Below are 144179 nucleotides of genomic sequence, written 5' to 3' on the forward strand. Positions count from 1 at the left end.
TGTGAGCTCAGGGCCAATCTTCCTCAGCAAAAAGTACACTTAAAAAAAAAAAGCAACAGGATACTGACCCTGATACAACCCATTGATCTTATTTAGATTTCCCCAATGTTACTTGTACTCCTGTGTGTGTAGTACTACGCAATTTTATCGCCTGTAGGTTCATACATCCACCACAGTCAAGACACTAAACATTGCCGCCACCACAAGGATTCCTCGTGTTGCCTTTTTACAACCACCTCTCTCCCAAGACCGTGGCAACCACTAATCTGTCCTCTGTTCCTAAAATTTTGTCATTTCAAAAATGTTATATGAATGAAATAGTACAGTATGCACATTGCCAGGATTAGACTTTTGTTTGGACTCAGCAGCATTCCCTAGAGAGGCAAGTCACAGTGGGTCTGCGCCCTGCCCTGTGCTTGACCTTCACCTGTCCAAGTGCATCTGGCTGACTGAAGATTTGGCTGTTAAAGAAAACGGCTATGAACCGTTGGGCAGTGTTTTTAGCACTGCTGGCTAATGATGCTGAACGTTTTCTTGAGCTCACTTCCTAACTGTCTACCCTCTACAGTGAAATATCTCTTCATCTCATATGCCCATTTTCTAACTGGATTGTTCTTGTTTTGACTGTTAGGTTTGAGAGTTCTTTATGTATTCTGGATACTACTTCTTTGTCAGGTATTTGGTTTGAAAATATTCTTTCCCAGTCTGTAGCTTGTCTTTACATCCTCTTCACTGGACTCTCACATAGCAAAAGGTTTTCATTTTAGTGAAGTCCCATAGATCAACTTTTCCTTTCATAGACCATGCTTTTAATGTCAACTCTAAAAAGTCATTGCCTGGCCCTAGATCCTGAACATTCCATCCAACTTTTTTCTCAAAGGTTTATGGTTTTATATTTAAGTCCAGGATCTATTTTGAGTTAATTTTCCTATAAGGTGTGAGGTTTAGGTCAAAGTCAACTTTTTTTTTTTTTGCCAATTTTGTCCAATTGTTCCAGCACAATTTGTTGAAAAGCTATCCTTCCCCCATTGTGTTGCTTTTGTACCTTTTTCAAAAAACCACTTGGACATATTTATGTGGGTCGAATTCCGGATTCTCTATTTTGGTCCATTAATCTAGATGTCTATCCCTCCCCCCGATACCTCTCGGTCTTGGTTACAGTAGCTATGCAATCAGACTTACTATCAGACAGACTGAGTCCCTCCTCTTTATTCTTCTTTGTCAAGACTGTTTTTATCTATTCTGGGTCCTGTGCCTTTCCATGTAAATTTTTTAATAAGCTTGTTCACTTCTATGATAAACTGCTTTGCTGATTTTTATGGGGATCCCATTAAAACTATAAATCAGTTTGAGTAGAATTCACATCTTTATTATGTTGAGTCTTTCAATCCATCAACTGCTTTCTTTCATTAGCCTTCTCCAATTTTCAGCCTACAGATCCCACACATATTTTGTTACAGTTATCTGTAAGTGTTTCATTTTCTTTCAAATGATTGTAAATAATATCATGCTTTTTTAAAAATTATTTTATTGAGGTCATATTGGTTTATAACACTGTGTAATTTCAGGTGTATGTTATTATCTGTCAGCTTCTGTATAGACTGCATCTTGCTCACCCCTAGTAGTCCAGTTTTTATCCATCACCATACATATGTGCCCGTTTACCCCTTTCACCTAGCCCCCACTCCCTTCCCCTCTGGTAACAACTAAACTGTTCTCTTTGTCCATATGTGGTTATCTTCCACATGAGTGAAATCATACAGTGTCATCTATCTCTGTCTGGCTTATTTAGCTTAACGTAATATCCTCAAAGCCCATCCATGTTGTTGCAAATGGGACAATTTTGCCTATTTTTATGGCTGAGTAGTATTATATTGTGTATAAATACCACATCTTCTTTATCCATTCATCAGTTGATGGGCACTTGGGCTGCTTCCACATCTTGACCATTGTGAATAACGCTGCAATGAACATATGGGTGCGTAAGTCTCTTTGAATTGTTGGTTTCAAGTTCTTTGGATAAATATCCAGTAGTGGGATAGCTGGGTCATATGGTATGTCTATTTTTAATTTTTTAAGAAATCTCCATACTGTTTTCCACAGTGCCTGCACCACTTTGCATTCCCACCAGCAGTGTATGAGGGTCCCCTTTTCTCCACATCCTCTCCAACATTTGTTACTTCTTATATTGTTAATTATAGCCATTCTGACAGTTGTAAGGTGATATCTCATTGTAGTTTTGATTTGCACTTCCCTAATAATTAGTGATGTTGAACATCTTTTGATATTGTGCTTTTAAGTTCAGTTTACACATGTTCGTTGCTAGTATGTAGAAATGTGATTCATTTTTGTGTGTTGATCTTATATCTGGTGACCTTGATGAACTTACTTATTTGTTCTAGGAGTTTGTTTTTTTGTGGATTCCCTGGGAATTCCTACATAGACAATTATGTCATCTGCAAATAGACAGTTTCTTCTTTTCAGTTTTATTCCTTTCCCTCCTTTTTCTTGCCTTATTCCAGTGGCTAGAACGCCCAGTACTATGCTGAATAAGAGTCGTGAGAGCAGACGTCTTTGCCTTATTTCTGATCTTCGAGGGAAAGCATTGTCTTTCACCACTTAGTGTGATGTAGGCTGTGGGTTTTTTTGTAGATGTTCTTTCTCAAGTTGTGGTAATTCACCTCCATTCCTAACTTGCTAAGAGTTTTTGTCATAAAATGGGGCTGGATTTTGTCAAATTATTTTGTTACGTCGATTGACATGATCCTATGATTTTTGATTATGACATGATAGATTACATTGATTAATTTTCAAATGTTGAGCCAGCCTTGCATAGCTGGAATAAATCCCACTTGGTCATGGTACATAATCTCTTTTATACAATGTCAGATTCAGTTTGCTAATATTTTGTTGAGAATTTTTACATCTAAGTTCATGAAAGATAGTGGTCTGTAGTTTTCTTTCCTTTGTACTGTCTCTCTGGTTTTGGTATCAGGAAAATACTGCCCTCAAAAAATGAGTTACAAAGTGTTCCCTTCTCTTGTGTTTTCTCCAAGGGATTGTATAAAATGGTTTTAATTCTTTAGTTTTTCTGTCGAACTCTTCAACACGCAGGAGAGAGTTAAAGTTGCAGACCTGAGACGGTGATCCTTGTCAAGGTCAGTTGATGTCTGGTAACTTGGATGGTAAATAGCTCCCTACAGTGATATACCACATTCCCTAAATGCTGGGAGTGGCTCACCGTACCTAAACTGTTAGTGTGATGTGGCTCATGCTGAACCACCGCTTTCCTTCTGGCATCTGGAATTTCAGTGACTGTGTCATTCACGCAGGCAGTGTATGCCTAAATGAGCAACCCCGGATAAAAACCCTGGACTCCTGGGCTCAGGCGAGTGTCCCTGGGAGACGGTAATTCACACGTGTTGTCACACCTCTTTGCTGGAGGAATTAAGAACTGTTTAATTCCACTGGGAAATGACTCTTAGAAGCTTCCACCTGGTTTCCTCAGGACTTTGCCCCATGTGTCTGTCCCTTTGCTGATTTTACTCCGTACTCTTTTGCTGTAATAAATCTTAACCATGCGTATAATATGCTGAGTCCTATGAATCCTGCTAGTGAGCCAACAGACCTGGGAGCAGCCTTGGGGACCCCCAAGACATGCTGTGAAACCATCTGGGCCAAAGGATTTCTTTTTTAGGATGGTTTTAATTGCAAATTCAATTTATTTAATGGTTATAGGTGTCTTCAGATTATCTATTTTATCTTGGTTGAGTTTCAATAGTTTGCTTTCAAGGAAATGATGCATTTCTGCCTGGTTTTCAAATTTATGAACATAAAGTTGTTCATAGCATTCCCTTGTTATCTTTTCAATGGCTGCAGTGTCTCTATTTCATTCCTGACATTGGTGATTGGTATCTTCACCCTTTTAATTTTTGTCAGTCTTACTAGAGGTTTTTTAATTTCATCATTTTTTTCCAGAGAACTAGCTTTTTGTTCATAGATTTTTCTCTATTATTTTCCCATTTTCCATTTCATTGATTCCTCTTCTATATTACTTCCTTCATTGTGTTTGCTCTGGGTTTATGTTGCTATTTTGTTCTAATTTCTTGAAGTAGGAATGTAGATTATTAACCCGAAATCTTTCCTTATTTCTAATGTAATTATTTAGTGCTTTAATTTCCCTATCAGCTCTGTGTTAGCTGCCTCTCACATTTTGTGGCATCTTGTGTTTTCATTTTCATTCAGTTTTGTGTGTTTTCAAATTTCTTTTGAGACATCTGCTTTGAACTATGGATTATTTAAAAGTGTGTTGCTTAATTTTCATGAGTCTAGAGATTTTCCTGTTGTCGTTCTGTTATTGATTCCTACTTTGGTTCCGTTATTGTCAGAGAATTTCAATTCTTTTCAATTTGCTGAAGTTTGTTTTACGGCCCAGGATGTGACAGAGCTTGGTGAATGTTCTGTGGGAGTTGAAAGGAGTCTGTATTCTGCAGTTGTTGGATGGAGTGCTTTATATATGCCAATGAAATTCAGCTGGTCAATAGTTCTACCTACGTACTGTCTGGACGTCCTATACACTTACTGATTTTCTGGGTAGTCGTTCCATCAGTTGCTGAGAAGGTGTCATTGAAGTCTCAAACTATAATCGTGGATTAGTCTATTTCTCCTTTCAGCTCTGTCAGTTTTGATTTGTGTATTTCGAGGCTCTGTTTTTGGTGCATGCATGTTTAGGATCATTATGTCTTCCTGGTGGATTGATCATTTTATCGTTATGTAATGTACTTCTTTTTCTCTTCTAATTTTCTTTGCTCTGAAGTCTACTTTTTAGATACTCGTGTAATCACTCCTGATTTCTTTATTATTGTTTTCATGATTTACCTTTCCCTATCATTTTACTTTCAACACATGTCACTGAATCTGAAGTGAGTTTCTTGGAAACAACATATAGATAGGTCATATCTTTTTCTTTTATCTATTCTGCCAACCTCTATCTTTTGATTGGTGTATTTAGACCATTTTCTTTTAAAGTAAATGCTGATATATTAGTGTCTAAGTTTGCCATTTAATTATTTCTTTTCTGTTAGTTTCTTTTGTTTCTCTTTTCTTGTCTTCCTGTGGGTTACATGGACACTTTTTAGTCTTCCATCTTGATTTATTTATGGTTTTTTTGAGTGTATCTCCTTGTATAGTTTTCATAGTGGTTGCTCCAGATATTATAATATACATATGTGGTTTATAACAATCCACCACTATCAACATAAACACTGAGTAAGTGTAGTAATTAGTAGTAGTAATTTAGATCCCTAAGCCTTCCTCATTTTCAAATATTGTTGTCTTGAGTATAAGATGGCAGTATAATTTTTGCTTCAGTCCTCAAGGATGATTGATGCAGAGTTCAAGAGTCCCTAACTTCTTCACACTGCAAGTTTGAGGGTTCTGAGAACACACTCACTTATTACACTGACTGCAAGTTCAGGGGATTCCAAGACCATAGGAGTCTTGATAATTTGCTAGAAGGACTTACAAACTCACTGAAGGCTATTATGCTCAGAGTTATGGCTTATTGCAGCAAAAGGATACAGAGTAAAAATCAGCCAAGGGAAGAGGGCATGGGGCAGAGTCCAAGAAAGTTCCATATGTGGAGCTTCCAGTTGTCCTCTGCCAGTGGAGTCATGGACAGCACTAACTTCTCCTGTCAATGATGTGTGACAGTATTCATGAGTATAGCCAACCAGGGAGGCTCGCCTGAGTCTTAGTGTCCAGAGTTTTTATTGGGACTTGGTTATGGCTGGATGGCTGCCCTTAGTCTCCAGCCCCTCCAGAAGTTGAGTTGACACCAGGTGACCCAAAGCCCCCACCGTAAATCACTGTTAGGATGGACTATCTGATGTGACTCAAGGTCCCCAGATAAACAAAGACACTCTTATAGGTAGGAGATTCCAAAGGCTTAGAGATTACCTCCCTGGAGCCAAGTGCAAAGGCCAGACCTCTCTATAGATAAGGTTAATTCTTTACTATACAATTTTCAAAACTTACGAGGAAAGGACAGTCTACTGTATGTTACCTGTATTTCTACTCTTTCCATTATCTCCCTTTCCTTCCTGTTGATTCATGATTCTTTTTTTAATCATTTTTGTTTGAAAATGTCCTTTAGCCAATCTTTAAGGATTGGTACAATAGCAGCAAATTCTTTTAGTTTTCCTCTGTCTCAGAATGTCTTTTTTCCTCTTCATTCCTGAAATATGGTTTTACTAGATAAAGAATCTGTGGTTGACAGTTCTTTTCATTCAGCACTTGAGAAATATTATGCCACTTCCTTCTGGCCTCCAAGGTTTCTGAAGAGAAGCTCACTCTCATTTGAATTGGTGTTCTATAGATAATGTGTTGTTTATCTCTGGCTGCTTTCAAGATTTTTCCTTTGTCTTTAGTTTTCAAAAGTTTCCTTATGATATGTCTTGGCATAGATTTCTTTTGGCTTATCCCGTTTGGGATTTTCTCGTCTTTGTGGATCTGTTATTTTGTGTCTTTTGCCAAATTTGGGAAGTTATCAGCTATTATTTCTTCAAAGTCTCTTCCTGCTCACTCTCTTTCTTTTTCTCTTCTCAGACTCCAATGATATAAATGTTGAATCTTTTTGATTTTCCCACAGTGCCTGAGGCTCTGTTCATTTACTTTCAGTTGGTTTTTCTCCCTGTTGTTCACATTGGGTGAATTCTATTGTATGTCCTTGAGATCGCTTCATTCCATCTACTCTCAGTGAAGAGTGCTGCCCCTGGCTGCCTAGCACTGCTGGGACTCCCAATGGCCAGTGGTATTGGGCACACTTACTGCAACCCGAGGGATTCCCATTCGATGTGGGGGAGGAATCAGCCTGCCTGGGCTACCTTCCAGTGCTAGCTTGGAGTTGGGAAATGCCATTCTGGGTGGCCTTCATCTGTTGGTTGCAGGGGATGTAAGATGCCCAGGCTCTATGTTGTTCCTCCAGTCCCAGAATCCTTAACAGGTTTATCTTTTCTTCCAGAGTTTTCCTGTGGTTGTCTCTTACGTTATTTCCAGGGTTTATAGTTGTGCTTCAGTGAGGATGAGCACTGAGAAAAGGGGACTCAACCAGTCCTTGGAAGCCTACAGAGGGCTAAGCAGGGATGCCCAGAGACCAGATTTAGGATCTATGGGTCAGAAGAGTCAATATATTTGTGCATATATAGGGGCCTGTGCCTATACTTGGAATAATTCTGATTGGGTGGAGAGAGGAATTAGAAGTGACTCAATGGCCAAATAGCACAGCATGACCTGTGGCTACTGGGATAGCTTTGTGGGGCATGAGAACACTGGGGAAAGCTCAGCTTAATGGGAGAGGAGGGCATCACATTTATAGAGTCATGAACTTCAATAGCTATTACTATACTTCTTCATCATTTATAAATAGGGAAACTGAGGCTCAGGGAGGTCAGTCAACTGCCTCTAAGAGGGAGAACTGGGCTTTGAAGCCAGATCTGCCTGTCCCTAGAATGCATGCCCCTTCCACTGCACCTCCCCACCCTCTGTGAATGGGTCCAGACCTCTGTCTCTGAGGTGAGGAGGACACGCTTCCCAGCGATGGGGCTAAATTGGCCTTGGTTCTCACTTTCAGGATTCTCTCCCTTCTTCAGACTTGGCAGCAGTGAAGTATCTGGGCTAAAACCAGGGAAGGTGTTTTAACTCCAAGCATGAGAAAACTCTAAAGTTTCTTTAAAAGAGCAGGTGTGAGGTGACCGACCTGAGCCATATTGGCCATGGGTCCCTCTTCTTATCCTGCCCATTGCAGCCTCATCTCTTTAGAGGCACATCCTGGGCCCACTCTGCACATAGCATGGGACTGTCCTCACTGCCCCTCTGCCAGCCTCCCCACTCCTGGTGAGGATTCCTCACCCTTGGTGCAAACAAACACAGGTACATAAATGTGGTTGGAATCAGAAGGAAGCTGGATGAGGTGCGGTTGTCATGAAGAAATGGCTAGATCGGTGTTAACACAGCCTGGTGGGGAAGAAGGATTTGTTTTGTTCCTTGTAGTTAAAGACTGAAAAAGGCTGAAATGCACGGAGACAAACTCTCCTCCATTCTCATCTCCAGTAAGCCCAAATTGAGATATTTATTGGAACTGAATTTAAAATTTTTTTAAATCTCTTTCATCCTAGAGGGAAAAAATTATGTGGAGCTGGTACGCCCTGTAATCATGGCTATAATGAATCTGTGGAAAGTCTGTGCAATTCGAAATGCAACAGACCGGAGCTGTGCTGCTCCTTGGCTTTGCAGCCTTGGCTCCAGAGCAAAGACTGCAGGTTTGAGAGGTGATGATACAGCATAAAACCCAAAGGACATCTTTTGTCAGCTTCTCTGTTACATCATTATCTATAACGTCCTGTGGATGTCACTTTTGGGGGGAAAGTTTTAAAAATCAACTCTCCCAAGTTTGACTATAAATCTTCTGGAAATTAAAGATGAAAAACACATTTCTTTTTCATTGGTCTCATTTGTCTAATAAATGCTCTAGGGACTCACAGCTCAATCAAGGCTTCCAATCTCCTGAAATTAAATTATCTTCCTTTTGTAAGCTAGATAAAAATGATTTAAGTAGCAATAATAATTTCGTTCTTATCTTAGTGTTATTGACTCCATGGCCTTATCATCAGCATTTTTCCTCTCCCATGTTATTTATTTCAAGAACAACCTGGGATTGCTGCAAAAGAACGAGAGATTATTTCACTAGAGAGTATGTTTCCAAAACAGTCATACTCAGTAAATAGAGGGTGCCCCATTTATCTTTCAGAATAAAAGTGTAAACTCGAAGCCAGTGGCCTTCCCTAAATGAAAGTGGATTTAGTTTCCCCCAAATCAGAGCATTCATAATAAATATAGAGCACTGTTACATAAAATGAGATAAACATGCACATTAGAATTACAGAAGAAACATAGAAAAATGTCACCATCCTTTGATGAGGATAATTCATCTTGGTATGTTCCACTTATTTGTTTATTATACAGTCATGAGCCACGTTAACGATGTTTCAGTCAGCGACCGGCTGCGTATACAAGGGTGGTCTCATAAGATTAGTACCATATAGCCTAGGTGTGTAGTACATTATACCATCTAGATTTGTGTAAGGACACTCTATGATGTTTGCACACCAACAAAATCACTGACATATTTCTCAGAATGTATCCCTGTTGTTAAGCGACACATGACTGTACTTACACAAACCTAGAAGATACAATCTACTACACACCTAGGCTGTATGGTATTAATATTATACCATCACCGTCACATATGTGGTCTGTGGGTGACCAAAACGTCCTTATGTGGCACATGACTGTACACTCTATGATGTTCACCCAGTGACGAAATTGCCTAACAACGCATTTCTCAGAATGTATCCCCATTGTTAAGCAACACATGACTGTACAAACATTTATTTAACTAGACACAAGGCCAGCCTCTGTGGATAAAAAGATGAATAACCCAGAGGCTTGGAACTCACACACTTTACAGATGGAGAAGTACACGTATTAATAAATAATGTTGACATAGTATGTAAATGCTATAGTTGAGATATATAACTGGGCCCTAAGTGGGAGGGAGTTTGGTATGGGGGCAAACCTGGAATGACATATATTCCAAAGTGTCACTGTTCAATAGAAGTTTTTGTGATGATTGAAATGTTTAATCGCTACACTGTCTGATATGATAGCCACTTAGCCACATGCGGCTATTAAAAACTAGAAATTTTTAGTTTTATTTCATTATGATTAGTTTAACAGACACGTGCAGCTAGCAGCTACCATATTGGATAGCATAATTCTAAGGCACTGTTCTCAAGCCTTTAGTCTAGATCATAACCACCTAAAGATCTTCTCAATTCCGATTCACTAGGTCTGGTGTGGGTCCCAAGAATTTGCGTTCTTATAAGATTTTGATACTGTTGGTACACTGACCTCACTTTGAGAAGCACTGTTCTAAAGGACTCAAGTCCTTGGAGGTCAGCATAGGGCCAACATCTGCCCTTTACCAGGTAGACTTACTGTGAAGTAAATGAAGTCAGCTCCAGGGCCCTCACTTCCACAACCCCTTCCAAACCACAGAGGGGCCTCAGCAACGTGTTCACATGGTCAAAATTTGTAAAACCAGGGATTGGTTAAGACCACTATCTTCCACTCTGACAAACTCTCCATCACACTTGCCCTCCTGTTGGGTGATGTGGAGGGGCCGACAGCACTTTGGGGACAGTGCTAAAGGGAGACGGAACTGGGCATCCATTGCTTGGCTAAGTAGGGTATATTTTTTGTGGTTTCCAGTCACTTGCATGTATAAAGTTACTGAAGGTAGTTCTGATGTAGGAATTACATCCAGGAATGTTCCCACCACTCACTTTACTGACTCACCAGCACTGAGTAGAAGGTTCAGGACTGGAAGTCATTGTCTCACAGAGACTGCATAGCACCAAACAGAAGTATGCAAGTCATGGGGGAGAAACAAGACTCGAAATGGAATCTGTGGAAAATGTTTCCAGTCATCAGATATTTATAATTGTAAGTGGAGGATTCAGTTCATATAGGCACGTAGTCAAAATGGAAGTTCTCTCCTATAGAAATATATTTAATGACTCAGCTAATATAATTATAAACAAACCATTTCCTTTTTCCCTTTTTGAAAAGAGAAAAATATTTTAGATAGAGCTTGAAGACACCGTTTTACCTGCAATTTGGCAAGTAGTTTTGGAATGTATCTATAAAAGAAGTGAAAAATTAAAGAGTACCAATTTGGATATAGAAAAGGGGTATTTATTTTGGCCATCATTAAATTTATTTATTAAAAAGCTAAGAGAAAAATCCAGCGAAAAATTAATGGAATATACAACAAAAGCCATCAAGATAAGTGATGTAATCAGCAGGAATTAGTCACATTTTGAGAAGTGAGTTGTAGTAAAAAACCTTTTTCTTTATATTAAACCAAAAGTAGTAATTCATTAAGAAGAAGTGATACATTTTGAATGGAAGTAAAGAATAGGCTCTTTGGGTTGTTTAATATTCCAGTCAATGAAGAAGAATAAGTTCTCTGAGCAAAATGGGAAAATATTTAACTCTCACTGGTTTGGTACAAACCACTGATTATCAACAACAATAACCTAAACTCAAAAGAAGCCACAAGGGGGGCTGGCCCCATGGCCAAGTGGCTAAGTTCGCGCGCTCCGCTGCAGGCAGCCCAGTGTTTCATTGGTTCAAATCCTGGGCGCAGACGTGGCACCACTCATCAAACCACGCTGAGGCGGCGTCCCACATGCCACAACTAGAAGGACCCACAACGAAGAATATACAACTATGTACTGGAGGGCTTTGGGGAGAAAAAGGAAAAGAAATAAAATCTTTAAAAAAAAAGAAGAAGAAGCCACAAAGGCCTTGATGACAAAATGGTTTACAAGTAATGCCAACTCAAAGATTTTTTTAGAGATTAGCCCATGTACAAGACAAGTTGAAAAGTCCTTAAATCTTATAGCTATTATATGAAAGAAGCTCAATAGATGTTTTCCCAAATTTGACAATAATTCTAAAAATTAACCAGTAACAAATTGGAAAATTAAATAGTCATTTTTTGTAAACAATCAATAATTCAAAAGACTTCAATTAACAATGCTAGAGGAAACATTAAGTTATCTTTCTAGTTTCTTTGCAAGAAAATATTACAAAATTGCCATCTGAAGAGAGTAAAGCCAAAAACATCTAGGAGATTTTATAAGGACATGAGGACACGTGCAGACTGAAAGTGAAGGGGTGGAAAAAGATATCCCAAGCCAATGGAAATCAAAAGAAAGCTGGAGTAGCTATGCTTATATTAGACAAACAGACTTTAAAACAAAAGCTGTAATAAGAGACCAAAAAAAGGGTACTACATAATGATGAAAGCATCAACTCAACAAGAAGATGTAACATTTATAATAGTTACACATGCAACATAGGAGCACTTAAATAGAGAAAGCAAATATTAATAGACCTAAAGGGGGAAGTAGACAGCAATACAATAATAGTAAAAGACTTTAACACCCAACTTACATCAATGGATAGATCATCCAGATGGAAAATCAATAATGAAACATTGGCCTTAAAAGACACATTAGACCAGATGGACTAATAGACATTTACAAAACATTCCATCCCAAAGCAACAGAATATACATTCTTCTCAAGTGCACATGAAACATTTTCCAAGATAGATCATATGTTAGGCCACAAAAAAAGTCTTAATAAATTTAAGAGGACTGATATCATATCAACCATCTTTTCAGAATACAATGATATGAAACTAGAAATTAATTACATGAACAAAACTGAAAAATTCACAATTACATGGAGATTAAACAACATGCTACTGAACAACCAATGGGTCAAAGAAGAAATCAAAACAGAAATCAAAAAATACCTTGAGACAAATGAAAATGGAAATGCAACTCCTGAAATTTATGTGATGCAGCAAAAGCAGTTCTAAGAGTGAAGTTCATAGGGATAAATGCCCACCTCAGGAAACAAGAAAAGTCTCAATAAACAGCCTAACTTTACAGTCAAGGAACTAAAAAAAGAAGAACAAACAAAGACCAAAGTTAGTAGAGTGAAGGAAATAACAAAGGTCAAAGCAGAAATAAGTGAAATAGAGACTAAAAAGACTATAGAAAAGGACAATGAGATTAAGAGTTGGTTCTTTGAACAGATAAACAAAATTGACAAAACTTTAGCTAGACCGACCAGGAAAAAAGACAGAGGACTCAAATAAATGAAATCAGAAATGAAAGAGATCTTACAACTGATATCACAGAAATACAAAGGATTATGAGACTACACTAACAAATAGCACAACCTAGAAGAAATGGATAAAGTCCTAGAAACATACAACCTACAAAGACTGAGTCATGATGAAATAGAAAATCTTAGACTGATTATTACTAAGAAGATTGAATCAGTAATCAAAAACCTCCTAACAGATAAAAGTCCAGGGGCAGATGGCTTCACCAGTGAATTCTACCAAATATTCAAAGAAAAATTAATGCCAATCTTTCTCAAACTCTGCCAAAAAAGAGAAGAGGAAGGAACTCTTCCAAACTTATTTTACAAGGCCAGCATTACCCTGATACCAAAACCTGACAAGGTTGTCACAAGAAAGAAAATTACAGGTCAATATCTCTGATGAACATAGATGCAAAAATCCTTAACAAAACATTAGCAAACCAAATTCAACAATACATTAAAAGAATCATACACCATGATGAAGTGGGATTTATTCCATGGGTGCAAGAATGATTCAATGTCCACAAATCAGGCAAAGTGATACACCACATTAACAAACTGAAGGACAAAATCATATGATCATCTCAATAGATGCAGAAAAAGCATTTGACAAAATTCAATATCCATTTATGATAAAAATCTCTCAACAAAGTGATTACTGGGGAATGTACCTCAACATAATAAAGGTCATATATCACAAGTCCACAGCCAACCTCATACTCAATGGTGAAAAGCTAAAAGCTTCTCCTCCAAGATCAAGAACAAGACAAGGATACCCATTCTCACCACTTTTATTCAACATAGTATTAGAAGTCCTAGCCAGAGCAATTAAGCAAGAAAAAAAAATAAAAGGCATCCAAAAAGGAAGATAAAACTGTCACTACTTGCAGTTTACATGATAGTATATATAGAAAAAACCTTAAAGACTCCATCACAAAATAGTCAGAACTAATAAATTCAGTAAAGTCGCAGGATACAAAATTAATACACAAAAATCTGTTGCATTTCTATACACTAATAATGAACTATCAGAAATAGAAATTAATATAACAATCTCATTTAAAATTGGATCAAAAAGAATAAAATATCTAGAAATAAATTAAACCAAGAAATTGAAAGACCTGTATATTGAAAACCTCAAGATCTTAATGAAAGAAATTGAAGACAATACAAATAAATAGAAAGATATTCCATGCTCATGAACTGAAAGAATTAATATTGTTCATACTACCCAAAGCAATATAAAGAGACAATGCAATTCCTATCAAAATTCCAATGGCATTTCTCACAGAAATAGAATAACTAATCCTAAAATTAGAATGGGACCATAAAAGGCCCTTGCATAAAATAGCCAAAGCAATCTTGAGAAAGAAGAACAAAGCTGAGGCATCACGCTCCCTGATTTCAAACTAATTACAAAGCTATAGTAATTAAACCAGTATGGTATTAGCATAAAAAGAGACACATAGATCAAAAGAAAAGAATAGAGAGCCCAGAAATAAACCCACACATACATGTTGAATTAATTTATGACAAGGAGCCAAGAATATATAGTGGGAAAAGATAGTCTCTTCAATAAGTGGTGTTGGGGAAACTGGACAGTCACTTGCAAAAGAATGAAACTGGACCATTATCTTACACCATACACAAAAATTAACTCAAAATGGATTAAAGACCTAAACATAAGACCCGAAACCATAAAACTCCTAGAAGAAAATGTAGGCAGCAAGCTCCTTGGCATAGGTCTTGGTGATGTTTTTTTAAAATCTGGCACCAAAAGCAACAAAAGCAAAATTAAACAAGTGGGACTGCATCAAACTAAAATGTTTCTGTACAGCAAAGAAAACCATCAACAAAGTTATAATGCAACTTACTGATAGAAGAAAATATTTGCAAATCATATATCTGATAAGGGGCTAATATCCAAAATATATAAAGAATTCATATAACTCAACAACAACAACAACAACAAATCTGATTGAAAAATGGGCAGAAGATCTGAATAGACATTTTTCCAAAGAAGACATACAGATGGCCTACGGGTCCATGCAAAGATGCTCTACATCACTAATCATCAGGGAAATGCAAATCAAAACCACAATGAGGTATCACCTCACACCTGTTAGACTGGCTGTTATCAAAAAGACTAGAAATAGCAAGTGTTGGCGAGGATATGAAGAGAAAAGATCCTTTGTGCACTGTTGGTGGGAATGTAAACTGGTGCAGCCACTATGGAAAACAGTATGGAAGCTCCTCAAAAAATTAAAAATAGAACTACCATATGATCCAGCAATTCTGCTTCTGGGTATTTATCCACAGAAAATGAAAACACTAATTCGAAAAGATACACGCACCCTCATGTTTAGTGCAGCATTATTTACAATAGTCAAGATATGGAAACAATCTAAGTGTCCATCAACGGATGAATGGATAGAGAAAATGTGGTATATAGACAATGGAATATTATTCAGCACTAAAAAAGAGAATGAAATCTTGCCATTTGCAACAACACGGATGGACCTGGAGAGCATTATGCTAAGTGACATAAGTCAGAGAAAGAAGAACACTGTAATCTCTCTTACATGTGAAGTCTAATATACATATATCAAGCTCACAAATACAGAGAACAGAGTGAATTGCAATAAAGCTTCTATAAGCAAATGGACTTAGGAAATGCTTTCTTCACTATTGCACCCCCAGTGCCTAACTTGGGGCCTAGCACATAGTAGGTGCTTAATAAAAACTTGTTAAAGACTAAACGAAGAGTGAAGCCCATATGGAAATAATAGAGAGCGATTATCCGCAATAGTGCTATAGCATCCGTAAGGGTGTGGGGGGCAGATCAGGGGAACCTTCTTTTTACACACCCCATTTTGCTTCTCCTCAGTAACCCAGATGTCCTGGTCCTGTGAACAGCACTCTGCTAGATGCTAAAGGTCTAAAGTTGCATATTACAGTCCCTCAAGGAGCTCTAAGTCCAGATGAGGACAGAACCCATATAAAATAGAGCGCACCCTTTGATAAGTGCCCTTGGGGTGCTGAGGTAGTGTGACGGACACCAGAGCAGAGAGCCCACCCGGGGCCAAGGCAGTAGGGAGACGATGGTGGAAAAGTAGCTGTGAAGCAGAGGAAGTGGGGGAAGAGGGGGACAGACAAGGGGTGGAGCTGGGACCCACATGGCCTGCTCAAAAGGAGACAGAGGCAAACCACTTGGTGTGAACAGGGAGGTCAAACAGGAAAGTTCTGAGGGGAAAGGTTGGAACTACTTTGGGAAAATCAACTGAAAGCCAAGAATACCAAACCAAGGAGCTTGGCTCCATCCTGAGGGCAGACAAAATCATGCCAAGGGTTCAGTGCAGGAGGAGGCGGTAGGGGGTGGAGGTGGAGGTGGAGGTTGGGGTGGAGGTCGGGGTGGGGGCTTCAGAACACCTCCTGCCCGCCGCACAGAGGAGCACTTGCAAGCAGAGACTCCTGCTGGGCAACCAGACTGGAGCCCATTCCACCAGCCGGGGAGAAGGGACCACAGGCCCCGGGTTGAGGAGGGGAGTGAGAACAACAAAGGAGGGATGTGGCTGAGATACAACGCAAAAAAGAGGAGCTTGGGGTTTGGGTTTTTTTGTTTTGTTTTTAACATTTATTGAATGTCCAGTGTACAGCAGATGCTTTCATGGACTACTTTATTTCATCCTGAAACTACCCTGGGAAATGGAAGCCATCATCGCCATGACACATGCAAGGAAAGTGGGGCTCAGTGAAGTGAAGATTCTCACCGCAGGGCAAGCATGACCCAGGCCGGGTATCCCGCCATCACATCCTCTTCGGGCTCACGCTCTTTCCACCCCACGCTGCCACGAGAGGGCAGAGAGAGGCTGAGTCAAGAGCGGCTTCTGCGTTTGCAGCATGGAAACAGGGAGAGTGGAAACAGGGAGGCCTGCCCGAGAGCTGGCTGGCGGAGAGGAGGGGATTGGCTGGTTTTACGGGGAACCTTTTGGAGGCGTTGATTTCTCTTCAAACAGCTGGAGGACAGCGTCTTTCTCCTCGTTCTCCCAGCCTGACAAGTATTTTTGGGCCCTGGGACTTTGAGAGAATCACTCCGCAGCTGTCCCTGACATTCTAAAATCTGTTCCCAGTTTGAACTGAGTGGTGTCTTCCGTCTTGAATGTGAAAGCTATTGCAAAAAAGGTTGTAGAAAGCAGTTTATTTCAGCTTTTCTTCATTGCTGCAACTGACCTTCTAAATAAAAATACGCAATCAAACAGGCCTCTTGTCTCCAGTGAGGGGAAGTCTGGGAGGTGAGGTCCAGAGACGTTCCAAGTTGGACGGTCTCAAAGCTATCTTCCAGAAAGGCACTGCTCTGCCTTTCTCCCAAAGGGCAGACCACGGTCACGCCTGACGTTAAACCAGCGCAGCGTGAGTGCTGCTGCCGTGCCTGTGTCCTCCGTTTTCTCCAACGGTTGGAAGCTCCATCCTTGGAGAAAATTCAGACACTGGGGGATGCTCAGGAGAGATGTTCTGTCCAATAAAGGAGGAAATATATATGAATTGGCACAAGTGACATTTCAAGAAAGACGTGATTTATTTAAACATTTCCTGACAAGTCGGTGTTAACCTCTTAGATAAATCTTCGAAAAGACAACTCCCTGCAGCTCGAAACATCCCGCTCTTACAAAAATCAAACCAGCACATCACTCTAAAGTTTCCTCCTGCCGTGGAAAGTGTGAAAACTAAAGAAGCACAAAAATGGTGATGCCACAACAGGAAGCTGGCTTTGAAGACCCTGTAGATGGCCTTTAACGTTTGGGGAAATGGTACTAAAAATGAAAGTAACAATCTCGGCTTGCAGCAACGAGTTGAACACTATTTTTAACTTTTCTTTTTAAATTGCACAAGTGGTATGTGGTCATTGTAAAACACGCAAATGTTATAGAAATATACTTCTAGAATATCCCTGCCTTCACTGCCTAGCACAGATTGTTAGACTTTTGCAAAAATTACGTATAGAATTTCAGCATAAAATTCATAGTATATATTCCAGGGATAATGTAAAGAATTTAGATGGTGCCATATAGGATCATGAATGGCTCTACACTGCAATAAAATGACCCCAGTGTCGGCATCAACTCAGCTCAAAATACCTTTTTGAGGTGATGAGCAGTGGTTTGGAAATGCCTGCCCACAAACGCAAGGCGGGACATGAAATATTTTTACCAGGACCAAAAAAAATAAGAATAATACAAATGTCGGTGTGAGGTTGCCAATTGTCTTCATTGTGAAGAATTCTCTTTTAAGCTGAGAATCTTTCTTCCCCTCTTTTGGTGTTAAAATATCCTTCCTTTAAAAACAATTACAGTAATAGTAGACGGTAGTTTGGAATTTATTTTCTAAAGCCATTTATTGCAAAATAAAAAGTTATTAGCGCTAGTTTAGCTCAATTTTTTTCACTACCCCAAGCAAATATCCTATAACCATTAAATAGCAACTCCCCATCTCTCCCTCCCCCAAGTCCCTAGTAATTTCTACTCTACTTTCTGTCTCTATGAATTTGCCTATTCTAGGAAACTCAGATAAGTGAAATCATACATTTGTCCTTCTGTGTCTAGCTTCTTTCACTCAGCATAGTGTTTTCAAGGTTCATCGATGTTGTAGCAAGTATCAGAATTTCATTCCTTTTTAAAGCTTCAGTAATATTCCATTGTATGTATGTACCACAGTTTGTTTATACATTCATCTGTTAATGGACATTTGGGTTGTTTTCACCATTTGGCTATTGTGGATAGTGCTGATATGAACATTGATGTACAAGTATCTGTTTGAATCTCTGCTTTCAATTCATACCTAGGAGTGGAATTGTGGCATCATATAGTAATTCTGTTTAACTTTCTGAAGAACCACCAAACTGTTTTCCACAGTGGCAGCAGCGTTTTACATTCCCCCACCATGCACAAGGGTTCAAATTTTTCAACATCCTCACCAACACTTGTTATTTTCCATTGTATCATTTTATATATGTATATAATAGCCACCCTAATGTGTAAGAAGTGGTATTTCATTGTAGTTTTGATCTAAATTTCCCTAACGACTAATGATGTTGAGCATCTTTTCATGTATTGTAGATCTTCTTTGGAGAAATGCCTATTCAAGTCCTTGGCCCTTTTTTGAATTGGATTATTTGTTTTGTTGTTGAGTTGCAGGTGTTCTTTATATATATTCAATATTTATCCCTTATCAGATGTATGATTTGCAATTATTTTCTCCCATCCTGTGTACTATCTTTTCACTCTCTTGATAGTGTCCTTTCATGCACAAAAGTTTTTAATTTTGATGATGTCTGTTTGTCTAATTTTTCTTTTCTTGACTGTGCTTTCAGTGTCATATCCAAGAGGTTATTGCCAGTCCAATGTCATGAAGATTTACCCTTATATTTTCTTCTAAGGGTTTTATAGTTTTAACTCTTAAGTTTAAATCTGATTCGTTTTGAGTTAATTTTTGTATATGGTGTAAGCTAAGGGTCCGACTTCATTCTTTTGCATATGGCTATCTAGTTTTCCCATCACCCTATATTGAAAAATCTATCATTTACCATTGAATGGTCTTGACACCCCTGTCAAACTCACCATATATGTGAGGGTTCTAAATGACCAGTGTAAGCAGTGTAGTATGTTACAGAATGTGCAGTTTGTATAGTATGATCCTGGGCGGGGAGGTTGAAAGAATATTTCACAAGATGTCAATAGTGATTATCTCTGGGTATCAAGATTATGGGTGATTATTTTTCCTCTCTCTCCAGGTTCCCTGCCCCATCTCTCTAAAGGGAAGGGTTTTCCTGTATATCCCCAAAGTCCTTCAGTTAGAAATATTACTTTAAGAATGAGAATCAAAAGAAAGAAAAGGAAACTGTAATGTACTTTTGGAAAAAGATGTCACACTTTGTTAACTTCTTGGGGATCATAAACTCTTGGGTGAGGGAGAGCTCCTTGCTTTGCCTCACTTGTATGGCCCACTGAGTCCAGAAGTCCAGTTGCCTAGGCCAAGAGGACGAGCTTGTTGGGCCATAGCCACCCTCTGTATTTCATCCACTCAGACTGAACTGTTTCATTGAGTCCCTCTTATGTACCTAGGCACTGGGTGTACAATCGTGAAGGGGGAATAAAAGAGAAAGAAAAAGAAGGAAAGAGGGGAAGGAGTGAGGGAGGCAGATTTCCTGGTACATTGCGAGGGAATCTGACCTTAATGAATGAGCCTGTGAGCAATGCTGTGAAGAGGTGACGTCCCCTGGCTGCACAGCCTGTTTTAGGGGGAGGCGCCCCGTCATGGCAGAGAAGCTTTCTCCAGGAAGCAAGTGTTGAGCAGAGCTCTGACTGGAGCCCAGGCAAGGAAGGGGACCAGAACGTTCCAGAGCGAGGCAATGTCATCTTCTAGAGAGGCTGGGACAGTGGAGAGCAGGTCACTATAGGAACTGAGTGAGGGTCACGGGGCTGGAGCGGGAGAGACCACACCAGGCAAGGCCTCGTGGACACGTTCAGGGGGCACCACTGAAGCGCTTTGGCAGGGCATCTCTTCACAGATTTGCATCTCAGCGGGGCAAGTCTGGGTGCCGCCTGGAGAATGGATTTGAGAGAGGGCTGGAGTAGATCCTGGGAGACCATGAGGAGCACCCTCCAGGCAGGGGGCGGAGGGACTAGGGATGGACAGACATGGATGGAATGAGAGATCCTTGCACAATCAAATGGAAGCACCTGGTGGTGGACAGACTATTTTTAAGTGACTTCATCTTTGAGTCCCTGTTGGGGAGCCTCCAGTCTTGCAGTTCAAAAGCTCAAACAAAGGAAAGATCAGCTTTTTCAGCAAGAAGTGACGACTCAGAGCCATGGCTTTTTAACACAATTAAATTCCAGGTGAGCAGAGGCCACAGCCATGTTTTGCCTGAAAAGTACAAAGTGCCTTTTCCCCGCTTTATTCACCAATAACCTTACAATTGGAGCTGACACATCCAAGCTTCAAAGGAAAAGCAGAGAGCTCAGTTTCTGAATATTAAGCGACTTGCCGTGAAATTGGCTGACCCTTTGTTTCAGTGGTGTCCAGCAGAGAGAGGAAAGGGGCCATTCATTAGACTCTTTCAAGGGCTCGCCATTTCACCAGGCACCTTCCATGGCCTCTCTCTTCTGAACTTTCAAGGTCCTGTTTTCCTTTGTCACTTCACATTTCTAATGGGAAGATATTTCTTCTAATGAGAAGATATTTATGTCCCACATAGGCCCATCCATTTAGTCACTTGCCATGGGGTGTAGGGCCTGACTTTGACTGAAGAGCAAAGCCTGCAAACTAGATTACTGAGAAACTCTTGAGCCTGTCGCTCAAGGCATCTCCCAGTATCTAGTTTACTCTAAAAATAAAAATATTAATAAAAACAGCTACTGTTGATTATTGTTGACCTTTTCAAAGGTAAAGAAACTTACATTCAGAGAGGTTATGTGACTTGCCAATGCCACACAGTAGAGGCGAGATTTCAGCCAGGGGCTATCTAACTGCAAAACTGTTTCCTTTTGCATTGCTCCAATTTGCACACCCCTCACCGCCATTCTTGCAATTCTTCTCTGACAGAGAGAGAGCTAGGGTCAAGCCTGCCCCGTGAAGCTACAGAGGCCAAGGCTCCTTAGTTTCCAAGGACTGGAGATGATTTGCTTTGATATCACTAGAAGGGAAGGTGAGCGAGCATGAAGGCAGAGGAGCAGAGGCCATTTTCTCAGGGGTCGAGAACTTGGGCTCTGGAGTCTAACTGACTTTCAACTTGGCCCCACCATATGTGTGATCTCGGACTAGTTACAAACTATGCCTCAGTTTCCTCACCTGGAGAATGGAAATCATCACAAAACAAGTGCGGAATCGCTTAACTGAAACCTTCGGGTACAGCTGTATTTTAAAATTCAGAATTTCTTTATTTTAGAAAGGTAGTGGGGTTTATATTTCCTAATACCCCAGTGGGCACCGGTGCAGGGTCCATTACCCATTAACCAATAAGGTTAATATTTCTGCAATAAAACAAATTGCTATTCATCTAGGTGAGATAAATTAAGACTGTACATTAGGATTACTAAACTGATGAGACTTTTTCCACCAAAAGAATATTCCAAAAAAAAAAGGAAATCTTTTATTTCTCAAGACTTTGAGATTTCGAAGTTGTGGTTGGGGAGTCATGGAGCGGCAGCTGCCTCTTTTGTGAGGCTTCAGTAAGTGAGAGAATATACATTAAAGTGCTCAGAAGAGTGCCCCGCAAATTGTAGGGTCCCGCTCACTAGGCTATTCGTATTCATTCCAGAGTAGAAAAACACAGGCTACTTCAAAGATTATTATTCACACCTTAAAATTACTGCTGAGTAAACTGACTACTTCGGGTAATAGAGAACTCTCCATGATACTTCAGAAGAATTCTAGGCGAATCCAGCAGCTACAGCAGGAGAGAGAAGTCAAGAAAATTTCCAGGGGTCTGCTGCAAAGAACAGGTAAATTATTTTATTCCAACTACCACCTGCCAGTCCAGCAAAATGTGCTCTCAAATAATTTGGACTGACTGTGCCAAGTGCAATTCCCATAGTGACCAGCTGGAAGTTGTGGGACCAACTGGAGTTGGAGGTAAGTATTGAATCCTGAGCCTGGGGGTCAGGTGACAACGGCAAATTAGGAGCGCTCTTCAGATCACGTCAAAGAAGTCTCTCCATTCTTTACCACACTTCTGGTTTCCTCCCTAATGCCTTACCTTCAGCTTGTTAAAATCACTTCAATCTTATCAGAATGAAATCTTGAGTGCCTTCCCAATGTAAGGAGAGTTTTATCAAGAAGTTGCTAATTTATCCCAAGCTGTAGAGAATGTTTAGACAATGTAGTCTTTTCAGACTAGCTTATCTTCTCTGAATCTCAGGGCAGTTTCTCCTGCCTTGATCAGATACTGCAATTTGTTGCCCTTTTGATCGTTGGGAAACTGATCAGAATCCTCTAGAAAGCCCACCTCTTCCTTGGCCCAGAGTACCTGTTTCTCAAACAAGCAAAAATCATTTCTGTTTGTAGTTTGTCACAGAATTTATAGACCCATTTAGGAACCAAGTACTTTACATATTATATCCCAGAATAACTAAACATTAATAATGATAATAAATGGGGCAATAAGAAGGAAATTGGACAAGGCAGTTTTTCAGATAGACTTGCTACAGCTTGTCTGTTGGAGCAAACAGCTATTGGAAAGCCCTGATGAACGACCAGTCTGGGGCAAATTAAAAAAAAAAATTAAAGGGTTGAGTGTATACATGCAATAGTGAGCTGAAAACATTTCAGTAAGCAGAGTCCAATTTTCTATGTGAAACCCAGGCAATTTTTCAAGAAGTGAAGTCTCTTTTCTTTTATAAAATAGTTGTACCAAACAAATTTGTTGCCTGTCTCCTCCCACTAGGAATTAAGCTCTGTGAAAATAGGGACTTTGTTTTACTGTATTCCTGCTGCATGGAATTCTATCTAGCACGTTGGAAAGCTTAATAAATATTTGCTGAATAAATGAGTGAATGAATCTGAAGTAAGTAGACAAATAGATGAACTTTTCCCTGTTTTCTGTAGAAAGCAGGCTGTTTTTACACTCTCTGTCAGGTACATGCACACAGTATATGATATTAAGAATCCAGTGGGCTTTATGGGGATCTCACACTTTCCTTGGGAGGAGTCTTCTAGAAGTCTGGGAGACTGTGGAAAGACTCTTCTGCAAAGCTCACTAGGCTGGCGACAGCTCTACAAGATATTGCTGTAGCCCACATAACAGTGGGTGTGAAAATAGTCAGAGTAAAAGCTCAGCAGTCAGCCCAGGCGGCTGCTAAATAGTGTTACACAGGAAGTAGCATGGCTTCCTGACTTCTGCACACTAGGGGAGCTGTTTTTAGGTTGCACTCAATCTGGAAGACCATCGCAAGAAGAGATCAAACCTGTCTCTTCCCACTATAGTGTGGCAGAAAGAGAGGAAAGGAGCAGTGGCAGTGCTATACGAAGGGAAGCCGTTGCCTAATATAATAAACATCTAAGGAGCATTAAAGGAGAGCAGCCATGGTTGAACACGACGATGAGGAAAACACATTTGCCATTGGAGACAAAGAATGCTGTATTATTAGTGTTTAGTGTTAAAGAATAGTTAGGGCTATCTGCCATCTGCTGGCACGTGAAATTGGCCCAAAGCCCCTTCCATGCAGTGTGGAAGTGCAGTGCCCACCCCCAGATCCGTTCACTTTCCCAAGGGGGCTGTATTGCCACGTCTCTTTGATGTAAACACGAACCTCTGCCCTTTCCTAAGTTTGCTGAAGTACAATCTCCACTTAACTTGTGTGGTGACAGAGCAGAGAGGGCTGTCACAGAGCACCCACACGGCAAAAACTTTAGAATCTGTTCTTACAAGACCTTCAGCTCGTCCCTCCTACAGACAGGCTGCTTCACTCCCCTACAGCAGCCCTGCTCCGGCTCACTTCTCCCTTCCCTCCACTCCTTCCTCTTTTCTTTTCCCTGTTCTCTGCAGCAAAACCTAGTCCATCTTATCTCCTCATGTGGAGCAGCTTCACCTTTACTCACTCATGTAGCTGGACTCTTGCTGTCACAGTCTCACCTTTTCTTCTTTTTTTTTTTAAAGATTGGCACCTGAGCTAACATCTATTGCCAATCTTCTTTTTCTTTTTCTTCTTCTTCTTCTTCTCCCCAAAGTCCCCCATCAGTATATAGTTGTATATTCTAGTTGTAGGTCCTTCTGGTTGTGTCATCTTTTATTCTTAAAATCTCTCCTTATGGGGCCAGCCCAGTGGCATAGTGGTTAAGGTCACATGCTCCGCTTCATTGACCCGGAGTTTGTGAGTTCGGATCCCAGGTACAGACCTACACACTGCTCATCAAGCCACGCTGTGATGATGTCCCACATACAAAATAGAGGAAGGGTGGCAACAGATGTTAGCTCAGGGCCACTCCTTCTCAACCACAACAACTACAAAAGTCGTTCCTTAAACATTAGTTTTCTTCTTAAGAACACTTTTAGTGACAGCCATCCTGATGACATTTTTACCCTGCAAGGAAAGAAAGGTACTACTGCCAAGCAAACATCTAGGAAAAGAAAGCAGCTCGAGACACAGAGGAAGAAGATTATCAAACACAGTAGAAGAGAAATCTGAACGAGACCAGAACAGTACAGCTTCCTTAGCCACAACGTGCCAAGGTGTTGAAAGTCAGTATTAGAGCCTGACAGTATATTTGGTTACCATTTCCATATAAATAACCATATTTTAAATAACTCTTATAAACTGATTCTAATTTTATTCTGTAGTTAGGGAACAGGACATTCTTGAGAAAACTCTCTCGTCTTCATAAAGCTTCTGCTTAAAGAACTCCTCAAGACACTGTGCATTGATTGATTGATATGGGTGAGCCAGAACTGATGATTTCAGTCAAATACTCGTTCTCAGTAAGCAGAACTCCTTAGAGGAAATAGCTTACTCCTTAGGCCTATGTGATATACAAAATGTTGTTCGTCATATAGCACAAGAATGTTTTGTTAAGAAATAAAATTTCTTTAAAAAATTGTACGCTCTGCAAGAGACCAAATCCTATAATGCAAAGCAGAGATTCTCAAACTGTGGCCCCCAGACCAGCAGCATCAGCATTGCCGGGAACCTGTTAGAGAGGCAAGTTCTCAGGCCCTGCCCCCGCCCTCCTGAAGCAGAAGCGCGAGGTGTGGAGCCACGATCTGTGTTAACAAGCCCTCAGCTGACGCTGATGCCCACTCCCATCCAAGAGCCGCTGCTCTCACGCCACCATGCCTCCAGAGCCGTTCAGTGGTCAGTTTTGAATGTTTTCCAATGCCAATGCAATCCTTGAATAGTGATTCTTTTTATCACCAGGTCCTTTGATTCACAGAAATCTGTGGCCCAGTCCTCAGCTGACCGGGTTTCCCTGCTGGTGGCTGCTCAGAGCTCTCTGTCAGAACATCTGCCCCCTGCACTGCCCTCCTAGGTCCTTCTCCTGGTGTCCTGGTGCTGGTCAGCACCAAAACAATTAAATCCCCAGTCTTAAAAGGGAGGCCCTCACAACCGCCTTCTCCCCCACCCCTTCCACCAAGCTGAACCCAGAAATAGAACATAGCTCCCTTTTCAGGGCCATTCCCTCCACCTCGTCTCCAGAGACCACATCTGCTCCTCCCAGAACGAGGCCCTGTTCTGGCAGCTGCACAATTCACTGCTGAAATCCTAGTCTGGAGAGCGGAGTTGAAGCCAGAGGAGAGATGCCAATAGGGCAAACACCTCATTCCAGATTCCAAATGTCATTCTGCAGCCCTCCAAATGCCAAATGCTGCCTGACAGCCCCAGCCAGGTCCCTAGTCTGTGGCCACATAAGAGGCCTGCGGAGACACGTGGGGCCTGCTGATGGAAAACACGTGGTAGCCTGGGCTTTACCTTTCCTGAGTTCGCCGCTCCACCTGGCAGTACGGGCTCTAAGGAGGACTGTTTTGTGGGGGCCCGAGGCATAAGGTTATGCATCACTTGCGAGCTCCTCCCCATGAAAGCAGAAAGTCACCATCCAACCTACCTCAGACCCAGACTAGCCTCAGCCTGTTGCCTCAACTGCCCGAGGTCCTGGGGGAGCAGTATTCAAATGCCTCTGCCAACTGCCTTTTGGTTCTCACAGTTGTGCCCCAGGAACATATATGAGAAGTGAAACTGAACATGTCACCCCCTCAGTGAGGAGAGAGGAAGAGCCCTGAAAGCCCTTTTTATTGGGCCTGTTATTCTTCTGTTGGTCACTCACACACCCTCGCCATGAAGGCTTTCATGGCTGCCTTCCTTGTCTGGACTCTGATTTCTGCCAACGGCGGCGGCGGGGAAGCCTGGCCCACACACACAGCCTGCAGGGACGGGAGCTTGGAAGTACTCTACCAGAGCTGTGGTAAGCTGCCTCAACATTTGTGTTTATGGGGAAATTAAGCCACAGATGTGGCTGCTAAGCGCTTTGCTGAGGTGGGTAAAGGGTAAGGGACCGGAAACTGAACACTTTCTCCACTTGGAGCAGGTCTGCGAGGGCCATTGGGAGCCCTTGGGAGGAGAGGGGTGGGGTGGGAGAGAGCCTGAAGAGACCAATAAAGAGGACAAGAAAAAGACATTGAGAGTCTAAAATAGAAATTCACTGATACCACAGAGCCTGAAAAAAAACAAAATGACCACTGAGTTTACCAAATCGTGAAACCTTGCCAGTTCAAAATTAGGAAAAGAGGCTTCTCGTAGCACCCCTGTCTCCAACTGTGTGCCTGGAATGTCTATCCAGCTTATTTAGTTTGCAATTTGAGTGAAAAGATCACTTATGCCAAAAGAGAAGGTGCGTGTCTTTCTGATGATTTTCCTAGAGCTTCCGTCACAGCAGCATCGCTCATTAATTCAGCAAACGCTTATCTCGCAGGTATCAATTCCAGGGTTTTCTCTAGTGCTAGGCACAACAAAAGGGAATGAGCCACGGCCATCACCCCAACGGGCAAATAGCTGTACCAACAGAAATTGCAATTCGATGGATAGAATGCAGGCAACTGCCATAATCAGGGAGTGAGGCGACCCTTTGGGATGCGTATTAGTCTCCTAGGGCTGTCACAACAGAACACTACAGAATGGGGGGCTTAAACAACAGAAATTTATTTTCTCACAGTTCTGGAGGCTGGAAGTCCAAGATCACCGTGTTGGTAGGGCTGGTTTCTCCCACAGCTTCTTGCCTTGGCTTGTGGATGGCTATCTTCTTCTGTCTTCACTTTCCTCTGTGCCCACACATTCCTAGTGTGCCTTTCTCTCTTCTTAGAAGGACACCAATCATGTTGGATTAGGCCCCCCTCATTTAACCCAATTGCCTCTTTAAACACCTAATCTCCCAATACAGTCATATTCTCAGGTACTGAGCATGAGGACTTCAACATATGAATTTTGGGGAGACAAAATTCAGTCCATAAAGGGGACCAGAGTGGGGAGAAATGAGCCCAGCCTCAGGATCACATCTTGAATGAAGATTAGAGGGAGTGGCTCACAAAAAGTCACAACATTGTGGAGTATGACACTTTGGAGGTAGACAGGGTGCAGAATGCTGTTTGGACTGAAGGCGGTGGAAGGGAGGTGCCCATTAAGCCTCTAAGTTGGCCCCGCATAAGCTGGTGTGTAGTGGAGATATTGCACTTGAGCACATAGCTGACCCCTACGACTGCCAGAGCTGCCTCAGAGAGGCCAAGATGGTCAGGCTGGTCTCCGGAGCCATTTGTCCAACTTGACTTTACTCCTTTAAAAAGAAGGACAGGGAGCCTTAAAGTGCCCGCATACACAAATTTTTAACGTAAATGCGAGTGAATGGTTGGATGCTGGAGGTATTGATTTCGTTATTCTTGCTCTTCCCATGTGGATGGGATGCTTTCTGCTGGCATCTATTCATTTTAGGTACAGTGTGAGAAGCAAGACTTGAGATGAATGGACTGCTCAGGATTTTGTTTTCCCAATTCACCCTCCCATAAAAGGTTGCCATGGCAGGTCCATCTCCCTGAGCAGCCTGCAGCCTGCAGCCAAGCCTGGCACAGCCTTTCAAGACACTGGCAGGAGAGGCAAGAGGAGTGGATGCATGGGGGAAAGAATAAGAGCCTATCACCCACCTCCGGGGTTATCTCCTCCCTCTGAAGGGTTGGTGCTCCATGGTGTCAATGAATGTCGGGCACAAGCCCTTCCCTGGGCACTTGGAAAATAGGAAGGGAGGAGACACAGTTCTCATCCAAGACCAGTGGGGGATCAGATGATTACGCAACAGGGTAAATGCTCTGTGTGAAGACAGGAATGGAGGCATGTGTCATACACCCGGGGAGGTTGTGGTTGGAGAGGGTGAAGTTGGGGACGAAATCCTTCGGGGAAAAGGTCATCAAGCTTGAATTCAACCTTAAAGAATGATAAAAATAGTAATTAGAACATCTCATGTTCATGGAAGGTTTATATGTGCCAGGCTCCATGCTAAAAGCTTTCTCTGTGTTATTTCTTATTTTACAGATGTGTAAACTGAGGGTTAGAGGTGTTAGGTAACTGTGCCAAGGCCTCACACGCAATAGTAGCAGAATTACATCCCCGGTGGCCCAGAGAAGGTATTGAGTGAATATTTGTGGAATTAAAATGAAGTGATCCCAGGCCTGCTTGACTCCAGAGTCCATGCCATTATTCTCCTGCTGTCTAGACTTTTGTTGGAAGGCAAGTGGAATAGAGGTGGGAACTGGAAGGAGAACTTTGGCAGAAAGAATGGCCTGTGTGAAGGCAGGGAGATGTGACAAGGAACAGAGTCCAGGGAGCCACAGAAGGGCTGGAACACAAGGAAGGGATGAGAGATGAGGTGGGAAATGGGATCAGAGCCCCAGTGTGATGGTGAATTTTATGTGTCAACTGGACTGGGCCACAGGATGCCCAGCTGGCTGGTTAAACATTATTTCTGGTGTGTCTGTGAGGCTGTTTCGGGAAGAGGTTAGCATTTGAATTGGCGGACTGAGTAGAGCAGATCACCCTCACCAGTGAGGAGAGGCGTCATCCAATTGGTTGACAGCTTGAATAGGACACAAAGGTAGAGGAAGGGTGAATTCACTCTCTACCTGACTGCTGGGCTGGGATATTGATCTGCTCACAGTGGTCCTGGCCCTCAGGCCTTCAACTACACCACCGGGCTTCCTGGGTCTCCAGCTTGCAGATGACAGATCGGGGACTCCTCAGCCTCCATAATTACGTGAGCCTATACCTTATAATAAATCTCTTTCTAGATTATAGATCTCTGTGTGTGTGTGTATATATACATAATATATAATATTTATGGATGGTTGCCTGGAGCACGTGCAGCTCATTCATTACTGTAAGTAGTCTAACTTTCCCCTTGAGTAACCCAGACCTGCATGTGCTACATTCACAGAAGGTGTGTATATATCTGTACACACACATATATGTATATTCCACTGGTCCTGTTTCTCTGGAGAACCCTGCCTAATACACCAGGAGACTCAGACAAGGTTGAGCTGCATCCTTTTGGCAAAGAGGAGGATGCATTTTGTAAAGATCCCTCAGGTAATGGGTAGGAGCATAAATGTTAGATTGAAAGCTATTTGAGGCTAGAGGCAGGATTTGTAGCCTGTAGGAGCAATAATCCAGGGGAAAAAAAAAGAAGAGAGCCTGAACCAGCATCATTTCGACAGCCTTAATGTCAGTGGGAATCTTTGGTACACTTTGCGGTCAGCATAAAGGAAAGCAGTGTCCTGGGAGTTCTCCAGGGATGGGCCCTGCCTCTTTGCTTGAGAGCTTTTGAGTTATCAGGGGCTGAATGGCTGCATACCCCTCCCCAGATGGAGATGGTCCCCTCTTCAGCTGCTGGATTCTCAGCGGGGCAGCCCCCCAGGCCTTCACATTGATAACATACTGCAAAGGCTACATGTTGTAAGCACCAGCCCTGGTGTTTAGACAGCTTAGTGCACATCGGGGGCTTCTAGAATCCCAATATGCACAGTGCTGTCGGAGGGTTGGCTGACAAGAATACAAGGATCCATGTTGTCTGGGTTAGAGCTTCTCTTTTAGTTGGGGGAGGGGGGAGATCCTAGGCTAGAAACTGTTCTGAATAATACAATAATCCTTCAAGGGAAAGAAAGAGCCTCTTAAGCAGTCACTAGGCTCTGAATACTGACCAGGAAGTGAGCAAAATTTTCTGAAAAAGCAGAAGTCTTGATCTGTCCAGGTGTTAGTGCTACCGTAAAGAAAAGAGTGCCAGTTTTTACAAAGGCAAAAGGGGGAACAAAAGCAGTCAGGGGCCTTTGTTTTGTTAAATCAGAAGATAATTCTGAGGGCTAGAAAAAGCCCAGGGACCCACCCCACGCACATGCCACAAAGATCCTCCACTGTATTTGTTTATATGCTGCCTCCATCACACAAAGGCATTAGAAAACACCTGTGCTGGGAAGATGAACTTGGAAGTGGGAGAAGCAGGGTGAGGGGAGGGAAGGAGAGGGGACTAATAAAGCCAGGGAGGTGAGGACACGTACAACAGATGAGCGGTGTGAGGGATGAGAGCTTGGGGTCTGGAGTCAGCAGACCTCATTCCAACCCTTGGGCAGTCCCCACCCTTGATTGAAAGCGGGTGTATGAGTTTCCCACGGCTGCTGTAACAAGTTACCACTTGGCAGCTTAAAATGACACACGTTTCTTCTTTTCGAGTTCTGGAGGGCAGATGTCTGAAGTCGGCTTCACTTGGTCAAAGGCCACACTGTCTTGGAAATGCGAGGGGAGGCTCTCTTCCCTCGCCTTTTGCCTTTCACTGCTACAGCTGCACTCCTAGCATTTTTGGCTCCTTACCCCTTCCACCGTCCTCAAAGCCAGCAGCATAGCATCTCCTTTCTTCTTCTGTCACGTCTCCTTCTGCTTCCCTCTTGTGAGGACACCTGATAAGGATAATCTCACTATCTCAAGATCCTTAACTTAACCACGTCTGCAAAGTCCCTTTGCCATGTAAAGGAACATTCATAGGCTCCAGGATTAGGACATGGGCATCTTTGGGAGCCATTATTTGGTCCATTACCATAGGGGTAATAATTTTCCCCACCTCGCAGGGCTGTGTGGGGATTAGGTGAAAAGGACGGCATGAAAAGTGCTGCACACATGCTACAGCTTCAGGAAATCTTTGCTGCTGATGACTTGTCAGGTATTTTACAGTCACTAGAGGTGTGTTTGACTATGCGCTTTCTTAAAACCAAATCAAACAAGGAAATTACATTGTTTGCAAAATAAAACCAGTTTTTAAGGAAATGTTCAGCTTTTCCTGGGATGAGCTGTGAGACAGATTTCTCCCTGGAGTCGATGGCATCTCAGACAGCATCTCCGTAAGAGATGCCGCGGTGTCTCACACCTCCTGTTTCTCACGGTGCCCCTCAGCGTGGACCAACGGCTCATCACTCAAATGCAACTCAGGATCAGTTTTTCAAAGGGCCACGATAGACACTTCCGTGAATGCAGCACTAGCAGGTCTGGGTTTCTCAAGGGGAAAGTTCAGCTACCTGTAGGAATGGATGAGCTGCATGTGCTCCAGGCAGCCATCCGCAAATGTCACTATTACTGCCATTCTTGTTGTTGCTGCAGTTATGGGGGGTTTGATAAGAGTTGGAGAGCAGAGATCTAGGTTGTATTTTCTGGCAAGAGCCTTGCGTGTAGACCTCAGTGCTGCCATTTAACATGCTTTGACGTCAACAAGGCAGAAAGGACGGTCATGAAAAGTAAGAGACCTGTGATACATGCCTACAGGCTGCCCTTTTGGTTTCCCTGATGTTCACAGTCAACCTGGCCATTCAGGTGGCTCCTAGGAGTAATCTAGGGCGGGGCAGGGTCAGCAGATGAAGCCTGCAGGCCAGACCTCACCTCCTGCCTGTTCTTTTGTGGTCAATGAGCTAAGAATGGCTTTTACATTTTTAAATGGCTAAAAAACTCAAAAGAAGACTAATATTTGTGACATATAAAAATTCTACGAAATTCACATTTCTGTGTCCATAAATAAAGTTTTATTGGAACACAGCCACACTCATTCATTTGTGTGTTGTCTGTGGCTGCTCCCGTGCTGCAACGGCAGAGTGAGCACTGTAATAGTGGCTGCATGGCCCACAGACCCTAAAATATTAACTATTTGGCCCTTTACAGAAAAAGTTTCCTGCTCCCTGGCCAAAGTTAAAAAGGAATCTCTCTAGCTCTTCGCCAGGTGAGGCCCTCAAGTTCTGAGTCTTCCAGATGATTCCAGCCATAGAGAGGCTGCATGGCCAAGTGAACTTGACACCAAAACCACCATGATTGCAAGGAATTTGTAGGATCCCTTCGAGAGCATCATCATTGCCTTAATAATTTCTTGCTTCTGCATAACATTTTACAACTTATAAAGTCCTTCCATTACAAGGTGTCATTCAATGCTTATAAACAGCCCTAGGAGGTACCTAGGATGTTTATCTTCATTTTCCAGGTATAGAAACTGAAGATCATACATACTAACTATCTTAATGAAGTAACATACCTGAGCCATGATACAAACCTAAGTGTCTGATTCCATGCCCAGTGACTTAAAGCTGTACCATGGAATTCTGATACGGAGTAACCCAGGCCATCTTGCCCCAGAAACTAGGCTGCAGACAGGGGAAGGCACAGCTCAAAACACTCAGTCTTCGGAGGAAGAGTTGAAAACCCTTAGTTCTCCATGGACTAGCAAAGAAGGAGGAGGAGGAGGAGAAGGAGAGAAATTTGTCTTCTGACTCAAGGATTATCTCCTCTTCCCCCACCCCCTCTAGCCTCCCATCTCTGCACACACTCAGGCCTGGGCCAGCCTGGCTCTTCCCAAGGATCCGAGGTCCATCGGGCCCCGCAGCAGCCACGGGTAGAGGGACCCCTCTCTCTACCTGTTTCAGCCGTGCGTACCAAGTTCTCTTTATTGAAGGTGTCTGAAATGACATCTCCCAAATTAAAAGAAGTGAGTGGAGGGCCACTTGCTGGTCAGTGAGAATAGCTTATTTTGTGCCAGGAGCCCTCCCATGCAGTTGGCATACTAATTTCATAGGGAAACCCTATTTCCCTAACATCCAACAGCAGTTTCCTCTGTGGAAAAGTTGGTGGGTCAGGAGGGGGAGCCCATCTCTGGCAGGAAGTTGAGGGCTGTGGGTGGTCTCTACAGCACCTGGCCAGTCACCTGGAGGTTCTAGGGTCAGGGGACCACGGCATCCAGTCACCATGCTTCAAACTTGCAGTTGACACCTGCTCGCCTCTCCGTTGGGGCTGTCGGCCCCATCCACTCTGCCTAAACAGGTTTTGTGTGTTGCTGAAGTTTGCTACAGGCTGGGCATTTCATCTGACCTCCAAGAAGTCCTTAATTCTAAAGTCAAAATCAGGCCACGTGCACCTGAGTAATCCATCAAGATAGTCAAACGGGACAATTAATCAGACTTTAAGAATGCAAAGCAACGCTGGCAACATCTCCTCCAAGACAGAGGATAAACTGCAAATGACCCAGCTGCCCAGCAGAATGAACAGGCATGTGGATAAAATGTGTTCATAGAAACATTTTTTTAAAACGGCCCTGGGAGGAAAGAGACGGGGAAAGAACTGCTTCCCTCAAAATGTAATAATTCTGAAGCAAATGGAGCATAAGACAAGCACAAAAGAAGGAGCATCAAGAAATAATAATAATGGAAAACAGTCCAGGCCACATAGTCATTTAACAATACTTTAAAATATTGCACAGAGAAAGTAATTTCTCTCTTAGATTATTTTCCTGGATTAATAGGGATAAAAAAACTGTGCGGTTAAAGAAAAGCAGACAAATAGCCACAGAAACAAAGATGCAATTCCAGAGGGATAGCTTGGACGTGCAGGATTAAACAGCTAGCTGCCTTGAGCAGAGCGAGGCCTCTTTGCCGAAGCTTAAAGACAGGAAGTTGATAAAAATATAAGAATGTCACCACTGAGATGCAGATTTGTTTTAATGGGAACAGGAAAAGGTTGAAAGTGGACAGCAGCTGGAGAAGAAGGAATCCTGTGGGTGTGTCCTGCTACCAGGCTGCAGGTTCCTCCCTGCATCTGCGGCGTTTGGTCGTCATTACCATTTACAGCCAAACCTCCAAGGCCCTGTTAATTCTCCTAAGCACTTTTTAAAAGAGACACTGAGTCACTTAGTGAATAGGGGCCTAAGAGGGAAAAAAGCCAAGAATCTGAATCTAAGAGGCCTCTTCTATACAGGCAGGAAATGTCCTCCCAGTGGCTGTTCAGGGCTCATCCTCAGGCAAAATCTCCAGGGGCAGCTTCGCTCATGTGTTGGAGGAGAATCTTTGGAAAAGTAGAGATGGGGCGGGTGGGGGGAGGGGAGACTACAGCTCTGCAGCTATTTTTGTAGAAACTGCAGCATAGGGGACACGCCCCCAAAGCAGCCACCAGTGTGAGGTCCCGGCGGAGGCTTCAGACTCAGGTGTGCAGAAGGGGGAGTCTTAGGGACAAGAGCAGCTGTTTTTCCTAAGGCCAGGAAAGCCAAGGTGAGAGAGCCCTTTCCCAGCTCAGCTTGTGCAGCTGGAGCCCCTGGCAGAGCCCAGCAGGCACCTGGCTCCCAATGACGAAGGAGCACCCAGCTGGCAGAGCCCTCAGCAACACCGAGAAAAGCAGTCGCACATAAAAGCAAAGCAGCAGCTTTGCTCTGGGATCCTACACCAGCCAAGCGGGCATCGGAAGAAGATCCCCTGGGAAACAAGTATTTGCACATCGGGCTGGGTGCAGCCGATGGGTGATTCATGCTCAGTGGGCAATGTGCTAGTCAGCATCGCCAGCCTTGTGTGGGATCCAAGAAGGCACAGTTGTGCATCCCTTCTTGAAATTCTGCACCAGTTCCCCTGCAGTGCTTCTCTGCCTGCAGAACAGAAATGAGCGGTAGCCAGCGCAGTGGCCGGGAGGGAAAAGAAAGGATCCTCAGCCCAGAAAGTGCTGTTCTGAGCACAACTGATAGCGGAAGCTTCACCCAGGCTGCCTGCTGAGCCAGTGCTGTCAATGGGCTCCCTTATTTGAGGCCTGACACCTGCCCTCTGGCCAGGTGGAAACTGAGCTAGCTCCCGTGAGAAATCCAGAATAGAACGATCAGGTTCCCCCGCCTGTTCGCCGTTAGAATCCTCTCCCATAGCTGGGCTTTTTCTTACAGGGCTTCTCTGTATGTTGTAGTGCTCAGTTTAGTCTTCCTATACTGTAATAAAAATATCTCTTTAAACAATTAAACTCTACTGGCATAGTTAATAAATCAAAACTTTGTAAATTTCACAAATTAATTTTATCACAGACATACATACATTGGTCACAAATTTATTATTAGAATTGTCTTAAGCATTTAAATTAATACAGCAGATCTTTAAAAATGCTTTAAAATCCTTAAAAGCAGGCAAAGCAAATACGAATTATCACAGTGATTATTTCATTTATTATTACCTTTTTTCTTAAACTAGTGTTAAAATATTGATATCATGAGTTTAAATTTCTTCATCACCTTCACACTGATATTCATTCTTACCTGTATTCTTACACCTTCTTGGGGTTACACTTAGCTCAGTATTGTCCTTGGTGTCTAGTATGTTCCAGACCAAAGATGAAGGCTATCACGTCAGACCAGCCGAGCATGCAGGTTTTGAGTTACCAATCAGTGGATTCTGGGCCTGGGGGCTGGTCAGCAAGTGGAGGTCTCTATACTTAAACTTGACCTATTACATCCTGAAGACTTTGGAAGACCCTTCGCTTCACAGAGATCCCTGCATCCTGGTGCTTTTTCCTCAAATGCCGTGTGCTTTGCCGGGTCATTGTGATGTTCTTCATTGTCCTAGCACTACTGTGCATTAACCTGGTTGGTCAACATTGCTGGAAACGTATGCCTGCCACAGTAACGTCAAAACTAATAGAGGGACCATTTAGAGGAGATGATGAATTTTGCCCGCATGGTTAAGGCTCATCTTTACAACATTCAGCTGATTCATCTTAGAACATAGCATTGGATCATTTTTCTACTTGGATCTTCTACGTGATTGCTGGTGCTGATTTGACTATTGTCCAGCTTTCTATCCAATTTTTGTATGGGATCATTTGAGCTGATCCATCCTTCTGTCCTATTTTTTTCCAAGCTCTTCTGTTCTATTTTTTTCTGGCTCATTCACAATTCTTTGTCCTTACTCCTACCTTCTTACAAAGATAGAGAAAACCACATAGTTCTCTCTGGTCTATCCATACGGGTGGAAACACTCTGAATCCCTAAATAAGTAAGAACAAGGCTTCGTGTTCATCTGGTACTTGGGATGTAACCCAACCTACTTCCCGTCATTGTTAAGCCTGCATCACCCAGACATGCTTGCTAAGTAATTCTTAAAGACAGAATCACGAAAGATGACGTTTTCAAGAGCTCAAAACAACAGGCACAGTCTTTCTTCCTATTCCTGGCAACTGCCTGGTATTGTTAATGCCATTTGCCCCAACCAGCAAAAGAGAGGAAGCTCCCAGTGGTCTCCTGCTGCAGCCCTCCCACCCCCCCCAGGTCAGAGATGGGCATGACAGACTACACTGGCAGTGGCTTTCCGGCTTTCCAATCCCTCGGCCAGCGTGGTGGTAGAGGACTGTGGCCTTTCCGATCACAGTTCACGGTAGCTGTATATCCACAAAGGGAGGAAAGGGAACCTGCTCCAGCAGGGGGCAGGATTCTAAAGTGGCTCTTGGATGCAGCCTTATGCTCCGTGAGGCCAAATGACCAGCTTCTGACACTCCCGCCTTGCAGCCATCTATTGTGTAAATGAATGTTAATTGACCCTGAAAAGAGTCAGGCTTGGGGAAGGGGTGTGTTGCATGACCACCTATTTCTCCACAAGCCTGGCATTCTGCAGACAGAATGGGGAGGGTCAGCATTCCGCCAGTCCCTGCCCACAGGCTCAGGGTACTCTGAGGACCTCTTACAGAACTGGGAAATGTTCCAGCCAAACAGAACCTCAGGGCTTCAGTCCAGGCTCCTCCTTGTTTAGAAGAGGAAACTGAGCCAGAGAGGCAGTGTGTCCTAAACACGGCCACAAAGCTAGACAGCAGTGGAACCCGAGAGGACGCTCCCGAGTCAGCGCTCCTTCCTCCCTCCAGCATAAAAGCCATGATGTGAACTCGCTCAGTTTCAGGTCAAAGACAGCACATACACCGAGACCAGACCCCCTCCTTCACCCCCACATCTCCAAAGAACAAAGGATCCTCTTTCTCTGCAGCCCTCCTCTTAAGGTGATTTGCTCACATCCCTTCTTGCCCAGGCTCCTGTAAAACATGAGCCTTTACATATACAAAAGATCTATGGGCTCCTTTACAATACTGAGAGGACCAACAGTTTCGGAAACATACTATCATTGCAGACTTTACATAGAAATGGCGTAGTCTCACAGAGCAGCAAAAGCAAGAGCTTGTTTAGCATGAGAGCTGACTTCTTCTATGGTATGAGCCCAGTAAGATTCTAACAACGTCTAGAAAACAAATAACCTTGACAGAGGACACCTGACAAAAATATAACAGGTGACTTCGGCCCTTAAAGCCCTGAAGGTTGATGCCAGCAGCCTGCTTCTTTGGTCTTTTCTTCATACATAGAAAAGCTTGCTAAGTGCAACCATCTCCAGGCATCAGCAAGCACCCACTTCCTTCACCCCCCGCCCCTGGGGTTATCTGGCTCGGGTCTGGATCCCCGATGGAGGCTATTCCGAAAGGGGAGTGCCAGGAGCCACAATCCTCCAGAGACTCAATTCTGGCCTGACCTACCATGAGCTGTTTGGAATCCAAGTAGTGTGGACAGTGGGCAGGAAGATCATTTTTCCAGGGTGAAAAACAGCTCCTTCGCCTCACATTTGGCTTTCGTTTTAACTAAATCAAAGGGCAGTTCTTATGTAAGTGAGTGCGTACATTTCCAAAAAGAATACCTGAGGAGAAAATTGCCAAAGGCTCTTGGTTTATTTGAACCAGTGGTTGAATAGAGCGTAGGCTCACCAGCAGATATCAAGTGTCCTAACAAAATTCTGTCTGAAACTTTAAAGCTAATAAAGGAAACAATGAACAGGAGGCTCCTGTGCAAACACTGGCTGGTCTCCGGGTCTCAGCAGTGCTGCCTTCCTTGGGAGGCGGATCTGCAAACTTCTGGGAAGTGGTGACAGGAGAACAAGCAAGAGAAAGAGAGCCATAGCTACCTTCCTGCAAAACCAGTCATCTCCCTACATCTCACTCATTCCAGACGATGTAGAGCCAGAGCCAAAAACCCAAATACCCTCGTGGAAAAGGCAAATTATGAATGAAGTGGGCCAGTTGTAATTTACAACTGAAAGTGACAGGGACTGTAGCACTTGCCTCATCTCAAGGACAAAACTACTGTTCTGGGGCCGACCCGGTGGTGCAGCTGTGAAGTGCACACATTCTGCTTCGGCGGCCCAGGGTTCACTGGTTCAGATCCCGGGTGTGGACATGGCGCCGCTTGGCAAGCCATGCTGTGGCAGGCGTCCCACAGATAAAGTAGAGGAAGATGGGCATGGATGTTAGCTCAGGGCCAGTCTTCCTCAGCAAAAAGAGGAGGATTGGAGGTAGATGTTAGCTCAGGGCTGATCTTCCTCACAAAAAAAAGAAAAGAAAAGAAAACTGTTCTGCTCCGTCTGATCGCCATGTGGGATTCTGGTAGCTGTGATGTAGAATCTTCTAATTTTTCAAAAGAAACTAAAATTCCTAATCTAGAGTACAACTTCCTAACTTATAAATATGGCACCTAGTCTGAGTGCTTTTAAACAATGTACAGGCCAAGAAAATACATCTGAAAGCTAGGACCAACCCAGGAGCTAGCCATTATAGCCTCTGCTGTAGAGAGGGGGGATTTCATCTGGTCATGCCTTTTTTTGCCACCCCCACCAGAGGACCTTCCCTTCCTGGACTCAAAGCATCTCTAAGAAACCATCTGACAGTTCATGATCACTATCCTTGGTATTAAAGTGATGTCACCGCATGAATCGCCAAGAATACCAAGTATGTAATAGTTAGGTATCTACATACTCAGTCTGGAATATTCTTACTGGCCCAAAAATCGAGTATTCAAATATGTCCAGTTCGTGCTATTTCCACCATCATCCAAACACCTGGACTTGCTCGTTAGATTTTGTGCCAATTTTGACCCAAATCTGTTGAAATGCCTCTTGCTACCTACAAACATCACTAAAATATGTATTTCTGAAAGATAGCAAGAAAGTAGGAAGCCTAGAGTATAAATTACTCTAGAAATATAACAATTTCTTTGAATTTATCTTTGAATCTACAATATTTATAACACCATATACGTAGTCAATTCTCACTATAAATGAGAGGAATTGGTTTAAATATTAGTTTTAGAATTTCCTCAGAAATCGTCCCTGACACAAGGAATTGAGTGCAAAAGTTATTTGAGAAATGATCCTAGGAAGCACCAGAAGAGAGTGAAGAAGTGAGACAGGGAAGAAAAGGAAGCCAATCCAGGAAACTGCTGTGGGTAACTGGGGCTTGGTCCTTCTGGGGACCCCAGGGAGACGCTGTGAAATGTGCCTTGTAGTGGTCAGATCTGAAGGGAGAAGAAACTGGGGTATTGATCCTGCAACTGTCTATATGGCTGTTCTGGGGACATTAACCAGCACTTCTGGCTTGACTATGTATGGAACAAGCTCCTCACGCCAAAATCCAGAGGCATGGGTTATTGCAAGAAGGCTTTGGAGAGAATAAATGCTCCACTACAGTATCCTTGAGTATTTGAATCTCTAATACACATGAAAGCATTGATAAACAGGATGCTGGAGAAAGAGAGACCAAGACAGTCCACAAAAAAATGACCTAGGCATCTAGGGAAATGGTGGAGTAAGGAATCTTCTGGCCTACATATCATGAAAAACTATCTTGCTATAAAATATCTGAAAATAATGGGTAAAATGTGATGCAAATCTTTTTAAATGCATAGCTGAGCTTGCAAAACCGGATGGGAGATCTCCAGGAGCCAAAACAAAGAGAAAGCCCAAATTCTGAGTGGAGACCCAACATTGAAACTGTGTCCACCCGCAGAAGATGTGTCTCCATGAACCAGAACTTAGGCTTCAACGGCTGTGGGGGAGTTTGTAAACAACGCCCTGTGCTGTGCAAGGTGGCAAACTGATCCCTCCATGACGCCAGGACCTTCAAGGAGTCATATCCACAATAAAAAAGTGGATATGACAAAATACACTATTCAGCAAAAAATGGAAGACCAGGAAACTTATCTAACTCTGCCTGGCCTCTGGAGAAAATAAGTCTTCCCTGAGAATTGGTAGCTCTAGACCTGATATCACAGAGATTTGGGGCCCAAATGTATACTACCTTTACGATCCAAGAAATCCCAAACCTAGAGATGAAATTAAAGTGGGTCTTGATTGGGAACGCCTGGGGCATATTGGCAGCAGGAAATGTAAATCACCTCTGGAGGGACACACACCTTCAATTCAGAGTTCACAGAATTTTTAAAGATTGAGCTTATAATCCAAAATTTTAAAACACAAAGAAATAAACCATCATGAGGGCAATTCAGCAGGAAAAAAAAAAAACCCATCAGAGTTATACCCCTAAATATATTATATTTGGAAAATAGAAGAGGAGTTTGGAAGATGGTGGCATTAGAGGATCCTGAACTCAGCTCCTCCCACGGACACAGGACACCTACACCACCTGTGGAACAATTTCCTCTGAGAGAGATCTGGAAACTGGATGAAAAGAACCTCCACAACAAGGGACAACATGGAGAGGGGTGGAAGAGGCAGAGATATAGTCCTGCTGAGGGAAAAACCACACCCCACCCCAGCCACAGCGCTTCACAGTCAGGAGCCAGCTCAAAGGTACAGAGCTTTTCCCAGAGAAGCAGGAGATTTGAACTCCACATTAGCTACCGCAGCCCTTAGATCCAGCACAAGAGAGACATGATCCTAAAATTCCTGGCTTTGAAAACCAACGGAGAATAAACCCAGGAAAACTATAGAATTCCAGGGAAAGGAAACCTGCTCTTAAAGGGTCCATGCACAGACTCACTTGACCTGGAGACCAGCATAAAAAAACACCAGATAGAAAACTGCATAGTCCATTGGTAAAAAAAAAGGTGCACTTATTAAGCTCAGAGCACACCTTGGAGAGGTAGGAGGCAAGTGGGTCCACCCCCCAGAGACTGAGACACTGGTGGCGGTCATTCTGGTGGCATTCATTCTTGTGACCTAGTTCAGCCACACTGACACAGACACTGGCAGGCACCATTGGAATCATTCCTCTAGCCTCTTAGTGCAGAGGCCTGCCCTGCCTACTAGGGTACCTGAGACAAGTGAGTGCAGGCATGGCAGGCAGCCTGCCCCAGGGACTGGCCATGCCCACCAGCAAGCTCACAGCAGACGTGTGCCACTGGACCTCGCAAACAGCCACACAGGTGGTCTGCCCTGCCTACCAACACCTGAAACGGTTGTGCACTGCCCCACAAGAGAGGGAGGGCTGCCCCTCCCATAGGCACACCTGAGGCAGCTGCACACCTCAGGGCCACATAGCCAATTGCTCTGGAGGCTTGCCCTGCCCAAGAGTGAGCTGGCAACAGCCGCATGGCACACAGCTAGCCTCACTGGAAGCCCCACCCACCAGCACATCTGAGGGAGCTGACTGCCACTGGGCCATGCAGCCGCCACACTGGGGGCCTGCAGCAGTTGTGCACTCCTGGGCCTAGCAATCAGCCACACTGGGGGCCTGACTGACTCACTAGCAAACCTGCAGTAGTTGTATGCTACCAGACCTCCCAGCCAGCCATGCTAGGGGCTAGCCCCACCCAACAATGTGCCCATAGCAGCTGCACATGGCCAGGCATTGCAACCAGCCAGCCCAGGGGCCAGCCCAGCCTACCTGTGCACCTGCAGCAATAGCAGCCCTACCACAACAGAAGGCCTCCTGCGACCCCTGCAGGAAATACCCCTGGAGCATTTGGCACAGGTGATGAGACAGGAGCATGCTGCTGGATCCCATAAGACATCTGCTACATAAAGCCACATTTCCAAGATTGGGAGACATAGCTGATCTACCTAACACATAGAAATAAGCACAGAGAAGTAGACAAAATGAGGAGACAAAGGAATGTTTCCAAATAAAAAAAAAACCAAGACAAATCCTCAGAAAAAGAACTAAATGAAACAGAGATAATGATCTACCTGGTAAAGAGCACAAACTAATAGTATAAGGATGCTCACTGATCTGGAGAGAAGACGAGATGAACACAGTGAGAACTTCAACAAAGAATTCAAAAATATAATACAGAAACTGATATATAACAATGTACCCCTGAAATTTACACAATGTTATAAGCCAATATGACCTCAATAAAATAATTTTCTAAAAATTAGAAAATATAAAAAAGAACCAATCACAGCTGGAGAATACAGTAGTGGAAATAAAAAATTCTCTAGAGGGAATCAACAGCAGAGTAGATGACACAGAAGAACAGATCAGCAATCTGGATGAAAGAGTAGAGGAAATCACCCAAACTGAATAGAAAAAGAAAAAAGAATTAAAAACAACGAGGACAGTCTAAGGGACCTCTGGGATGACACCAAGCATAATAATATTCACATTATAGGTGTCCCAGAAGGAGAAGAGAGACAGAGGAGCAGAGAACTTATTTGAAGAAATAATAGCTGAAAACTTTCCTAACCTGGGGAGGGAATCAGATATCCAGGCACAGGAAGCACAGAAAGTACCAAACAAGATGAACCCCAAAAGACCCACACCAAGACACATTATGATTAAAATATCAAGAATTAAAGATAAAGAGAGAATCCTAAAAGCTGCAAGAGAAAAGCAACAAGTTCATGCAAATGAAAGCCCCTAAGGCTATGGGCGGAGTTTTCACCAGAAACCTCATGGGCCAGAATCGAGCAGCATGACATACTCGAAGTGCTGACAGGAAAAACCTACAACCAAGAACACTCGTGCCTGCGAGATTATCACTCAGAACGGAAGGAGCGGGAAAGAGTGTTCCAGACAAGCAAAAATAAGAGCTCGTCACCACTGAACCAGTCTTACAGGAAGTGTTAAAGGGACTTATGTAAGTGGGAAATAAAAGGCCACAAATAGGATTAAGAAAATTATCAAAGAAAAAAAAAATCACTGGTAAAGGCAAATATGCAATAAATGTAGTGGATTAACCAGCTATAAAGCTAGTGTGAAGGTCAAAAGACAAATTATCTCTTTCCATGATAAGAGGTTAAGGGATATACAAAAATGAAAGAGGTAAAATATGATATCAAAAACATAAAACGTTGAGGGAGGAATAAACAAGTAGAACTTTTAGTACGAGGTCGAACTTGAGCCCGTAAACTTAATATAGATTGCTATTTACATAGGGTATTGTATACGAACCTCATGGTAACCCCAAACCAAAAACCTATAATAAATACACAGAAAATAAAGAGACAGGAACCCTAACATAACACTAAAGAAATCAGAAGGGAAGAGAGCAAGAGAAGAAGAAAGGAACAGAGAAGAACTACAAAAACATCCAGAAAAAGGTAAGAAAATGGCAGTTAAGTACATACTTATCAATAGTTACTTTAAATGTAAATGGACAAAATGCTCCAATCAAAAGACACAGGGAGGCTGAATGGATAAACAAACAAGACCCATAGATATGCTGTGTACAAGAGACACACTTCAGACCTAAAGACACTCACAGACTGTAAGTGAAGGGATAGAAAAAGACATTCCATGCAAACGGAAACAAAAAGAAAGCTGGGTAGAAATACTTATATCAGACAAAATAGACTTTAAAGCAAAAACTGTAACAAGAGACAAAGAAGGGCACTACATAATGATAAAGGGAACAATTCAACAAGAGAATATAACATGTAAATATTTATGCACCCAAGTTGAAAATACAACAACAACAACAACAAAAACCCCACATAGACACGGAGAATAGATTGATGGTTACCAGAGGGGACATGGGGAAGGGAAAGGGCAAAAGGGGTGAAAGGGCACATGTGTATGGTGACAGATGGCAACTAGACTTTTGGTGGTGAACACAATGCAATCTATATAGAAGTAGAAATATAATTTTGTACACCTGAAATCTATATAATGTTATAAACCAATGTTACCTCCACAAAAAATAAATTTAAAAAAATGAGGTAACATGAGTTCAAATGCCAGTTTTGCCATTTCTAAAGATTATTTATAAGATACAGAATATAAAATAAGAATGTGTCCTTTGTTTAAAGAAATAAAAGAGGAAATCTAAAACATGAGCAAGGAAAATGTGTCAGAAAAAAGATTAGAAAGCTTTGAAAAAGGATCAAATAGAAGCCCTTTAAATGAAATATTCACTGTTGAAATAAATTAATATTTAGATTAAAACATAGATTTAAAAGTAGCTTAGAGAGAAATAATGAACTGGATGAAAGATCTGGAGACACTACTCAAAATAGATTACAGAGAAATAAAGGGACAAACAATATGAGCTACAGAATAAAATAGAGAAAATGAGGAAAAGGCAATTTCTGAAGAAAAAGTGCTAGAATTTTTTAGAATTAATGAGACACATGAATCTTCAGACTCAGTGAACACAACAACTTCTTTGCAGGATTCATAAAAAGAATTCCACAACTAGACCAATCAGAGTAAAACCACAAACAACAAAGGAAAAAAAAAAAATACTGGTATGAGTAGCAGGAGAAATTACCTAACGAGAAATTATATTTAGGCTGATAGCAGATTTGTAAGCAGCAACAGCAACATAATCAGAGAAAAGAGAAAGTAGCAATCAATCTAGAAGTCTATATGATTCAATAATGAGTGAATTAAAGACTTTTTTTGAATAGACAAAATCTAGAGTTTGCCACCAAAAGACTCTCAGTAAAGGAACTTTCTAAGGGACACATCACAAAGAAATAAAAGAATCCTACAAGTAAGTTCTGAGATGCAGGACGGAATGGCAAGCAAAGAATTGATAAACTTAAATAAGCAATGAATGTAAGGGTGATAGTAATGTCTAATTTGAAACAGGAAGGTGTTAGTTTTCTATTGCTGCATAACAAATTACCCTAAAACTTAGCAGCTTAAAACAGCAAACAATACTATCTCACCATTTTTCTCTGGGCAGCAATTTGTGGCGGCCTAGTTGGCAGTCTCTGATACAGGGTTTCTCACAAGGCTGATCACGGTGTTGGTCTGGGTGGCAAGCATCTCAACACTCAACTGGAGGAAGACCTGCTTCCAGACCCTTGTGAGTAAATGGCCATAGGCAGGCCCCACAAGGTCCACTCCGAGCTCCCTCACATGGCTGTTACCTGGGTTCAGGTCCTCAATGGCTGTTGGCCAGAGACATCAGTTTCTTGTCACACAGGCCTCTCCACAGGTCTACTCAGAACATGGCACCATGCTTCCCCGGAGTGGGAGCTCTGAGAAAGAGAGTAAGTGAGGGCAAGAAAGACAGACGTCACAGGCTTTTAGTGGCCTAATCTCAGATGCAACGTCCCAACACATTTGCCGTGTTCCACTGCTTCGAAGCAAGTCTCTGGGTCACTCAAGGGGAGAGGTTCGCATAAGAGGCATGAATACCCAGAGGAAGGATCAGTGGGGGCCGTGACGGAGGCTGCCTTCCCCAGGGGAATAATATAGCACAAACCGCAGGTAATAATAGCACATGGAGGAGGGGCTGGTGATGGAACATCAAGCATTCTGATGTCCTTGTCCTTGTATTTTTCAAGAAGAGAGTAAAGAAAATGTTTAGCTTTGCAAGATGAGAAAGTTCTAGAGATCTGTTGCACAACAATGTGAACGTACTTAACACTACTGAACTGTGCACTTAAAAATGGTTAAGATGGTAAATTTAATGTCATGTATTTTTCACCACAATAGAAAATAAATAAATAAATAAATGCCAAGGAAAAAAAGAAAAAAAAACATATTGGAAGCATTCCCTTTAGAACCAAGAATGAGACAAGAATGCCCACCATCACCACTTCTACCCAACATTGCCCTGAAGACCCTCACCAACATAGTAAGACAAGAAAAAGAAAATGCTTAAGGATTGAAAGGAGAATACAAAATATTACCATATGCATATAATATGACTGTCTACATAGAAAACCCTAATCTAAAAGTTATTGGAATTAATAAGAGAGTTGAATGCACAATTTGTCTGTAACCAATTTATTACATTATTCCAGGAGATAGCTAGCATGTGGTGCTTTGGTTAATTCATTTTCATGGCTGTAGAGTAGATCCCTATTTGTGCAGACTACAGTTGTATACATTCTCCTTTTGACAAATATTTAGGTTGCTTCCAATTTTCTACAATTACAGATTGTTGTGAGCAGCTATTATCCTTATATCAAAAAAAGCTTCCCAGCCCATAGGGACTTTACTCTCGCTTCTCTGAAGCTTAAGTCCAGGCAAAGGTATTGAGAAGAATTGCTCTAGTTTCACTAGTTTTGTCCAGTAACATTTCCATACAGTAACAGTTTTTAAACACTATGTTCTGAAAACACATTTATTTAACAGAGGGTAAGAAAAAGTGAACAACATCCAACTGGTTCCAGCAATAGTGTGAAAGAGAAGGGTGAAGTGTCATGTCACGGGTCTACTTGAAACTTGGCTGTGATCGATTGATGGGTAGCGTTTCACTTGTGTTCAGAGACGGCAAGGGGCGGGAAGGCTGTGGCTGTTCAGCAGGAGCACTGTTCTCATTTGCTAATCTCAGTCAGGTTTCCCATCTTGTTTTTCCTGTCAGTTTGCTATCTCCCAATCTAACCTTTTTTATATTTTTAGCAAAAGTGTTTTAATCCTTTAATCAAGAGGAAAATACTAGGATTCTATTGATTCGGGAAGCAGAGGAACGAGCCCTCTCCTTGGTTAAGAATTTATATTGCTGGCAGAGGGGCCAAACCAAAGGCAGCTGGTTCTTTTCTCCTCCAGCATCGACCTGTCAGTGCTTGTAGCCCAAGATTACTCGGATCCTGTTCCCAGGTGGTCTCTGTTACACAAATGACAAAGTACAAATGAGAAGTGTGGAGTTTCCCATAGAAACATCTCCCTCCTTCCCATCAGGCGGAGCTCTATTGATATTGGGATGTCCAGCGGAGCCATTGTGGCTCCATCTCAAGATGTAAAAGATGCAGGAAGCAATGGTGAGCAGGTTTTGGGAATGAGGAATTCTGCTTCCCTGATTTCAGTACAAGACATCCTGGTAGAAACTCCCGTTGGGTACCCACTTCTTCTCAGGAAACCTCCACGGTATCTTTCAGGAGACTCGATTCCATGCCATGAAGATACTGTGCCTCTTACTCTCTGATGACGAACAAGTCTGTGATCCTCTTTGAATGCTTCCTCCTCCTTCAGATGCCTTTCTGTGGGGGCAGTCTTCTGCTCATTCTAAAGCAGGGTAGTCAACAGTCAGAAACAGAGTCACTCTGTGGTCCCTTCACAGACCTGCTAACAGTGAAGAAGAGGGTCTTTACACGTGTCATGGACTGAACGTTTGTGTCTCCCCAAAATTCAGACGTTGAGCCCTAAAGCGCAGTATGAGGATATTCGGAGGTGGGGCCTCTGGGAGGTCATTAGAGTTGGACGAGTTCACGAGGATGGGCCTCCATGATACGATTAGTGTCCTTATAGGAAGAAAAGACCAGAGCTCGCCCTCTGCCGCGTGGAGAAGTGGGCCCTCTGCGAAGGGGGAAGTGGGCTCTCACACCAGGAACCAAATCAGCCAGCTTCTTGACCTTGGACACCCAGCCTCCAGAACTGCAGAAGTAAATGTCTGTGGTTTAAGCCGCCCAGTCTGTGGGATTTTGTTACGGCAGCTCAAGCTGACTAAGACAACCCATGAGCTCTGTCAACAGGCTTGCTTCCTAGAAAAAGGGTAAATTGTGTTTTGTCATCTTGAGGGTCTGATGGGGGATTGGAGGCAGCAGTGGACAATTCATCACCATGTGTGGGGAGAGCAATCCTCAAGGGGGAGAAAAATATATTAAGTTGATCTTGCGCTAGAAAGCATTTGGGAAATAAGTCTCAAGAATTAACACTTGTTCTGCAGGCATCTGTGATGGAGTGTGGCCAAAATTGCCTCGGGGGCTGTGGACGCCTCATGTGGAAGGAAGGGTGGTGGCTGAGTAAGGAAGGCCCTGTCACAGTCATCCAGGTTGCCTCCTCCCCATCTCGGGGCACTAACAGCAATTAGCCGTGGCTGCTCGCCTGCTCATGCACTTCAGGGCGCCTATTATATGAATCATTCCTGGGAACATCCTTCTCATCTTGGAAGGAGTCTTACCAGAACCTCAAAGCCTGAGTGTGTATAGAGTATCGACCTCATGTGGGACTACAAGCCCATCTCCTGTTTCCTCCCCAGGGAACCAGCTTCTCTAGCAATGGTTCCTTTTAAGAGGTCCTGCCTACTGAGTCTGTCCTGCATTGCTGGAGGGAATGTAAAATGTGCGGCCACTCTGGAAAAGAGTTGGGCTATTTCTCAGAAAACCAAACCTACATTTATTTAACTCAGCAATCCCAGTCCCGGGTATTTATCCCAGAGGAATGAAAATTATGTCCATACAAAAACCTGTATGTGAAAAATCATAACAGCTTTATCTGTAACTGCCCCAAACTGGCCAAATGCCCTTTTACAGGTGAATGGTTAAACAAACTGTGGTACATCCACACTGCGGAAAAGCATGAGCACCAAAAAGGAATGAAGTATTCATACACGCAACCTGGAAAGATCTCAAGGGCACCGTGCCAGATGGAAAAAAGTCAATCTCGAAAGGTTGCATACAGTATGGTTCCGTTTCTGTGACGTTCTCAAGATGACAAAATTCTATTGATAGAGGAGAGGTTAGTGGTTGCCAGAGGTAGGGAAGCGGGAGATGGGGTAGGAAGAGATAGTCAAAAGGAAGTAAGAGGAAGATCCTTTGTATCTGTGTCTTGATTGTGGTGGTGGTTGCATGAGATAAAATTGCATAGAATTACACATGCACTTTTGTGTGTGCAAACACATACATGCACACGAGTGCATGAAAAAACTGGTGAAGTCTGAAGGTCTGTAGGTTGTACCAATGTCAATGTCCTGGCTTTGATGTCCAGTTATGTAAGATGTTACCACCAGAGGGGGCAGGGCCTCTCTGCACTCTTTTTGCAACTTCCTATAAATCTATCATTATTTCAGAATAAAAAGTCTAGGGAAAAGGCCTGGCCTCTAGCTTTGAGCATAAGTCCCTGCATCTCACTTGCAGGAGCACTGTCAATAGTGCAGGCCCGAGCCTCCACAGTCTAGGGCTTCTGAGAAGCTGGCACCAGAAGCAAATGAGAAGCTTAAAACCATGCCAAGTTCCTCTTTTTGCAGGTGAGGGCCGGAAGTTCAGTGAGGCAGGGTGATTGCTAGCTGTCCTCCCCATGTTTAACTTTTGAGTTAAGTGGAAGGAGCTATTCCCAGGACCACTCCAAGAAAGAATGGCCTAAAATGGAAGAGTGTGAATGCCTCAGTTTCCCTGCAAGATGAGGGCCAATAATGATGGTGGAAACTCTTCCTAACCCAATAGCCAGGGAAACGCACATTTCACCCAGGTTCGCTCCTTCTTTGGAAATATATGGGAAGAAGATAGAAATCTATCTTTCTGGTACCATTTTAAGCAAAAGAGGGAAAAAAAATAAATAAGCCTCTGGACTTTCCAGAATCCTTCCAGAGGTGATTCTGGGATCTTTAAGGTCTGTTCTTGTCCCTGCAAAAAACACCCACCTCTGACCTCAAGACTTCCAAGAAGAAGCTGAACTGGCTGCATTTATAATATTCAAGGTGAACACCACAGATGCAGAGAGGGCTTGATTTCACGAACGGCTTTGGTCTGCAAATGTGCAGCTCCCAGAAATCCTACACTCTTTAGGACTTCAGAGTTTTGTATGTGTTGTTCTCTCTGCCTCGAGGTTCATAGAAGTGAGTCCACGCAGACAATGTAGACGAACGGTCTGCCTGGTTCATACTCCAGCTGTTACAGACGTGTGACCCTGGGCCATTTCCGTAAACCTGCTTTGCCTTAGTTGCCTTCGCTCTAAAATGGAGATAACAATAGTATGTCTCTCTTCAGGCTAATACACGCATAGTGCTCAGAACAGCACCTGCCTGTGGTCAGAGCTCTAAGAGTGACCACTGCATCACCTTCCCGGGTCCTCTGCAGCTTGCAAGGCTGAGCTCTGCATCATCGTCCCCTGGTGGCCATCCCTGACCACCCTTGCTGGGTTATGTGCGCCTCCCTTGTTCTCCACACACCTGTGGCTGTGCTGGGTGGCGACCGTGTCTGCCTTCTCTTTCTCCTACACTCTATGCTCTGAGAAGTCAGGCGCTGTGCCTTAAAATGAATCATCTCTGTGTCCCCCCATCTGGCAGAGTGCTCAGCACGGACAGGGGCTCAAACACGTGGCTGGATCCATCAGCAACAGGTATCGGGCTCTGGTCTCTCCTGTTGAGGTAGCATCTGCAACTCTATTTTCTTGCATCTACCAAAAATAGGGAAAATCAAATTGCTGGCTTGCTCTGACTTCAAATATGTGACTCAAACACAATCTAATTGAGGGATATTAACCCCTAGTCTGGATGCTGAGAACTACAAGGGGGAAAGTAATCTTTTTGTCCCCTTGTATTAGGAGAGGGCAAATTGAGGTTAAGACTTATTAAAAGGGAAATGTATTAGCAAAACATTTGAGGAGCTAAAGGAGCAGGTGGGCTGTTTCCCAAATCAATTACTGTTCTATTACAGGTAAGGTGATATGATCCCTTACTTTTCTTCTGTGTGATTGTTTATCAACGTGTCTTCATTCACTCAACAATCGTTTACCCCATAACTATCCCATAGTGCAATGAGCCAGTCTTGTCAGAGTGGGGAATTCGGAAATAGTAAAGGGACTGTGTGTGGCTTTGCATTATATTTTTCATTCTCAAATTCTGAAGGAGTTATTGTTCAGAGAGTTTGTAGCTTCTAAGGGTTTCTTCTAGCTCTCTCCTGAAAAAAAAAAAAAAATGTTGTGCTTTCTGTGTAGCCTGTATTTTTGCCTGTGTCCAGGAACAGAGGCAGCCTCTTGAGAAGAAAAAGAATGCACAGGAAAAAAGCAAAAGGATGCGTTGACATCCCATCCCCGAAGGTCATGAGGTCAGATACACACAACACAATACAATGCACTCCACCCAAGTCATATCCAGGGGAGAACGAAACCCCAAACTCCCAAGACTGTGGACCCTGGCCACCTCTGTAACATAGAGGTCATAGGAGGGTGAAGCCGATGAGGCCACAAAAGATGCTGCTGGTATCTGAAGTAACTCCTTAATTAAGGCCGAATGTCTTATTTACCATCACAAGTTGTTTAATTTCAGGAATTGCTTGGACCCCCATCCACAAATGATTGGTCTCCTCCGCAGCACAGAGCTCTGAGTAGCCCTTAGGTGGCCGCACTCCTAAACCGGCTCGGAGCTTCTCCCGTCTTAGTCCTCCCGGCCCTGCACCTCCCGCTCCCGTCTGCCAAAACGCTGCTGTGCTTGCGCGTTCTTCTCCACATTCGGAGTTTGTATGGACGCACCCTATGTTTTATGCTCCCTCCTCCCCAACAGCTCTCTTGTCCATCACTTTAGCTCTATCCTCTTTGGCCCTGCACCCCCATCTCAAACCCTTCCGTGCCTAGGTTAGTGTTTGGCACAGAGTCAATGCTCCTGAAACAAAATAGAAAAAAATTCTCTTAGGGGCTGTTACAAGGATCCTAATTAAGCAGAGCCCTGGCTTTCCTGAAAGAATGCCTTAACAAATCACTTGGGTAGCTGCTGAGTCTCCTGGGGCCTGATGTGTTTCCGACTCCTCAGCACTGAGACAAGGAAAAGTATTTTGCTGTTTCTCTAGAGAAAGAAGTTAGAGACATGAAAAGGGCGGGGGGCGGGGAGCCAGGAATAGGGTGACAATAGACTGGGGGGAGGAGGATGCCTCCCTGAAAACTCCAAATCTTTGCAAATTCTATAAAACCTGTGAAAAGGTTTGTAAGGAGACTTCTTAAGAAATCTCTGAAGGGGTTGCGCTTTTGGCCTGGAGTGATGCGATGCACGGTAGACCTAGGCCCCACTCAGAAGATCACACACCCAGGCAGTGAGCTGAAAATTTGGGTGGCCTGTAACAGTGGTTTTCAAACGAGACTGGACAATAGAATCTCCTGGGGACATTTAAAAGTCTCGATGCCCAGGCAGCACCCAGATGATTCCAATGTGCTGCCAAGTTTGAGAACCAGTGGCAAAGAACCTCCCCAACTATAAATCGTGTTCAGTGCGATCCTATTTCTATCTCAAGGGCTGAGACACACTAGCTGACATCTAGGCTTTGTTTCAGAAATGTCTATTGAACTTAACTAAGTTATTTTAATCCTAGACTGTTCTTACGTTAAAAAGAAAATTTTTAAAAGAAGTTGGTTTCATTATCTACAGCTGCAATGAGAAGAGTCAATATTGCCCTTCTATCCACTCTTTTTTTGCCCGGCTATCAGGTGTCTACTATGTGGCTAGCACTGGCCTAGATGCTTTACATGCATTAGTTTTTTTAATTCCTACAAAAACCTCCTAATGCCTCTGCTTTTTCATCTGTGCTCGGCCAGTGTCCTTTGGGTTGAGAGCAGCTGCAGCTTTGCAGAGTAACAGTGACCCAAGCAATCCCAGCCAACCAGTCTAGCAAAACTGGGAAGCTGGGTTTGTCTTGTCCCTCCCTGAGATCAACCTGAAGTGTAAGAGGAGCAGGGTCTTGGCCCATGTGTTTGGACTCATCTTGCCTCTGTCCAAAGTGCTGCCTCTTTTTTGAGTTGGTTGGCCGCACTTGCTGTTTGTCTCTCCCACATGGCAGTGTGAGGGCAGAGCCACAGCAGGCTGAGTCTGGAGACTTGAGACAGTCACTTCGCTGTCCTAGATCTCAGCCTCTTCATCACAAGATGGGGAGATTAAGACCTGAGGTCCTGGCCACTCACAAGACTGGGGAGAGAATCAATGATTCAAATGCAGTTTAAAACTTCCTGGCATTTTGGGTTCAAATCCAGTTCTACAAATGAGCAAAAACAGGGCTGATGTCAGATGTCACCTCTTGAGCAGTTTACCACTCCCTACTCACTCATCCATCATATTCCACAGCACCAGATGCCAAGGACAAACACCTTTGTTGTTGTTACATGCTATCAAGTCAGTTCCAACTCCTGGGAACTCTGTGAATGAGTGATGTCCACAATGTCCTGCCCTACTCAGCTTCTGTAGACGCCTGCCTATGGCTTCCTTTATGGGGTCAGTCCATCTCATATTTGCTCTTCCTCTTTTCCTGCTGCCTTCTACTTTTCCCAGCATTATTGTCTTTTCCAAAGAATCCTGTCTTCTCGTGATATGCCCAAAGTAGGACAGCCTCAGTTTTACCATTTTTGCCTCCAGCGACAGTTCAGGCTTAATTTACTATAGGATCCAATTGTTTGTCGTTCTGGCAGTCCATGGTATCTGCAGAGCTCTCCTCCAGCACCATATTTCAAATGAATCTATTTTTTTCCTGTCAGCCTTCTTCACCATCCAGCTTTTGCACCCAAACATAGAAATTGGCAACACAAAGGTGTGGATAACCTTGGCCTTGGTCTCTAATGACACCTCCTTACACTTGATGATCTTTCCCAGTTCTTTCATTGCTGCCCTTCCAAATCTCAGTCTTCTCTTGATTTCTCGGCAGCAGTTTCCATTTAAATTGATGACTGAACCAAGGTAAACAAATTCTTTAACAATTCCAGTGTCTTCATTGTCTACATTAAAGTTGTGTAGTCTTTCTCTAGTCATGACTTTTGTCTTCTTGATGTTCAAATGCAGTCCTGCTTTGGCACTTTCTTCTTTCACTTTCATCAGAAGTTGTTTCAAGTCATTGCTGCTTTCTGACAGTAAGATAGTGTCATATGCATATCTTAGGTTGTTGATATTTCTTTCACCAATTTTCACTCCTCCTTCCTCTGAGTCTAGCCTAGTTTTTCGTATGTTATGTTCTGTGTACAGATTAAACAGACAGGGAGATAAAATGCACCCATGTCTGACACCTTTGCCTATAGGAAACCATTCTCTCTGTTCGTATTTCGTCCTGACAGTGGCTTCTTGTCCACAATACAGGTTACATATTTGGACAATGAAGTGCTGAGACACACCCATCTCTTCCAGAGCAGCCCATAGATTTTCACAATCCACGTGGTCACAGGCTTTACTGTAGTCTGTAAAACATAGACTAACCGTCTTCTGCAATTCTTTGGAGCACTCCAGTAGCCAACGCATAATCACAATCTGATCTCGTGTACCTCTCCCTTTCCAAAATCCAACTTGGACATCAGGCATTTTTGCTCCATATGAGGTCAAAGCCTTTGTTGCAGCACCTTGAGCATCACCTAACTTGCGTGGGAAATCATAGCAATGGTCCTATAGTTACTGCTCTCCTTGACATCTCTTTTCTTGGGGATGGGGATACACATTGAGCATTTACAGTCTGTAATCCACTGTTTTGTTTTCCATATTTTTGGCATAGTCCTGTTGGGATTTTGACAGATTCAGTCTCTGTGGCTTTTTATGGTCTCTAATGTTTATGTTATGATACAAAATCTGTCTCCTCTTAAGCTGATGGAAACCAAACTCAAGTTACTCAAGGGGAGTAGAATTCAGAGGCCAAAGGGGCCACGCATGTTCATTCCCCTTTTCCACCAACAATGACTTCCACTGGATTCCATTTCTTTTGCAGTTAGAAGCAGACAAGTGAGGGATCCAGAATTTTGAATTTGGCAGCCCAAACAAACCTGTGCACTCAAAAATGCATTCACCAGGCTTCCCAGGCAGCCTGCAGGGTGTTGGAGTTCTTGCCCTCTCATATTATGAACAGTAGGTATTCCACTGTGATGGTGTTCATTCCATTTTTGCTCTGTTTGACATCAAGAACCATGTTTAAGCATTTTGAATACACAATCTACATATCCAAGATGAAGAAACAGGAAGCCAGATCATATATTTGACTTTGGATATGTGAGTCAATTCCCAATAAAATGCCAACCAAAGAGTCTGGAATGGGGATGGAGCTACTATTATTTGAAATAATAATGGCCCTTCAGGGGGCCTTGCTGTGCTATTCTATAGTAACAAAATTTGACAAGTAGAAAAAAGAAGAGATTAGTAAATAATAGAACAACATAGCTGGAATATATATACCACGTTATAAGTCATTTCTTTCTCTTTAAAGGCAGGGAAGGAGTATGAGGGAAGGAGCGGAAGGAACATACCACAGTGACCTCAAGGACAGAAAAGAGGAAAGTTAACTTTGTGTTGTGGTGGTAATGAATTCCCAGCAATGGCTTCTCACTGAAGCTTTATGCATCATCCTCTTTTTAGGGATCTACCATGACCCTTGAATGTTACCCTATGAATCACACAAAAAAATTCAAACACCCCAATCGAACTACAGCCCTGCAAAAAGGCAAACTTTCAGATCCGTGCACAACTAGATCTGTGTCATAAACAGAGTACTGGCTTGCAGAATTGGTAACCTAACCTAAAGGAAGAAGTCAAAATCGTGGTCTGTTATTTTGTTTTATTTGGAAAAGAATTCTGAGAGATGGCAGAATTCTATCTACTACTATTTGGCCTGGGACTAGATTTTCAACCACACTCAGAAACTCCATCCTGAGTGCCAAAGCAAATCTTCCCTTTAATATGATGACAAAGTTAATGCTCTAGCACCTTCCCAGAGAGCCTTCCAAGTGTGGAACGGGATAAATATGACTGGTCTCACAATCAGGCTTCCCAAGTAACTGGCACCCATCAAAGCTGGAAGTAAAAACTCAATTTCCCTTTTGTTATCAAACTATCTGACCTACTCTCTTTTTCACCTATTTATCCAACCATCTGTCATTCTTGGGCACGTCCATTAGACTGGACACTGGTTATCTGAAGATGAATAAATAAAACATAGTTCCTAACCTCTCACAGTTTATACTCCACTGTAATCTGCGAGAGACGCAAACTAGCCATAATTACCACACTACGTGATGATAAAGGTATGATAAAGACACACTCAGCGTGCCCTGAGAGACCAGAGGAAGGATGGGTGAGGTATCCTGGAGAGGGGTGTAGTTGAGCTGGATTGTGAAAGTGTGGAAGGCAGGAGAGAGGCAAAGTTTTCCTACGTGAGATCTAAACCTCCTACCAGACATTTATTGGAAATTGACCAAGTTGATTTTTACACTGCAGATAGCAGGAAACATGTTTGCAGAAAGTACAGAATAAAAGCAAGAGCCATTTATCTGGCAAACACTGAGTTAGCATCTGCCATTGGGTGTGCATGTCAGAAATGATGGGAAGGAGAAGAGTAATCAAAAACATAAGAGGATATAATATGACAATATATAATAGAAAGAGCCTGCCCTTGAGGATCTGACCCTGGTTGAGGAGACAAGGCATTATCATATAAAGCATTGAGTAACTACACAATGCGTCTGTGTTACTAAATAACTGGCATAGATCATAAATTCATACGGATGGAGAGAAAGAAGCTGAGGGGATGAGGTAGTGTTTCCCGGAGAGGCAGAATTTGGATAGGAAGGAGAGAAATCATTGCCAACAATGAAAGCACAAATCAGATCACGTCATCCTCTCCTCTAAAATCGTCAGTAGCTCCCCAGGCACAGTTAGTAGCTCACTCTTTGAGCTTCCCGGGAGCAGGACATCCCTATTTATAATACTCTTGAAAACTAAGATGGCTTCTTCTAATCTCTATATCCCAAGCACTCAGCATAGTGCCTGCCACCGGTAGGGCACAATAAATCCACCCCACAAACATTTGGAGGCATTTGAGTCCAAAGCTAACTGTTGACCATATAAGAGCAAGAAGGATTGTGTACGCACAGCTAGAAGGGCTGTTGAGGATTCAGGCAATAGGACACAAAAGGCCCCCTGTGATGGGGAATTTTATGCATCAAATTGGCTGGGCTCTGGGGCCCAATTGTTGGTCAAGATGTTGCTGTATTCGTGGATGTGATTAACATTTGCAATCAGCAGACTTTGTGTAAAGCAGATTATCCTCCCTAATGTTGTGGGCCTCATGCAATCAGAGGAAGGCCTTAAGAGAAGAGACTGAGATTTCCTTAAGAAGAACCAATGCAGTCTCAAGACTGCAAGATAGAAACATGGCCTGAGTTTCCAACCTGCTGGCCTGCCCTGCAGATTTCACCTGTCAGCAGTCCCCAACCCAGTCACATGAGCCAATTCCTTAAAATAAATCTCTTAATAGATAGATAAGTAGATAGAGAGATATGATATATATCCTATATAAATATGCTCTCTCTATATATGTTATATATATTCTATATACATGTAGAATACAGATTATATTGGTTCTGTTTCTCTGGATAATCTTATTATACTCCCTTTTATCAAACAACAAGAGGCCATCGGTGCTATCTTGTTAAGCAGTCAGAAGCAGATCAGCTTTTCTCACACTCTGTTTGCCCAAGTTTTTCTTCTTCTGTCCATCCACTGTTAGAGTCGATCTCACCAGTACATCTAAGGCCCCCTTGTCTCATTGTCCTTCTCTACTCCCCACTCCCAAGCTGTGCCTCTCCTGGGAGCATGCTATGAACCATGCTTTGTAATATCCAACACTCCTGGAGTCAGCCTGTTTTCTGCCAACAGCACTTTCAGGAAGCAATAACAACTTTAAAGTAATGTGGGCTACAGGGAATGAACCACAAAGGTTAAGGCATGTTAGGCAAAGAGTCAGTGTTCTGGGTCTCAGGATGTAGACTCATCTAAGTATTTGGGGGTGCAAGGAGAAAAAGAGAGAGTGGGAGAAGGAGGGACGGGAGAGGGGAAGGAGGAATGGAGGAGAGAGGAGAAAGGAGAGAGACAGAGGGAGAGAGAGAAGAGGGACAGAGACAGAGACACAGAGACAGAAGATGAGAGAGACAGAGAGACTGCCTTCGTGCAGCAGGAAGGATAGGGACAAGCTTAGGATGGACTTAGACATGGACTTGGGGAAGCTAGTGGAGGTGAGGCTGGAGGGGTGCCTGCTCTTTTTTAGGGTGGCACTGCTGTAAAAACTCCACTCTCCCATGGGAGCAGGAAAGCCAATGTTTCATCCACTTTGCAATAGTTTTTGAAACCTAAGCAACAGAACTGTAAGCACATGCACGGATGCGCGTGTGCACACACCCACACCCACTCATACACACACACACACAAGTGCATGTAAAACTGGTAAAATCTGAACAAGCTCTGTGGGTTGTACCAATATCAGTTTCCTAGTTTTGAGATCGTACTACATATAAGCTGTTACCATGGGGGAAGGTGGGTAAAGGGTATGTGAAACTTCTCTGTATCATTTTGCAACTTCCTGTGAGAATATAACTATTTCAAAATATAAGATTAAAAAAAACCTCAAGCAGAGCTATGCAGTATGAAAAACGGGACTACCAGCATGAGAGTTGGCCCCTCCTTTATCCCTCAAATCACTCAACCAGCAACACAGAAGCTGCAGGGCCCCGGGAATGCCCAAGACTCCAGGACTCAGCTCCATGGCTTGCCTGAGACTACCCTGAGGCAGCCCAGCAGAGCGCACCACCTGGGTCCCATCGGGCTTGCAGCCCCTGCTGTCCTCGGGGGAGGAATTGTGCTTCCAGAGGCTGTGCCCTTGGGTTTCATTTTCTTCCCCCACCCCAATTCTAGTTGAGACCCCAACACTGGCTTGAAACTACCAGGACAGCTTGACCTCTCCTGGACAACTACCTGGTTCTAACCCAGCCCAGGACAGCACCGGCCACCAATAGAGTTTAAAGCACAAAAATGGTTCTGGAGCTGAGATTTGTTAAGATCCTGCACATGCTAAGCCCCACCTGTTTGTCTAAGTCTCTTCCACTCCATGAATGAGCCCTAGAACTGTTCCAGGATACAGTTGACGGTTGCTGCCCTTAGTGTGCAAGGCAGATGCTGCTGGCTGCCTTCCCGGAGCCTCTTCCACAGCCTGGCAGGATTCGCTCTCAGCCGTCTAGAGGAGCCTGCTTCCAGGCACACGTGTCCCGGGGCGTGGGGCCCAGGGGCAGTGCGGGGCATGCTGGGCTGCCTCTGAAACTACTATCCTCCCGTGGGCAGAAGCCACGGGTGTCGCCAGAACAGACAGAAGGCAGTGTAACATAGAGGCAAAGGAAAACTATGTTGAATAAACAGATTGTATATTTCACCATGAAGCTTTTGCTTCTTTGCTCAGCTCGTTTGCTGCTATACAATGAAGTGTCTGCTGGAAATATTTATGTCTGCTCTGGAAGCCCTGGAACACCAACCTTCATTAACTTTCCAATTTTATTCTTTCAGAAGATCTCAATTCAGATAATCTAATTCATATGAATTAAAAATTACCTGAGGCAAGTGTCCAGGGGAAAGTCTCTCCCCTCACGCTCCCCCGACATCAGTTCTCATATTATACAAGGAGAAGTACTTAAAAAATGCAACCCAGCATCTTTTATTTTGGTAGATGATTCTGAAGCATTCTTCTGGTAATTGAGAAAGTAATTCTTCAAAGCAATGATCCCCACCAGGGCCGAGTTTGTCTCCCAGAGGTCATTTGGCAATGTCTGGGGACATTTTTGGCTGTCATAGCTGGAGTTGGGGTGGGACGCTACTGGCATCTAGTGGGTAGAGGCCAAAGATGCTGCTAACATCCTACAATGCACAGGACAGGCCCCACACAGAGATTATTCAACCCAAAATGACAAGATTAAAAAACCTTGCTTTCAAGTTCTCAACATGTTTACTACATAGAGCCCTTATTATTCATTCAGCAAAAAATTACTTGGAACCTAATATAATCGTAAGACGTTACGGTGAGCCCTGAGGCTGGGAGCCCGCCTCGCAGCATCTAGTAGAGGAATGACAGGGGTACACAAGAAAATACAAGGTAATACGGAGCATGCTAAGTGCCTGAGTGAAAACACAAATCAGTAGAAGGGAGGGTGTGAGTTTGTGAGAACGGGATTAGGGGACCGGGGGAACTAATGCCACTTTCCCCAAGACAACTGCAAACTGCATATCACTCTCAAATATAAAATTCACTCTCAAATATAAAATGGAAATAACTGCTAGGAAAGATCACCAAACCCCTAAGCACTTTTTAAGCAATCTATCTGTCTGTTTTTACATACAGGTCCTCAGAGAGAAGCCACATACTGCTTCCTTTGTGTTCCTTGTTAAGATGATTTTCCTGACAATATTTTTCCAGTATCAAAGAAATGTTTTATTTCCTTCTTGTGAACTTAGTTTATTCTCTCTAGCTATAGCTTTAAAATATTGATAAACATAGAGTGTAATTCTGTAACTGCTAATTAGCTAAGCGATGCATACTTAGCCTCTTTTCTCTCTCCTCAGATAGCGACTCAAATTTATTTACAACGTTGAAGACGCACTTTCCTATACTTCTGTTAGTTGGCCTCTCTTTCTCAATACTGACTGCCAAATATGTAGCAGGAACAATTGTCTCCATAGCCGCTGCTCCCGTTTTCCAAGCTGAAAGAAGCCCTGGGACAGCACAAAGATGCTTATGAAGGAGTAAAATGAGCATAAGAGAAAATGACGTCCCCCCCAGGAAAATTAGTGACCAGAGCAAAGGGGGTTTGAGCCAACAAAAGTGAACCTAGATTAGATTTGCAAGGCTGAAATTGCCTAGTGATCCTTTTCATGGCAGATACCACAGACAATTATGTATCTTCCAGGTCAGCAATGTGGATGATAAAACTGTCTGGAACACTATCATTGACAAATGTGAGCTCCTAGCTAAGCTGAAATTGAAACAAGTTACGAAAGAGAATTACCAGATGCCATATGTCTGCACACAAAATATTCCAGGCAATCTTACAAATCAAATAATTAATATATGTCCTAGAGGCTTTCCTTTGTGAATGCCTCTGCACAATACTAGGTGGCAATTTTTTATTTGTTTGTTTGTTTATAAGTCTAGATTTGAGTGTTGCTTCTGCAAGTTAATATGACCTCTCTGAGCCATATTTCCCCATCTATGAAATGAGAAATATCATGCCTCTCTCTCAAGATTGTGATTTATTGTAGCAGTCTAGATCCGGTCAGAAAAAGAGAGACCACATCAGCTATTATTTTTAACAGAGAGAATTTAACATAGGGAAATGGTTAAGCAGTTGTTAGGGAACCAAAAAGCAAGAAAGGAGCAGTGAGGAAGCAGCTACCGCCCTGAGGGCTAGGAGGGCAAATGGCAGAGGTTGGGGCTATTAGAAGCTGGAAGCTTGAAAGAAGAGCCCTGTGGAGCTGAGACACAGACTTCTGGGGAGGCAGTGACAGCTTCCGAGGCACTGTCATCGCAGAAGCTTAGTGGCCTGCAGAGAGGAGACTCAGCTAACTCTGGGAAGGTGCAAAAGAGAGCTGAACACCAGAACCAACTGCCACTGCCAGAGTGATTGGCCATCACTGGGTGACGCTCTCGAGGATCAGGGAGTATACAAGAAGGAGCAAGTCCCTCCTCCCGCTCAGCCTTAATCTCCCTCTGCACCTCTCTGGCGCATGGCAAAGGAGAAACATGATTGCAGAAAGACCCAGCTTCTCAAAGCAGAGTTCAGAAGGCTAGACCTGGAGCTGAGAAATAATAGTTTAATACCTGGCCCATTCATCCACTCATTATATGCATGTATGGAGTGCTTACTGTATGTCCAACTGCGAGGCTCTGTGCTGGGGAGTCCGGATAATTAAATGGAAAACTCTTACAAAGTTCACAGCTCAGTGACTAGTACAATGTGGACCCTCGGTTAAAATCAGCCTTCCTCTCTCGGGTCCAGTGGTAAACGTAAAGAAAGAGGAAAGGGAAAACAAACAAGCAAAACAAAACCCTGGCTCCTGCCTTCAGGAGTTTTGCATTCAGATTAAGTGTTGTGGGATAAGGGAAAGAGCAAAGTACAAGGTAGTATTTGTTTGGACACTTTAAAAGTATTGCAGACATAACTGTTTTGAGAATTCAGAGAAGCAAACGAATATTTGGGGGACTATCAGGGAAGTGTTCGCAAAGAAGACAGGAATGAGCAAGACCAGAGCATTCAGACGATGGCCAAAACAAGTAAGACCGTTAGGAATGGGAGAAAGCCAGGAGCAAATCAAACGTGGTGGGAATTTGCAGGGTGTTTACGGAGCCACCCCAGTCTCAAAGAACAGACGATGGATTCATGATGTGGAGTGTGGAAAGTGGGGCCAGTAGAACATTTCTTAACTGCACTCTAAGGCGTAGACGAGCCACTGGAGCTTTTTGAATGAGCAGAGGTCACGTGTAAAACATGTTATCTTTGTAGTCCCTATCAAATCTAACACAACACCTAGTATATAGTGAAATATTTGGAAAAAAATTAGTACATTGAATGGGATCGGATGGAATTATAAAGGCAGGGCTTCACTTTGAAATTTTGCGTATACAGTAGTCCCCCTTACCTGTGAGGGATATGCTCCAAAACCCCAGTGGGTACCTGAAATCGCAGGTAGTACCCAATCCTGTATGTACTACATTTTCTCCTATAAATATTTATTTGAGGTGCAACAGCAAAACTAGCACGAATTTCTTTTTCCTTCTTCACAATTTCATGGATATAAGATTCATTCTTACCATAGATCTTAGCAAACTCAGCATACGAGTTTTTTCTTTCCTCTGTCAAGAGTTTTCACTTAAAAGAAGCACTTTACAGCTTCTCTTTGGCATATTCAAATTGCCAGCATCACTACTCTTGCACTTTGGCACTATTATTATGTAAAATAAGGGTGACTTGAACACAAGCCCTGCCGTGCTGAACAGTAGATCTGATAACTGAGACGGCTACTGAGTGACTGGCAGGCGGGTGGCATGTACAGCAGGAATACGCTGGACAAAGGGATGATTCACATCCCAGGCAGGATGGAGTGGGACAACTCAAGATTTCATCCTGCTACTTGGAACAGCATGCAATTTAAAACTAATAAATTGTTTTTTCTGGACTTTTCCATTTAATATTTTTGGACCATGGTTGACCATGGGTAACTGAAACCATGGGAAGTGAAATCTTGGTTAAGGGGGCACTATTGTATTTCTCTCTGTTTTAATTATAATAATAAATACTTTGTGAAATGTTTTATGCAATCAATGAGCAATTTTAAGGCCAAAAGTTCAGAAATAAAAGAATTTAAACCATGATAGAACTTTTAACAAGTAAAGATGCAACTCACCCATCAAGACACTGCTCATTTCACAGATTGAGACGCCACCGTCAGAGGGAACAAGACATTGACCAGTGTTGACTTGGTAGAGACTGGGAGGGCAGTGGAAAGCCTCATGGACTTATGCAGACAAGGTGTTGGGCAACACGTTTTTGAATCAATTTTAGTGCTTTATATAGAAAAGAATAATACAATTGGTGTGAATTTTGAAAATGAGTTTGCAGAGTATACAGTATACTTACAGCTAATCTGCTGTTTTCTTCTTGGCAGATCCGTTACAAGATTTTGGCTTTTCTGTTGACCAGTGTTCCAAACAATTAAAATCAAATCTCAACGTTAGATTTGGAATCATTCTGAGTAAGTCAAAATTATCAACATGAAATAAAATATTGCACAACCTCTTCCTAGACCACACACCCAACTTATTAGCCATATTGGCCAGCCAAGCCACTGTTCCCCACCACTGTGTGGAATTAACTCTATTGCTATCTTCATTTTCAGCTCTCTTTCTGGGTAATATCCAGAGAGAGTAGAATTCTCATTTAACGCTGTGTTTTTGTACTAAAAAGACTCTAGGCACTCATTCAGATGATATAAGGCCTGGAATCAGTACATCCAGCAAAAAAAGAAAATATTTTGAGCCCAAGTATTGACGCGTGCTCAGGAGAGCTTTTGCTTACTTATCTCAGTGACAAACATATCTACCGTCAGCAGCATGGTTTGTCTTTGCATTACTTCATTTCCCAAATATCTAACACAAGTTCTTAAACCTTGACACAGGCATAGACATGTAACCTCTTTTCCCTCCACCCCAAGTCGATGAGCTCGAATGCTTTCTGATTGTCTATTTTTGCATGGTCATGCCATCACAGTTAGTCATTATATTGCTCTAGCTACTAGAGTATTTCCTTTTTCTGAAACAGTTTTATCAAAACCAGAGCAGAAGGATTTAATAAACTTAGCATGTGGAATCATTCCAGAGAAATGGAGGGAACATTCCTGGAGTCCAAGAACTCTCCTGCAGCTTCGTGTTTCCAGAACCTTACATGATATCTGGACTCTCTAGCAGCAGCTCAATCAATGCTTTGGGGAGAGAAAGAAAGAGAGAAAAGAGGAATGGAAGGAGGAGTGGGTGGAACATAAAAAAGGAGGAATGTAGAAAAAGGCAGAGAGAATTAGAAGCCAGGACTGCAGAGCGCCCTGAAGCTTCCCGTGTAACTACGGTACAATATCTGCCCAGCGACAGGGGGAGGTATGCTGGCTCAACCACACCCCACCACTTCAGGGGAGGTACACAATACCCTGCAGCTGAGAAGCTGGGGAAGCCAGACCTGCGGCTATCACGTTAAGAGGCCAGGGCATTGGGGCAGGGAGGTGCAGCCGATTAACTACCTTGCCCCAAGCAGACATCGTTTGTGAAAGGGCTGTGTTTCATTCCCAAGGCTGTCACCATAATCCCCCGTAGCATTGCCTAAATGCCGTTCTACCAAGGAAAGAAGAAAACTGTTCCCCGTACAGTGCAGATTTCTAGAAAAAAAAGATCATTTGGCTCATGCTTTTATAAACTTTGAATGCTTTGATATACAGCAAACCCCACACTCATTGTAAGGCTTGCCTTCTCTCTCCCTTAGGAGAGGACATCAAGCAGCTGTTTCTTGACGTGGCTCTCTTCACTAAAGGATCGTCCATTCTGAATTACTCCTACCCAGTCTGTGAGGAGGGTCTGCCCAAGTTCACCTTCTGCGGAAGAAGGAAAGGGGGTAAGCTGTCTCGCTAACTGCTTGCTGAGGCTCGGCGACAGATGAACAGCAGCTTGCAGCTGAGGATGGGCACCCAGGCTGGAGTCCTGGTTCTACCCCTTACTTTTGGACAAGCTTCACCTCGCTTCTCAGCGTTTGTTATGTAAAAGTAACTGTAAGGCCCATCCCACAGGGCCTACCTTACAGGGCAAGTGTGAAAATCAAATGAAACATGCACATGAGGCACTTTACAAACAGAAAATTGTTATTGTTAGTGGCAGCACTTTATAAAAAAGGGCTGGCAGCAGAAAGAACCAGTAGCTCCCGAAATCCATTGAGATTCAAAGTGTTTCCAGGTTTCTCCTCAGTGATCTCTTTAGTTACAGTGTCTCCTTGATACAGCAATGCCTATGAAAAAGAAAATAACTGAAGCTTTCTAAATGTTGTTACTGTAGTCTTCCCCATTGGAGTCATTGACTGATAGGGGCATGAGGCAGCTAGACTCAAAGCACAGAAGCATAAAACCCATTTTATCATCTTCTCTTTCTCCAATTCATAAGCCCCCTAGACCCTTTGCCGTACGTACCCTGAAGAGCCTGGAAACCCCACTCCAGCCTGTCCCCACCTCTCCTCTCCTCCTTGTTAGCACCCACTGTCTTCACCAAGGCCCAGAGATGCCTCCCTCTGTATATGTAACTAAAACTTGGGCCTGATCCGTGACTGTCTTTCCCCAGTTGTTTTCCTCCTTCCAGGGCCCCTTCCTATTCCCCTAGGCCAAGGGGAAGCATACCCCTAGCTTCACATTCCAGGAACAGCCCATATCTATTTCCTCATTCAAGGAAACTAGAGGGAAATCACCCAATTATGCTTTCTAAACAAAGGATCTAGAAGAAATTAGGATCCCCTTCCCATACTAACGGATGCAGACAAAGGAAGTTTGTGCAAGAAAAGATAATAAGGAATTTAAGGGAGCGCAGCCGGATGAAGTGGGTGGACTTGGCTGTGGTGTGTCAATGATGAGCCTCAGCTCGGACCCTCACTCCTCGCCCCCTTTCTGCTCCCCCAAGTGTGGGACGTGTTAACTCAATTACAGCTTACCTGGTTGGCCTATAAATGTCTATTCCCGCTTGTCATCCCCAATAGACTGAGCTTCTTGAGGATGAGGTCGCATCATCTTTGTCTTTTTATTCCCAGGATTTTGAATGTGCCTGATGCACAGGGAGTGCTAAATAGAGGACACAAACCGAGTAAAATAGCTAACAACATGAGGCATTTGTACCAGGCACTGTTCTAAGAACTGTACGTCCAGTAAGTCATTCATTTCCTACCCCAACCTTGTGAGTTAGAACTATTAATTCTCCAGCTTTATAGATGCAAAAACCGAGCCACAGAGAGATCCAGCAACTTGCGCCAAGTCACAGAGCCGGCTCATACCCAAACAGGCTCAATCCAGGGCCCATAATCTTAGCTTCTAAGGGATAAACGAACAAAAGAACAAACGATGAAACGTATGAAAGGTGACTTTGGGCCAGGAGTTTATTCAAAATTATCATTTAAGCGTTCTTTCTGGCCAGTGATCTGATTTTGTTTTGAATTGGGACATCTTCCCTTCCTATCTAACCTACCATCACCTGATTAGTCAGTTTTCCTCTCTGAACTTCCTGGAAGTATTTGAGGAATCGGGCGCATTCCCGTATTTCCTCAGCACGGTGAGCTCTTCTTTACCGTGGTCCCTGTTGAACCTTGTCTACCTGCCCTCAGCCAGGCCTATCCCACACTCCTCACCCCGCAGTCAGTCATTCTTTCCTTCTTCCCTCCTTCCTTCCCTTCTTGCCTCCGTCCCCCCTTCTCTCCCTCCCTCCCTCCTTTTTGCCTCTAACACTAAGTCCTTAGTCTAACTAGTACTTTGGGGAGGCTGCGTGGTTCTGCCTTCAAGGACGTTTATGATGGTCTGCAGGAGATTACAGACTCACAAAACAACTATTCCAAGTTGCTGTGTGTGGCGTGTGTGTCAAAGAGGTACAAGCAGAACGCCAGGACGCTCGAGAGGGAGAGCTCGTCCCCAGCAGGTTCCACCTGTGAGAACATGGAAAATCTGGGAAATTAATACAGAATCATTTTCCTGTTTGCCTTAAGGTTATTTGAAAGCCTGTTCCAGGCTTTTCAGCATTCTTTTAATATATATAATTTGTGCATAGCATAGTAAGGCTGGTGGTCTGCCAGCATTCCTGAGTTTATGGAATGTATTGGAGGAACTCAAAGGGTCTTGAGCTGATAATTAGATAACAACCCCCCAAAGAAAGATTGACAACTTCATAGGCTGCCAGCTACAGCCAGCATCTATAGTCCTATATCCTGCCTTTTGTTTATCTTTCCAATTTTTCCCCAAAATAAGTATTCTTGAACCCAAAGGTGGAAACAGGTATGCTTGGAAGTACTATCAGCCTAGTAAGAAAGAACCCATACTGGGCAATCCTCCTTTTCCTTGGGTCGTCTCCCTATCTCCCCCTGGACCGTGGAATAGCTTCCTAACCGGTTCCCCCACCTCCCTACTGCTGCCAGGGTGGTCTCCTGGAATGCAGACCTGATGATGTCACCCCCTCGCCAAAGGACCTCAAGAGTTCCCATTTTGATAGAACAAAGTCTAAGCTCTTTTTTTAATCATTGAGGTAACATTGGTTTATAACATTATATAAGTTTCGGGTGTACATCATTATATTTCATCTATGTAGACTACATCGTGTTCACCACCCAGAGACCAATTACCATCCATCACCGCACACGTGGACTCTATTACCCCTTTCACCCTCCCCCCTCCCTGCTTCCCTCTGGTAACCACCAACCTAATCTCTGTATCTATGTGTTTGTTTGTTGTTGTTGTCTTCTACTTATGAGTGAAATCATACTGTATTTGATTTTCTCTCTCTGAATTATTTCACTTAGCATAATACCCTCAAGGTCCATCCGTGTTGTTGCAAATGGCAAGATTTCATCTTTTTTTGTAGCTGAGTAGTATTCCATTGTATATATATACCACATCTTCTTTATCCATTCATTCTTTGATGGGCACCTAGGTTGCTTCCAAGCCATTGGCTATTGTGAATAGTGCAGCGATAAACATAGGAGTGCATGTATCTTTACGCATTCATGTTTTTGTGTTCTTTGATGATCAAAGTCCACCACAAATTTGACCCTAGCCTGCTTCTCCAGCTATGTCTTGCCCCACATGCACCTTTAGCAACAGCTTCATCAAGTCCTTTGCCACTTTCTGACCACACCCTGTATTGTAACACATGACCTTGTTTGGATGGTTTCCCCATTGATTTTACACCCAGACCTAATTCAAGTATCACCTCTCAGAAACTCTCCTCCAACCCCTAGCTAAAGGAATGACTCCCTCTGGATGCTCCTGGAGCATCACGTTCCTGCTTACCTCAGCCAGAATTGTATTCTATAGTTAGATGTGTGTGTGTGTATGTGTGTCTACCCCATTAAACTGTGAACTCCTTGAAGGCAGAAATATTTCTTGCTTGTCTCTGTCTCTACAGACTTGATAAAGAGAGCCTAGCACAGAATAAAGATGCAATAAGTAGTTGTTTTATTGAATTTGCATATGATGAACTGAATGCAAATATACCAGCCCACCTCAAAAATGACTAGCTAATGATGTTTATGCATGCCACAAAGACATAAGGCACACCAAATGCTAGCAAACAACCTATTGTCTTGGTCCTTCAAGTTTAAGAAAACCAAACTAGTTTTTTCCCCTGTGAATGGTTTTAATAGAATTAATAAAACAGAAGCGATATTGTTCCCCTAAACTGAGGTATCCAATTTAGTTTGGCAGCTGGAAAGGCAGGTGTTTACCATATGCGAATACTGGGCAGCCCTGCAGCCATTTATTTGTTACACCGCTGTGGAGTGGATAACCGCACAGGCAGGCGGAGAAGCCAGCACCTGGGGAATTGCCAGGAAATTTCATATAGCATAAAACACTTAGAAAAGTGATATACAAATGCAGCATGAACGAATAATTATGTAAATTCTATAAGCCAGAGAAACTAAAATCTTAAATCCAGAGACTTCTTGGGTTATTACTCTTTTTTAACCCACTCATAAACCTACTGCAGGCCTGATTCTATTGCAAAGAAGTGATTAATTCTAAGACCAGAAGGGGGAAAAAATGGCACCGAGGCAAACTGAAGTTAATGCAAGCCCAAGCTGCTTTGGGCATATTAAGCAGACCACGGGGTCCTTCTGGGGCTTGGGTCCTTCTTGGCAGAGCAGTGAGAAAACTTGGGGTTCACTGCGAGCAGCATGGAGGGGCGTCAGTTGCAGCTGAGCTATTCGACATCATTTCCACGGCCTTACTATGCAACCAGCATGCACCCCGCTGGCTGTTCTCCAAGCCAGACAAAACTACAAAATGGGTCAGGCTGAGTGAGACTATGAGGATAAAAGCCCGTTTCCTTCTCTTCTAGTCTCCCTCAGCTAGCTCTAAGGCAAGAGCTCACTAGATTCAAAGACCAAATGATGCTCTTTGGCGTTATCATTTATGGTGTGATGGGCAATGTGGGGGAAACAGCCTACATGTCTGAGAATTGGAGAAGGAGAAGTAGATCATTGTTCAGTCAAGCAAAGGTACAGTATGCTGTGCTTTTAAATGACGTTGTAGGTGATTATTAAATTACATGAAAATATACTCATAAGAATATTGTTAAGAGACAAAGAAGCTTACTATAGAAGAGTACTCACTATTGGATACTGTTTTTATTAAAATGTGGGTAACTGTATACACCCAAAAAACTGAAACGGTATACACTTAGGTGCTAATCGTGATTATCTCTAAATGGTGGAGCTGCCCATCTTTATTTTCACCTTTTTGGAAATCTCTTTCGCTTTTATAAGAAATTTATAAGGTTACTCTTTTAAGTGTTAGTCGATCTTTGTGGGAAAGAACAGAAAGAATGAATTCTCTTCCTCTGTAGGGTAAATAAGAGTTTTTGAAAAGAATCATAGCCTACTTCATATTCCAGGATATTCGGAGTTAAGCAGAAAGTTCGGAATCAAAGTGTTGCTTAGCCTGTCAAGAGATGGTCTCCCACCCGCTCTGGACTCTGTCCCGGCGATGCCTGCGGGCCCCTTTACCCAGCTGTGGGTTCACCGAGAAGGAACCAATATAAGCCACTGTTTCACTTCCTGCTCTGTTCATGTTCCCTCAGTTCCTTTCTCTTCTCTGGGTGCATCGGCTCATACAGATTCCTTTGCTTTATTTGATTCGGATGCTTTCAAACTGGCCCCATCAGTTTTTAAGACTAAATTGGGATTAGATTGAATGTCCTCAATGGCCACACCTGATTACTAACCATAAAGCTGCAGTACCTCCCTAATCCTCAGGTTAAAAGAAGAGTAATGCCGGGAGGACCTCCGCGTGCTAGCCAGCTTTGGTCCGGTCCACAATCACCAACTGTGCCCTTCCCCCGGGATCTCGATCTTGGTGCACATTAGTTAGAGCCCTGCTGTTCTATGTGGTGGCCACAAGCCACAGGTGGCTACTCAGCCACAGAAACGTAGCAGGTCTACATTGACATGTGCTGTAAGTGTAAAATACAGACTCGATACCAAAGATTTAATATGAAAAAAAGAAAGTAAAATATCTCAATCACTGTTATACTGGTTACATCCTGAAATGATAATATTTGTGATATATTGTAAGTAAAATATATCATTAACATTTATTATTTATCAACAGTAAAACATTATTAATACATTGTTAAAATCAATTTCACCTTCTAAAACATGGCTACTAAAATATGTAAAATTATATATGTGACATTATATTTCTTTCGGATGCTGCATTATAATATCCCTTTAAAATTTTGAGGATTCTAAAACTCCCCACCCCAGACCAATTAAATCAGAATCTTTGGGGGTGGAACCCGGGCCAGGTGATTTCAGCATCAGCCGAGGCGGAGGAGCCTCCCTCTGCAGCCGGCAGGGACTGCCCCACAGCAACCAGCGTCATCAGAGCACTTGAGGTGGACCAGGGACATTGCCAGGTACCGTGTGTACACTAACTAAGGTGCTGCTTGCATCAGCCTTATGAAGTGTAGAAACTATTGCTATTAGCCTCATATTAAATCGAGTCCCAGGGAAGTTAAGTAACTTACCCAAGGTCACTCAGCCAGCAGGCGGTGGAGCTGCATTTCTCTCCCGGAAGTCGGGCTCCAGAGACTTGCTGTAGACCCAGCTGCTACACACCCTCTTTGAACATAAAGAAACTCTGCTGGAGAGGAAGTCTGACTCATTTCAGCCCTCCACTAGGACTGGAATAAAGATCTAAAATGCATGACCAAACTGCAGGAATCAAATGATCGTCTTTGGGCACAACCAGCCATTATTTAAGGCAGTGTTTCTCAAAGCATGGTCCCCAGACCAGCGACATCAGCATCACCTAGGAAATTACTAGAAATGCGCGTTTTTGGTCCCCACCCCGACTCAGTGAACTAGCAACTCTGGGGTTGGGGCTTAGCACTCCGTATTTTAATAAGCACTTTAGGTCACGGGCCAGCAAATTTTTCCATAAAGGGCAAGACAGTAAATATTTTGGGCTTTGCAGGCCATAAGGTCTCTGTTGCAACTACCCAACTCTGCTGTTGCCGCATAAAAGTGGCTATAGACAACATGGAAATGAATGGTCAGGAATGTGTGCCAAGAAAACTCTATTTATGGACACCATTTTCTGAAATTAAATTTCATATAATTTCCCCATGTTGTGAAATATTATTCTTTTGAGTTTTTCCTACCATTTAAAACCGTAAAGAGCATTCTTAGCTCATGTCTGCTCAGAAACAGACACTGGTGGGATTTGGCCCACAGGCCACCCTGTTCTGAGTGGTTCTGTTGCACGCTTAAATATGAGAGTGACTACTCTAAGGTAAGCCAGAAGTCAGGGCTCTTCCCCAGAGCTGCTGAGCACAGGTCCCCTCTGGCTTTCACTATGGTGAACTCTGACCGAAGGTTCAGGATAAATTCAGATCCAGGTTACTTGAGAAAAGGTAACAACTTTAACTAGACTTTATCAATGCCAACAAATCAGATTTGGGGCAAAGAAAGGGGATTTTACACAAAACTGATGAGGGGGCAGCTTGCAGGGAAGAAAGAGCGCCTTGGAAAAAGCATGGCCTCCTCCCCTCCCCATAGCTGCCGTTTACAGGCTGGGGACAGAGGCCCTTCTTTCTGGAGAATCATTTCATCTCTGGGTCTCAGTCACTGCATCTGTAGAATGGGAGTAACCATAACTCTTTATTGGATAAGAGTGGGCTAAATAAGAAAAGAGGCAGAACATCCTGGTGCATCAGAAAGCATGCAATGAACATGGCCACGACCCGTCTCTCTCTGCTTCCTCCCCTACCTGAGGGACCATAAGGCTGCGGTGGAGCAGCCTGAGCAGGCTGCAGCTGCTTTATAAACTGGCTAGGGTCTCCCATAGAAAGGAGCCTGAGGGGAGGATTCTCGCTCAGATAAGCTCACTGGAAGCCAAGGGGCAGCCAGCCCAACACTGCCAACCTGCTCAGGATCCTAGGATCTCCTGACTGGTGACTGAAGAAGTCTTTTCTTGTTGTGTCTTTTCATGCTGTTTTGTTTTCTTATCTCCGTTTAAGGTCAGTCTCTAAAGTTCTCATTTTCTGCTCCTGGCTTGACTTCCTTCCAGAATGAGCGGTCGTGGGAATGTCCACTCCCTTCAGGGAAACCTGACACCTGTCCACAGAGGTGTGGTCTGTCCCCATGGCCCCAAAAGACTATCCCACAATGCTCTGATACAGGGACTTTCCCAAATTCTGGGTTTGTCACCACTAACGGACACCACAGAGACACCCACAGCCCTGTCCAGCTTGGAAGTGAGTTGCATTCACCCCCGTCCCTTTCATTCTCTTCTGATTTGTCACAAATTCAACATACCTTGATGCCATTCTCAACAAAATGGGGTTTGTTTTATGCAACGAGTTTCCTAGAGTATTCCTCCTCAGGAAGATGAGAGTGAAACAAGAGTGAAAGAGAGCAAAAAACTGGTTGTAAGACTTACTGTTGAACAAGAAACTAAAGTGTCAGTTTGAGAAGTAGGAAGAAGCCCCTCCAGGACATGCTCCCCCTAAATAAAAGATAGGGAGGAAATTACTCAAAAGAGCAGAGTGGCTCATGTCTTAGCTATCTAGAATATATTATGTAGAAAGGAGATTCTCAGCTGGAAATGAACCTGGAAGTTTGGGCAAAGACCCAAATTAAGGCCATAAAGTAAACATGATGAATGTCAAAAGACACTTCACTGTCGAACCTGTTTCTGGCCAAATCCCTGTGAGTTCTGGCCAGGGTAGGTCAACCCAGGCAAAAGGCATTGGTTTCAGCACTAACCAAGTAATCGGCTTTCAAAAATGACTTGTTTGTTGCTTCATGGATTGACTTGTGAATGTCAGTTGTACCCAGTCTCTTGCCAAAACCAATTGAAATTAAAGGCATAGAGGCATTAAATAAATAAATAGTGTGTTTGTGTGTACACTGGGTATATGTGATCACAAACTAGGAGACCTGTAGGCCAACGGATCTTCTTTGAGACCTCGACAGCTGTGATTGACATGGATGAAACACAATGAAAAGCTGAAAGTTGTGTCAGAAGCCCAGAGAGGTGCAGAAGACAGTAGTCCCCATAAGAACTGCTGGTGCACAGTGGACCTGTCCCTGTATGTGTGTGCTAACCATTTCAAGTAGGAGCAAAATCTATTATGAAATACATACAGTAGATATTGACATACTTCACTTCATGCAATATGTAAGCTCCAGAAAAAAATTCGTTGTGGACTTAATTTTAAATGCATCTGGAAAGCTTGTAATTAAAATAAATATCACAGTGACTCCTTTCGCATGCTGAAGAATAACTCTAGTCAAGGAAGTAATTGCTCCCTGGTTTATCTTTTGTGTAAATCTGAACTTTCCTACTTTAAGTGTTTGTTCAAAGTGGGGAATACATCATCATTAGATGAATTTCAATATATGACAGAATAGATCCCCTGAGAGCTATATTTAAATTCTGACATGATGTTTCCCCCAAGGCAGATCTTATCCCTGACAGCAGCTAAGGAATCCTGCAAGCGAACTCACTGACTTTGCCTAGACAAATAAGACATAGTGGGCACTCATGCTGGCTACCTGTCCTCCCTTCCTTTCATTAGCTAGGATGTTTCTCTCCTGTCCTGGTTCATGCTGAACCCATGTGTCAGCCCATCCTCTGAGCATCATTAATTACAGAACCTTCTCAATCTGACCATCTGTGACTACTCAAAATTTGCTCTTAACTGTTCTATCTAGACCAGCCATTCAGATTTCATCAGCCAGACGTCTATTGCCCTAGCTATCTCTGTTTCCATGTGCTCCTTTTCAGAGGTCTAGGAAATGAAGGAAATTTGGAAACTGCCTAGATTTGGGAAAATTGTCATAAATACTTTCAGCAAAATGTCTTTTGCCTTGCACTGCTATAGTAGAAGACAGGGCAAAAACACCTTCCAGGCAAGTGCTCCCTAGCAGAAGCCCCTCCATTAATCTACGCCATCCACCTGACGACCTCTATAAAGCACACCCACAGCGTGCACCCCTGCTGTGGCCCTCGCCATTCAGCTGTTTTGCATTCACTGCACACATAGCAGCAAATGTGAGCCCCAGGAATGCAGGCATTGATTTCTGCTATAAGAGGAGGGGACCGGGGAACAAGCAGCTTTATCTGAGACCTCAATTTTAAAATATGTCTTCTCTGGGCTATCACTTCTGCCCTATCTGTTTGCTTGCGTTTGATTTCTGGGCCATTTTAGACCACCTGCGCCTACAAGCTCCCTTGCTTCAGGCTTTCTGCTCCGTTGGTCCCTGCCCTTCATTCTCTATCTCTCCGAAACCCAGCTTCTGGTCCTGTCCTTCATCAACCACTATTAACAGCCCAGGGGACAAAGTGGCTTCGATGGGAACTCGCGTGTCTTGGTTCTACTTCCCATGGATAAATCAATAGACCTGTGGTGGGGATTAATGGTTCTCTGCCACCTGGGAAATTGCACAGTTTCTCTTGCCATCATCATCCCCACTGTCATTTTGTAGCTGGAGGCAGCATGCTACCAAAATCAATGTTATTCTCCAAGAACTGTCTGCTGCCTGCCTCGCCACACTGAAGTGCTGCATTGGAGACCAGGGGGCTTAGCCCAGTCCAGTGGTTCTCAAACTCCAGCACGCGTCCGCATCACCTGGAGGACTTGCTCAGCCACAGATTGTTGGACCCGCCCCCGGTTTCTGATTCGGTAGATGCAGAGAGGAGCCTGAAAAATGTGCATTCCTTACAAGTCCCCAGGTGAGGTTGATGATGCTGGTCCAGGGACCGCACTTTGAGAAGAACTAGCCTAATGATGGATAAGCACAGGGTTGGAGGCTAGACCTAAACAGAGCTGAACCTTTACCAGTTGTGGTTATGTGACTTCAGGCAAATTACTCAATCTCTCTGAGCCTCAATTTCCTCATCTGTACAATAAGGAAAATACTGGCAACCTCATGGGATTGTTATAAGGATATTATTATATATTACATATTATAAAGATTGTTATAAGGATAAAACAGGATAACATATGCAAAGCCCTTAGAACAGAGTTTGGCACACAGGAAGCACTCAATAAGTGATAAATGGTAGCTACTTTATGCAGCTGACTAGGGATTTCTTGAGCAAGGGCTCTGAGCCCCTGAAGTCATCAATCTGAGCGGAAGTCTGCGTTTTATTCTGAAGGCCTGGAGAGGCAGTAGAGCCTTTAGGCTTAGAAGTTTACGACCTTTTTCCTCAGAGGTGGCAGGAACGTGCCTCTGGTCCAAGCTGTGTTTTCTCGGGTGGCTGGCAACCCGGAGTCTCCATGGCCCCCTTGCTCATTTGGAGATAGCCCGTTCGTTAGCATTTCTCATGGAATTGGAAATTTGAAGCACCATCTCTTCAGCCTACAGCCTTTCTTCTCCTCATGTTTTATTCTTTGTCTGCATGCTTCAAGCAGCTGTGGATTTCCTGTGTGTGATTCCTGGGCAGCCACCGCTGCTGCAAATTCATGGAAAATCAACAAAAACAGTCGTTTATTATTGCATTAGCAGAAAACTTCCACTCTTGAACTGCAAAATATAGAAGTGGAAACAATGATCACAGTAGAGAGAACACCAGAAATGACCAAGCAAAACACGACTTCTTCTTGCTAAAAAAAAAAAAAAAAAAAAAGGAAAAGAAAGGAAACATTGTTGCCTATTAAGGAATCTTAAACCCTGGGGAGGTTTCCCTCTATCCTCAATTCAAACCCATTCGTAAATGAGCCAATAACATGTTGAAACTGTCCTTTAACATCAGTCAATTCTTTATTTTAGTTGAGCCCAGCATATTGAGACTAATGATGACCTAGGACCAAAGCATTTCTGGTGTTCTAAGACAATACAAGCTCCTTTACAAATTCTCTGCCTGTTATGGAATTTCATAAATCTGGCTCAATGACTCACACACTTTCGTGTAATAATCATTTAGGAAGCTAATTGAGAAGGCGACTCCCAGCTCCCATATACTACTCCAAAACTTTGATCCCAGGAGTTGCTGGTATTTGCATTTCAACAGAAATCCTGAGAGCTCTGATGTGCATGGACCCCAGGGACCCGCAATCTGAGAAAGGCCACCCCCTGCGATGACTATTTCTCTTTCCTGCATCTGCCCCAGGTTTCTGGAGCTCAGTTTCTTCCCTTCTCTTTTCTCCCATCACCATCTTCCTCATTTCCGTTTCTGGGAATCAGCCCACCAATTCGCAAGTTGTATTTTGAGGGTTATAATAAGTGTTTATCCACAGCAATCCAGAAATAGGTTGGTGGGAAAAGAACCTTAAACTTTCTTTTCCTTCCTTTTGCCAGAAGTTGTGTATGTCTAGGACGGAAGCTGAGCAGCAAAGACAAAACGGTCTCGCAGGAGGAATACAGTTGGAAGCAAATGATTCACCTGCTGGGCCTCCATTCCTCATCCATGACTGCGTAATTAGCATATGTGGCTATTGCGCACCAGACATGTGGCCAGTTCAAAGTGAGGTGTGCTCTAAGTGCAGAATACACGCTGAATTTTGAAGACTGTGCAAAAAAATAGTATGAAAAAATTTTTAAGTATCTCATTAATACTTTTTATATTGGTCACACATTGAAATTGTAATGTTTTTAATATTTGGCTTAAAATATATTATTAATTTCACTCATTTCTTTTTCGTTTTTTTCAAATGTGGCTACAAGAAAATTTTACATATATGTGGCTCACGTCGTATTTCTATTAGACAGTGCTGACGTAAAGCTGCACTATCCTATAGGGTAGCCAGTAGTCACCTGTGGCTATTTAAAACACTTACATTATACTGAAAATTCAGTTCATCAGTCACCCTAGCCGCATTTCAAGTTCTTAATAGCCACATGTGGCCAGCAGCTGCCATATTGATGATGCAGATAAAGAACATTCCCATCTTTGCAGAATGTTCTATTCGACAACACTGACCTAGTAGTTTCTATATTACTCTCAAATTTTTTTAACCATCTGTCCTGAGTTCAGCTGTACAAATTTAAGTTGGAAATTTCACTCTCTAGCCCCAGTCCCTTTCTTTTGCTGAAATCTTAGATTATGCTGGTGTCGTGGTTCTGAAGGGCCTTTGTTGGGAGCCAACGAACCACCACTCTTGGCCCTTTTGAGATCCACCACTTCGAGCCTCCTCTCTTGATCCAAGACCTCTGTATTAGTTCCCTCCTGCTGCTGTAACAACTTACCACAGACGCAGTAACTTGCAACACAAATTTGTTCTCCTACGTTCTGGATGTCAGAAGTCTAAAGTCAAAGCATCAGTAGGGCTGTGTTCCTTCCAGAGGCTTTGGGGAGAATCTGTTCCCTTGACTTTTTCAGTTTGTAGAGGCTGCTGGCATTCCTTGGCTTGTAGCTGCATCACTTCACTCTGCTTTCATCCTCATATCATCTTATCCTCCTTTTGATCTCCTGCCTCCTCTTATAAGGACCCTTGTGATTATTTTGGCCTCATCCAGATAATCCAGGGTTATCTCCTCATTTCAAAAGCCATAACGTGATCACGCCTGCAAAGTTCCTTTTGCCAAGTAAGTTAATGTATTCACAGGTTCCGGGGACTACAACATGGACATCATTTGAGGGGGGTGGGGTGGAGCCTTACTAGCCTGCACAACCCCCAAATGGAAAACCGATACACCTTACCTGACAGCTACATACCAGGCAAAGAAGTCAAACAATTGTGCATAATCCAAGGAAAATTCAAACTCTGCATTTCAATGAAAACGCCCTCACAAAGTAAAATAGTTCTGAGAATGTCACTGATAACACCCTCGCTCATGTACCTGAGACGAGATACAAGTGCTTCTGTTAGGAGATCACACTACCGCTCAGAAAAGGTTTGTCTGTTGGGCGATTATCACCCTTTCCTAGACCCTTAAAGCTCCCACCTGCCATGTGCCCTACTAGAGGAGAAACTATTTGGCTAAAAGTCAGTGACATGACCCATTCCTGATAGAGAAAGAAGGTAAGACAGCAATGGGTTCTTGATAGAAGTTTGTCACTGGGAGGAAGCCAGCGTACTACTAGGAAGACAAGAGCAGGGATAGCAAGCAAATCTCTGAATTGCTGGAGAGCTGTAAGGAGCGGGACCATGAACAAATAAGCCGTGGAAAGAGTCTCAATGAATAATTTTAGAAATGATCCATTCCAAGTACATAGTTGTACTATGTACCTGAATATTTTGAATATTTACAAAGTTGTGCTATCTACTTGAATACTTTGAATATTTACAACTTGACTATTTTCAAGTTGTAAATAACATTAAGTTTCTCTAGTAGCGAAAGGCCCTGAGGAAGACCCACCAGCCTGCCTGAACGGACAGGGGAAGACATCAAATTCACCAGCAGAGGTAAAGCTACGAGAATTCGTGTAGTTCTCCAAACTCTAGTTGGACAGTTATGAGCTCCCAAGTACAGTTGTGATTCTGAAAAAGACGGCAGCAAGGATCCCAGAACACACTGACCTACGTTCACCCGGAGCATCCAAATGCCATGGAAATAAAAATGAACCTGTTCTAACTGCTGAGCTCCCAGTAGCAACAGAAATAATCCTCCCAATAAAGGGTCATCTGACACACCGAGGGATCCCAAAGTTTGCAAATCCAGTTTATTAAAGCATACTTTATTTATTGTAGGTTCCACCACATGGGTCCACTGTTTAGTGACAGTAAAATCCATCCAACGGAATAAAGAAAGCAGAAACCGAGAGGCTTGCTGGGCACCTCTCCCCTCCTTCCTCTGCTCCCTCTTTTCTCAAGCTTGCTGGCTCCCTCATGGCCACCCACCTGCACACCTGTGGTCTTCACCTCCTTGTCTGTCTTTCTCAGCCCCTGTCTTCTCCCAAAGCGTGAGGCTCAGAGCCTTCACAGGGATAATCCAGGGCATCCATGCTCCCTCCTGCTATTTGGCACAAGAGTCAGAGAACAGGTTCCAGTGTGTTCAGGTTTAGCTTCTAGGCTGGGGGGCTCCATCATCAGAAACAGGTCCGAGTATATCCACAGCAGGTTTCCAGCTCATATGTGGCCTTTGTACAAATTAGGAAAACATGCACCTTCTGCCAGGAAGCACTCTTAGCTCGGGGTCCCCCCAGCAAAGCCAGAGACAAGGACTTGGATGCGGGTAGTCTACTAGGAAGCAATGCCAGGAAGCAGGCATGAGAAAGGAGAAAGAGGGACTCAGGGCAGGAGGAAAAGCCAGGAAGTGATGTATTAGGGAGCTGATTACCAGTGTGGAAAACTGGGCCGCGGCACCACTGGGACCCCTGGGAAACTGTAGTATATGTGTCAGAATTGTCCCTCTGAGAGTCAGAAGGCTGCAGCTTCTGTCCCCGGATTCCAAGTCCTTCTGGGTTGAGGGCTTCCTCCAGGGGATAACATCCCTGCACTTCCCAGTTGTCCTTCATGGGTCTCCGTGCAGCAGCAAGTATGGAGAGGTGCCAGGCCCTTGACCCGGGAGGATGTCGGAGAACATGGCTGATGCCCACCATGGCTGCCGTGTTTTCACAGCCAGCTAGGGGATGTGATGCAGGACACGAGGAGTATCTGCGGATGGGACCAGCCCAGCCTCGGGCTGCATGGCCTGACCTAGTGGGGCAGGAGCTGGATTTCTGCTCCTACTCACCCCTTTGGCCAGGCCAGTCTGCACAGCTGTATGTGGTGTGGCACAAGGTCACCTCTGAGATAGTACAGGCATGCCTACCCCACTGAAGTCCTCTGGAGGCCCCCCCTTAGGAGAGACATGATTGCAGAGGCTGTAGGGATTTACAGGAAAAATGGCCAGGAGATGGAGAAACTGACAAATTAGGATGCATGAAAAAAATACAATAAAAAATGAAAACCAGGGCTGGGCTAAGCCTGGAGCTTCCTACCTTCAGGCTTCGGCTATCTGCCACTTTCAGGTCTCTTTAGGAAACCACCCCAAGGCAGGGAGGGGGATGAAGACTGTGTTTCGAGCTCACTTCAGGGAAGTCATGCACTTCTTCACACTCCAGAGACAAGGCTCTTGGTCTGCCTGGAACATTCTCCCTCCCCCCTCCTCACTGTGTGAGGGCTGCCCACAGGAGCTGTTGTAAGGGGGCCTTCCCAGAACCCCAGCTCCCCCACTCACTGGCGGTCAAGGGCAGGGCTGTGGCCTCCTAGTTCGACAGTGCCCCCGAGGGCCCCCCTGCTGGACCCAGAAGGCAGGGAAGAGGCTCAAAATGCTGATTACATGAATAAATGATATATTTTTTAAATCCTCGTTCTGAATATACTTATTGGCCTGTTTATGATAAATTGTAACTCTATTTTTACACTGTCAAGCACCCTTATAATGCTTAAATATTGATGACATTTTTGTAATAAATTTGGAAGACTGGAGAGAATTCCAAAAAGATACTAGCAAGGGTTAGAAAATGGCGGGAATGCTGCCTAACAGAATCCAGGCATCAGCAAGCACTTTATCTGCGCTGGTCACTGAGAACAAGAGGCCTTAGAGCACACACAGCCCCGAGTCCCATTTCATTCTAACCCAAAGCCGCTCGGGACCTTTTATTTGTAGAATTTAAAAATCAATTTCCTCTCTAAAAAGATACTACGTGCCAAACACACAAAAATCTGGGTCAAAAAAAAAAAAAGAGCCAATTTGCAGAAATGACTTCATATGCTCAGAACCAGGGAGGTGAATTTCTTTAATCCACTGCACGTTAAAAACCGGTAAAGATTTCAAACGCAGGAGAGGAAGAAGTGGAGACAAATATACTGGGGCTCTTTTTATAGAGCTGGAGTGTGAGAATGTTAATTAAAGGAATCTCAGAATCAGAGAGGATCTGAGAAGGGAAGGAGCGAGAATTTAATTTTAGGTGTTGTTTTATCAGGTTAAAAAAAAAAAAAAAAAGACAGTTTCATGAGTTACTTGCAGCAATTCTTAGGAACTTCATGGGGCCCCAGAAAAGCTCCAGTTGAAACTATAAAGTGTAAGAGGCCAATTTAATGACAATCTCTCACCTCACTCAAGAACCTATTATTAGTGAAGAGCACAAATTAGCAAATCTCAGAGCATTAAATGAGCATAACAAAACGTTACATATCATTCAAATAGCATTCCTCAAAAAGCCATAATCATCCTTTTTAAAGACACAAGTTAACAAAAAAGGCATGGACAGAACTTAGCAGGGGTGCACACTGGCTCAGCAAAAAGGTCCCCAAACCTAGACTCAGCGCGCCCCTCAGCATCCGCCAAGCAAGTCTGCATTACGTTACTCCTCTTACATCCAGAATAATAACACAACTAGTAACTACTGTTTCCATCCTCACTGGGGACCCCATTCTGCTCAATGAGTTTACATAGAAGTTCTCTTGTTCTCTTAATGCCCTGCGGGAGAGGCATTCCTATTTCTGTTTTGCAAGTGCAGAAGCTGGCTCTCAGGATGGTTAAGCATTGTCTGCAAAGAGTTAGTGAGCAGGAGAGCTGGGTCCCAAACCCAAGCCAGCTTCCTAGGTCAAGTCGTTTGCACTACACCACCTTAGAACAACATGTGAAAGCATAAAGCGAATAATAAAACGTGTCCGAGGGAACCCAACCAGACCAGACATGGACGGCACACTCAGTCCCCATCCTTGGACTCTGCTTCAGAGCCATGCTGTGTCCCATACCCTGATGGCCAGCATGAGTGATTTTGACTGGTTCATGCCCATAGCAGTCACAGTCCTTGAGTTGCCAGTGGCAGAAACCTATTCCAGCCAACAAAAGCTAAGAGACTTTCTGGAACAGCTATCTAGAAGTGACAGAATCAGTGAGAAGACTGCAAGCCAGGCGGAAAGTAGGTAGCTCCAGAGACTGGTGAGTTGAAATGAAACAAACCATCTCTGCCAGAACAGACTGGTCCTGGGTCTCCTTGTCACTGCTTAGATTGTTCTGGATTGAGTCAGAGAGTATCCACTAGGGAAGAGAGAATTTGCTAAAAAGAAATCATGCACTGGTAGCTGGGCCACTCTGTTGTACATGGATTATGACATGAATGGTATGCCCTTGGGTTGTACAACACACCAGCTCTACAACTGAATTCCAGGCAGCCCCTCTGAACCATCTGCACTTGCTAGATACACCACCCACTCACACTGCTCACTCCCCACACAATTAACTTTCTGGATAGCTAGTTATTCTACCTTCTTCAGTTGCACTGGAAGATTCTTAAGGATAGACTCCAGAACACCAACATCTCTATTTCTAAGTACCACATCATAATCATACAGAACAGTAGTTTCCAATAAAACTCTTGCTTATATCCACAACCAAATATATATTTCCTTTTAAAAATGAATGGATCAGTACATGTAGTGAAACGAAATGGGAATGTTGTCCATCTGGCATCCACCATGCTCGCATGTTACCCTTGGAAGGTACGAGGAATTGACCATGTTCAGGAGGGACAGATATGTTGAGGACACGGGCACTTAACAGAAGCCAAGGCTACAGAAGGAACGGGTCTCCTGGTAGAAGTTCAGGTCTCAGATACCCCGGGGAGGGCTTTGAAAAGGAGGATTATCCTCATGCCTAACACCATCCATGAACCAATAAGTATTTATTCACCTCCAGCCTCCTCCACCATCCCTTCACTCCCATCACCTGATTGGCTGCTCTGAATGGCTCATTCCCTAATCCACTCTCTTGTGTCAGTACATCCCAGGCCCAGACCCTTCCAGCAGGTAGAGGATTACAATAGCAGGAATAAGACTGACGTTAGCTGGCTCTGGTTCTGCTCCTTCAATAACCTCATTCAATAACTACATATTGCTGTGTGTTAGACTCTATGCAGTGTACTGGGAGCTGTGCAAACAAGATGACACAGAAACCCAGGCTAGTGAAGGAAGCAGCCCTGTAAACAAATGATTCCAAATTCTGGGTGGTCACTGATTCAAATGCTTCACGTAATATTCTTGTCTACTCTTGTATCCAGCACCTAGTGTAATACCTGACCTATGTGAGATGGATGCTCAGTAGTGTGGATTTGTGAACGCATATATTAATGGCAAACACTTACTGAGTGCTTAGTATGTGCCAGGGGCTGTTATAAGGGTTTTACATATATTATGTCATTCGATGCTCACAACTCTGTGAGGTGGATAGTATCATCACCCCACTTCCTGATACGGAAACTGAAGCATGGAAAGGTTATGTACCTTACCCACTCTGTGCTCTTAGCCATTCTGCCTATCATAATGCTAAGCGCACAGTGCTGGGGATTCACAGAGGAGGAAGTCACTATCTGAGGAGCTGGGCAAGGTTTCAATCTTCAGTATTGACGTGGATGGCCCACCTCGCACTGTGATGTCTCAGCAACTTGACCTCTGTACTTTCAACAACTATTTCCATCATCCCACCTCGACCGCTGTCTCCCACGTCAATCCTGCATTTTGTCATCAACAGTGAATGCACCACTTCTGAAATCTCAATATCAAGCCTCTGCCCTCTGGCTTCACCATATCCATCCAGCTCACCTATTCTGGGACCTTAATTACAATAATGGGAACTCCATTTAACCAATTCCACCACTGTTTTCACTATCAACCAACCCCTCCTGCCTTCCTTTTCTTCCTTACCCTCCTTAGATTCCACGGTCTATTACTGTAAGCTTTCCCCTGTATCTATTCCCAACAGCCTGGCCTTTCTCTCCTCGTCACTCTTGTCCAGCGAAACTCCAACCTAACCATCTACCCTCTCCATTCTTGCATCAGAGCTACTGAATGATGCTGAGGAAATATACCTCTGGAAGGATTGAAGTATCTTTTAATTCATGGCCACAAACCTTAAAAAAAGTATTCAACATTGCCTAGCAATCCTATTGTTTTTCAAGTAAATTTCTTCCCCACCGTCCATGATGACTATTGTATACCATCTTCTTGCTCCTTGATGCGCCACAGCCCTCACTCTCCCTTTCCTCCACCTCTTTGACTATGACCTTAACAGCAGAAATCAGACAGGAGCCCAGGCAAACCCTTCCCCTGCCGCCTTCTTAAACACTTCATTTCTCCAGTTATTCCATCTCTTCTGCATCTTCAATCTCTCTCTTTCTACAAGGTCATTCTCTTCAAATGACAAATATCATATAGTATCTCCCATTTTAAAGAAGCAAATCACTCTTAACCCCACACCCTCCTCCAGTTATTCTTCTTTTTTTCTGCTTCTCTCTAGAGCAAAACTTTTTTACTTCCTCACCTCCATATCACTCTTCAACTCACCCCATTTGGGCATTTGTTCTCACTTCTCCAGTGTTTTTGTGAAGGCCAGTAACTGACATCCATGTTGCCAAATCCACTGCACATTTCTGTCCTTATCTTATGCTGACTCTCAGCAGCTTTCAACACAGACGATCATACCCTCCTTTTTGAAAAGCGTTCGTCTCCTGGCTTCTTTGATCCCACCCTCTCTGTTTACCCTGCACTTCATGGCCATTCCTTGTTAGTCTTCCTTTTGCTCTTCTTCTCTACCCAACTGAATGCTGGAGGGCCTCAGGAGTGGTCCTGGCCCTTTCTGCTTCTCTATCTATTAATTCTATCTTTCCAGGGGAGGTCTCATCCTGTCCCATGGCTTTATCACTGTCTACATGTTATTGACTCAAATATTCAAGGCTCTATCCCTGACCTCTTCCCCGAAATTCCAGATCCATGTATCCAACTGCTTTCAAGGACCCTTAACAACCACCCCCCAGATATAGAGCTCTTTAGTCACTCACACACACACACACACACACACACTTAAACTCCTTCCTCCCCAGGCTCCCCCATCTCAGTAAATGGCACTCCCATCTACCCAGGTGCTCAAGCGAAAACCTTGCCTTGCCCTCACTCTGCACATGCAGCTCATTGGTAAGTCCTGTCTCCCAATACAATCATGATTTCATTTGTTTTGCTCTGTCTCCACCACCACCGTGCTCACCAACCCAGCACTAGCCTTGCCCCTGAAGAGCCTCCAGTCTAGCCCTCTCCACACAGCAGAATGATCCCTTCAAAACACAAATTAGGCATTTTCACTTGACTGTTTACTACCTTCCTCCTTACTATGTCCTCAAGATCCTGAAATACCTCTCCTCCCAACCTCCTGCCTCATCTCAACATGGGCTCTTTTGCTTGCTACGCTTCGGCACACGGGTCCCCCTTCTGTCCTCCCAGCTTCCCAAATTCTTCCCCATATCAGGGCATTTGTCCTTATTCTGGTGCCCTGAAGTGCTTTTCTCCCAGCTCTTTTGGTGGTTGCCTCATCTTCCTCCCTCAGTCAGGGCTTAGCTCAAACATCATCTCCTTAGAGATGTCTTCCCTGATGCCATCCTATCAAACACGGCATCTCCCAATTCATCCTTTTAGCAAATATTTACTGAGTGCTTCCCACACATTATTGTTAGTGCTTTACATTTTTATTTCTCACAGCTCCATGAAGTGGGCATTGTTATTGTCAATATTATACTCATCTTAAAAGCCAGGAAACTGAGCCCAAAGAGACCATGATTATCCAAGGTCAAACAGTGGAGGTGGTCTCAGGATTTAACCCTGAGCAGCCTGACTCCAGACTGGCCTCTTATCCATGCCACTGTCTGCCTATCTCCCGTTACCTGCATGTCTCCTTCTAGCACTTTTGCAATCTAGGTACTGTCTTGTTTAGTTATTTACAAGCTTTCAGCCTCCTCATTAGAATATAAGCAATGTTTGGACAGAGACCTTTTCTCATCGCTGGATTCCCTAGGGCACGGTGAGCCGCATCATATGAGCGAACCATTTTTGTTTCCAATGATTATAAAACATGATCCATGTTTTCTGTGTTTTTCAGAGCAGATTTATTATGCCGGCCCTGTCAATAATCCTGGATTTGAAATCCCTCCGGTAAGGTTTTGGTTTTCTGTTTTGTTTTGTTGCTTAACTATTGTATTAAGCAGATTCTTGAAGAAGGAGAAGGAGCGAAGGAGGGGGGAGAGGAGGAGAGAAGGAAGGAGGAAGGGAGGAGGAGGGGATTAAACAGTTTAGAACTTTTCACAGGCCGTCACTAAGAAAACCTTTTCTCAGTACGGCTGCCACCTCCTAGTGGGCACTTACAAATGCCTAACACCCTGGTTTTGCCATTTTGGAATCCAACACTTTCCATCCTGTGGACCGTGGACCGCTGGGGATCCTCTGGGCAGACACCCCACTGAGAGGCACACCCGGCATCCAGTTCTGCGGGATGGCCGTGTCTGCAGGGACTTCATGTGGCCCGAGCAGCTGGGGTGTGGGGGGCAGCCACAGGCCTGTGTCATTAGCACTCGGTAAAGCTGGCTGTTCCACAACCAGGAAGCCTTAACGGTCAGGCCCCATGTCCCCGTCCTTACGTAATTATTCATGGGCTGCCAGCAAGTAAATAAAATGTCCACGTCCTGAGCCTTCACTGGTGAGCCTCTCAGCTAAGGGTAGAATTTTCTGCTAGTTCCTTTTTACTCAAAATAATGCTTTATAAAGTGGCTGAATTCAAGCAGCTCTGACATAAGCAATAAATTTTCAACATGCTGCTCCTGCGAGAATCTCATGGAACAATATGAAAAGAATCACTAAAATTAATCATTTTAATTTTTTAGGTTTTCAACTTCATCCCTTCAGTCTTCCAAAACCTGTAAATGACTCTAGAAAAGGATCTCTTTCTCCATAAAGGGTCTCTTGAACTTAGTTTCGTTTCTCTTGTATGTTTCCTTTCCGCCCAGCCTCTAGACTCCTAGGTTCAAAGCCGTCTTGGCTCTAGACCATTTCACACCTTCACTAACTGTTGCTCCAGCAGCCAGGAAGTTTCCAGCCTTCCCTGCCTCCTCAGGGGTTCTTCTCCAGAGTTTTCTCCTCAGGCCTTTCAGTATAACAGCAGAGTTCTGCAAACTCTCTTCACTTCTAGGATGTGGGATCTAAATTCTCCAGTGTTTTTTCTTTAAATCTTTCCTATTTGGATTCTTTTTCCTTCCCCATTTTCCTTCTGACCTTCTCACTGAAGATTGACTTAATGTTTGCAAACAATTGATTTCCATGTTGCATTATGGGCTTTTTTAAAAAACCAGTTCCCCTTAGCAATAGCTATGAAACAGAGGGGCAAAGAACTTCTTGAAGTCATAGAATCACTCAGAAAGAAAATTTACCAGAGATGTAAAAAGCTTTATTGCAATCACCCAGGCTGCGTAGGTGAGTGCCCTACCTACATTCTTTGACCAACAACAGTGCTCAGTGATGTTAGCCAACGTGAGGGCAAAGACAGTGGTCAGGTCTCCTGGCCCTTGGCCTGGTTGTTCAGCATCCATAGAGTCTCTGTGCCTGGTCCTCCTACCTCTTCCGCACCTGATGCCTAGGCATGGGAAACAGAAACCTAGCTCTGACCCTGCCCCAGCCTACTGACACCTGGCCAGATATGACAGGGAACATAACCCAAGGGGGACAGATGCAACCTATCACATATGCTGCCGAGGCATCTGGAGGCCTTAATCCCAACATGGGTCCCACACTGGCCAAGGACCAGCTCAGCCAGCCCAGGCTTCCCTGGCTGACAGCCAGCCAGCAAGGCTCAGAGACTTTGCTTCCTAATATGGGATGGAGACACAGTGTGAAGCCTTTTGATTTTAAAAGTCCTCCCCCAGATCCCCTCCTCCCACCAAATCCCCCAGAGATGGGCTCTGTGCTAATTCCATTCCTGCTTGGCTGAAAACTTTTCCACTCAGCAGTCAATCTTCAGTGTCTTGGTATTATTTTCTTTTTAACATAGCCAGTCCCTTGGCCCAGACTGAAGTCTTGCCTGCTGCCCTGCATCTGTCTGTGATGCTGTTTTCTGAATTAGAATTTAGAGAGCCATGGGCTTCCAAAGCACATGGATAACAACTTGTAGGTACAGCCTGAACTGTCTAAGTGCCAAGGATACAACCACAAATTCCTAACACGCTAATTCAGTGCTCTCCTCAGCAGCAGAAAGGCTGCTGCTCTCTGTCCATTGTCCCTACTCTGCCCCTCCTGTCCTTCCAGCATGTTCCTCCACTCACCTATACACTGGCACAGTTGCCTAAATACCCTCGCCTCTTAAACCAGAGTACATACATCTTGTAATTCATATTCTAGAACCCTTTCCTTCAAATACTACATCTTTTCTTAGGTTTATAACACAATAATGAAAAATTCATTTGGTTTTCAATAATTTTGTAGGGGGTGTGCTTAAATACACAAGGACAATTAAAAGAAAAGTAGATGATGATGATGTTGATGATTAAACACAATCAGAAGCAAATTTGAGCTGGTCTTTACTCATAATAAATTCTCTAACTTGTACACTGCTTTGGTTAAATTCCTAACACTGCTTCTGAAACCACATCTGCTCCATATTCAAGCAGACTCCTGGGAGCCTATTCTGTCACCGAATCCTCCAGTTGAATGGTGCCCTAGGTCACCCGCCTCAGTCCTCCCACCTAGAGCGGAGCCTGGCTCTCTGGAATACAGTTTTCAGTGCTGGGGAAGCTGCTCGCTTCCGGGCCTCTGCTAACTGCTGGAAAGTTGTTCTCTTCTAACAAAAACTGCCTCTCATGTAACTTCTATCCAGTAGTCTGACTTATTCCTTCCCTCCAGTTTATACAGATTAAGCCCCTTTTCTTCTTCAGGTGACAGGCACATCGAAGAGGGGCCAGGAGTCTCCTGTGCATTCTTCCCTCTTGGGCCCTTTGCCCTCCTTACCACTACCCCGCCGCAGAGCTCCTCTTCTGCAGATGGTCAGTCTACAGAAGCATTTCCAGTGAGTGGTGTGTGGGGCTGGGCGGGCCTTCAGCAGTGAGCAAGACAGATGTGGCTGAACTCTGGTTCTTTCTGCAATTCCACAAACAGCCTGGCCAGCAGCTGCTACCTCAGACAAAGGGAGTCCTCTGTGGAGTGTTGTTGCCAGAAAGGAACCCTAAAAAGCAGCTATACTTTTTCTGATGGAGTATTTTGATTTCATGAAGTTGAATTTTGCTCCCCCAGCAGTTTTCTTCATCTCAGCAAATGACGCTTTATCCTCCGGTTGCTCAGGCCAGAATCCTTGGAGTCACCCTTAACCCCCTCTTTCTCTCCCACCCACATGGGTTTCCTCAGCAAATCAGATCGGCTCTTCTTTCAAAATCTATCCAGAATCCAAGCCCCTCTCCCCATCTCTACCGTCTGCTCCGAATCATCACCCTCTCTCACCTGCCTGTTACAATCACCTACTTCCTGGTCTTATTGCTTCCCCCGTCTGCTCCTTCTGTCTCTTTTCTACACAGCAGCCAGAGGGATCCTATTAACATGCACCTCAAATCAGGCCACTCCTCTGGGGAAAATGGTCTCCTGACCTGCATCCCTTTCAGAGGAGAAGCCAGCGTCCCCACCATGGCCTGTGAGGGCCATCCCCAACCCCCTCTCCTCTCCTTCCTCTTGTGGTTCTCTCTCTCTGCAGCCCCCTTGGCCTCCTCTCTGTTCCTCAAATGTGGAAGCGCCAGCCCCCAGGGCAGCCTGGCGTGCTCCCATCCACCGCCCTCCCCAACTGCGCTCCCTCGGTGGCATCAGCATGTGACGGAGCATGCATACTTCCTTATTATGGGTGTGGCCTGTCTCTGCCAGCGAGCTGTAAGCTCCACAGGACGGGGCTTGGTTTGTCGGGTTCTGCTTTTCCCGAGGGTCTAGAACCGGACCTGCTCACAGAAGGTGCTCGATAGCTGTTTGTTGAATGGCTGCTGGTTCTGTGGGCCACACACCTTAAGCTTTACCCTGTGTCTCTTTCAGGGAGAATACCAGGTTTTGCTGGAACTGTATAATGAAAAGCATTCCACCGTGGCCTGCGCCAATGCCACCGTCATTTGCTCCTGAGCATTGCGATAGTGCAGCCAGCTCGGTCCCGTGGGGACTCCAAGCTCCTCAAACCGAACCTGCCATGTAAGAACAGTCGACGCCTGAGGGAGCCTCCGCAGCAAGGCTCATCCAGGTGCAGGTGCTGGTTTTAGCCCCAGGCCCAGAGGGCCCCAGACTCCACAGCTGTAAGGAAGCCTTGAAATGACCTGCTTCTGAGGCGCCCCCCGGCCATCACTAAGCAGCCTCGAGGGTCCGTCCTTCTTCTCTAGTGGTTACCTCACAGCAGACCGCAGACCGAGCTGCTTTTCAGCCCTTTAGGAGCCCTCCTCAGTTACCCGGAATAAAGAATGCTGGCCCACAACTGCTCCTCACGGTGTGTTCAAAGAATCATATAGTACAACCCTGCATTATAGTGTAATTTCCTCCAGCACAATGCCAGGTGCTGGCGTAGCGTTAAGTACTGCTAAGATTCAGGGTGATGACGGCCCTGCTACAATCGGAGTGCTGGGGACATGTGCCGTTCCTCGTCCTGGGCAAGCCCCACACCCCTGGATCGCAAGGGCCGAGAAGCTGATGAAGCCTCCTAAAGAGCCGCATCAACATCTCGCTTGCCCACGCCTCATGATCCCGTCATCCTGAGAGCCCGGCTATCCCTGGCCTCCGCATATGGCGGCTTTCATCAATGCGTTCCTGAATTCACTCAGCAAATAACTGCTCAACATCAGTGTCCCAGGCCCTGTGCTCGGCACTTAGGATACTCCAGGGAGAAAACAGATGCTGTCCCTGCCCTCATGGAGCTTGCAGTCCCCTGAAATATTAAAAAACCACATGTCAACCAGGAACACATTCATTGACGTCCAGAAACACCTTCTTCGAGGTCCTCCATAAAAGGACAGTTTGCTTGTCTATGGTCAGAGCCATTTTGGCAGCCCTGTCATCTCCTGTCCCCAGATGGGCAGAATCATAGAGTGGGTTCTGTGGCCCCCTCACCGTCCTGTGTTCTCCTCCCCACCCCTTTCCAGCATCTCTGGGCCCAATGTCTGGCCTTCTTGCTCCTGCTGTGGGACTGGAGTCAGGTGACCGGGTTGACTTTTTATCATTTTCAGGTCTCTTATATTCATAAAAGTCCCACTATGTTAGAAATTAAAAGAGGAAAAAAATCCATAGTTTAAAAAAATGTTTGTTGCTATTAATTACTGTCTGTACATAATTAAACTACCCAGAACAGCAGGCCATAGGTGCCTGGTGAATGAAAACTTTAAAACCAGCACCTGAGGTTTTCTTGGCTCTGGAGAGACAAAACTATAGCAGTGACCTTGCCTACGCTCATAAATGCTTGGGAGAAAAGATGCCCTGTGAAAAGACGTGCCAGGCTCAGGAGCAAACGTCTCAGCACACACGGGGGCAACACTGTCAAGTACACAGACAGCAAGCTGAATTTCTGATCCTTCCCCGTTCCCTCTAGCAAGACATCCCCCGCTCCCTTTCCAGTAACCAGCCTCACGTCCAGGAAGGGCCGTGGGTAGATTCAGAGTACTTGCAGGCTCCAACAGCTTGGCACAACTGTCGCAGCTTCCAAAGACAGGGCAGGGAACAGGACACAAGCTCATTTTTTATTTTTCTACAGCTCAGCTGTTCCCTTTCCTGTTCGTCACTGTCTTCTTAAAATTCACTGACAATATGTGCACGTGTGTGTGTGTGTGTGTGTGCGAGAGAGAGAGAGAGAGAGAGAGAGAGAGAGAGAGAGAGAGAGTGTTTCAGATGCTATAGGTTTGGGTTAAATGGGGCTGACCCTAGCCATGATTGGGCACACATGAATACACAGCAGATGCACTAACACTGTAATGTGAGAGAAAAAGAGAGTTCTTCTCTGCTCCCAAATCTGTCTGTCTTAATGTCTGGTCATGGGCCTTAAATTTCCCTTGAGTTTCCCTCCAGTAAATTGAGAACGTTTTTCACCATTTTTGAGTCTCCTATTAAAACATGAACAGTCCTGGTAGGAGAAACGCCAGAATCATTATCCCTATTTAACACTCTGGCAGAATGTAGTGACTAGGGTGAGGTTTGGGGTCGATCCCAGGAAGCAGGAGGTATTAACGGGGAGGGGGGCAGCCCCTAAGCATGCTCTCCTGGGTTAGCCACCTATGTGTGCCTGGGGGCCCAGGAGGGTGCATGGACAAAGAACTTAACTTACTTCTCACCTTCTCATCAACAGAGTTTGCTACTGTTTCAAAATCATCATCAAGTATTCTAAAAATTTCTCCTCAATAAACTTCCCTGAAAAAAAAATCACTTTGGTTCAACATTATTATTACTGTGCTATGCCCCCAGAACCCAAGAACGCATGTGGAAATCGGCCAGCTCCAATCATTTTGGTTTCCGCAGCTCTTCTTTACATTTTGAGGGAAATTTCGACCTCTCTGTATTTGCTTTTTTTTGAGGGAAATGCCAGTGCCCTGGGGAAGCTTTGCCAGGATAGAGTCCAGGCAGAATGCTGAAGATCCAGCTGGGCAGTGTGATGCATCCCTCAGAATATCTGGACTGTAAGGAGCAGAGACTGAACTCAGTCTGGGTTACGCACATGGGGACCGTGCTGGCCCCCATGATGGCCGTGCCTCCGTGTGGTTTGAGCATCAGTCGTGGTTGGCAGCAGAGGTTCACACTGTCCCCAGCACTTCATCTCTATTTCTCTGCAGTCCTTTCACCTCTGGCCTCCTTGCAGATTGGCTTCCCCCTTGGACAGTCCCTCCTAGGATAGCAAATGGTTTCATACTTGTTCAAAGTACAGAGGTCAGGAGATATCTTTCTCCCGAAGCCCTGCGTGCATCCCGAGTGCAATGACTTGGGTCACGTGACCACTCCTGACCAATCGCTTTGGCCCTGCACTGATTGGCTTAGCCTAAGCTACAGGACCCATCCCCAGGGCTGGATTGGAGTTAGTCCCACTGGAACCACACTATTCCCTGAATGGAAACTGGGAGAGCTGGACAGGGGTGAAGGGGAAAAATAGAAGGATGCTGAGGTGGAGAGCCTGTCTAGGGTCAGACTGGCAGCCTTTCAATTCTAACTCTCCCCTGGCTGTTAAGTGGGCAGGTGACTTAAATCCTCTAATCCTCAGTCTTCTCATCTGAAAGTGCCAAGGTTAATAACACCAGCCTTACAGAAATACCATGAGAATTAAATGAGAGGACGCGTGGATAGCATTTGGAGCAGTGCCAGGCATAAATGAAACATGATAAAAGTGATGGTGCCTTAGTCCATTCTGGCTGCTATAACAAAAATACCACAGACTGGACGGCTTATAAACAGCAGACATTTATTTCTCACAGTTCTAGAGGCCAGGTTCTCACAGTCCAAGATGAAAGCTCCAGCAGATTCCATGTCTGATGAAGGCCTGCTCCTGGTTCACAGACAGCTGTTTTCTGGTGCATCCTTACATGGCAGAAGGGGCGAGGGAGTTTTCCCGGGTCCCCTTTATAAGGGCACTAATCACCTAATCACCCCCCAGAGGCCCACCTCCTAATACCACCCCATCGGGGGTTGGGATTTCAACATATGAATTTGGGGGGGCACAACATTCAGTCCCTAGCAGGTAGATACTCATCTGTGGTGCTAAAGCCCCGTTCCCTGACTTTCCTCTCCTACCCCTCCTGCGTGATGGGGGCAGACAGTCTGAGCCCCACCCTCACCCACAAGCCCACATTCCTTTTTAAGTCCTGGAATCGTTCCTTGGCACCTTGATTTCTTCCAAGTGTAGCTAGTTTTATTAGACTTGGGAGAGGGCCTGTTCACTGAGCTACATGCTCCAACCACCAACCCTGCAAAGAATTTAAGGGAAACATTAGATACAAGCTTTTCCCCCAAAAGAAATATTATAACCAGGCCAAAAGGGTCTAGGTAGGAACACGTGTGTAACATTTAATTAAACTTGTTTCCTGCAAAAAAAGATACACATTCAAGAGGAGAAGAACTAAATGTAACATCTGCAAATTTGACAATTACGTCTGTCTTCCGGAAAAAATAACCCAAAATAGCTAGTGAGAGAACAGAAAAGGCTACATCCTGATATTAACCCGGGCTTGGGAAGGAGGGAGAGTGTACCTCATCTCAGCGCTTCAGTCTTGGATTGAAAGCAGCTACGTTCTCCTCAGTCAGCAAAACAAGTTCCTCCAATTTCCCAGTCATTTTATCTGGCAAGCCGGGGCTCCTGAGGACCCAGAAAAGAGCTCTTTTGCAGCTAGTTTGTAAATAACTTCAGTTGTTCCATTTGGAACTGAAGCCTTCAGCTGCCTTCAAATGTGCCAGCCTGAATTTTTTTCTCCTCTAACCCAGCTTTCCTTGCAAATGTGTGACAAAACCAAATTCTTTCCTCCAATATCTTGGTCTCTTCCCTCCTGAGTAAAAGAATTTATGCATCGATGTTGTTTCAGCTGAAAACAAGGCTTTCTTCCTCCAGCTGATATTGTTACGAATTCCCTGAAACCCAGCCAAGAATGGAAAGAAAGAAAACATCCATGCCGTGTATCATTTTATTGTGAGCTTCCCTCCTTTTCTTCTACACAGAAGTTGTGCAAAAAAAATTTGAGAAGGGGCCAGAGAAATTATCAAAGGGGTAGGACAAGGTTTCCACATAAAGATAGACTGAAACAATGAAAATGTGTGAGGGTAGAAAGACATCCGAGCAGTCAGAACAACGACACTAATAATTGTGGACAAGCTAACAATGATTTGAGTATGTGCTGTGTGCGAGGCGTTGAGCTAGATACTTGACCTGCATCTCAATATCAACCCCAATAACCACCCATGGGTGGTAACGTGATGACCCACGTCCTAGGAAAGGAAGTTGTGGGTAGAGAAGGGAGGGAACTCGCCCCAGTATCCCCAGCCCACGAGCTCAGCAAGCTTGATTCAAATCTGTCTGACCCCAAGCCCAGGCTCTCCCTGGCTGCTGCTGCCTTGGCTGTTGGAGACCTTACAATAAGGAGCACTGATGGGTTTAGCGGTGGGCTTACAGAATCAAAGTCAAGCAGCAAACAAGCTAAATACTGAAGTAGGCAAAAAAAAAAAAAAAAAAAAAAAGGAGTTATATTAATTCATTAATGAGAGCATAACAAAAAAGAAATTTAAGACCATGATGCTTAAGGAGTATACCGAACCACTGAGTTTCATGAATTGGAGGAACTCCGCTATGTTCTTCACCAAAAAACCCTTTGATCACTCACTGTCAGACCCACCTGGATGGATGGACTGCGATAGGTGGCTTTTTCACTTTCTCTCTCCTCCCTCTCTTCCTCTTTCCTCCCTCCTATAAATATTTATTCAGCATCAACCTCTTTCTGGCCAGTGTATTAAATAGAACATAAAATATAGAAAATGAATAATATATAACGTAATCCCTGTCCAAAATCAGCTTATATTTTTGGAAAAGGGAAGAAGGAACATATTGAAAATCTCTTGCGCTGGATAGCCCGTGGTCAATAACAAAAGAGAAGAATGAAATGTGCTTCATGGTTTCCTGGGGAAGGACGTGATTTGGCTATGTGGTGGAGGGAGACCATGAGCTGGACCTCCAAGGATGGATGAGACCTTGGAGGTCCTAGTACCCATGACAGGAGCAGTCCAGCAAGGTTCCCTGGCTGTCAACTTGGTGTTCCATTCCTGAGGACTGGGGCACACTGTATTTTTGCTACCATTAGGGAATGAACTCAATTTTAGACTAAATAAAGTGTATAATAAAAGAGAATTTCACCCAAGTGCATGCTTTTCTGTTAATAGTTGTGATCTCTGAAACTCAATGAATGAACAAGTGTTTATTGAGGCCGACTGTGGACCCAGGCCTCCTACAGCCACTCTAAGCCCATCCCCCTGCCAAAGAGTCCCCTTGTCACCCTCCTGAACAGTTCCTTCACACCCTTCCCTGTAAGAGGTGATTCTCTTTACCGGTTTACCGGGTGCATCCTCACCCTTTTCATATCTGACTCATGTCGTCTGAATCCCTTTAGGTGGTGGAAGGCGTGGGGCTGACCCAGTGGGTGAGGGTTCCATGAGTGTGGGACGGATGAAGGAAGGAGAGAGACAGGAGGCCAGGCTGAGAAGGGCGTCAGAGCAAGGAGGCAGCATGGAAACCCGAACAAACGCTGTGCTCTGGGAGCTGAGAGGGGCAGGAGGCAGGGGCGGGCGCAGCCGTTCTGAGGGTGGAGAGCAGGAGGTGCTCCCGGCAGCCAGCACAGGCAGGTTTGGTGCCGCGAGGCCTGGACAGGTGGAGCTGCCAGCTGCCCAGCACTCGGAGTCCTTCAGCTTTCCTTCCACTGTCACTCTTCAGAGCCTGACATAGTGCTCAAAAAAAAAAAATAAATAACAACACTCATGAGCCGTAACTTTTACCAGAGCCAGGACCATGGTCTTTGTCACGTCTTCTCCTGTTTTAGTCCACTCCGGCTGCTATGACAGAAATACCATAGAAGAAGGAGCTTATAAACAATAGACATTTATTTCTCCCAGTTCTGGAGGCTGGAAGTCCAACGTGTGGGCAGATTTGGTGTCTGGTGAGGGCCTGCCTCCTGGATCACAGACAGCCATGTCCTCCCACGGCAGGAGGAAGTGAGGGAGCGCTCTGGGGTCCCTTTTATAAAGGCACTAACCCCATTCGAGAGGGCTCCACCCTCAGGACCTAAGCTCCCCCAAAAGGCCCCACCTGCTAACACCATCACATTGGGGGGTAGGTTTCAACATATGAATTTTGAAGGGACACAGATATTCAGAGCACAGCACCTCCCTTCTATTTTTCCTTTTCCCACCTCATTTTTGGTAATGAAATGAAAGGAAGTGAAAGACATCTTAACACAGAAACACTCCCTAGTGGTCCCTGGTGTCAAGTCCAACCTGATCCGTGTCTGCAGCTCTTAGTAATGACTCCTCCACCAGCCAGGGTGGCAAACATCACATCTAGAGTCATTTAGAAGAGAAAAGTGCTTGTCACTCTGACCTTGCTCCCCGGCCACAGCATTTCACAATGAGTCGGATTTGCCCACTGTTGCCTCCCAAGGGACCAAGCTATTGGCCTGTCCGTGCTGGGCTTTCTTCCTCCACATCCACACCCTGATGGCTGTCCATCAGCAGTTGTTTGTTTTTTTTCAATTTTTAAATTGGATTTTATCGTTCAATATTTTATGTGTTTTGACTTCAGGATTTCACAGCCACATTCAGGCTTCCAGAATCTTGGAATCAGGGACAAGCCACCAAAGTCATCTCTGAGAGCCGGGGGCACCTGTTCTTGCTCTCAGGGAGCTTGTTCCCAGAGGCCTCTCAAGACTGGAGAGCAGCCCTAAAACATTAGTAATTAAAACTCAGCTCAACTTTGGCAGGAAACCAATCCTCACCTTAGCAAAGGACACGTGCCATCTCTTCTGGATATTTGTGGGGTGGAGGTGATGATGTTCACCTTGCCTTGAGGGTGAGCTCCTGGGTGTAGAGGTGGAGTGGAGAGGACAGCCTGGTGTCCTGGCGCCCAACCCAGCCCTCCAATGAGTGACAGAGCCACGAGGAGAGAGTAGCTGCAGCCAGGAGCGAGACAGGAGCTGACTTCATAGGGGATTCAGACAAACTCAGGGCACCTGTGGTATTTTGCAGGGCTCCCATGGCAACGTGGGACAGGGGCAAGAGGGTAGAACCCAGCATGGTTTGCTCCAAAAACCTGGGGAATGCAGCGCAGAGTGGGGAAGGAGAATCAGGCCTGAGCACGGGTGCCACGCTGTCCCCAAACACACACCACAGCGACACTCTACTGTCACAGCGCCTCAAGAGCTTGGACGACAGCCCTGGGGGGAGGGTGCTGAAGAATGGAAGGGGACTGAAAAGAGCCGCTCTCGCGCTGACGTGAGGTGCCCAGAAAAAACCAGCATAGAATGTGAGGAGAGTCTGGAGAGATTCTGTAATAAGCAAGTGGGGCGATAAGTCAGTGATATTTAATTAAGTCATTGTTCTTAGAGTGTCTTCATGTGAACCCACAGACTGACACATAAGAAATTCCAATTTTGCTGGTGAGCAGGATTTCCCTCCCCCAGAGCGACCAGATTGGGAATCTCATTTCCTTACCAAGTGCTTCCACCCCACTCCTTCTGTTTCCCCACTGACATCTGGAAGTCCATTTGGGCCCCTGTGTAACCTCCACACTGTCCCCATATGATTGTTCTTCCCTCTGCTCAAAGACAGACAGGATGTATTGCGCCTGCTGTCAACAGACTCCCTTCCTCACCATCCTCCTGACAATAAGCATTAGAACCTATTGTCTGTTTCTACTCTGGACTGAAGCCACCCCTTAAGCCTCGTAGCAGATCCATTTACCTACCTCCCAAACTACATTTGTGGTGGGGTCAAGAGGAGAAAACACTCCAACTCAGGGTAAATTACAAAGTATTAGACATTTATGTATATGAATGAACAAGAATGAAATTGGTAGAGCAACTTGTCCGAGTTGCACAGACAGTATTTATAACTAACTTTATTAGCCAACTGCTTAGAGCTTTACTGTGCCGCTTCTTCACCAGGTTCCACAGAAACCAGGTGTGGTCTCAGCTTCAGGGGCATGAGCCAGAAGCCGTATGGCGAAGGCTCAGACTAGCAAGTTAACTGGGAGGTAGTAATTTAGCTAATGAGATGTGAATACAATTAGAGTTGCCGTGGGCCAGTCTCTAAGTGTATAACAAGGACTCCTTGGGCAGCCTTCCAACATGTAGAATAGGCTTTATTTCAAAGAAACAAATGCCTTGTCACACAACAAGACCAAATGCTATGCTCAGGACTACCACTAGGATAGATGGCGCCTTTGTGTGAATTAGAAAAAGGTGCCCCCTCTGGATGAAACCAGAATCAGTGGCATATTATCTGGCAAGAAGATGACACCATTGTGCCAAGCAAAGTGGTACCTGTCCTCTGGGCAGGCATAGACTCATGCTCAGACACATAGCTTGGTATGTGGGCACATGCTGGATTTCAGTCCCCAATCTCCCCTTGTGCAGTCCATAACCTACACAACTTTACCCAGTGGCCAAGGCCAAGCTTTGGAATCTTCTCCTGCCACCTGGCACACGTTGAAGAAAGCAAGCTAAGTAAAGGGAACATTCTGCCTCAAGAAGACATTGGTCTCTGCCTGGTGATTGATGGTCCTTGATCTCATCATCACCCCACCCTACCCGAGTGCCCCCTTGCCACTACCAACCAACGAAATTTAGTATAGAGGTGTCCTAGCTCAAATTGTTCAGGAAGCAAAACTGCTAAGTGAAACAAACACATCGGCCTCCCTCTAATCTTGCTTGTTCCCTGTCATTTTTCATATCAGCTTGGAACTTAGCTTGTTTCATTATAACAACAAAAAGTCACTAACAACCTTGTTCCATGACAGCCTTGTTCTTATTCAAAATACTACCACATCATCAACTTTGGACTATCACTCGCTCCACGAAGCTGTCCATCTCTGATGCCCAGGCGGGGTTAAAGGCCCCTCTCTGGGGCTGCCCTGACACCTCCCCTTGCCTTGACCATAGCATGACACTAGCCATGTTTCACTGTAATTGTTTGCTCACTTTCCGTCTCCCCTATTAGGACATAAGCAACCTGTGAGCAGAAACAAGGTCTTTTTCACCTTTGAACAAATTTCTAGCACTTAACTTAAAATATTTGTTGAATGAATGGTCTAAGGAAGAAAAATAACGTTGATTGTATGTGTGTTCGTTTGCTGCGGCTGCCGTAACAAAGTACCACAAACTGAGTGGATTAGAGCAAGAGAAATGGATAGTCTCACAGTTCTGGAGGCTGGAAGTCTGCAATCAAAGTATTGGCAGGGCCCTGCTCCCTCTGAAGGTGCTAGAGAAGAACTCTTCTGTGCCTCTCTCCTGGCTTCTGGTAGCCCGAGGCGTTCCTTGGCTTGTAGATGCACCACTCCCATCCTCCGTCTTTACCTGGACTTCTCCCTGTGTGTAGTCACCTCCTCTTCCCTCTGTGCCTGTCTATCTCTGTGTCCAAATTTCCCCTTTTTTAAGGACATCGGTCATAGTGGATTTGGGCCCACTCTAATGACCTCTACATCAATATATTTTACGTTATGTATCGTTTACCAAAAATTTTTTTACTTAAAAAAAACTAAAAGTAATTCATTCTGAGTCTATTTTCCTTAGTGGGCAAGGAAAAGAAAATGGAACCATAAATGTTTAATACTTGACATGCCCTTCCCAATAATCTACTATTTTTTAGAAAGTGTTCACTGTTGTATAAACCTATTCAGATTTCTTTGATCCTGAAATTTTGGCAGACATTGACACTATAACAAAAGCATGTTCAAAGGCATTGTTTAAATTTTTCTCAAAATATGTTGTCCCTTGTAAGAGTAGCAGTCCCTTTAACTGAGCCTGGGAACAGATTCAAACTCTCTTAATGGGACAGGAAAACATCTCTTATCAGAGAAACACAGAGAACGAAGATCTTGGCCTTCTTGAGCTTCTTAATACTAAGGAGGTTTTTTATCCCCTCTGTCTGTCTTTTTCTCTAAAGGAAAGGAATGAGGCAGGGAGCTCTGATGCAAGGCAAGCCAGCGAATTTGCTCACATAGCCCAGAAAGAGCGCACACCAGAGAAGATAACGCTTCACCAAGAATCAGGGGCCTTGAGCACTGTGACCCTGCATTTATCTGAAATGTTTTTTTTTCAGTCCTTAAGTGCTTATTATGGGCTTGCTTTTAAGGGCACTGTGCTGGATACTTTCTCATAAATTAGATAATTTGAAAGTCATCACTGCCCTGTGAAGTAATACTATTCCCCATTTAAAAAAAATTTTTTTAAATGAAGTTCAAAGAGGTTAAATAAATTACTCATTTACTACCATTAAAACTAGTATCTGGTCAGAGTAATTTAAGTGGAGCTATTCTTAGCAGAACCGCGTTTTTTATAAAGCTTGGAGACCAGTGGATGAGTGGGCAGGGCGGCGGCCCCTCCAGGGCTGTCGTCCGAGCTCTTGAACTACAGAAGGCGCAGCCTCTTGGCCCTCGTGTTTGGAGGCAGCACTGCGCCCTGCCCGGCCGGCTTGCCCTTCCTCCCCTTTGTGCTGACACACAGGGAGTGCTCACCTTGCCCCTCCCACGAGGCCCTGTGAGGGCTCGCTCCCAGGGCACTTCCGGTTTCGTTGGCGAAAACACAGGGCAAGTACAAAACGTGAACACATGACCCTATGGCCCCATCTGGATTAGTGTCCTGCCACCGCTGTAGCAAATCCCCACAAACCCAGTGGTTTGCACAACATAAATTTATTATCTTTCAGCTCTGGAGGTCAGAAGTGGGAAATGGCTCTCGCTGGTCTAAAATCAAGGTGAAGGCAGGATTGCAGCTCATTCTGCAGGCTCTACGGAAGAATCCATTTCCTTGACCTCAAAACACCCACATTCCTCAGCTCATGGCCTTTTCCTCCATCTGCAAAACACTGCATCTCTCTATGGCTTTCTGCCACAGTCACATCTTCCTCAGAGCCTCTCCTGCCTCCCTCATTCACCAAGAGGGATGCTGTGATTACACTGGGACCGCCTGGATAATCCAGGCTCCTCTCCAGGTCTCAGGGTCCTCAATCACACCTGCAAAGCCCCTCTTACCATATAAGGTAGCAGGTTCTGGGAATAGAGATGGGAACATCTCCCAGCGCTCTTATTCTGTCTTCCTCACCAAACCTGATTGGGGGACACGGCCATGCCCCCAAAGGATGGGCTGACATCAGCAAGATTCTTCCTAGATTTTTAAAAATTGAAATGAATCCCTTGTTAAATTAAAATATTCCAACCCAGCGCTACCAAGTAACAGCAAGTCCCTGATGATCCTGAATCACTCACAGTTAGTTAGACAGAGAGAATGGTTTGTCTGAGCTGGCAGAGTCAGTGTTAAAGCATTTGTGCATGGCATGGCAGTTCCTCAAAAGTTAAAAATAAAATTACCACATGATTCAGCAATTTCCTTTCTGGGACCCAAAGGAATTGAAAGCAGGGACTTGAACAGATATTTGTACCCCCATGTTATAGCAGCATTATTCACAATAGCCGAAAAGTGGAAATAACCCATTGATGGACGAATGGATAATGAAAATGTGGTGTATACATACAGTGGAGCATTACTCAGCCTTAAAAAGGAGGGAAATGCTGACATATGCTACAACATGGATGAATCTTGGGGACACTATGCTCAGTGAAATAAGCCAGTCACCGAAGGACAGATACTGTATGATTCCACTGATATGAGGTCCCTGGAGCAGTCAGATTCACAGAGACAGGAAGCAGAACAGCGGTGTCAGGGGCTGGAGGGGGAGGAATGGAGAGTTAGTGTCTAATGGGTGCAGAGTTTCAGTTTGGGAAGATGAAAATCTTGGGGAGATGGATGGTGGTGACAGCTGCACAGCAATGCAAATGTTCTTAGTGCCACTGAACAAGTGATGAAGATGATAAGTTTTAGGTTATGTATATTTTATCACAATTTATAAAACGTCTTTGCGGATATTTTTAAATTTTGATCATTGATTGAGAAATGAAACAGAAATACCAAACAGAGCAGCTTTGATGAAGTGCACACTCTTTCAGTCAGTTCTTAGCTTGTTTTTTCAGCTCTTCTATTCCTAAAGTTTACATTGATCTAAACGGTTAGACCAGGGAGAGACGGCAAGAAGGCCAGGCTGCCCACAACGTGCCATCCTCTGCCTTGGAACCTACGCCCGGATTTCTTTCTTTATTTCCTTGTCGCATCCCCTGTCCTCCCAAGTCTCCTCTTCCAGTGGCTTCTTGGGAGCTCGTTGACAACCTGGTTGCCCCAAAAGCATCTGTTGCTGCAGCTTTTCTCCCCGCCAGCCAGCCCTGCTCAGAGCTTTGGGGCACGCAAGGTGATTCACATGCTGTTTGCTCCTGTGAAGGGACCCGCAGAGCTCCAAATCTTATGGTGTAGACCACAAATCCAGGCTTACACTCACTTTCCTGTCTTATGTTTGTAGGCTTGGAAAGTTAGATTTTCTAAAACGTTCCCAGTTTTCATTAGGGCCTTTATTCTTCCCTTCTTGTTGAGAACAGAACACAAGTGTCTCTAAGGCTCTCAGTGGCCTAGCACATGGGCCAACATGGAGATCCAAATCCAGCGAAAGAGCAAGCGTGGCTGCTCAGAGTCTTATCAGAATTCCCAGGTCGACCCAGGAACTCCCAGGGCCCCCCAAATCCTCCGAGACACAGGTGCATGGGGGCCCCAAGGCTGAGAGGGAAGAGGTGGGATATGGAGGCAGCCACATGAAGCTCAGCTGCCGATGGTGCCAGTCAGCCACACGGCTCCATTCTGTGGTCATAGAGGGCCACAGATGTGGGGAAAAGACCACGTTCTGAGCTAGGAACCAGTAGACGCTTAGGGATGGTTTGTAACTGTCAATAAAGAGATAAGGCACAAAGTACTCAAGGCAACACTTGACACGCATACAGCAAATGTCTAACAATGGAAGCTATCATTGTTATCTGGTATTATTATTATTAAATTACTGGGGACATACTTAAATCCAACCAAGAATGTGTGTTGGGCTTAGCATTTAAATCAAAAATGATAGGGGCTGGCCCCGTGGCCGAGTGGTTAAGTTCGCGCGCTCCGCTGCAAGCGGCCCAGTGTTTCGTTGGTTCGAATCCTGGGCGTGGACATGGCACTGCTCATCAAACCACGCTGAGGCAGTGTCCCACATGCCACAACTAGAAGGACCCACAACGAAGAATATACAACTATGTACTGGGGGGCTTTGGGGAGAAAAAGGAAAAAATAAATAAAATCTTAAAAAAAAAAAAAATGATATACCCTAACCAAGCATTTTATGACCCGAATAAAGACCCAGTGGTCTTTCTTCATGGAGCTTAGAAAAAGAGAAGCAGAGAAGTCACAATTTGTGTCTCAGAGAGATGGGACCACAGGAGGGTCCCCTCTGCTTGGCAAGTGGAAAGAAACTCGTGTTCTAATTTCACGATTGTTAAGCAGGCTTCCAGGTGTGACTTGGTTTCTCACATAGACTTCTGGGATAAAACGGGAGTAGGGTGAAGGCTTGAGGTCCAACCCACCACGGACAAGCTCCTAACACTGAGAGAGTGTTTTCACCTCTCCGGGCCTCAGTTTCCTGGGATAAATGATCTCAACCATCTCTTTGGCCCCAGCATCCTCTATCTTTGAGCATTCCAGTCCACTGGCACTTAACATTTTTCACAGCTACTGGATGAACCTAGTATTCTTTATCAATTCACTTCTCCTGAGTTTAAGATGAGCTTCTCCCTCTGATCCTGGTTATTCCAGGGAAAAATAGTAAAAATTTAGTTTCTGGTTTTACCTGCCTGAGAGCAAAGCCCCACATCATGGAGAGGCACCCAAGATTGAGTCACACTGTCTTCAGGTCCCTCAGCTGCAATAAGCTCCAGCCTCTTTTCCATCTGCAAAATAAAGGCAAGGTGATACTTCAGTCTGCAAAGAAATACTGAGCTTTGAGAAAGAAAACTTCATGAATCATACATTTGAATAAGCGCAAGTTATACTATTTGTTTACTTTCCAAGTGTCTCTGGGTAGCAAATTTACACCACCAGTAAGATGGGGAGAGGAACTGTGGTCTCTTTAGTTCTGATCTCTACCTCATCTGGTTATCCTCCTGAGCTCCCACCTATCAGGCAGCAGAGGAAAGGTGATTAACGGATAGACTGGTTTTCAACCTTAGTTAGATTCAGTAACTTAGACCGTCCCTTTGCAATTCGTTCTTGGGGGAATTATATCTCAGTCCTTTATTTCTATGCCCACTTCTTCCAAGACGGTATCTGGTGCTTGGGGAGGAGGCTTCCTGTGCCCTCACAGTGGTGGAGTGAAGGGGTTTGGGGATCCAGGAACTATCCTCAGCCCCATGCTTGTCTTGGCCAATCTGGCACTAAGGTAGAGTTGGCTTGATCTTGTCTGTTGGATCTGCCAGTCTGCTGATGACGTCTGTGCCTCATGAACCTGTGCTCATTCTTTCCAGTGGGTCCTCCCCCTGACTCAGCCTTCTTTCAGCTCTCACTGGCCAAGAGACCACTGAATCTGAATTCCCTGGCCGGGCTTTGTGGTGGGGCCCCTCACCTTACCACAGCAGGCCCCATGGCTGGCTCACTGGCTTTCATGGGAGAAACTAGGTAGAGTTGAGAGCGTTAACATGACTTGCCGTCTGTCCAATGATGTCATACTACATGCTGGATTGCCCCATGTGGTCATAAATCCCTGTATAACAGCATTTTCCTCCAGTGTTCCAAATGGTGAAGAGGGAAAGCACGCCCCATCCTCTGTTCACTCCCATGTTCTTTTTGACCTCTCTGTCACCAGTGGCGTCCTGGTAGTTTAACAACAGGCTCTCTGGGGATTTTGGGTGTTTGCCTATTATCATGGTGTAAATATTCCCACCGTGTCCAGTTTCAAGCTGCCAACTATTTAACCATCAGCTTGCAAAATTCCTGAAATTGTAGTAACCAGCTCCAGCACACCCGAGACTCCGGCACTCTCAATCCTCTCCAGCATGAGGATAGACCATTGCAACCATCTCCCACCCAGCACCTCTCCTGCCTCTTTCTCACTACTTTTCCTCTCATCATCACCCAGGATGAGGAGGGATGAATTTTCCCTCTTTCTTCTACCCAGCACAGCAAGCCAAAGAACTAAAACAGACGTCTTCTCTACACTGTGAAATGACCTCTAAGATCTCAGCCCCCCGGGTTTGGTTCTTGAGAGGCTAAATAGGAGCTAAAAATACTAGAGAATGTTTTCCTTCCCCAACGCTTAATGTCAGGCTGTAAAAATCAAAAATGTCAGAAGCTGAACATTCTCTTATTCACATTGGATCATTTCTATTGACCCACCTTCAAGTTCACTGACTCTGTCATCTCCATGGAGCCTATTCAGTTTTCAAACTTTTGGCTATTGTATTTTTCACTTCTAAAATTTCCATTTGGCCCTTTTTTCCATTTAGCATCTTCTATTATTTTGCTGAGACTATCTTTCCACTCATTTCAAGAGGGTTTGCCCTTGTATCTTGGAACATTCTTACAGGTGCTGCTTTAAAGTCTTTGTTGGATACTTCAAACATCTGTGACCTCTTGGCTTTGGCATCGGTTGGTTCTTTTCCAATGAAATTAAGGTTTTCCTGGCTTCTTTATATGCTAAGTAATTTTGGATTCTTTTCCTGGATAATGTATTTGGATATTACAAGACTCTAGGATTTATTTCAAACCTGTGGGGAATGTTGATGTTCTTGTTTCAGCAGGGAAACCGCTTCATTTAGCAGACTCTGCTGGGTTCAGGCTGCAGGTTCTGACCAGTCCCCTGTTGCTGCGGTTTAAATATCAGTACCGTTCTCAAAGCCTCTGCAGTGCTGTTCAGATGTGACCCACGTGTGTGCCCCCCCGTGGACGGTCTGGGCGCTGGGCTATGGTTTATCCCGTGGGTCAGCTCTCAAAGTCTATGACATTCTCTCTCGAGTCAGATCCGTGCCTGTGCAGCTCTGGGGGAGCCCAGGGGTTCACGAACAGCTTTCTGAGGTTGCTTTCCTGAGCTCCTGCCCCTCCATGGTCTCTCCAATATTTTGTGGTCCCCTGGGGCTGCTCTTTTTGGTCTCTAGCCAGAAAGGTGGGGCTTTATTTACCTCACTGCCGCATGCTCGCTGCAAGTCAGCCCATGTCTGGGACCAAGCGATGGAAGAAAGAGTTAAAAAAAAAAAAGAAAAAAAGCAACAAGGGTTTAGCCCACCCTGTTGGGACCACAGCTCCTCCAATCAGAGAGGAGTTTGCCCTCCCTTAGGGCCTGGGCTCCCCTTCAAGCCACCTCAGGATTGCTTAGGTACTGGGATGCAAGAGAACAGGGAAAAGGGGAAAAAACAAGGATTTTCCCACTCCCTCAGCATTAGGAGAGCCCCTTCTCACTCCTTGAACCTGAACGAAAGAGGTTGTCCTGAATCTTTCTCTGTGCTGATGCCGCCTTCCAGGTTTCAGGCTGCTCTGAGTCCAGGAAATGCCAGAGAGGGAAAAATGGGGGCTCAGCACCTGTTTAGGGGCACTTCAAATGCTGATCTTCTTCCCCAGCCCGCTTGCTACTATCAGATTCCTCGAATAACTGCTCCATGTACTCCATCCAGGCTTTCTAGCTGATTGCAGTGGGAGAGACAGGGTGGAACAGGTTTAGTTCATGTTGCCCAGAACCAGAACCCCCACAATGCAATCAGAGAGATCTTTCTAAAGCACAGATCTGGTCACGTCACTCCTTTGCTTGAAGTTCTCTAAAGCCCCCTGTCTTGTGCCCTCGAACCCCTTCATCTGTGATGCCATCCCCTGTAATCTCTCCAGCTTCCAGCCATTCCCACCTCCAACAAACTTCCAATCACCCCATGTTCTCTTTGAATATCTGCTCCAAAGCCACACTGCATGGCTGGCAGCTCCTAGTAGTGCACAGTGGCTTCCTGACCTCCTGGCCTTTGCACATGCTGCTCCCTTTTTTCCTGCTGCTTCCTCATGGTCTTAGTTGAGATGTTACCTTCTCTAGGAAACTGTTCCTTATCCACAGGATGGATCCACTTTCCCAACAAGGAGCTCCCATCACGTTCTGTTACAGCACCTGATCTCTCAGAGCTACAATGATCTGCTTAACTACCTGTGCTCCCCACTGGACTGTGAGCACCTGGCAGGCAGGCACTGTGTTGTCACTAGTGTCTAACAGTGGGTCGGGCACGTCAGAGGTTCTAATTAATATCTGAGGACTTGAACGGTGTCAGTATCAACAGTGCCCCTAACCTACTGCCCCCTTGGTCAAGGCCCCTGATAACCACCTGCCATTTTCTTCTCTGTCAACAATATGCTCCACCTGGATCTTTAACTCTATCCCAGATCCTGGTTTGCATGTCTCCTGACCTCCACTGTCTGGACCCCCAGATTTTCAGCCTATCTTTAGACTCACGTGACTAAGGGCTGCTCCCTCAGATGACCACTCCTTGATCTCAGTCCATCTCTGTAGAATTGAATTGTATGAGTTCCGACAGTGCCCTGGGAAGTAGATTTCCTCCCCCAAACCTCTGCCTCCTTTGTCCGAGCTCCCAGTGACCACCAGATGCCGATCAAGTGGACCGTGATTTTCTGGTTCCCTTTACCACCCCACCCCATCTGTCTGCCTGGACCCACGCTGCCCAAAAGAAATCTGACATACAAACCAGAGACAAAACTTTAAATTTCCTAATACACACTTTTGAAAAAGGAAAAAGAAACAGGTTAAGTTAATTTTAATAATATATTTCATTTAAGACAATATATACAAAATATTAGCATTTCAACGTGTAATTAATATTAAAACATTATTAGGAAGATACTCTACATTCTTGTTTTCATCCTAAAACTTCAGAATCTAGTCTGTATTTTATACTTGCAGCATCTGAATTTGAACTAACCTCATTCCTAGGGTGTAATGGCTACATGTGGCCAGTGGGTACCATATCAGACAACACACGACTGGAGATTGTGTATTAATGTTAACAGAAATAGCTAAAACTTACAGTGTACTTACAACATTCCCAGCACTCTACTGACCCTCTAAGACTTTTCATGCGTTATCAGACTTAACCCTCACAGCAATCCCATAAGCTAGGGACTGTTACTAACCCCATGTTGCAAAAGAGGAAACAGTCTGACCGATTAAGCCCATGCAATTCAGTGGCAGAGCCAGGGCTAGAACCAGACTGGTGCACTTCAAGCCCATTACTGACCAGTCCTCGCACCGTCTCCTTACCTATGGAACCTTTAATAAACATGGGATTTGCCACCCTTCAGATGCCATACATTGAAAATACACATGAGAGCTAAAAGTGCTTTGGCTAACATAGCCAAAAAGTTTTGATGGGTAAATTCATATTTTGAAAGTCATCAGAACAGCCATATCCTTCCGGAAAACTCCTCCTGTGCCATGGCTGAAGAATGGTTCTGGGTTGAATCAATGACAGGCCCGGCAAAGAGTAACATTTATTATGTCCTCAAGCTTTGAGAGCTTCAAAAAGAATCAGTTTAGAGAAAGTTGGTTTTCAACAGATTTGACAGACAATTAAAATCAAGCTGGTTTTCTTTGTGGTCCCTTCATTCAGCAAACTCTGTGAGCTCTGGGGCCAGTGTTCTTAGCCTTCACACAGTGCGGGGATTTTAGCTGCTTTCTCACGTGCTGTTTTCAAAGACTTCTCCACGATGAACACAGGTGGTTCCCTTCTCTTGTCCTTGCTAACTGAGAGGGACACCCTCTTCGCAACAGGAAGCTGAGATCTGCTCTCCCCCTCGCCATATGGAATAAATATTATCTCCCAGTAACAGTCCTGGGTAATTAAACTTGTCTTTGTGCCACAACTTATCCTCTGGGAAATATTTACTCCTTTAACCTTCAGACTTCACATATAAAACATAGACTTCTTTTCTGTTTCAAGAGCCAGAAAATCAAGCAGTGACTTACACAAGTTAGAAGTTTATTTCTCACTCCCATAAACCTAAGCAGTCATAATCAGGGGGGCTTAGGTTTGTTTTATTTTGTGGCTTCATCCTCCTCCACTGATGGCTTCTGTCTCATGGTCCAAAATGGCTGTCCAGGTCCAGTTGTTTCATCACACTCCAGCCAGCAAGATAAGAGAAAGGGCAGGGAAGGAATAACAGCTTCTTTTAAGGACCCTTCCTGAAAGTTGTGTATACAGCTTATGCATAGACTGTATTGGCTAGAACTCAATCGCAAGGCCATCCAAGCCTCAGGGGAGGGTAAGAAATGGAATCTTTGCTCTGAGTGTCTGCAGCAGCAATGAGAATGTGCCTCTCCGATCTCTGACTGCGGGGAGTGTACCTGTGCAAGGGCCCCAGCTGCTACACCCTGAAATCCATCACCACATTTGCAGTGAGGCCATGCTTCCCACAGGCTGCTCCCAGCCAGTGGCTGAGCATCAGGAAGACTAAGGCAGGCTCCTTTCCGGAAGCCGTAAGACTTCTCCGACGGGCAGCATCAGCTTGAGAACTGTGTTAATCATCTATTGCTACATGACACATTACAGCAAAACTTAGTAGCTTTAAAACAACACACATCTATTATCTCACCGTCTCTGTAGGTCAGGGATCAGGGACAGTTTGCCTGGGTCCTCTGCATCAAGAGCTCTCACTGGCCAGCCAGGGCTGTGGTCCCATCTGAGGCCTAACAGGGAAAGCATCTGCTTCCAAGCTCAGCTCGCGATGGTTGTCAGGATTGAGCATCTCACGGATGGACCGAGGGCCTCAGTTCTTTCCTGGCTGTTGGCTGGAGGATGCTCTCAGTTCCTTGTTACATGAAATTTTCCAACATGGCAGTTTGCTTCATCAGAATTAGCAAGAGAGAGAGTCCAGTAAGATGGAAGTCACAGTCTTTCCTAAGCATCATGGAAAGAGACATGCCTCACGTTGTCATATTCTAGTCCTTAGAAGCTAGTCACCAGGTGTAGTCCACCCTCAAAGGAAAAGGGTTACGTAAGGGCATGGGTATCAGGAGGCAGAGGTCATCGGGTATCATCTCTGAAATCCGCCTATCCCAAGGATCCCAGCAGCTTTGCAGAACTTTCCTGAGAACTGCACTGGCGCCTAAGAGGCTGCACCCAGCCTGCCTGCCCTCCCCGTCTCCTGCACTTGGGGTCAGACCTGCATTGTGGTCTGGTTTCACTCCCCATCTTCTCTAATAGACATTCCCCCTAAACAATTCCTTACATGTTTAGTCTCTTCTTAGCATCTGCTTTTCAGAACACCCAGATTAACACAGTGGCCCCGGACTGGCTAAGACTCTGTTGTTGAGGAAGAAGGGGAGAAAAGATTCTGAGAAATCTCTGCCAATATCCTTAACACGGTTCTGAAATCAAACCCCTGTGGATCTCAGCACATTTGATATTAAAGGTAAAACACAACCTCCCCCCAAAAAATAAAATTTAAATAACTGGAAAAACTTATTTCTACCTCTGTCAATATACGTGTACTGTGTGTACTACAATAATCCTTCAACTAACTCAAAATTTAAATTTCTAGAAAGTAAGATCCTAAGAATAAAACCAATATGAAATAAGGATAACAACTGATACCAAATCTTATATTTTTTATTGCATAAAGACGTGCTTTAGACTCAATAATTTTTTATGCTACAATTTTCACTTAAGTCCTTAATTTTTTACTGATTGTCCAAAATGGTTGGTAGATTAACCTAAATTTGCTAAGAAGTCAGCTTTGGAGAGCAGGCAGGAGGTCTTAGCAACTCAGAAAAGGGCTGAAGACTTACTTTAGACAAAGCTAACACTGAGTCAGAAGGTGGAATAAATTGCTTTGATAAAGTCTTTTCCCTATTGAGAACAATCCACCGTGTGTTTATTCATCATTCTTGTGTCGGCTTTATCGTCGTTGCTAATATTATATATATCAATAAACACTCCATCTAAAAAATAATTCTTCTCATTTCCGTTTTGCACCACAGAGAACTGGCAGAAAGAGGGAGAGTGGCATGAGTAACGTACAGTTTCCCTAGGAAGCCCATACTGTGTAGTTCACAAGTTTGGCCAGGAGGTGGCAGTAGTGACCAATGAGAAAATCCTGACGTTCTGCCTCTACCAGCTTTTCATTGTCCTGCGATGCTTCCTGGAGCTAATCTGATGCTTATGAAAGCGATTTCCTTCTTACAAAAACACCAGGCCCAAACAGAAACTAACCTCATCCTGCAGATAAAGAATGTTTGTGCCTTGCAAGGCTTGTCAAACTCTCTCAGCTACAGCCAAAACTTAAGTATTTTCCCAGCAGCGAAAGGCAGCTGCTCATTTGAGGAAGCGGAGTGGGCACACGCCCCCACACTGAAGGCCGCACCTTACCAGACCCGCCCTCTGGGTGCTGGGATGGCTGTAAAGGAGGAGGACCCAGCCAAGCAGCCAGACTCATCCCAGCTCCGGGAAGGCTGAGTACACTGAAGGATTCTGCAGGAAATGACAAGAAGCTGAAGAACTGTTCCGTTGAGGTAAGAGCTGTTCGCAAGTCCTGAGTCACTCAAACCAAGTCCTTTCCACCAGCAACACCCAATGTCTTTCTCACACAAACCCAGGTCTGACAGTCATTCCTGAGAGGGGTTTAATTGAAACGGCATTATTGCCACCCTTTAAACTACAGAATGTAGTGGGCTTGCTCTGACAGTGAAGGGTTCTGGAAGATCTGGGAATCCTAAGGAGTGAGACCTGACCCTGAGGGCAATGGGCACCATTCAAAGGGGTTAAGCAGGAGAGTAAGGTGGCTAACTGAATGTAGAAGGGCAATGAAAAGGAGAGAGTAGGAAGGTCTCACCAGTCAAATAGGCTTTCTATCCCCAAATCTCAGCAAGCAGCCATTTTTCCTGGATTTCTGAAAACACATTTTGAAGGATGCTGAGAAGTCTGGGAATGTGCTCTTAGTCTCCTTCCTCCACTGCATCTTTGGAGGGGACGTGGCCCCCATCTCCATATGGTCCCCAGGGAGACCAACGGTGGCAGAACAGCTTGTGGGCGGTGGCATCCTGGGGACTTGGCTTCAGGATTTGGAAAAGTAGCGTCAACTCCCCAAGCTCCGTCTCCTGCTGTGTTAAGGAGGGGTAATAGTGCTGGCCGCAGGCCTGTCTGGGGGTTAAATGAGATCATGTATGAACGTCCTAGGACGGCCCTGGAGCTAGAGGGAGCGCTGGAGAAACAGTAGGTGTCATAGGAAGAGACTTGACCTGGGAAACGGTCAGGAAATAAGGCAAACTCATCAGCAGATGCTGAGTGAGTCCTGAGGCTCATCATAGTCACCAATCCACAGAGACCCTGCACACACACACACACACACACACACACACACACACAGGCGCCGAGTCCCTCCTCCTCTCCGTCTGCTTAGAGTCACTTCTTCACTTCAGCCAAGAGGCCCTGTAGGCTTTCCTTCTTCAGCTGCATGAAAATGCTTCCAGAGGGCCCACCCTGTGGTCCTCTCCCCTGAGATTCTGCGCCCCTGGGATGGCCCTGACTCTGGCTCGCTGTCCCGGACTTACCTGAGCAGGCCTCTGCTTTCACTGTGGCCAGAGAAAAGTCACCTGCTGGTTTCGATAAGGGTAACAGAAATGTTTGCCGATGTGGCATCAGAAACCTTGAGCCAGCCAGAGTTCCTGCGCTGTTTGAACCACGGGGAAGCGAAGGTGCCCTGCGGCGGTTAGGAAGAAGATGGGAGCTCGCAGCGGCCGCACAGGGAAACGCCGCTGCGGATAAATACCAGCTCCACACCTGTTAACGCCCGAGAATGAGCTCGCAGCAGCCCAGGTGGCCTGTCGGAGGCCCCGAGGACGCGCGCTGTGGAGCCGCGCGGCGCGAGGGGGCGCGTTCCCGCTTCTGTTCCCAACGCCTTCACGTGCCAGACGGCGGGCACGGAATGTCGGCCTGGCTTCTGTGGGCGGCTGGAAGCTTCTGGTAAGAATCCCTACACAGGGGTTCTTACAGGAGCAGGGGGTTGGCGGCGGGGCCCAGCCTCTTCTAATGTAACCGGATTCCTTTAACAAAGCGTGCAGGCCGCGTCTGTGCCCCACACGCGGGTTTGAACGGCGGGTTTGAACGCTGGTTTGGAATGTGTTTTCCCATCAAAACCGCAAGGCTTGGGGCAGTGCGTTTGCAGGACTCCCCAAAACCAGTTGAGCCCCCTCTAGGCCTTGCGCACACAGCGGGAGCCAGGGATAGGGTGGCAGGTCGGGGGACTGGACGCAGGTCCAGCGGGAGGAGAACGGCTGCGGAGGGCTGGGGACTGAGGCAGGCGCCGCAGAGGGGCGCAGAAGCGCCGGGAGATGAGGGAGGGTTTGGGGAGCTGCTTTAGGAGCTTGGACCTGACCCTCAGGACAACGGGCGCCATTAAAGGCTTTCAAGCAGGGGAGCCCCCTGATCAGAGAGGCTGAAACCTTTCTCCCCATCAAGGTATTGGGACAGTGGGAGCAATCTCTGACCCCAGACCTGGAGCCCTAGCGGCTCTCGGACGGTAGGGAGGAGAGTGAACACGGAAGGAGGGACCTGGGCTCCCGCCACAGTGGGCAGGGAGGGGACACTGAGCATCTGGGCTTCAGTGAGGGGAGCGGGGGAGGGAGAGCAGCCGTTTGTTCGAAAAGCCAACAGGGCACCAAACCCCAGATCAGGGAGCTCGTTTCAGGTGGGAGCTCTGGTTAGCGCAGGTGCACGCCAATCGGGGGACGTCTGCATTCAGCTTTCTCGGAAACGCAGTTTCCTGCAAGCCTGGACACCACTGTCAGCGCAGACATAATGACGGCGTGGCAGTGCCGGACTGAAACAACGGTGCAAAGTGGAAAGAATGGGTCTATTTTATGCGAGGCATTTGTTATCTCTCAAAGTGTGACAAATACCAAACTCCATTGCCCTTCAAGCCAGAATACATTGATTTCTCTTTATGCCCAGATATGAACTGCCTGAAACTTGAGGCTTGTGGGAAGTAATTTAAGGTTGAAATATTTTTATGATATAGCAGTGTTTTTCTAAAAGCAAAGATAGTATAAATAAATACACCTGCAGCAGCAATGATAAGGGTAAAATTTTCTATTTAAATATATTAAATAAATCCATGGGCCCCACCAAGAAAACTCAAGGACGCACATATGTGTCACTGCTGGAGCCAACAGGCCAGGCTTTTGACCAGAACTGTTTTTATCAAAGCCACACCAACTTTGCACAACTGAGTTTTTGTTCTCCGGATTGCACATTTTATAATGTGAGCATTTTAATTTCACTTGCCTTTCATTGCTTTAGACAAATGCCAGGATTAACAAAAACTTAACCAAAAATATACCCAGAGAGAGAGCCTTACGATATTGAAACTCGTCCTCCCGAAAGCAAGAGAGTTTCTTAAGTAAATTACAAAGACATGGGCAGGCTTCCACGCGATTTCAAAAACAGTTTAATGGCAAGATGGCTCACATATTTTTCCATGAATACATTAGAAACAGATTGATGACTATTGAAACATAAAACATAAACACTACTGTATTTCACGGAATCTAAACTAAATTGGTGTAAGATGCGCTGTCAGTTAATGGAGCACTCAGAAAGGAGAAACGCTGACATCTAACTACGTGTGTCACAATGCTTTCTTGGCACTTTTAATTTTTATTTTAAATGTATTAAAAGAGCTCTTTTAGATCTATTTGGACATGGAATTTTTTAAATCATATATCACTTTTCTGCATACACAAAAAGGGAAATATAGACTAAATAAATTGGTTAAGGTATGTGTAAAACATTTTCACAGTCAGAATTTACCTCTTTGAAATCGCTCTTCGATGCGGGACCTTTGAAATCCATGTTTTCCCACACACCGTTGTCCTGTGAGCCATCAGGAGCTCCCAGGAGAGTTTGGTAAGGCCGTATTTCTTTTCAAAGTGCTCCACAGTTGTCCTTGGGATTTTCCCCCAAGCCTCACCCATTCTCTAAGCTCTGATGCTCATACAGTGGCAATGACAACTATGTCACACTGCTGCTTAGTTGACGGCGAGTGTAAGACATGGAGATTTCAAAATGGTTAAAGCATGAGAAAGTGTTCCTCCTAGAACCGAGGAAATGGCATGAAGCGGACTGAATGTCTGTGTCCCCCTCAAATTCACATGTTGAGATCCTACCCCCTCAAGGTGACGGTGCTAGGAGGTGGGGCCTTTGGGAGGTGAGTAGGTCCTGAGGTTGGATTAGTGCTCTTATAAAAGGGACCCCAGAGAGCTCTCTCACCCTCTTTCTGCCATGTGAAAATACAACGAGAAGTCTGCAGCCCAGAAGAGGACCCTTGCCTGACCCTGCTGGCACCCTGATCTCAGACTTTCAGCCTCCAGACCTGTGAGAAATAAATTTCTGTTGTTTGTGAGCCAATAGGCTACGGTACTTTGTTATAGCAGCCTAAGACATAAGGTGACCCGAATTTAACATGTATTTTTGCTGTCTCGCACGTCCACCTCCCCCCACCCAGATGCAGGGGTGTGTGTGTGTGTGTAAAGATAACTTTTAGGGAAGGAGGAAAATCTGACATCCATAATAGAAAGTAGGAAAGACCACATTTGAAAATAACATGACAAACCCATGATTTGGGCTTGTGGCAGTCAACCCTCCAGAATGTCTCCAGCTAGTGGACCGTGTGAGTCAGCAACGTGAGACCTACACTGTGTGTGGTTAGGAAGCCGGGGGAGGCGGCAGAGGGGCGGGGTCAGGCACAGTGCTTTCTCATTTCACCTGCCCAGCGATGCTCATGTTATCCACGCTCTCTAAGCTCCACACCTCATCTGCAAAAAGGATAATTATAGTTCATGTCATATAGGGCTGTCATAAGGAGTAAATAAAGTAACCTAGGGAAACGCCGTTAATAAGTGCCAAACGCATTTTGGTCCCCCCCTCCCATTTATCCTTCTGTCGATGTACAGCCCCACGCATCACTCCAAAGGCTGAAAATAAATTGGAACCACCATAAGAAAAACCAAAGTTGAAACATGGTTTTGTCTGTATTTCACTGAGATTCCTGAGTGGAGACGATGTCTCCTGAAAATCACGTTTTTTTCACCAACACAAAAAATAACATTGGGGTATTTTTTGTTGCATTCTACTACGAAAGGTGATCTTTTAAGGAAGCGTGCGTTAGCATGGCCAATCTGTGGAGAAGTGGTTCTGTCCCGTCCCTTGGCACCCGTGGATGGAGCAGAGAGCCTCCTCTCTGGCAGTGGCAAGTCCAGCCACAGTAGACAATTAGTGATGACACAGCACCATCCCGGCTCGGCTGGCTCTGAATGGTTTCTCCCCTCCCTTTCCTCAGGCACACCAACTGCGACAGGCTCCTGGCTGCGCCCACATAGAAGCCCCAGCACAGGGCATGCAAATGCAAACCTCTGCCTTCCAGGAAACTCAGCAAACCTTCTTCCCTGAGGTTGGTTCCAGTCAAAGGTGGGGCTCAACTGCAGCGGGCGGGAAGCCCAACACGCAATCCCAAACTCAGCGATGGCGTTCTTTCATGCCTTTGGGAGACTAATTATTCACTTCGCCTTGGTTCCCCATCCTTATAGTGAGAATAATATTCTTACCTCCTCCTCTACAAGTGTCTTCCGAGGACTAAGAATTTGGGAAATGTGGCTGTTTTGTAGCCTCTAATAGGTGCAACATAGAGGGAATGCTAAATACCACTATGGCATAATTGTGGGTGAACTTCCAGCCTGACCATTAGTAAACCATATTCCCAGGAGTCTAGTTTCTACCATTACTCAAGGACATCATATAGACAGGGGATAATTCTCTCTCTCGTTCTCCCTCTCTCCTGTTTTTGGTCTGTGCAGCTTATTTCCTCTCTGCTCCTGGAAGCAGCACTCCTTTCCATTGGGCATCTGCACCTTCCTTGCCCTAACCAGAGCACCCCCATCCCATCCCACTCCTACCTGGGGATCCCAGGCAAAGACTCAGGACACAGGTCTGGCTAGTTATAAGAGTCCACCTGCCTTAGCCTGGGTTTCCCTGAAAGCAGAGTGTTCCATGCAGTAGTTTATTTGTAAGGAGAGTCTGGGGAGCAGGAGCGAGGAAAACAGGAAAAGTCAATACAAGGATATATTATCAAGTTGGCCACCAAGGCGGGTGCCTGGAGAAAGACTTTCCTACGGCTTTTGGGAGCAACCTGTAGAGTACATCTCAGAATCATCTGCCTGAGGGATGAGAGGGAGGAGCATTTATCCATTGGCTCCTGCCCCCTCCCTGACTGGCCCCTGTTTCCAGGATGAGCATATTTAAGTGTTGGGGGAGGTCCGGCAGCTGTCCCTCACCAGGGTTTAGAGAACTGCGATGGGAAGCTGGAGGCATCCCCAGCTGAGATGGATGAGGCACGTGTGCAACCCACAGAATCCTGACGGATGGAGTGTGGATTTAGCACCAAGCAGACCTGCAGAGTAAGGAACATGATGAAAGGAAGGGCTCACCCCCATTGGAGAGGACATTCTGCAGTTGACAGCAACGGAGAAGGAGCCCCTTCAACTTGTGCTTGGAGGACGAGCGTTCAAACTTCGGATGATTGTGGTAAATTTTCTAGGAACATATTAGACACTCAGGAAATCCCAAACAAAATCTTCTTTTAGTAGACATTTTTATCTACATTGTACAAAAATGAAGGAGCTATTTCCTACTGTCTCTTTACTAGCCATTTCAACATTTTATATTGTGTGATCTGTAGAATACCAATTCAATGAGACGATTTATGAAAAAAGTGTGCCAGAGTCAAATAAATTTGACAAATACTGTACACTACCACATTTTTTTGATTCGAACACTCATTTTTTCCAGTTCTTCAACATTTTTTAATTCAGAATTCATCTTATAATGAATGTGCAGTGTTTCATTACTTCCTGTTATGGGCTCAATTGTGTCCCCCAAAATTCCTATGTTGAAGGCCCAGTACGGCAGAATGTGACTATATTTGGAGAAAGTGCCCTTAAAGAGGTGATGAAATTAAAATGAGGTCCTTAGGTGGGTCCTAATACAATCTGACTTGTGTCCTTATAAGAAGAAATTTGGACACACAAAGAGATGTGTGTGCACAAAAGGGAAGACCGTGCGAGGACATGGAGAGAAGGCAGCCAGGTTCAAGCTAAGGAGAGATGCCTCGGGAAGAACCGAGCCGCCGGCACCTGGATCTTGGACTCCCGCCTCCGTGACTGTGAGAAAGTCAATTTCTATTGTTTAAGCTGCCCAGTCTATGGTACTTTGTGATGGCAGCCCGAGCAGACTAAGACACTTCCGATAAAGCTGTTCTTAACCCAGTGAAACTTTTAAAATGACAGCAGTTCAGAATGCAGGAAACACGATATATTTCAGGGAGATTCACAATGCACATTAACGTATTAAATCATCTGAGAAAGCCTGCAGCTTCTTTACCTCCAGAACTTGTTCCCGTTGCTTAATCGCCATCCAGAAACACGCTCTGGGTACCGCAGCACGGCAGCCTCTATAGGAAGCCTCAGGTGAGCTAACTTCTTTCTGATACCTGTTGGCAATGGATTCGAAGAGGAGGATTGGGAATGCCATTTCTCACAGGAGTCAAGGTCATTCACATGTGAGCAACCTGATACCTTCAACAAAAACTTCCACAAATTGAGGGTCAAGAACAATAAAAAAAAAACTCAGTGATGGGGCCGTTAAGTTTGTGCGCTCTGCTTCCACGGCCTGGGGTGCACCAGTTTGGATCCTAGGTGCAGACCTATGCATTGCTCATCAAGCCATGCTGTGGGAGGTGTCCCACATATAAAGTAGAAGAAGATGGGCATGGATGTTAGCTTAGAGCCAGTCTTCCTCAGCAAAAAGATGGAGGATTGGCAGCAGATAGCGCAGGGCTAATCTTCCTCAAAAAGCAAAAACAAAACCAAAACAGTGATAATCTATGCCCTGCTTATCAGACATACATCACATTATGGAATATATAGGCAGCCATCCCTTGCACATTTCCCATAGGCATGAATTTCAGTCACCCTGTGGTAAGTGAAGTAAATAACACCAGTCCCCCAACAACATAGTTCCAATTTCAATTCCCACAGTGTATTAACTGTGAGTAATTCCATCAGGTCCAAACTCTGCTGCTTGCTCTTCAGGCCACAGATCACTACGTAAATTACAGATGTCATCATGATTGGGGACCAACCACGACACTTCCTTCAGAGTCTGTCAGTGACTGGTCACTGTGCCTCTGTTATCAGTTCACACACCGACAGCAAAGTGTGTAGTTGTCTGGCTTCCTTGTCTCCCAGTGATAAACCCACATGACACTTGACAGAAATGGAGGAGCAAAAGAGAGAATTACACAATAAAGATGAAAGTGTAGCAAAGAAACAAAAGGTGATGACGTTGGAAGGGAAAGTCTAATCAGAAGTACATAGGGTTGTAGGGTAATAGTTGACTGTGGCAATATTGTGGCTGCTGTTGTTCAAAGGAGTCTAGACGTGCAGCCAGAGGGACTTCCTGGACGTATTGAAGTAAATGAGGAAAGCGGGGGTAACGAAAAGGATGAGGATGCTGGCAAAAAAGGGTCATGTTAAAGGAACTCTCAGAAATATTTCATGGCATTGAAAGTGCAAAGAATAAAAAGTTGGAAGCTGACCCAGATTTAGAAAGGAGTACGATAATTCACCAAGGTATAGAAGAGATGCTTGGTGCATACTGTAAGCTCTGCAATGAGAAGAAGGCAAGCACTGTTCAAAACTCTCAAAAATTTTCTCACAAAGAAATAAAACACTATTTCTCAATATTTCTAAGGTTCTAAATTATAGTATGTAAATAAATATTAGTTTCGTTATTTTTTCAATTTCCTTTTCTTGTGGTCCTACTCTTAATCATTCAGCAAATGTTATTGAACCTACCATGGTTGAGTTGTGTGAGGGACCCAAATACCAAGGCTACAAAAAATAATTACCTCTTTAAATTCAGAAAGATCCTTATCTGAAATAAACAGCAAAAATCAAGGATGTGCAGATGTTATACAAGAAAACAGGAAAAAAGCAGCATACGGAAAATAAGAAATCCCAAATTTTAACCATCATGGCCGCATATAGCCAACACTAGGAGAGGCATCTGTGACACAAACTCCTCCTCAAAAGGATGAACCAGGGCTAGGAAAAGAGATTTTCCCAAGGCAAGTAGGGTTCTGTTCAAGGTCAACAGGCATCAGAGACAGAAGTGTATATGCCTGAAAATTATGAGAATTCTCTTTTCCTGCCATCAAGAAGTTAAACAGAAAAATGTGTACCTAGACGGCTTTTAGGGGAAGGGAGGAAGGAAAGAGAATGGGACCCATTTCCTTCCTTAATCAAAAAGAACAAAAGTTTTAAATGAAACAATGAGAAGATGCTATCATTATCAGACACTCTGTGTGTGTGTTGGCTGTTAGTACCAGCATGGCCTGGAGCTCTGCGGACCACAAAGTTACTTCCCACCTCCTTGTAACACCTCTTGTATGAACATTGCTGAAAACATTAGTGGCAGTACTGATGTGTGTTTGTGTGTGTGTGTGTGTGTGTGTGTGTGTATGTGTGCATGAATGAGTGTATGTCCCAATGGAACCCAACACAGGCTGCTTGAGGACAATCCATTTCCATTCCCCTCAGAGCTGCCCAAGGAAAGTCTCATTAGTTGGGAGAGTGAAAGAGAAAGGAGCAGACAGAAGAAAAATTTTCCTTTCGCTTCGTCTTCAGTCTACTCCTAAATACAGGTGACTTTGGAGTTGAATACCCTAACACACTATTTCCTAACCTTCACTCAGTTGACACAGACCTGTGACCCTGTGGAGACCTGTGGAGAAGCACACACCTTTACCCTCACCCCATAGAGAAATAGACCCTTCACAACCCACCCCTACAACCCCACCTACTCTATTTCTGCAAACACACACATTCAACTGTCCTTGTTCCTCTCTTCACCATGGTTACCGGAGCTTCCACCCTCAACTTCCTTAAACCAAAAATTGGCAAAGAGCCCAAGGAAGTGAATATCCTCCCAATGAACCAACATTTTGCTCTGCACTGTTTGGATAACAGTACCCTAACAGAATACCTGGAAGTTACAGAATATACTCATTAAACATAGTTACCAGTTAACAAGCCCTTGACATGTCTTGGGAATCACAATGGAGAGTTTTCTGGGGACAGAGGGCCAGGTCGGTGCCTAGGTCCTGCTTGGGAATAAGATTTCATTTCAGAGACCACTTGCTTCATTACATAAGCACGTTTCAGGGACTGAATCAGGCCCCTGGGAAAAACGCTGTCGTTAATGTGTGACATCTGTCTTGGGCGTGGAAGGGGAGTATTACATATTTGCCATCCGAAATGGGGCACATTCTCAGGCATTGTCTCACTCAGTCCTCACAGCTTCCTGGACAATAAATACCAGTCTCATTCCATAAACAAGGCGTCTGAAGGGAGGGGTGCCTTGTGTCTGGGAGATGGGGCCACCTCTAAAGAATGGCTTTGGCTTTAGGACTCCCCATCAGCCTGGCTGAAACTTTCTTAGACCGTAGATGCCCTTCCTTCTCTCTGCCCTCCAATGGGGCTACACCAGCATCTCATCCAAGGGTTCTCCCAGTCTCCCCTGCAAGGCACCTGGTGCCCCTTGGGAGCTCCCCACCTCTTCTCTCCGCTCCTAGGTGATGACTACAGGTAAGTCCAGCATAACCTGGTTGGCGATGTGCTGCACCTGATAGGAAGGAGACAAATTACACACCAAAGTTGCTGCAAGAATTAGCTGTATTGACTGGCATGCGTTAGGGGAGCCCTCCTGGGACTGGATTTTGAGGGATCTCCATCAGGGAGCCATAGTGTAAGAATGGAGAAAGCAGGAATGCAGTAACTCAAGGGCAACTTTTCCAGAGTCAAGATTTAACATTCTGGCAGGGACCCGAGGGGCTGGACAAGTCTCTGCTGGAGAAATCGATGGGTAATCCTGGGTGAAGTAAAGACACCGGAGCTCCCCTGGTGGGTGGCTGAGGAAGGGATGAAGAGGCAGTGGGAATTCTGGAATGAGTATATTAGGTGAGGCAGAAGACCCACCAAAGCATGATGCTCCACAGGAGGCCCAGAGGACACACCTTTACCAAGGCCATTGGGATGCGCTAGTAAGGGAGCACCAGCATCACCAAGATGCTCAGCAGTAGCTCTGCTCTGTAGGCCAGAGTTGACTGTAGGTGGGGTGGCTGCAGAACTAGGCTCATGAATATCCATGGTTAGAAGGACAGAGGGCCCTGAAGTACTAGCAGCCAGGAACATGCACTTAACCACCAGAACCCATGGGGCCACAAGTACCTTACTGACTCGTGAGGTCTCAGAGGCATCCATAGAGGCATGACTGTGAGAGAGTTGTGGACATGGTTATCAGAGCATGGTGTCCCTAAGGACAAAATGAACAGGCAGCAAAGGAAGGTGCTGCTTAAGACCTACAACAACAAAGGCAAGAACAGAGGAGCAGGAGGCTGCAGGGATGCCCTGATAAAATATCATGGTCCCCTGTTTAGTTTCTGGATCTGAGCCAATGTTCGGATTTGGAACCCATTGACTCAAGAGGCAGAACCCTGCATCACCATGGCAAGCTGGTACTGTGATGACAGTCACGTTAGTTTCCTAGGGTTGCTGTAACAACATGCCACAAGTAGGTGACTTACAACCACAGAAATGTATTCTCTCACAGGTCTGGAGGCCCGCAGTCTGAAATCAAGATGTGAGCAGGGCCGTGCTCCCTCTAAAATCTGGAGGGAATCCTGCCTTGCCTCTTTCTAGCTTCTAACAGTTTCCTAGCAATCTTTGGCTTTCCTTGGCTTGCCGTTGCATCTCTCCAATCTGCTGTCTTCACATGGCCTTGTCCTTGTGTCTTCATATCATCTTTGCTCTATGTGTGTCTGTTTCTGTGTCCAAATTTCCTCTTTTCATGAGGACTCAAGTCCCACTGAATTAGAGCCCACCCTAATGAACTGAATGAACTCAATGTGGTTAAATCTGCAAAGACCCTATATCCAAATAAGGTCACATTCACAGGTTTGGGGGTTACAGTTTCAACATACCTTCTTTGGGGGACACAATTCAACCCAGAACAATAGTCCCTCCCCAAAGGTCATTTACTAGGTGACAAATCACTGGCGAAAGGGGGAATTCCCAGACAGTTCAAGGACTATTGGACACAGGGTTTGAGTTGACAACAACACCTGGAGACCCAAAATGTCATTGTTAGAGTGGAGGCCTCCAGGGCGTGTCCAGCTCACAGTGGTCCTGTGGGGTCCACTGACACGCCTGTGGTTGTTTCCTTGTTCCCTAACTGCACAATTTTAATCGATATACTTGGCGGTTGGATTAGCTTCAACGTTGGGTTCCTGGCCCTTGGGGTAAGACCTGTCATAGTAGAGAAGAGCAAATAGAAAACTCTGAAAATACCCCCATCAGCCAGGGGAATAAATCAAAAACACTTGTTCTGGTCATCTATTCCTTGTTTCAGCCGTCTGCTACTGGAACTGTGGCCAGAAGCTGTGGCCATAAAAGAAACCATAGAGAAGGGTGTGGGTTCCCGACCACTTGACCTCCCTCCTCTCCTGCCATTTTATCCCCTACTGGTTCTTCCCATTGGCCAAACCCAACCAGAGACCAGAGGGCATGGGAGCCCAGGTGGTGACACTGTCCGTAGGGCTCAGCTTCCAGATATAGAACACACCAAGAGGGCAGAAAATGGATAGGGAGGAGGGTGGGCAAATGGAGAAAAACCAGCACAACTTGTTACAAAAAATGAGTAAGATCCTCTTTTGATGGCAACTCTCTCTAACTATACATATATTGAGAATAAAAGATGTTGGAGGGGCCACATGTTCAAACAATTAAGGAAAATAGACATTGACAGCAATTGGCGTGGCAGGCATTCTTAATTATATGAGCTAATGAAGTGGAATTTCTGGATGACTTACTCCAAAGCAATTTATATTTGGCTTGGAAAGCAGAATGGTTTGAAAAACAAACAAACAAACAATAATCCATTCTGGGGAGGGTGGCAGAAATTTGTACCACCGTTAAAGACCTCAAGAGTACAAAATGATGGTTCCACTCATATCTCCATTTAGGTCACCAATCTGGTCTTGCAAAGCAGAACAGATCTTAGGGAATCTTAGGGAATGAATATAATCTACAACGAATTAAACAAATAGTAGTTCTGATCACAGGTGCTGTGCTGGACGTAATCCACAGCATGCAGTCATTGACCTGGCATTCTTTTCAATTCCAATCAAGAAAGGGGATTAGGAACAGTTTGCATTCATATGGGATAGAAAACGATATTCAATTAGAGCTTTGCCTCAGGGCCATGTAAACCCTCCCACCTTCTGCCATAAAACAGTCTGGATATCCCACAGAATATAATGACTTCATGGTGACTGGACAGAAGAAATAATAGGTGGCGGGTTCACTGGAGACTTTGGTAAGATACACACATTAAAGAGGATAGGAGAGAAACCCTATGAAGATTCAAGGACTTGCATTTCAGTGAAGTTTTCAGGGGTCCAATGGTTCCTGAATATCCCCTTCAAAGAAATACACAAATGGCTGTATCTTACAGCCCCTACCACAAAGAAGGGAGCACAGCGTCCGGTGTACCTCATTTGATTCTGAAGGCAACACATTCTACACCCAGAAATGCTACTCCAGCCACTGGGTGGCACAAAAGGTTCTAACTTTGAGTGGAGCCTGGAATAGGAAAGAGCTCTGCAGCAGGTCCGAATTGCAGTGTAAGCACATCTACCACTGAAGCCATATGATCTGGTGGATCTGTGAGGTCGGAGGTGTCAGTGGTGGGACAAGATGGAAATGATACTTCTGAGATCAAACCTGGGCAGGACCAAAGGGCTGATGGTAAGTAAGGAAGTTGCATGAGATGGGTAGGCCAGACCCCCCACCCCCGCCCCCGTTGCTTGCTACTGCTCTACCAAGGTCCCTCCCCCAACTTGCACCTATGGCCATATTAAGTGGGGGTGAGTTCCATATGACCAGTAAAACATGTGGAAGGACATATGGGAGTGAGCATGAAGTATGAAGATTTCTGTATTACATATTAACACACACCAGAAAGTATCCATCACAGGAGAGGCACTAAATGCTCAAGTAATCATTAAAAAATTACTTAGCTAGTTGACCTTAGCCAACCTTCATCATTGGCCAACCCAGAACTGGTGCAAGGGGCATATGAATGGAGTTGCCACAGGGCAGACATGGTGTCTATTGATGGGCCTAGCTACACTGACTCATTTACCAAGGTTAGTGGAGCTACTGCTGCCTCTGAATGTCCAAACTGCTGCCAACAGAGACCTTGCTGAGACCCTGATATAGAGACTAGTAGCTACTTGGTGGCAAATCTACTCCACTGGATCCCTTCCATCCTTGAAGAGCCGGTAGTTCATCTTCACAGGATAGGTAACTATTCCAGATATGGGTTTGCCTTTACTGTCTAAAGAGCCTCAGTCAGCACCACCAGCCAGGGCATTCCAGGAAGCCTGATTCACAGACATGGGATTCCAAACAGTCTAGCCTCACACCAGGGGACCCATTTCATGGAGAGGGAGGTGCAGGAGTGGGCCCATAGCTGTGGGATCCACCGGTCATATCACATACCATACCATCCAGAATTAGCCACATAGATCCTGGAAGAGCCTCCAAACAGCGCAGTTGAAATGAGACCTCAGAGGGAATCCCCTGAAAGGATAGAGTGCCATCCTTCAGGACACATTAAATTAGAGATATGTCAATGGTTCTGTGTCTCCAAAGGGAAGAATACATGAGGGTGGGGACCAAGGAGTGGAAGCAGGAGTGGGCTCCACTTACCATCACTCTCAATTGACCGCTGGGGAATTGAATGCTTCCCATTGAACTAAAAGCCCTAGCTGATGCCAGAGCACCTTGAACTCCTGTGTCCGCAAACTAGCAGGTGAGAAACAGAGCCACCATCCTAGCAGGAGCTGGTGACCCTGATGAGCAGGAGGAGGAGGGGCTCCTTTTACACAATCCAGGCCCGCTCTTGATCCCGGTCAATGCGGTGATATCATGCTCTCCAGGGCTCAGGCTGTGCTGGAGGGGAAATGGACATTCCTTGCTGAATAGGGTCCTCTGGCTACTGTTCCCAGGGATCCCCTTTGGTGGTGATGCATGGAAGGCAGGGGTGGCAGCGACATAGAAAGAGAACTCACTCCAAGAATGTAGGACGGTAGTCTAAAGAGTTAAGAGAAGACATGGTGGAAGATGTGTTTTTCTACCTTTATACTATAAAATTCACTTCTTTTTGAGAGACAGTATTCTTTTCATCACACATACACAAAATTTTTTTTCTTGTGATGAGAACTCTCCAGATTCACTCTCCTAGCTACTTGAAAATATGCAATACAGTATTATTAACTATAGTCATCATGCTGTACGTTACATCCCCATGACATTCATTTTATAACTAGAAATTTGTACCTTTTGACTCCTTATACTATAAAATTCAGAAAAATACATTTCACAACGAGAGGTTGAAAAACTGTTCACATTTTTCTGCATGCTCTAGGTAAGACTTGGGATTGTGGTCATCATGAACGAAGCACAGTAACGACTGAGAGAGTCACTGGAAGCCAGTACACACACAGGCACTCTCGATGAGGCAGCCTCATGAGCAATGTAACCACCATTAAATACATGGTATTAGGAAGCTGCAGAAGAACTACGTTGTTTCAGTACAAACAAGTCCAGAAAAGCCACAGCATTGTGAGTCATAATCACGTTGCATGAGAGATTTACAATTAGCTAAGATTTTTAACAAAAAAGAACATGACGAGATGGTTCCTGGACCCAAACAGAAAGAGACAGTACCTGGACACTAAGAAGAATCTTCACAAAGGAGGACAATAAATAAATGTGTAAGTGCATTTTCTTTACCCATAATTCTAAATCAATCAATGAATCAATCACTACTCCTCGCAGGGGCCCATGAATTTTGTAATATATTTTTTAGTCAAATTTATGGTAGACAGGGCTTCCACAAAGGTAGATAAATATCTGCTCTAGGTTTATCAACAATTTACCAAGTTCTTTTTTTGTTGGGGTATAATTGACCTTTAACATTGTATTTGTTTCAGGTGTACAACATAATGATTCGATATTTGTATATATTGTGAAATAATCACCACGGTAAGTCTAGTTAACATCCATCACCATACATAGTTACAAATTCTTTTTCTCCTGTGACGAGCACTTTTAAGATCTATTCTATCAAGTTCTGAGATGAGCAAGGATTGTGCTAGACATCATGGATAGAAAAGAGAACAAAACATGGTCCCTGACTCGGTCTAACTCAGTCTAAGCTTGTAGCAATGTAGACAGAAGTATACAGAGGGTCCTGGGCAAGGACATAGAAAGGGGAGAGGGAGAGAGCACTTGCGGATGGGTCCATGCTGATGCTCCCTGTTAGATTCATCGGAAAGGCCACAACGAGAACAGTAACTGTTTGAGGACCTGTTTAGTGGGACTTGTCAGCCATCCTCTGAATCCAAGTTTCTTCTCCTCTGATTAAACTTCTCTTTGCTCAGGTATGCACTGATCAAAGATTCTAGTAAGATGCCTGTGGCAGGCATCACAGAGAGAGACCCAGATCTGTCTGTTCCAACAGCCTACTCTGAAGTCACCAAAATGAAGGAAGAGAAAAGAGCTGAGTATTTAACCAACTTCCCTCTTCCAGGAGGTTGCAGAATCTGGGTTCAGTAACAAGGTCCTCCTAAAGAACGCTCCCCACAGAGCTGCCTAGATATAAAGGTCTTTCAGGAGAAGATATGAAGAGGAAAGATGAAGGCATTAGATTTTCCAGGTTTTTTCTTTGGCTTCTGGTCAGAATCAGCTGCAAGTCTCCACTAAGGGGGGATGTCCAGCCCATCTGTCATCCTTGGTCATACAAGCCCCACAGGATCCTCATCAGGCAAATGTGGGAAATGCTGGGCTGCAGGGCTGTATGAGGACATACAGGACTGGTGAGCAACACTGAGAGCCCATTTTTGCTTCAAGAATTGCCTATCATTCCACTTATATGAGCGAGCCGTCAAAATCATAGAGAAAGTAGAAGCGTGGTTGCCAGGGGCTGGGGGAGGGAGGAATGGGGAGTTAGTGTTTAATGGGGACAGCGTTTCAGCTTTACAAGATGAAGAGAGTTCTGGAGACGGAGGATGGTGCTGGCTGTACAACATTATGAATGTATTTAATACCACTGAACTGTATGTTTAGATGGTAAACCAATTTTGTTATGTGTATTTTACCACAATGGAAAAACTTGAAAGAAAAAAAATGAATGAAGAGTGTACTGACACACTCCATGCTATAGCACGGATGAACCTCAAAAACACGCGAAGTGAAAGCAGCCAGTCACAAAGGTCCCATATTGTATGATTCCATTGATATGAAACATCCAGAATAGATACATCCGCGGGGACAGAAAGCAGATGGGTGGTTGCCAGAGCTGGGGGGAGGGGGCAATGGGAGAAACTGCTTGACTGGGATTTCCTCTTGGGGTGATGAAAATATTTTGGAACTAGTTAGGGGTAGTGTTTGCACAACATTGTGAATGTGCTACATGCCACTGAATTGTTCCTTTCAAAGGTTTGTTATATGAATTTCATCTTAATAAATTATTTTTTGAAAGTAAAAAAAAAATTGCCTGGTGGGTGTGGGTGGGGGTGGGTGGGTGCTGGGTACCCAGGTCCAGTCTGAAGGTGAGGACCTACACCATGGTCTGTGCAAAGAAGCCCTCCTGCAGGCTTCAGCAACCTTCCGTGCTCCAGAGCCCGCGGAGCGGTCATTTTCTGCTTCTCCTTGGGCTGTCTGTAGGCATTCATACAAAGATAGGCCCTGTGTATTTGCAGGGAGACACCAAGGACGTAGCCTTGGATCGGAGCAGCAGAGTCAGCGAAAGCAAAACCCAAGTGCTCAGTCCAAGGGCGAGCTAGGCGCCCTCTGCTCTCTAACTGCAAGCTCCACGCTGCAGGGCCGTGGGGCCCTGGTCCGGCTTTCACCTAGGGCCGTGGCAAAGGCCTTGCAAAGCCCTGTGCAGGCCCCCTGGGAGACCAGAGAGGAAGAGGTGAGACGGCTACCAGTTGGAGGGCGATGAGACCCACACACAGAGAGAGCAGTAAGGAGGAGGTGGGAGATGAGCTGGTGGCTTGAGGAAGAAGCGAAGTTACTGTAAGACATTTTCTTTTGGGAGAGGAGAAGGCAAAAAGCCCAAGTAAAAAAAAAAAATCCTTTGATGGGGAAACACTGAATGTACATGAAAGGGGGTAATGAAGAGTGATGAGGCAGAGGAGATGGGCAGGAGATCCCAGGAGAGAAGTCAGCTATGGGAAGAGAAGGGGAAAGAAAAGGAAATGTGGAGAATGTGTGAGGGTGATGTGTGGGAAACTTCAGGAAGCACAGAGCAGATGGCCTTAATCTTCTAAGTGGGAAGGAAGGCCACATCGAATTTTCTGGGGGGGGTGGTAGGAGGCCAGGCTGAGAGGGGAAGCTGGACAATTCCCCAGGGGCCACAGAGGGGTATAGAATAGGGTATCTGGGTGAGTAACAGCAGTGTTTCCCAAGCTTGCCTCATGAGAAGAATCCCAGGAAGGGAGTGTCAGAATGCAGATTCTCAAACTCCTCCCCGGAGACTGATTCAGTAGAACTGGGATAGGACCAAAGATCTACATGATTACGACAGCCTGAGTATATGCTCAACATCACGCAAGTTTGGAGAAAAGAGTGAGTTAGGAACTGTTGAGCAACATGAAGAGCCCACGAGAGGCTGGATAACATGACATTGAGGGGACTCATTTTCACAGCAAAATGTTGCTGCCCAGTAGCCCATGGGGAGAAAACCAATGGTGGGGTTTAGCATTTTGAGTGGGGTCTCTCCAGGAGGGTGGGTCTATCTAGAGGGTGGGACCTTTCAAGGAGGGTGGCTCTCTCCAGGAGGGTGGGCCTATCTAGAGGGTGGGTCTATCCAGGAGGATGAGTCTATCCTGGAGGGAAGGTCTCTCCAGGAGGGTGGGGTGGGAGGTCCATGGCACGGGGGGGTGACTGTGAGCACAACTAAAATGCTTGACCTTGGACCCATACTTGGCCCAGACCAGAGTGAAAGCACAAGAGTACTGACAAACTGTGAGAGAGAGAACCGTGGAGGGTACGGGGTCAAGATGGGGAGGTCAGCGAGGGTGAGGAAACAGGCGAGGTCTGAGTGGAAGAGGGGAAGTTCTGAGCTGGACATCAGGGAGGCTGAGTGTAGACACATTCCCAGGTCACCCACTAGTCCACATCGTCCTCAGGCAGCAGTTCCACATGTGTATTTGGGGAGAAAATTACTTTCATACCAAAATAAACACATCCCATTGATTCATCAAATAGTAAGTTTTAAAAAACAAAGACTTCCAAGGCCTTTCTCCTGGCTGCTCCAGGCCGTGCTCTGCATCAGGAGACGTGGGCAGAGTTTGAGAAGCAGAGCTGAGGAATCTATTCAGGTAACAGCAGACGCTCCACAGCTGGCAGTGAAAGGGGGACCGCTCAGTGGGGATGGGTGGCCCGACTTTAATCCCTTAATAATTGGAACTTTACAGACTTGCCAATAATTGACCGTTTTTACTTATATAAACGGCTATTTCATGTGATTCAATCTAAATCTTAGATTCCCTTCAGAGGTCTCTCTTCCCCAGCACCGACTCCCCCATGTGGCCTCAAGGGGGCACTGTTCCTCCTTCTAAACTCTGTCCCAAAGGGCAAAGGCCACTTCCTTGGCTTCCTGAAGCACCAAGTTACAGTTGGAACAAAGATGACTATTTCAAAGGAAGTAACCAGAGAGAGACACGAATCTGGACAGTGCAGCTCCTTGACCCCTAAAAAGTGGTCCCCAGACCGGCAGCATCAGCGTCACCTGGGAGCTTGCAGAATTCCTGGCCCCTAACCAGACCTACTGAATCACAATCATTTGAACAGGATTGCCCACGTGATCTGAATGCACACTGACATCTGAGAAGCACTGGTTCTGCTTACTGGGCATCTGCCTTCCCAACCCCAGCAACCTGGGCCCTGAGGGTTAACACCCGCCTCAGGCACACTCACTCAGACCCCTCCACTCCTCAAAATGGACAGAACACCTGGCCCTCTCAGGATGCTCCTGTGTATGGATTGACTTCTTCTCTCAGGGAGTGGATAGCTATCTATTCCTGTGGAACAAATGACCCCAAAACTTAGATTAAAACAACAAACATTTATTATCTCATGGTGGGCTAGGGGTCTGGACATGGCTCAGCCAGGTAACTTGGACACGGGGTCTCGCTCACAAGGCTGCCAAGTGCCAGCAGTCATCACAAGGCTCCACTGGGGACCACTTCACTTTCAAGCTCATTCATGTCAGGGAGTCAGCAGACCTCAGGTCCCCGCTGGCTGTTGCCCAGAAGCGTTAATTCCCTGGCCCGTGGGTCTCTGCACAGGGCTGAGCAAGACATATCAGTTTGCTCCCCTCAGAGCAGAGTCCTGCAGGGGAAAGGGAGGGGCAGAGAGAGAGACAGATAGACAGGGCAAGCAAGACAGGAGTCACTGTCTTTTGTAACGAAATCTTGGAAGTGACGTTTCATCACTTCTGCCATATGCTTTTGGTTAAAAGCAAACCACTAGGTCCAGCCCAGGTTAGGGGGAAGGGATTACACCAGGGCATGGATACCAGGAAGTGGGGATCATTGGGGACCATCTTAGAGTCTGCCTACTTCAGGGAGTGACATCATATTTAAGGGGCATGCCCCAATAGGGCAGCCATATCAGAATATGAGAAAACACTCCATGGTCATATGGTCAGGATGACTTACACTCATATCAGGAGGCTTATTTCCTTTTAAGAGTAGATTTCAGAGTGATTCCACATTAGCATCATGTGGGGAACATTACAAATCCAATGAAGATCAATTGAATCAGAATCTCCAGGCGTTAATATCATTCTTTTCAATTTCCTGGCTGATTCCATTGCAGAGCTGGGATTGACAATTACTGCCTCAGATGAACAATTTTAAAGGCTGGGATGCCAGGGCTGGGGTGAAGGTCATTGGGAGAAAGGGCGGGGTGGGCCCGGCAGCCTGGAATTCTGATGGGTGACTGTGGAATGGATGAACAGGAAAAGCAAGCCAGGGATGCAGGCCTCAAGGAGTGTCGGGCCATCTTGGAAGGGAGGAGATAAGAGTGACAAGAGATAAGTGACTTTTTACAACCACCTACCTTAGCAAAACTCCCATCAAGTCATGAGGCTGGATGACACTTGCAAGAGGAAGGAAGAAAGGGAGGGAGGGAAGGTAGAAAAAGATATCTAGCCATTTTTAAAACTTGTCCTCAACTCCAGCTGACGGTTTCAAGAAAACAGAAAAGAAGGCTTAACCACTGAAAGTGCCTCATAAGCTTTTACCCTATAGTCCATAGACATACAGAAATTTAGAAGTGGAGAGGTCTTGTGGATTACCTCACCACCTTCATTTTATGGATGAGGAAACTGAGGCACAGAGAGGTCATGTGAAGGGTCTTGGCATTGCTGGGCTTAGAACTCACGTCTTTGACCCTGAGCCCAGTGCTCAAATGGCAGCCTTCCCACACAGCACATCTCTCTCTCTCTCTCGCTGGGTGGGTTTTATGCTTTCTCCTACACACCAGGTGAGATTGAGATTTATTGAAGATTTAGTCAAGGGAGATAACACACATTCTCTTATCAAATGCCGTGTCCTTGGAAAGCATTTTTCCCATAAATACGTCAACAAGGGGCAGCCCACAGGAGGTTAGTGGCACAGGATCCGAACTGCGGTGGTTAATGCACTCTGTTTATTGGGAACAAGTCCACGGGATGGTTAGAGCCCCAAGGTCTAACAAGCTCCTGGCTTGAGCTGCACCTGCTCCTGCGAGGGAAGGAGCTTGAGTTCGAGCCACAATCTGAGTCTGAAATGGACCTTAATTGCTCCTTTATCCACAGCAATAAAATGGCCCCATTCTTCAGGCGAGTCCAGCCTTTCCCTCTCCTCCCTGCGCCTCTCCTGCCTGATCCATATCTTATCCACTGTTCTCATTCTCAGGGCCAGGCTCTCCCATCCTGTTGCTATGGCCACGAGCCTCACCCAAAGCACACCAGCGCCGTGGTGTCCACAGATTTTGGCCGCCATCCAGGCAGATGCAGAGCAGTTGGGGAAGAAACGCTCTCTTCTGGAAGCTGGTCCAAGGCTGTTTCATTGGACTCTCCCAGCCATTGGCTGCGTCTTCCAGAGCTGCCGGCTTGCCTGCTGTCTGTGACTGAGAGGCCTCTCCCCTGCACTGGCTCCTTGGGAGCCTCTAACCCAAATCTTAAAGAGCTAAACAAGGCTGTACCCAGAGCTCAGAACCCTGGCTGGTTACCAAACACCGAAAACGTTACCAGTTGCCACCAGTTCCAAATCTCTAAGCTCTTAAGAGAGTTGTGAGGAATGTTGCCCCGAGAGGTCCAGGCCTGGCCCATTCTTGACGTGTTTGAGTGTCCTTTTCAAGGATCCAGTCCTGAGACCTGAACTGGCTCTCTTAGAAAGAAAGAAATGCACAGCAGGGGAGGCAAAGAGGCACACAGCTAGAGAACAGAGACATAATCTCTTTAAAAAGGAAGGAAAACCATCCCTCATGTGACATGCCCTCAGTGCACAACCGTCCCTGGGTGATTCGTGTCGGCCCAGCTATAAGCAAGGAGAGTCTCTGAAGGGCTCTGCAGTAAAACCAACACTTCCAAGTAACGTCTGGCCCTTGGGTGAACCACCTGCTTCATCGTCGTCAGGATTCTGCCCAGAATCCTGCGATGGGAAATGCACGCAGGAGCGCTCTGCAGGTCAGAAAGCAGCACAAAAACGGAAAACGTTTTCACTGTGCATTCCCTCCACTCCTCCACTCGGCTCACAAAGCGAGGAAGACAGGCCAGCCCCCCGCCCACGGTGTGTGCCCACATTGTCATAGAGCCTTGGACGTGTGTCAGATGTTCTCCCTGGTGAGAAGGGGTTGGGATGGGGAAGGCAGGGGCCACTTCTCCTGGCCAAACCACAGCAGTTCCAACCACCTCTTGGTGTCCAGAGCCACCGAGCCCCCTCCCAGGTCTCATTTCGGCATGGATCTCCTGCCTAGAGGTACTTTGCTGAGGGCTGCCATGTCTGTGCTAAGGAGGTGCTAAAAGAGAATGAAATATTCAGATTGAGCGGCCTGCGAGAGGAAGGGGCTCCAAGTCTTCCTTAGAAGTAATACAGAAAATTCTCTCTTTTCAGTGGAAGAGAATATGATCATAATAACCAGTTAAAAATTAATGAGAAACATGCCAAAAGAGGCTGTGGTTTTAGTTTCTTTAGAATTTTTGGTGCTCACTTGGAAAAGTTTATTCATCTTACTGTTTAAGTTCAAACATTTTCATAAAGAGTTATGGTTTAATTTTTAGATTGAGGAACAGCGTGTTTACCTGTACAGCTGGCAAGCAAGCTTTGGGTAGAAGCCTTAACATCAGACCACATGGCCGTGCCCAAGTCCTTGTCAAACCATCACTACCACCAACTTTTAACAACATCCCCTAAGAGCAGGAAAAAAAGATCCTGGGTACCAGGGCTGAGAAAGCCAATGTTCAAAGGAATGGCTACCATCACATTTCCCAGGATAGCCGGCACAAACCCAGCGCTTCCCTTCCCATTGTCTTTCCACCATCCCCTCCCCTCCCGGTACCCACATCTGTCCAGTTTATTCAAAATGACTGCTGGTCTCTGTGAAGAGTATTTAGATGACCAGAGGCTGGACAGAGTCCAGCAGGAAGAAGCCTCAAACATGACTGAACAAAAGGGCCTGAAATATCTTCCGAAGTTGCTGGCACTCTATAGAGACTTGCACCATCTTCTGAAAGACGCGGACAGCTGGAAACTTGCTGCAGCACCGAAGGTTGGCCCCTCGTGCGCTTGTGCACGCAAACACTCTCCCCCTCCAGAGCACATGACTGCTATCTCTGCATCTCTCACATTCACAGGCGTAGCACTCAGCCTCGCCCATGTCCCGAGGGACAGCTGCTCTGAGACCCACCCTGAAGCTAGGCGGCAGGATGAGCAACGTTTTCCACTGTGAGCAGGAGGCAGGCTAAACTGCGTGTGAGTGAATCATGAAGGCCCGAGAAGGAGACAGATTACGAGGAAACTCCACTTAGTAAAGGCCCACGAGAACAGGCGTGGAGGGGAGACCTACCACTTTCTAAATAGATAAGGGAAAATCTTAAGGTTTTTTGGTTTGTTTTTTGTTTTTTACTGAGTTTCAAGTACTTGGAAAGCTCAGATGCAACCAGCAGCTGTGGACTTCCTGAGCCTTTAAAAAAATAAAAGTGTATTAGGACCTGATGCGGCCCAGCTCAGCAGATTTGGAGCTCAATAGATGTCAGTTCCAATGGGGCCCTGCCACTTACTAGCCGTGTAAGTCACTTATCCTCTCAGAACCTCCACGTGAAGCTTGTTGCAGCCTCTACCGCTGCCCTGCTGTGAGGCTTAAACGCAAGAATAGTCCTGGCAGGCAGAGCAGCGTCTGTTCCACGTGGCTGGCACATAAATCTGCTCCGAACGAGTGAATGCATATATTTTCAGTGTCTGTTACACAGTAGCCACTCAGTAAGATTTGATTTGTCCCTTCTCTTTCCCAGGTGAGCAGTCACCAGAGAGCTGGTTCCAGTAGCTCAACCTCTCAACTGAGCCAAAAACGCAGCTGTCTAGAAAGGCCAGGTCAGCCCGGCAGGGCCTGGGGAGTCTGCGGACCAGGTTTGCAGCCCTGCTGCTGTCACCAACTAGCTGTGCAGCTTTGCACGGAGTGATCACAGTCCCTCTTCCCTCCTCCCAGCCCCCGCTTTCTCCATTTTCAAGGACACCAGACTAGATCTGTAGTTGTAAACCATTTTGTAGCATCAGAACCCTTTCTTCACAAGCAATCTTACACGGAAACCCAAATGAATAATCAGGAAAAGGCACAAAGGCCTAAACCCTGAGTCTGTTCATCTTCCCAGCCCACTTGCTCTTAGAGGTTGAAGAGAAGGCGCCCCCTGAGGAACCCCTCCCAGGGTTCCTTGGAGCACAGTTAGAGAACCACAAGACTCTATTCTAAATCCGACATTCTGCGATTCAAAGCGTTCACAGGGTAACTTGGGCATACTTTGAGCCTTGCAACATTAGTCCAAGACTGATGTGTAACACATCTCAGAAAGAATACCACCAAGACTTTCCTTCACACCCAGCTTCGCAGACCTGCTGCCTGGGCAAAAGTCACTTGGCAGGAAGTCCCTTTTAACTGGTTTGAGCTGGAGACAGCGGCCCTGACTCTACAGCCTTGAGGGAGGAGGGAGAGGACGGGGAAGTAATATGAAAAAAAGGTGTAATCTTATCCTGAAGAGAGTGTCCTGTGGACATAAACCAATTCAAGGCGGCTGTAGAACTGGGAGCTGCAGCGCCTTAGCATGAGCAATCAGGGAGGGGTGGGATGTGGGGGAATGAGCACTGGGCAGGAAATCAGAACGCCTAATCCCAGGTCGGCATTAACTGCTGACCTTGAGCAAATCACACCTGTGTCTCAATTACCTCGATGGCAGGGCTGCACCAGGTAACCTCGCTGGGACTCTTCCAGCCATAAACTTCTGTGATTCCGAGAATTGCAGGCACTGAAGAATGTTGATAACGATGTTGTCAACTGTCAGTATTGGCATGTTTCAGCTACTTGTGTTCATTGCCCCTAAATATTCTTCAACTGTGACATTAGTAACACATCTGAGGCCATTGGCAGGACTTGGGTTCTGCACGTAAGGAGAAAGAGACGGTTTTGAGTCTGTAAGACCAGTCTGTACAACGTTTCCCAGAGGCCTCTGTACTAGGATTAAAGCAATCTTGGCACATGTGGGCCCTGATCAAGTCCAGAAAGTTGGGTGAACATTTACAGGCTGGTAGAAGCGTCTGACTCTCTGCAAAGATTCACCATAGCTCTGTTGCTTGGCTAATGTTTTCTGAGGTCACGTTCTGAGGGTCTCAGGTTTACCACTTTTTTACTAATATTCTTTTCACCTCCTAAACTGGATGGCCCTGAAGTTGGAAGCAGGAGGAGCTAACACAGAGAGGCAGTGAGACACAGTGGCTTACGTTAACCCCGGAGCGAGTGGACTGGGCATCTTCATCACGGGTGACTCTCACAAGGCACCCATCCATCTGGGGAGAGCAGTGCGGCAGACACAGTGTCTTTAAGGAGGGCAGATGTCCTGGCGGGGTAACGGTTTGGAATGGCATCCCACCTGGAATCTGATGGCAGGGCCTGTTGCTTGGTCCCTTCGGTCTTCTTTAGCTTTGAAGTTCCAAAGTCTTATCAGGACTAACTAGGTGGCTCCCAGTTTTACGTATCCACTTTTGTCAACAGCAGGGAAGGGAGCCATGTAGCCAGGTAAAAAGGGGAGCCACAGCAGTATGAGATTCACGCTCAGGGCCAGAGTTCCTCCCATGTACATCATGCTTTCAACTGCATAACACAACACTCAGCTCAAACCAGCTTTAAAAACAAGGACAATTTTATCTCAGATGATAAAAAGTCTAGCAAGCTCCAAGGGGATGAAAACCAGCGATTTGGTGATAGCATCAGGAACCCAAGTTACTTGTAGCTCTTGGCTCTATCATCCTCAGGGTGTCGGTCGGTGTTGGCCTCAGGCAGCTGGTCTTGTGGTTTCAAGACCCATCAGCAGTTTCACATCCAGACCAGTAGGGCCTACTTCGTGGGCCATTAGTCTGCGTATTTGCACAGGTTCCTGTGCTCAGAAGGGCCCCACATTTGGTTTAATGCTTTGCTGTCGCCATCCTGAAATTCTTAATTTTATCTTTCAACTCATGTGTTGTGAGTGAAGTCCTATGGGACAGTGGAGCGTGTGTGTGAACAGAGGAGATATACACAATATGTGTGTCCACCCTTCCCTACTGCCACATTCACATGCGGCATTCGTGATGCGCCCAGAGCACAGAACCCCAGTGGACTCATGACGAGTGGCAGTCCAGTGAGACTCAAAGCCGGTGCTGAGTAAGTGGGGGTGCCGATAGCCCCTAAAGGCCATGCTTTCTGTCCAAACCTGAACCTGCTTTGAACACAGAAGACAACAGAGTTCTAAGAAAACAGGAAAGACCAAGGAAGCCTATCTGATCCTTTCTAACTCACGCTACTTCCCTGTATTAGCCCATCACTTACTCTGAAAATGATGACATAGAAGGAGAGACAGAAGTGGTTGGCTAATACACCTGTGTGGACTACTCCAGAAGAAAACCCAGTAAATTCCAGCTGTAACTCAAATGCCTCAATTTCTTGCCTTGTTCCTGTTCCTTAATTTTCCCCCCTTCTCTCATCAATGTGGCAGCAGGCAACTACCTAACTGTGTGCAATAGTTCATCGCCCAGTGAATGTCTGCCCAGAACAGAATATCTTCTTGGAAGCTGTTCTCCCGGCCTCTGGCTGTGCCCCCACTCTCCTTTCCTGAGCTGTCACAAGATGTGAGCCCTTCAGCTTGCTGTTCACTCCCTTAGAGCAGCAACTCTCCAACTTCTTCAGTCCCCGCAAGACCTTCTTGTGAAGAAAACAAGGATCATCTACCCCAGAGCCGGGAGGAAGATTTATTTTTCACTGTACACCCTTTTTAACATTTAAATTTCTTACCCTGTGCGTGGATTAGCCATAAAAAGGATTTAACATGTATATATATTTTAATCATCTGCTCTTACTTGTTTCTGAAAATAAAATGAACAAACACAGACCTCTTTCATAAAAAGTAAGGAAAAAACTTCAGCATCTGGAGTTACATTAAGAAATATCATAAGTGAGCTAGAATTCATCCCAGAAAAAAGTATAGATCTTTTTCAAAGAATGACATCAAAATGCCAGAGGCCAGTCATCATTTCTTTTTTGAGAATACTAGCACAACACTGCCTACCTGGACCCCCACTGTGAAAACAAGCACCGAAGAGTTTCCTCTGCCCAGCCCATTCTCACACGACTGTCCCCAAGCTGGGGGCTCACCCCTGGCCAGCCTGCCTGCCTGCCGGACTCCTCCTTTCTCAGCAGCTGGTTCTCAAGCACAAGCGGGATAGAGGAAGCAGGTCACACGGGGAGCACATGCTGGGAGGGAGCACATGCTAGGAGTGGGAGGGCTGAGCTGTAGTGGTTTCTTCTTCCTTCTTCCATTACATTTCATTGTGCTTTAGCAACTCTCCAAACTGACTCATGCACGGACTTGTTAGAGAGTAAAAACTGTTGGAACCAGAGGAAAGATGAAGATGCTTTAGTCCCCCTGCTCCCCTAGAGAGTGGCGCTCCCAAAGACCTGCAGAAATTGCATGAAGGAGCCAGAGCTAGAACCCAGGGCACCATGCTCCTAGCCAAGTCCTCTTCCAACAACAGCTACCTTCCCAGAGTTGCCCTTCATGTTTTTGCCCAAGACCAACTTTTGTCCAGAAACAAGATAAGAAGACAACTGCTCTGTTTCTATTGCCACGCTATAGCTCATTCCATTTAAAGACAGAACACTACTGTACGAATCCACCTCCATCACTAAAGCAACCTGGATGATTTCCTTCTATTTCTTAAAGAAGACTGATGAGTGTCATAGAAGCAGTTGCCTGCATCTGGGTTCTCAGCCTCGCACTGCTGACATCTCAGGCAGGCTAATCCTTGGTTGTGGGAGCTGGCCTGTGTTTTGTACAATGTGAAGCAGCATTCCTGGCCTCTCCCCATTAGATGCTGGTAGCACCCTCTCCCCTTGGTGTGACAATCAAAAATGTCTCCAGACATTGCCAGATGTCCCCTGAGGGGCAAATTATCCCCAGTTAAGAACCACTGCTCTACTGGAAACTAGATTATTTGGTTGTCACTAGAAAACACTTATCAAGAAAACAAATTGTTCACAATTATTGTAGTCAAGTAGTATGAAAAACTGATGGAGCCTCAGGCATTCCTCTGGCTTAGCTCTTCCACATGACCTGCCGAGCCGCCACAGTGGCCAGAGTCCAGAAGGCTGGCAAGGTGATGACTGGAGCACCCTGCCCCTTCAGCCTGGTGTCCTGGGCCTGCAGTTGATGGGGAAGGAGCTGTGGTCCTCCTTCACAGCAGAGCCCTCATGCCTAGGGGCTCTTAGCTTTCTGCTCTGGAGTCAGAACTGGACTGAGATTCATGTGATTAGGGACAGGTGCCTTTGTGTGTGTGTGTGTGCACGCGTGTTTCTTTTTTAAAAGACAGTATACAAATAATACATACATACTGATTATAAAAACCTAACAGTACAGAGTAAACATTACTTGCAGGAAGTGGAAAGTCCCCTCCATCTCACTCCTCTCCCCTTAGTCAACACGCAGTTATCACTTTGCTGTGATTTTTCTGGATCTTTTACCAGGTATTTACATAGATAAGGAAGTGATTAAAATTTTATTATTTTTAAATATAATTCTAGGCTTATTTTTCTGTGGCATTTTAAAATATTCCATGTCTGTACATGCGACTCATTCTTTTTTGTTTTTAAATTTATATCAACTTTATTGAGGTGTATTTCCATACAGTAAAATGCTCCTATATGACAAATGTATACCTGTGTAGCTACCATCACAAGCAAGGAACAGAACATTTCATTCACCCCAAAAATGCTCCTGTAAGGCCCCTTCCCAGCCGATCCTTTCCACACTTAGCCCCAGGCCACCACTGATCTGCTCTCTGTCACTACAGATTAGATTTGTTTTTTCAAGAGTTTGATAGAAATGAAATCATACAGTAAGTACTCTTTTTGTGTCTGGCTTCTTTCTCTCAGTATAATGCCTATGCAATTCATCCACAGAGGTTGCATACATCAATAATTTGTCCCTTTTTATTGCGATGTAGTGACCCATTGTATGGATATACCTGAACTTATTTGTCCATTCACCTACTGATGGACTGTCGGGTTGCCTCCAGTTTGCCGTCACTATGAAAAATGCTGTTATGAACACTCGTGGTCAAGTCTCTATGTGGACGTGTTTTCATTTCTCTTGGAGAGAATGAATTTCTCAGAGAGCAAATGCTAAGTCTTATGGTAAGTGTATGCTTAAGTTTATAAAAAAATGCCAAACCATTTTTAAAAGCAGTTGTACCGATTTATATTCCCACCAGCAGTGGGAAATGCAAAGGCGGGAGAAGAGGATAAAGAGGATGTGAGGCTTTGAAATGCAGACGTGGAAGGAGAGTCCCAGTTAAGGGGCTTGGGGATGGTCTCCTTAGCCATGGCCAAGAAGGGGGAGACCACAGTGGAAAGTTAGGGATCCAGTTCCTGCAACAGTCAACTGCTGGGAGAGGGAAATTGATGATAGTGTTAATTCATTGAGGGAATAAGATCTTCTCTTCAGAGGAGATCGCATGCCCTAGGTAATGCACTTGAGGACGGCATCACTGCATTTTGTCTTAAGAGACCTTATGTCCTTTGTAGGCTTGGAGTAAATAATGGGTGGTGATAAATGAGCTGTCAATATCAGGTAAGCAGAGAAGTGTCATCTACATACCAGATAAGGATGGAGTTGCAGGGGAGGGTTAAATCTCTCAGGTTTGCATTGAGGATCCTAGGGAAATAAGCAGAGGCCTCAATAAACTCCTGAGATATGATGGTCCAGTATATTGTTGACTTTTCCATATGAAGGCAAAAGGATATTGTGAGTCAGGGTTGAAAAATATACTAGAAAAAGCAAGCGTAAGTCGATGACTGTGAGGTAAGTAGTATTGGGCGGATAGAGGCCAGAATGGTGTTGGGGTCTTTCATAACCAGAGGAAACCTGGAATTGACTATCTTGTTTATTGCTCTTAAGCCCTGGAACCAGCTGGTATCCAGTTCAGCTTCTTTATGGGCGGATGGGAGTATTACAGGAACTAGACGTGGGGACTAAGATACCCTTGTCAAGAGGCCTTAAATAATAGGTGGAAGGCCTTAGAGTATTCTTATTTTAGAGGATATTAGGGTAGTGTTGGGAGTAGTACAGAAGGCTCTAGTCCTTCTTTGAGAGGCTCAGCCTTTCAGATTTGGTCTGTGTCAGTGGAGTGAGCAGCTCAAAGGGAGTCAAGTACATAACTTGTACTTGAAGGTTTGAAGGGGTTTCAGGGGTTTTTATAGGAGCAAAATAAATCCAATGGTTAATGCGAGCAATGAAAGGGCAAAGGTGTGAGGCAGGGAGCCAGGGGTCTAGAGCATGAGGCCCCTGGGGGGGAGGGGGGGGCCAAGAACACTGATAGTCCAGTTGGGAAGTGGCTCTCTTTCCAGAACATTTACTGGGTGGTGGAGTTAAGCAGAAAACTGTGCTTGGTAGTGAGGGATCCTAGTGGACAGAGAGAGGTTCAGATAAAGGCAGGCACGTGGACAAGTATCAAGGCCCTTCATAGGTATGGCTGTGTACCCCGAAAGAGGGTGGCGGGAAATAAAAGGTGTTAATGATGGAACATGTTGCCCTTGGCCCACTAAGGAGGGGTGGGGGGCCCATTCGTGGGGATGATTAGCTCTGCTTGCACATTCATGTGGACACGACGGGGAGGGTCCCAAGGACAAAGTCATCAGGGAGACAGATTTTTGGAGTCTTGTTCTCATTTTGCATGTTAAAGCCAGGCAATCCCAAGTCCAACGTCCTTTCCGTTCAC

General features: G+C 44.9%; 1 protein-coding gene and 2 long non-coding RNA genes across 3 annotated transcripts; all 3 read left to right on the plus strand.

Annotated features, from left to right (window-relative positions):
• Nucleotides 1-26408: 26408 nt before the first annotated feature.
• Nucleotides 26409-91720, plus strand: LY86 (lymphocyte antigen 86). Its single transcript, XM_003363798.5, has 5 exons — nt 26409-26756; nt 63951-64037; nt 65312-65440; nt 86870-86922; nt 90820-91720. Exons 1-5 carry the CDS (start codon nt 26630-26632, stop codon nt 90901-90903), a joined length of 480 nt encoding a protein of 159 aa, XP_003363846.1. The 5' UTR covers nt 26409-26629; the 3' UTR covers nt 90904-91720.
• Nucleotides 91721-112816: 21096 nt separating this feature from the next.
• On the plus strand, nt 112817-118190 carry LOC138919336 (uncharacterized). The gene is made up of 2 exons (XR_011429463.1): nt 112817-112944; nt 117768-118190. It is a non-coding gene; the product is annotated as an uncharacterized lncRNA (long non-coding RNA).
• Nucleotides 118191-128032: 9842 nt separating this feature from the next.
• On the plus strand, nt 128033-130161 carry LOC138919337 (uncharacterized). The gene is made up of 3 exons (XR_011429464.1): nt 128033-128381; nt 128601-128652; nt 129051-130161. It is a non-coding gene; the product is annotated as an uncharacterized lncRNA (long non-coding RNA).
• The last annotated feature ends 14018 nt before the right edge of the window (nt 130162-144179 follow it).

This window comes from Equus caballus, chromosome 20 (assembly GCF_041296265.1).
Source record: "Equus caballus isolate H_3958 breed thoroughbred chromosome 20, TB-T2T, whole genome shotgun sequence".
Lineage (NCBI taxonomy): Eukaryota > Metazoa > Chordata > Mammalia > Perissodactyla > Equidae > Equus > Equus caballus.

Bases quoted from the DNA above. Each gene is read 5' to 3' on its own strand.
- LY86 (XM_003363798.5), top strand. From the start codon at position 26,630: ATGAAGGCTTTCATGGCTGCCTTCCTTGTCTGGACTCTGATTTCTGCC. The intron at 26,757-63,950 runs GTAAGCTGCCTC...TCTTCTTGGCAG, and splicing joins AGTACTCTACCAGAGCTGTG to ATCCGTTACAAGATTTTGGC. The intron at 86,923-90,819 runs GTAAGGTTTTGG...TGTCTCTTTCAG, and splicing joins CTGGATTTGAAATCCCTCCG to GGAGAATACCAGGTTTTGCT.